General features: G+C 37.9%; 1 protein-coding gene across 7 annotated transcripts; it reads right to left on the reverse strand.

Annotated features, from left to right (window-relative positions):
- Nucleotides 1–61,927: 61,927 nt before the first annotated feature.
- Nucleotides 61,928–114,374, reverse strand: LOC127426159 (myoD family inhibitor-like). Of its 7 annotated transcripts, none has more exons than XM_051672743.1 (5): nucleotides 113,963–114,374; nucleotides 113,154–113,285; nucleotides 93,769–93,900; nucleotides 66,217–66,459; nucleotides 61,928–65,217 (listed from the first exon to the last, which is right to left on the reverse strand). In XM_051672743.1, exons 2-5 carry the CDS (start codon nucleotides 113,245–113,247, stop codon nucleotides 64,964–64,966), a joined length of 723 nt encoding a protein of 240 aa, XP_051528703.1. In that variant the 5' UTR covers nucleotides 113,248–113,285; nucleotides 113,963–114,374; the 3' UTR covers nucleotides 61,928–64,963. The 7 variants fall into 7 exon arrangements, with proteins under 7 accessions (XP_051528703.1, XP_051528702.1, XP_051528705.1 ...); XM_051672742.1 differs by having other exon boundaries at nucleotides 93,769–93,903; XM_051672745.1 differs by having other exon boundaries at nucleotides 113,069–113,285; nucleotides 113,963–113,977.
- Between the last annotated feature and the right edge of the window lie 7,522 nt (nucleotides 114,375–121,896).

Here is a 121,896-nt window from a genome sequence, read left to right on the forward strand (position 1 = left end):
GTTGCATGCCTTATTCTGCCACACACACAATAACTTTGCCTGTGCTAATTAACAATTAGCAAAGACTCTGTGGCAAATTGTGTTATTCCTCGTAATTAAGGGGCTAATTACTAGAATGTCAATTTAGATTTAATTACTAAGTGCTTTGTTAAGTCCCAGTGAGCATAAGTTACCATTTTCCAACCCCTTTCCTTCTCTGGTCACAGAAATCCTTTTGACAGTTTCCCATTCCCCGTTCCCTTTGGTTAAAAATGAACAGAGAGAGGAAATATGTAAATAAAAACAAATTAGAGAGGTGTTTGAGCTTCCCAGATCTGTTATCAAGACTGCAAAGCTTAATGATTAATGAAAGGGTATACCTCCGGGCCTCTAATTAGAGATTCTTTTCTTTTTTTGCTAAAAAAAAAAAAAAAAGCAAATATAGAGCCACAAGCATTTTGTCATCTGTTAAAGAAGTTTAAACATTATGTCCTTTAGCTGCCACTACTAATACTGCAATATACTATGTAACGCTATTTGTCTCCACACAAATGAACATAATGCATACACTGTATATGTGCCCTCTTTACTGCCAAACTCTCCAATTGACCACAAATGGCTGCTTTTGGCTTAAACATGGTCCAGTCCACGTGAATCGAGCAAATTGGCAATGGCCTACAATTCCACTAGCTCTCCTGTTCCTTCCGCATAACGGCTTTGATTGTCATCCTAACTGTCTGACTCCCTCAAACCGCTGCCAAAAAACAATAGGACGGGATATAATATATATAATTACACCCACTTACATTAGCCATTATGCTAGTGAAGCATTCCTTGGAAAATGACACACGACCTGTCAAGACTTCATTCACGCCATTAATAAGCATCATTAGTGTCTAGTTTGAATACCTCTCTTGCACATTGCAGTCATTTCAACATGTCATATATTTTAATTTGAGGCTGAAAATAGCTGTGTGGATATTACGCACTCTTACTGCTAGTCTTTGTGATCTCTTAATGGCCAGGAAGTTCAGAGTCTGACCTTGGATTTGCTCTCATTGGAATTAAAAATTCTTGCTTCTCAAGAACTATCGGCCAAAAATGTGTCAGGCTGTCCTTGTTGTTGTTTATGATTGCAGTTTCACCCCAACATTTTTTGCATCATACTACTACCTCACCGAAAAAATGGCAATTATCTTTTTTGAGAAATGCCCATGGGAATTGATACAATTAAATTCGAGAGGAAAATATTTTGTAAAACCTCCCCTGAGCTGGATCTCAATACTGGTTGAGTTCTCTCTATCCCGCCTTGCTGTCCCCCATAAGTGGCTACACTGCCCCTGATGACGAACTGATGAAAGGAAACATCTCTGTGTTGCTCGAGCGCAACCGAACCTCCCACAGGTATCGGCGAAAAATAAAGACAATAACTTGTCCTTTGATCTAAGTAAGTCATTAACTTTTCTTCGCCTTGTTTACCGGCTGCTTAAGGGGCTAATTAATTGTAAAAGTGCCGCACATTGGTTAATTAGCCGGCGTCTGTTGTCAGTGATGTACCTTGGCATTTTGCAGACTTTTATAGAAACCTTTCCGTCTTCATCCTCCTGTCTCACTCCTCCCTGGTGTTATGGTGAGCGGTCCCATTTTTCATTCGAGGCCACAAGTGAGCCTGGCTGACATTTTAGCTGGTAAGCTCATAGGAGGTCACCATCAAAGAATCCTCAAGGTCCCTTATAAAGAACGCTGTTGTGTAATGTACACGTGGGGGTAAATGGATTCACATATGCAGTAATTGACTGAAAGTAACTGGGTTAGAAGGGCAAATGGAAAGTGCCATATAAATGTATAGCACAATTCAGTGGTGACCCCCTTGCTGAGATTAGAGTGATAATGAAATGTGAGCTAGAAATGAAGTAATAATTTTGTGCTCTTAGATTTTTATTCAAGAAGTAGTTAAAGGAATATTTCGGGTTCAATACAAGTTAAAATCAATCGACGGCATTTGTGGCATAATGTTGATTACCACAAAAATAATTTCGACTCTTTTTTTTTTAAAAAAAAGCAAAAATTGAGGTTACAGTGAGGCACTTACAATGCGAGTTAATGGGACCAATTTTTGGAAGGTTTAAAGACAGATATGTGAAGATTATAATTTTATAAAAGCACTTACATTAATTCTTCTGTTAAAACTTGTCTTATTTAAACTGTAAAGTTGTTATATCGTCATTTTTAGGGTTTTAGGTTCTATGGCATTACGTTTTCAAGGCAAATAAGTTTTAAAATTGAACATAGCTTTACACAGAAAAGGTTAGTAAGCGATTTTATCACACTAAAATCATGTTATCAAACATTTGTTTATGTCTTGTGGCTATACTTTTGAAACAGTGAGTATTTTCATGTTTACGGATTGGCCCCATTCACTTCCATCGTAAGTGCCTCACTTGTAACCAAGATTTTTCCTTTTTTTTTCTCTCCCCTTTGAGAATGCCCAATTCCCAATGCGCTCTAAGTCCTCGTGGTGGCGTAGTGACTCGCCTCAATCCGGGTGGCGTAGGATGAATCTCAGTTGCCTCCGCGTCTGAGACCATCAATCCGTGCATCTTATCACGTGGCTTGTTGAGCATGTTACCGCGGAGACGTAGCACGTGTGGAGGCCCACGCTATTCTCCACGGCATCCACGCACAACTCACCACGTGCCCCACAGAGTGCGAGAACCACACATTATAGCAACCACGAGGAGGTTACCCCATGTGACTCTACCCTCCCTAGCAACCAGGCCAATTTGTTTGCTTAGGAAATCTGGCTGGAGTCACAGATTTTTGCTTTTTTAAAGAAAAGGAGGGGCAAGACAAAATGTATTTTTGTGATAATCAACATTATGCCACAAATGCTGTCTATTAAGCTTAACTTGTATTGAATCCGGAATATTCCTTTAACAAGTCACTAATAGTGTCTTGATATTGTGAGGTTACAGATGTTCCAAAGAGTATTTCCAAAAGGTACACATGCTGTTAGTAGCGATATATTATATAATATAATTAATATAAAAAAAATGAACTAATGTTTATATACGTCTTTGGATGGATGTCATTGTATAACCTTAATAACATGATTATTTCATAAGCATTATTTACCCTTTTTTAAATAAAATAATGTGGGTATTAGCTGCTCTGATTAGTTTTCTTACGACATCAGGCACAGAGGCAGTTCCCTACAAGCAGGATAAAAGAGAGACAGTTGAACTTCACAAAGTGCACTCTGTTAGACACGTTCAGCTCTTCATTTCTGGATAAGGACCAATTAAGCTGTTATGACTTCATGCCCTCTGTGACCACATGACCACAACCCAGCATTCCCCTGCCCTGCCACGCACCACGTACTACCACTTACCACCCACTGGGAAGATACGATATCTTTCATTAACCTCCAGTAAACACACATGTAATTTTTTGTAGAGGAGCAATCTATGAAAATGATTTACTGGGTAAAATACAATATTTACTGGGCAAGTCTCAGGATGTGTGCTTCAAGAAATTAGTAGGGTTTTTTTTTTTTTTTCATAACGTGAGTTTCTTTAAGTAGACTTAATATTTTAAATAAACATTAGAAAATGTTTAAAGACACGCTAAAAGTTAAAGTCAGTATTGTTTAAATGAAAGGAATATATTTGCAAACTGTCCATAATGCACCTCTGTCCATTAGGCTAGATGCTGTAACTTGAGAACTTAAAATATGCCTCTCTATGCTAATTAGAAGGACATATTAAAAATCGTCTCCAAGACAAATACCTCATGACCTTTCAAAGCCACCCTTGAGAAGCGTATTTTCCTCTGCTATTGAGGGTGGTTGAAACCACAATAAAAGTGCAATCATCCAGACATTCTGAACCGTTTGCTCTGCAGTCTTGCATGCTGCCATTTATTTAAGAAATAAAAATATTTAAAAAATAATAGATAGATTCTGTGTATTCTCTTGGAGGTGTATTCTGTTTGCTAGTTAAAGGTTGCAGAAGGTCAGAACAGTTTGAAATACCTCCTAGAGAGTGCGCTCTGTTTATCCAGCTGTCATTAGTGTTTTAGTGTCTTTTATGGACAATCTATGTTCAGACATATTGTGAAAGAGACCTGACAAATAGTGTGATTTTTGTGGTTGAATTGTTGGAAGGCCTCATTGACTCTGCACCTACTTATTATGTCATTTTTTTAAATTACTTCAAAGCAAACAACAAAAAACTTGGCTCACTATTGTGGGTAATTAATGGGGTGGCTTGTTTTTGTTACTCAACATCTCCAAACTTTCCCTGAAATAAATATACATGTTCTCATTGTGGATGTGACAGTTAGGGCAAGTGAATAAACAATAGATGATGGCCAGCCTAGAATATCAATTTCAATTTCATCTGCTAAAGCCAGCTCATCTAATTCTAATAATTTCAGTTTAAAATTTTGATGCCACACTTTCTCAGTTCTGTGTTTTGCCCAAATCTCTTTATGCTGTTTAAAAGTGTTCGAATGACTCACTGAGGTAGACTCTTTGTATATGTAAAAAAAAAAAAAAAAAATTGGATTGGAGTGGGGGGGGGAGAGAAATTTACATTTGAATGAGAAAAGGCAGTCGAAAAGGCAATTTTTTTTTCTTGTGACATATTTCTCCCATTACAGCTAATTAAATTCATTCAATTAGGCCACTAATCTCACAGCTTTCTCCTTCATATGTATATCAGCTGAGGTGTCATTCGATTTCTGTTTTATATCTCAATGTTTATGTTTTTATGGTACGTAACTTCTCTGTGTTCATTATATATCGGTGCCATCTGCGACAGACAGACAGACAGACAGACAGACAGACAGACAAATAGATAGATAGATAGATCCTGTGATTCATATATGTCTATTTTTGGACATTGTTAGTAGACAAAGTAGATAAACTAGTGAATGTGAAAAGTGTCGGGAGTTTATCTTATTATTTATTAATAAAACTGTTCAAGCAGCCTCATGAAAAACTTGAATTTATTATCCACTGTTTTTTTTGTTGTTTTTTTTTTTTAAGTATTGTCTGTTAGGCAGAAGCCAGGATATGAGGAGCATTCATATTGAACTCCAAGGTCAAGGAGTTGCCGCTGATTATCTGAAATTAATCAAAGCCCTGAGGGCAGCCTGCTGTAAATAGACTCACGAGCACATCAGGGATTTTCACCATATGAGGCTGACTGCCCCTTGTCATTTTCATATTTAGTTTTGGATATTACAATCTGACAGGATCTTGATAATAAGGGGGTGAGCAAGTAATGCATCTGCCTCAAGACTGAAAATAAAATTGATGTCATAATCTTCTCTGAAAGCTTTAATCATTTATTTAATTGAAAGAAATGCTACAGTAGGTCTGGCGCCACACACCATATCTTTGTACGGTTTTTGAAGCCGTATAGTCACACTGCTGAATTCAATACATATATAACCATTTCAACAGAGCATGCATTTGTACGTGTGTGTGCGTGTATGCAGGGTTAGAGGAGTTAAACTGAGGGGATAAGAGGGGTCCTCCACATCGTGGGGGGGGGGATCGTGTTAGGGGGGTGGCAGGGGGCGAGTCGCACACCACACGCCCCCATCTCCTTCAGCTCTCCTCTATTGCTGCTGTGATTGGCAGAGATGTTAAGTGCCATTTGACACCTGAGAGGGTGAAAATTTGTGCAAGTGGGCAGTAATGAATTGGAGACGTCTACGCAATTAAAATCACTGTTAATTTCTCCAGGGAGATGGGACCCCCCCCCACCGTGCCCATGAATCACAGGACAGAAGGAGGGATGGAAAGAGTGAAGGATGGGGGGGGGGGGGGGTGTTGCGGTGGTGGTGAAGGATGAGTCACTGGGTTTCCTGTATGGGTAGAGGGCATGGGCGGCTCCAGGGCTGGGCTACCGTGGCTTAAGCCACAAATGTTTTCCATAAAGCCCCGAATGTTTTGATCATCTTTTTGTGGTGATGTCAGAAGTACCAGTCCTTAGGTATCAAGTTGATATGAAAACATATTATATTTTATTATTTTAACATTTTATTATTTTATCAAAGTTAGGGTAATATACATAAATGAATGATTCCTGTCTTTCTACGGTATTGATAACACCAAATACAGACATAATTCATTACCCATGTGTTGTCTTGTCAGCAGCTGCATTCCATTTCTCATGTAGCCTTTGTGTGTGCATGCAAGAAGAGAGTTTGCGGTACGTGATTGCGTGTGTCTTGGAAATTGTGTTGAGTTGGTCCATCCAGATGCAGTGAGTACCAAATATTTAGATATATAAGCCTGAAAACTAGGAGTAATATGTATACAGATGTACTCAAGGAATTTGCTAACTTTAAAGTCACGAGCCAGAACATTTGCGTTTTTAGCTAAACACTTTATTAAGACATGATGCAATAAACCTAGCAAACTTTAGCAGATCTAGCTACTATTTTTCATCTCTTGTACCTATTTAGCCTGTTAACAACCTGCTTTCTTTTACATTAACTTAAGCACCCGACGAATCAATGAAAACTGTATACAGCTGTACAGAATGTGAGTCAAACTACAGAAAGCCGAAAAGGGACAAAATAGTGTTTCTTTTTTAATCGTGTTTTAAAGTATATGTGTTAAAAGCATGTGATTTCTGATCTTCGAGTGTATATAAGACTTAGACAAAAGTTAGTGAGACATTTTTAGTTTACTATATAAATGGCACCTCATTGATGTATTCACATTTTTATTATAAAGTGTATTATATTCCGATATTTCATCAAAGTATGGCCCCATATCCACAAAGGTCTGAGCTAAGCCCCGAATGTCCACTGACCCTAGCACCACCCCTGGTAGAGGGGAAATGAGCGGAGAACAAGGGCCCCAACTGCATCTCTCATATGAAGAAATTAAAAGACACATTGTCGTTGTTAAGCATATTTGATTAAGAACTGTAATGTTCCTTGCTTGAATTTTGTTCTGCTTCTCATTTGGTGGAAATTACTGTACTTTGGTCATCATCTGTGGAGCTGCAAATGGATATGATTGTGGTACTTGAGATGTTCTAATCAGCGTTCATTGACACAGTTTGAGATGTTAATTCAGGGCTCAATATGCATGGCCCAGTGGCCAGTGTGAGAGAGTTTCGGGCTAATTGACTCAACTCTCATTTGCCCTATCAGGCCAGGACTGCGTTGTCATCACATTTAGCTGTACATTAGTTGATCTTGTTCATGTGTTTTTGTGTCTTGAAAACTTAAACATCTGGTTTTCTGTGATGTTCAACATTGTTGAATTCTAATGATTTAAACTTGGTAACTAGGTAATGTTACAATATCTAGATGGCTTACCTAGTGTGATTGACTTGGAAACATCATTAGAATGGGTTGAAAATTATAAACCATTATAAATCAGTAATGTTTTGCACTGTATGTCGTCATTTTCCAGCAAAAGTTTGCGCATGAATTTATAGCTTTCATGGGTTGCGTTTTGTCAGTATAATTTCCAGGTATTATTGCAAATTAAAAACCTTGTGAATTTAACCTTTTATAAAAAATAAATAAATAAATAAATAAACATAAAATAAATTAATCGCACAGTTTTATGTAATTGATAACGATTAATCATGGTATATCGTACATTAAAACAAACATTAAAATATAATATTAAATATATTAACTTTATTCTTTGTCTCAAAGAACTTACAAGAAATTGGTTAGTCATCATTTATTTTGATTATGTAATATTTTAACAAATATATATGTTAAAATGTAGATTTTTTAGTTAATTAGACACATTTTTACAGGTACTGTTTAAATCTTTAATACAAGTATATGTATAGATGCCATAAAATCAGCTGACATGCTGTAATTAAAAGTTTGGCAAAATCATTCAGCATTTTCCAGTGGACTTTTATAATAATAGAATCAAATGTGCAGATTCAATTTATATCAAGGTTTATTGGCAAGATAAACGTAAGTGTACAGGTGCATCTCAATAAATTAGAATGTCGTGGAAAAGTTCATTTATTTCAGTAATTCAACTCAAATTGTGAAACTCGTGTATTAAATAAATCCAATGCACACAGACTGAAGTAGTTTAAGTCTTTGGCTCTTTTAATTGTGATGATTTTGGCTCACATTTAACAAAAACCCACCAATTCACTCAAAAATTCAATCTCAAAAAAATAGAATACATCATAAGACCAATTAAAAAAAACATTTTTAGTGAATTGTTGGCCGTCTGGAAAGTATGTTCATTTACTGTATATGTACTCAATACTTGGTAGGGGCTCCTTTTGCTTTAATTACTGCCTCAATTCGGCGTGGCATGGAGGTGATCAGTTTGTGGCACTGCTGAGGTGGTATGGAAGCCCAGTTTTCTTTGACAGTGGCCTTCAGCTCATCTGCATTTTTTGGTCTCTTGTTTCTCATTTTCCTCTTGACAATACCCCATAGATTCTCTATGGGGTTCAGGTCTGGTGAGTTTGCTGGCCAGTCAATCACACCAACACCATGGTCATTTAACCAACTTTTGGTGCTTTTGGCAGTGTGGGCAGGTGCCAAATCCTGCTGGAAAATGAAATCGTCATGGTTACTGGTGTAACCTCCGTTCCCTGATGGAGGGAACGAGACGTTGGTGTCGATGTAGTGACACTAGGGGTCACTCTTGGGAGCCCGAGACACCTCTGGTCTTTGATAAAAGGCCAATGAAAATTGGCGAGTGGTATTTGCATGCCACTCCCCCGAACATACGGGTATAAAAGGAGCTGGTATGCAACCACTCATTCAGGTTTTACGCTGAGGAGCCGATATAAGGTCCGGCCATTTCAGCGGGTAGTTCAGCATTGTGGCAGGAGGGACCAACGTCTCGTTCCCTCCATCAGGGAACGGAGGTTACACCAGTAACCATGACGTTCCCTATCTGTCACTCACTCGACGTTGGTGTCGATGTAGTGACACTAGGGGTCCCTATACAAAACGCCACAAGGCTGAACTGTGTTACGTGAACTGGCGGTGTGTGGTGGGCAGACTTGCTGTGTGCCTCATAGCCAGCACACCAGGTCGACACGTAACCTCCCCCAACACAGTTATGAGTGTCGAACGGCCCTTTTTGGGGACAAGTCGACTACCCAGAGATAGAGACAGGCTTAACCCAGTCATGGCCTCTTTCCCCTTCTCTTTTTCCACTCCCTAAAAAAGAAGGGGGATTATCCGACTGGGCCGCCAGGTCTAGTCGGGGGGTGTCCCTCCCAAGGGGAGGACACCGCGGAGACCACACCTCGCCCCAAGAGAGGGGGGATATTTAAGTGGAAGAATACATCACATGGTCTTTCCAACCATGTGGAGAGCCTTCAAGGTAGATCCTACCCAATGGGGGAGGAGTTACTACAACATGGAGACTGAGGGGCTCTGCCCAAGGAAGACGCAGTTTGCCAGTAGGGAAACGAACTAGCGGAAGATATAGATCGCATGGGGTTAGCCTTACAGGGAACCGCCACATGCGGAGCACCTACCCCAGAACCGGGCTCTCAGTTAGCGCGTGTACTGGGCCGGCAGCGAGTCTCTCCGAAAACTCGACTGCCACAGGGCTCGGAGGAAGTCAACCAGGGAACAACCTTTGTGAACACTACTGGGAATTAACAGCGCACGTCTTCAGCTCAAAAGGAGGTGGAAGGCGCTATGTGCAAGCGATACACCCGGCCGGCTATCCCGGGCTTATCCGCTTGTGTTGCGTGCCACTACCTGGGACGAAACCGGTTCCACCCGGAGGTTGTAAAACCTTGCAAAGGTGTTGGGTGTTGCCCAGCCCGCTGCTCTGCAATGTCTGTTAGAGAGGCACCTCTGGCCAGGGCCCAAGAAGCCGCTACACCACGAGTAGAATGGGCTCGTAGCCCTACCGGGGGCGGCATGTTTTGGGCGAGACATGCCATAGTTATGGCGTCAATGAGCCAGTGGGCGATCCTCTGCTTGGAGACAGCACTTCCTTTCCGCTGTGCACCGAAGCAGACAAAGAGCTGCTCAGAGAGTCTAAAGCTCCGCGTGCGATCCAAATAGATGCGCAAAGCGTGCACCGGACACAGCAACGCCAGGGCTGGGTCTGCCTCCTCCTGGGGCAGCGCTTGCAGGTTCACCACCTGGTCTCTAAAAGGAGTGGTGGGAACCTTGGGCACATAGCCCGGTCGGGGGTCTCAGGATCACGTGAGAATAGCCCGGACCGAACTCCAGGCACATTTCGCTGACAGAGAACGCTTGCAGGTCACCTACCCTCTTGATGGAAGTGAGCGCAGTCAGGAGGGCAGTCTTCAAGGAGAGTGCCTTAAGCCCGGCTGACTGCAAAACTCAAAGGGGGCTCTCTGTAGACCCTGAAAAACTACAGAGGTCCGATGAGGGAACAAGGCGTGGCCTGGAGGGATTCAGCCTCCTGGCGCCTCTTAGGAACCTGATGATCAGATCACGCTTCCCTAAGGACTCACCGTCGACTGCGTCATGGCGTGCTGCTATGGCAGCAACGTACACCTTCAAGGTGGAAGGGGACAGCCTCCCTTCCAACCTCTCTTGCAGGAAGGAAAGCACTGATCTGACTGCGCACCTCTGGGGGTCTTCCTGATGGGAAGAACACCACTTAGCGAACAGACACCACTTAAAGGCATACAGGCGCCTCGTAGAGGGAGCCCTAGCCTGAGTGAATGTGTCTACCACCGCAGGTGGGAGACGGCTTAGGTCTTCCGCGTCCCGTCCAGGGGCCAGACATGGAGATTCCAGAGGTCTGGGCGCGGGTGCCGAATGGTGCCCCTTCCCTGAGAAAGAAGGGCCTTTCTCAGGGGAATTTGCCCGGGGGAGCTGTCACGAGGAGCGTGAGGTCCGAGCACCACTTCTGGGCGGGCCAGTAGGGTGCTTACCAGGACGACCTTCTCCTTGTCCTCCCTGACCTTGCACAGGGTCTGTGCGAGCAGGCTCACTGGGGAAAACGCATATTTGCGAATGCCAGGGGACCAGCTGTGCCAGCGCGTCTATGCCGAGGAAGGCCTCGGTGAGGGCGTACCAGAGCGGGCAGTGGGAGGATTCTTGGGAGGCGAACAGGTGCACCTGTGCCTGACTGAATCGACTCCAAATCAGCTGGACCACCTGAAGGTGGAGTCTCCACTCTCCCCTGCGGGGAACCTGCCGTGACAGCGCGTCCGCTGTAACGTTGAGGTTGCCCGGGATATGAGTGGCTCGCAGCGACTTGAGGTGCTGCTGACTCCGGAGGAGGAGACGGCGGGCGAGTTGTGACATACAGCGGAAGCGCAGACCGCCTTGGCGGTTGACATATGCTACCGCTGCCGTGCTGTCTGTCCAAACTAGCACGTGCTTGCCCTGGATCAACGGCCGGAACCTCCGCAGGGCGAGCAGAATTGCCAGTAACTCGAGGCAGTTGATGTGCCAACGCAGCCGCGGACCCGTCCAGAGGCCGGTGGCTGCGTGCCCGTTGCAAACAGCGCCCCAGCCCGTCTTGGAGGCGTCTGTCGTGACCACGATGCGCCTGGAGACCAGTTCTAGAGGAACACCTGCTCGTAGAAACGAGAGGTCGGTCCAAGGGCTGAAAAGACGGTGACAGACCGGTGTAATGGCCACGCGGTGTGTCCCGTGGCGCCATGCCCGTCTCGGGACTCGAGTCTGGAGCCAGTGCTGAAGCGGCCTCATATGCGTCAACCCGAGCGGGGTGGCCACCGCCGAGGACGCCATATGCCCCAGGAGCCTCTGAAAATGTTTCAGTGGAACCGCTGTTTTCTGTTTGAACGCCTTCAAACAGGCCAGCACCGACTGGGCGCGCTCGTTCATAAGGTGCGCCGTCAAGGAGACTGAGTCCAACTCCAAACCGAGAAAAGAGATGCTCTGAACCGGGAGGAGCTTGCTCTTTTCCCAGCTGACCCGAAGCCCTAGTCGGCTGAGGTGTGAGAGCACCAGGTCCCTGTGTGCGCATAACCCGTCTCGAGAGTGAGCTAGGATTAGCCAGTCGTCGAGATAGTTGAGAATGCGAATGCCCACCTCCCTTAACGGGGCAAGGGCAGCCTCTGCGATCTTCGTAAAGACGCGAGGAGACAGGGACAGGCCGAAAGGGAGGACTTGTACCGATACGCCTGACCCTCAAACGCAAACCGCAGGAAGGGTCTGTGTCGAGGAAGGATCGAGACGTGAAAGTACGCATCCTTCGGGTCTACCGCCGCGAACCAATCTTGATGCCGGACGCTCGCTAGAATGCGTCTTTGCGTCAGCATCTTGAACGGGAGTCTGTGTAAGGCCCGGTTCAGTACTCGCAGGTCCAAGATTGGCCGCAACCCACCGCCTTTTTTCGGTACAATGAAGTAGGGGCTGTAAAACCCCCTCTTCATCTCGGCTGGAGGGACAGGTTCTATCGCGTCCTTCCGTAGGAGGGTAGCGATCTCCGCGCAAGGTAGCAGCGTTTCCATCTTCCACCAAGGTGAAGTGGACACCGCTGGACCTGGGCGGATGCCCAGCGAAGTGAATCGTGCAGCCGAGTCGGACGGTCCGGACCAGCCCTCGCGACGGACTGGAAAGCGCAAGCCATGCACCCGAGTTCCGCGCAAGGGGGACCAAAGGGACAACGTCATCGGATGTACCGGCGGGTGGGGCCTCGCGGCGGGGCGGAGCCTGAGGTGCCACACCCCATCGTGGCCGTGCTGAGTCAGAGGACATCGAAGCACTTACCTGGCTCCTTGTGACCACCCCCGGAACAGCCTGGGACGGGGGAGGAAGAGGCCTATCCTCATGACCCGTGGAGACTGTCACATCGGGGGCAGATTTGTGCCACAGCTGGGCGCTCAGGGCGGGAGGCCGCCGCTGGAGCGCCAACCTGCCAAATGGAGTGGTGGACGGTGGTCGTGATGCCAGCCGTACACACCGAATATGTGACCCAGGGAACAAGGAAACCACTCTTGCGGAGCTCTTAAGTACTGCAGCCACTTGGGCATGCAGCGCAATTAAATGCAAAAGGTAACAAAAAGAAGATCTGCTTACCAGCTCCAGAGCAGCGGGTTTTGTTGTCCCTGGGTCGCCCGTCTCAGGGGCGCTTCGAAGACCTCCGTGGGTTCTTCGGTGCCGGCTGTGAGACGGGTGGCGTCGGCTTTCTGCGGTGGGCTCCACGCCGGGGCCGGGCCGGAGGGGCGGGCTGCGGCGGAGCCGGTGCAGTCACCGCAGGGGGACGCCCTCGGCGATGAGTAGATGGGGGGATCTTGAGCCACGCCGGGGCAGGACAAGCCGGCTAGCACCCATCTACTGCTCTACCATCGAGAACTGCTGGGCAAAGTCCTCGACAGTGTCGCCGAATAGGCCCGCCTGGAAAATGGGGGCAGCAAGGGATCGTGTCCTGTTGGCCTCACCCATCTTGACCAGGTTGAGCCAAAGGTGGCGCTCCTGGACCACTAGTGTGGCCATCGTCCGCCCGGGAGACCGTGCCGTGACCTCCGTCGCTCGGAGAGCGAGGTCGGTTGTCGAGCGCAGTTCCTGCATCAATCCCGGGGCGGAACTACCCTCGTGCAGTTCCTTTAGCGCCTTGGCAGACTTGCAGGAGAGCCATGGCGTGCAGGGCGGAGGCGGCTTGTCCAGCAGCGCCGTAGGCTTCGACCGTCAGAGACGACGTAAACCTACAGGCCTTGGACGGGGCTTTGGGCACCCACGCCAGGTGGCGGCGCTCTGCGGGCATAGGTGCACCGCGAGCGCCTTTATCCACCGGGGGATTGCCGAATAACCCTTGGCCGCCCCACCATCGAGGGTAGTGAGAGCGGGGAAGCTGAAAAGATCGGGACCGGGCAGTAAAAGGTGCCTCCCGCGATCTTGTCAGCTCTTCATGCACTTCCGGGAAGAAAGGAACGGGGCGGGGCGTGGCTTTGAGCGGCGCCGCGAGCCCAGGAACCAATCACAGAGCCGCGAGGGTTCAGGGAAGAGCGGTGAAATCCACTCTAACCGACGCTCGCGGCTGTCCGGGAAAGCATGTCGTCATCTCCGCGTCAGCCTGTGACTGGGCGATCGACCCCGAAGGGAGGAGCCCAGCCGAGGCTTCCGACTGGACGAGCCCGCTCTCCGATGCTGCGCTCGAGAGCTCATCACTTTCGCGGGCTCCGAATAAGAGGTCGAACTCGCCGTGAGACGAGCCGGCGGACTCACCCGGAAGCCCGATCGGGGCAGACGAGCGTGCTGGGGGATGGGAGTTCCGCGGGGGGATACCCGGCGGAGGCGGTCCCATTGGGGTCCCCAAATCGCCCCCAGTGCTAGCCGCGCTGGCCTCAAACCCGTGGGTAAAAGGACCGAAGCGGGAGCCTCTGGGGTGGCTCGCTTCCTTACGAAGGCGAGCCGCGACCGCAACGTTGCCATGGACATATTCTCGCAATGAGAATGTGACCATCCACGAACGCTGTCTCCGCGTGAGCAGTGCCCAGACACGAAAGACAGTGATCGTGACCGTTAGAAGGCGAGAGATAACGAGCACAACCAGGAATAACACACAATCGGAAAAGCATCTTTAAAAAGACGCGTCTTTAAAAAGACGTTCTGTGTGTGCGCTCTTTTAGAGAAATATATACTCTTTTAGAGGGGAAAAATGCTCTTTCAGAAAATATACTCTCTAGTTTTTCTGCCGAAGCGCCCAGGGGCATTCTCTGCAGTGCACCAGTGCAGAGGAGGGAGAAGCCGCTGAAATGCGCCGTCAGATCCAGCAGGTGAATGAACAGTAGTATTCAGCTCAATGAGCATGACCGTTCGGCTCCGAAGAGAAAATCTGAATGAGTGGTTGCATACCAGCTCCTTTTATACCCGTATGTTCGGGGGAGTGGCATGCAAATACCACTCGCCAATTTTCATTGGCCTTTTATCAAAGACCAGAGGTGTCTCGGGCTCCCAAGAGTGACCCCTAGTGTCACTACATCGACACCAACGTCGAGTGAGTGACAGATAGGGAACAGCATCTTTAAAAAGCTGGTCAGCAGAAGGAAGCATGAAGTGCTCCAAAATTTCTTGGTAAACGGGTGCAGTGACTTTGGTTTTCAAAAAACACAATGGACCAACACCAGCAGATGACATTGCACCCCAAATCATCACAGACTGTGGAAACTTAACACTGGACTTCAAGCAACTTGGGCTATGAGCTTCTCCACCCTTCCTCCAGACTCTAGGACCTTGGTTTCCAAATGAAATACAAAACTTGCTCTCATCTGAAAAGAGGACTTTGGAACACTGGGCAACAGTCCAGTTCTTCTTTTCCTTAGCCCAGGTAAGACGCCTCTGACGTTGTCTGTGGTTCAGGAGTGGCTTAACAAGAGGAATACGACAACTGTAGCCAAATTCCTTGACATGTCTGTGTGTGGTGGCTCTTGATGCCTTGACCCCAGCCTTAGTCCATTCCTTGTGAAGTTCACCCAAATTCTTGAATCGATTTTGCTTGACAATCATAAGGCTGCGGTTCTCTCGGTTGGTTGTGCATCTTTTTCTTCCACACTTTTTCCTTCCACTCAACTTTCTGTTAACATGCTTGGATACAGCACTCTGTGAATAGCCAGCTTCTTTGGCAATGAATGTTTGTGGCTTACCCTCCTTGTGAAGGGTGTCAATGATTGTCTTCTGGACAACTGTCAGATCAGCAGTCTTCCCCATGATTGTGTAGCCTGGTGAACCAAACTGAGAGACCATTTTGAAGGCTCAGGAAACCTTTGCAGGTGTTTTGAGTTGATTAGCTGATTGGCATGTCACCATATTCTAATTTTTTGAGATAGTGAATTGGTGGGTTTTTGTTAAATGTGAGCCAAAATCATCACAATTAAAAGAACCAAAGACTTAAACTACTTCAGTCTGTGTGCATTGAATTTATTTAATACACGAGTTTCACAATTTGAGTTGAATTACTGAAATAAATGAACTTTTCCATGACATTCTAATTTATTGAGATGCACCTGTATACCAATTTTAGTTCAAGCCATATATATATATATATATATATATAGGGTTAGAAGGGTTACTTTTGAAATGTATTCCACTACAGATTACAGAATACATGCTGTAAAATGTAATTTGTAACGTATTTCGTTAGATTACTCAAGGTCAGTAACGTATTCTAAATACTTTGGATTACTTCTTCAGCACTGGTAGATTTTTTCACTTGTTTTGACTATAAAAACTCTGCCAGTACAGTAAGACAAAATACATATGTTAAAAATACATTCTCTGAAAAACCTAAATATCTTATGCAGTGTTGTTTCTAAAACAAGATAAATCAAATTGATCTTGTTTTAAGGATTTTTTGATATTTTTTACAGGAAAACAATAAAAAATTTTTTAATTAAGAATACGATTTTTGCCCTAATATCAAAGGTCTTACTAGAAAAAAAGAAATTATGATCCAACATTAATTTTCTTGATAAAAAAATATGATTGTGCCTGGTAACATGTGCATGTAAAATGGCTAGAAATAGCATTTTAGCTTAGCGTAAAGCTGACAATTTACACAAGGTTTATTTCAATTTCTTCTGCTCCAAACTTTCTTCAAACTTACTTCTCTGTCTGCTCGTATGAATGTAACACATCATAAGAAAGTGTTTCACCGCTGTTCAAATGAACTTTGGATCGCATCATTTATATGTATAAAAGTTTTCCATCTGAAAGGAATAAATATTAAATGAAACAAATGACAATAAAATGCAAAGTAATCTCTTCAGTAATCAAAATACTTTTTGAATGTAACTGTATTCTAATTACCATTTATTTAAATTGTAAATGTAGTGGAATACAGTTACTTATATTTTGCATTTTAAATACGTAATCCCATTACATGTATTCCATTACTCCCCAACAATATATATATATATATATATATATATATATATATATATATATATATATATATATATATATACTGTATAATGTTTTAAATAATAATAGTTTAAAATAATAATATTTTAATGTAAAAAAAAAAAAAAAAACACAATACATTGCTAAATATAAAAATTTTATTGTTTGTAGTGAGGCCAGTGAAAATGTGGGCAAGGCAAGTGTAAATCTGAAACATTAGCCAAACCAGGTCAAGCACTGATTCAATGGGAAGAAAGAACTTGCTCGGTTGTGTTACATAGTCGGGCTATTTAGCCCCCATCTCATGCCAGATATTTCTCTTTGTTTCTATCTCCATATGAATTACAGGAAGATACTGTCACTGAATTCCTGGCATATGACCCAGTGGAGAAGCAGGTCGAGGGGTTCATGGAGCAAAGGTCAATCTGCTGTGGATCAGGGTAACATTATAAACTGGGAAACCATTCAGTTCAAACAGTGGGCCAGTGTTTTTGTTTGCACTTGGCTAATGCTACATTTTCCACATTTCCCTTAGTTTGTTCTGCATGATGCCTTCATGACACCATGAACTAATGAACCCATAAATTTGGTATTCCTTCAACCTCAATAATGTCACCGAAGTGGTATGTGTGATCTTAAATCATTTATGAGGAAATATAGAAGTGTAATTTCTGTCAAAGTTCAAGCCAGTTAATAAAGACTGTCAAAGCCTTTCCTTCTTTGACCAAGAAAGTGTTCTCAAAGCAGACCAAACAGCCTCCAGGGGACAGACTGACCTTAGCACACCCAGAAGAGCCCTGATGCTGATCAGAGTGCGCGCTAGACCCAGGCATCTCTGACTGCCATGTGTTTAAATTGCCTCCCACTGGCATTCAAATTACAGCCCCTATCTCATCTGTTGAGATCTGGCATTACATCGAGTCCATCTCCCTGCCACACACACACACACACCACCCAAGCACATAATAAGGCAAAGTCTCTCCTTCTGAATCCCCACTGGGTGTACCTGTGAAGTGTGAGGCCCAGATGTGCTATTTTCGGAGCTCCCTCTTTTAATTTATTTCCATGATTTGGTGATAATAATAATAATAATAATTGTGCTGTAGGTGCTGCATTGAAATTAGCTGACACTTCCTCGGGCGTTATCGCCCAGCCATCGCATCCAGTACCTTTCCTCTCCTTGCGTTCCTTCACTACTTCATCTCTCTCTCTCTCTCTCTGCATTGACACAAAGGCTGTTGAAGCAGTTCTTCCTTCATTTTCTTTTCCTTTTTTTCAGCTTATTCAAATCAGGTGTTTGAAAACTAACCTTGTTTGAATTGTAATGCTGCAACGGAGGGTTTACAATTTACTGATACAGCCGCATAATAGGAAGCAGAGCGGGGTTTGAATTTAAAATGAATTACATTTCTCCTTGTCTGTATTCTAATCACAATGTTACATGATAGCTTACAAGAGTGTCTTTCAGACCGTTTCTAACTAAATAAATTTGATTTTGAAAGGGTGTGTTTGGCAGATTGGCTTCTGCATATTTTCACCGCCAGCCAGGTGCTGTCATGGACAAAGTACCTAGTTTATTGCACATAATAGGATGCAGGGATTCCAAAATATACATGAGTTCTATTTGACAGAGGGAAGCAATATCACAAAGACTCCCACCCGCCCAGAGATGGCATTCACTCACCATTCAGATGGTCTATGATGCCTACACTGGGCATAGATTAATCAGTATGCTAAAGAGGGAGCTAACACAACATGTGACACATTCTAGACTCAAACTAAATACATCAAATAATCCTCAAAAAGCTCAAGCAACATTTAATGGCTTTGTTTGATTAATTAACACAGTGTTTCCCAGCATTTTTGGTCTTATGTACCCCACAAGTACCCCATCATCCACATTAAACTAAGAATGTGTTCCTTCTATGATTTAGCTTTTTCACCAATGTTATTAATTGGCTATTCACTGTAAATACTAATAGGTATCTTGAAATTAAAAAAATTGTTTACTCAACTTAAGCTTAAATTTTTACTATTATTATTAGTTTAAATTAAGTTACCGTTACTCACGAAATCCTAAAGTTGTCATTAATAAAAACAGTACTTGAAATGTAACATTTTGGAATCGTAATTCAAAAATATCCATTCTTCAAACTTTGGCTTCAAGTACTACAAACTTTCAAAAGTACTACAAAAGAATTATCAAGCACAAAATTGTGGCTGTGTAGAATACCCAGAAGTCCTTGCGCTTGAATAATGGATGTTTGGTCAAAACAAGAGAACTTATGTAGAAAATAATAATTGCTATTTAAAAATGTATACACTGGTGGCCAAAAGTTTGGAGTAATGTACAGATTTTGCTCTTATAGAAAGAAATTGCTACTGTTATTCACCAAAGTGGCATTCAACTGATCACAATGTATAGTCATTAATAACATGAAAAATGTCTATTACAATTTGAAAATAAACTACTTCAAAGAGTTCTCATCAAAAAATCCTCCACATGCAGCAATGTCAGCTTTGCAGATCCTTGGCATTCTAGCTGTCAGTTTGTCCAGATACTCAGGTGACATTTCACCCCACGCTTCCTGTAGCACTTGCCATAGATGTGGCTGTCTTGACGGGCACTTCTCACGCACCTTACAGTCTAGCTGATCCCACAAAAGCTCAATGGGGTTAAGATCCATAACACTCTTTTCCAATTATCTGTTGTCCAATGTCTGTGTTTCTTTGCCCATTCTAACCTTTTCTTTTTGTTTTTCTGTTTCAAAAGTGGCTTTTTCTTTGCAATTCTTCCCATAAGACCTGCACCCCTGAGTCTTCTCTTTACTGTTGTACATGAGACTGGGGTTGAGCATGTAGATTTCAATGAAGCTGTCAGCTGAGGACATGTGAGGCATCTATTTCTCAAACTAGAGACTCTGATGTACTTATCCTCTTGTTTAGTTGTACATCTGGCCTTCCACATCTCTTTCTGTCCTTGTTAGAGCCAGTTGTCCTTTGTCTTTGAAGACTGTAGTGTACACTTTTGTATGAAATCTTCAGTTTTTTGGCAATTTCAAGCATTGTATAGCCTTCATTCCTCCAAAAAATGATTGACTGATGAGTTTCTAGAGAAAGCTGTTTCTTTTTTGCCATTTTTTACCTAATATTGACCTTAAGACACGCCAGTCTATTGCATACTGTGGCAACTCAAAAACAAACACAAAGACAATGTTAAGCATCATTTAACGAAGCAAATAGCTTTCAGCTGTGTTGGATATAATGGCAAGTGATTTTCTAGTACCAAATTAGCAATTTAGCATGATTACTCAAAGATAAGTTGTTGGAGTGATGGCTGCTGGAATTGGGTCCTGTCTAGATTTGATCAAAAATGACTTTTTTCAAATAGTGATGGTGCTGTTTTTTACAACAGTAATGTCCTGACTATACTTTGTGATCAGTTGAATGCCACTTTGGTGAATTAAATTAACAATTTCCTTCCGAAACAACAAAATCTGTACATTATTCCAAACTTTTGGCCACCAGTGTATAGTTTTAATTCTTTTGACTATTGTATTAGTTGTTGTTTTGTTGTAGCTGGTTGATAGATGTGATTTGAGTGTCACCATTAGGGTGATTAGTGTTACCTCTCGTGAACTTGGAGCCTGTTAAATTAAGTTAAACCATTCTTCTTTACTCAGTTGTACTTTTAAAAAATGCAGATTTATATACACTAAAAAGTACTGAGTAGAATCCAATGTGCAGTATAGCTAATTGAGATTCCAGTCATAATTTCCCATATACTCAAATTAAATATTAAATAAAAACAATGATACTTTAATCACAGATGAGTTGTGTACTTATAACTAATTAACGTTACTTAAAAAAATTAAGTTTACTTAGAAAAAGCATACAAACCGATTGCATCGAAAAATCTAAGTAAGGTCAACTTATTAGAAACAGTGTACCATGATTTAATTTTAAATTAAAACAAACAAGTTTTGACAGTTCCAGGGGGCAATCATAGGGAACCTTTCTCTGAGAAAGGCCTTTTTAATTGCACATTTACTGTATTTGTAAATGAAAACAACTATATAATATCACCTATGAGTGAACCAAACCCAACAGTTGCACATTTTCTTACCATTAAAAGGAACTGAATCACGATTTAAAAAAAAAAAAATCATGAGATTAACTACAATAAAGAAATAAATATTTTAAACAATCCTAATAAAAGTTTTAATTTCTGTTTTATAGGTTAAACAATGCAAAATCTAAATCTTTTCCCTGGTTAGGAATCACTGGTTTAAAGGATGAGGCAAATATATTAGAGGCCGTTCACACAGAATGCATGTTGTGTCCCTCTTCGCTGTTTTTAATTGTTTTTCAATGCAAACATGTGCTAGCTGCACGTCTTTGAACGTTGCACCTCATCTAGTTGTTTCTTCAGCGTCTCGTGCATGAACGTCACATTTTATGATGACATTTCATGTCAAGTTAAAAGAATGTTAACTTTTAGACACCTGCATTCTGTCCCATTTGTTGCACTGCATCTAGCTTTTTTAATGCAACAACACATTCAGTGTGAACAGACCCTTTGCATTGAATGACAATGTAACATTGGATTCATCACTCCATCCTCAGAAGATCTACAATGTGGATTCTGCAGATTGTCTGCTCAAAGCCTCCAGATGTGTCCTACTTTTGTTCAGCAGTGATATGTGTTTAAAAATACTTCCTAATGGCCATCTCTGTTCAGGTCTCTGGTTTTCCTGTCTGGACTGAAGCTCACAGAGAGTTTGTGAATTTAATTCACAGTAATCCACAAACTGCCATCTGTATCTACTTGTTTTTCTGGCCAGATGAGCTCATAATTATCTGATAGAGCTCATTATGAGCTGTAATTGGAGGGTTTCAGCAAAGGTGCAGCAAAGAGAGAATGAGAATTAAAATAAGCAGAAAATTGTGGCACACTCCAAAGCCCTGAGCCCTTCTTTCTCATACAGTCTTCGATGAATATGGGCAAACAACCTCTTTGCAATGCAAATTATGTTCATGAATATTAGCATGGGCACTCTGATCAATGACCAATTAATGACCTGAGAGCGGTCATGTGACATCTTACCTTGTTAATATGCCTGTGACATGTTCGTTGATGCACGCTGGGACTTATTACCATGGTTACGGAGAATCGTAGCAGGCAGTGCAAATTAAAAAAACAAAACGTAAAGATAATATGGCAATAGAGGAATCTTTGCAGCAGTGACCTTGAGTATGAAAAGTAAAAAAGTATGATTAAAACCCAAATGTTTCTTGGAGGTTGAGAAATGTGTGGTGTTATTGTAATTATCAACATTTTTTTTATGTTAATTAATAATAAAGACCACTGTATATTTATTTTTTACTATAACTCTTTTTTTATTCAATCCCCAAATGATATAAATATTTATAAACCTTGATACTTTCTTTTGAAGTCCCAAGCGAACATTCAATACCAAGTCCCTATCAAAATGATCAAAGAAAGCATAAAGAAGGAAAACACTAAGGCTGAGCTGGCATTGTTTTTTTGCCTGTCCCAATGCACACGTTTAAAATATAGCGTGATAGCATCAGGACTGGGACCAGTGCACTGTTGCTTTTAGAAAAAATCTTCTACATCATAATTATCTCCTTAAGGTAGAAGTATTAGCATATCTTCCAATTGTATTTCTGAGAAATTGCCTCATTAAGTTGCCTGCCTCCCCTTGTGCCCACCTTGCACACCATTGTCCATATTTCATCACTGATCCCATAGAGCTCCGGGCTGCTCTGATTGGCAAGAGGCATATGCCTTATAACAGGTCTCTATGGGGACTCAGAGTGGGCCGAAATACACCAGCACAGCTCTCATTCTGACAGCAGGATGATCATCGTTAATATCATGTGCCTTTGCTGCTGCGTAGACAACCTACAAATGAGTGGCCTTCTTCCCTCTGTTTGCCTCCTGCTCTCTTTCCATCTCTCTCCTCTCTTCCTGTCCTTCACATTTGAGCATGGAGGGGATGCCCGTCGTGAAAATTTGCTCTTCTGCAAACGAAGGTCAAGTCACATGGGGACATGTAGTCCTAAGGTGAACTATATTTGCCTGCAGCCTTTAGTGTAGGTGTTTGAATATACAATGTGCCTAGACTTGTTTGGATGAGTGTCATTCCATGATGGATCTCTCCTTTACAAAGGTCTCTATCTGTCAGAGCGATAACCATGTACCGAGGACAAATCCCTGTTTGGAATTATAAGCTAATTGTCAAACAGAAAGGACCCTGCAGTGTTCTAAGTCCCAATTCTACTGCTGCATACATTCAAAGATATTATTTAAATGATTACCACCACAAATTACACATTAACGCATTCAGATATTAATGAGATGCACTGGAATATCCCTAACAGCTTAATCTGTGAAATTTAAGCCATGAAATGAAATCTGGCACCCATGGATTCATAATAAAATAATGTTTTTTTTATCCTAGGCAATGGCCTTTCTGAAGCTAGTGGCTCTAGGATCTGAGCCACTGTCTGCAGAACTGCAGAGAATTTGAAGATCACATTTGGAAAAGGGCTGCTGTTGGCAAGTCGCCACAATGATAGGTAGAAACTGTCAGCATCCTTCACTCAGAATGAGAATGAAGATGAAATCTAATTGTGGTCTGACTGAAACTGGCATCCTTTCAAATGGATCGGTGGACTTGAGACTCTGCTGTTAATTGAATCTATTGCTTAGTTAAATGATTTCAGTGCTGTGTTTTAAATAGGTAGCCTCTTGCTTTGATAATGTTCTGCTCTACAGCATGTTGGTAAAAGAGCGCTCATTTAAATCTAGATCGATTTGCATCATGATAATTTTGCATTCTTGCATAAGGAAAACCATTTACTTCGAATTACTCAACGCAACATTTACTGCAATGAAGTATCTTATCTAATTTCCAGTTGTACAGGTGAACGTGAAGCATTCCGTTGACTTTTGATGAATGAGTGATTCATTGTATTTCAAACAGCATTAGTCATAGGAACTTAAACAAACAACAACAAAAAAATCAATATAATTAAAACTCTATTTGTTACTTGTGTTGGGACAGATACTTTGAAACTGAAGCTTTCCAGGCTAAAAGCTATTCATAATTTAAAGTATGTAGACTATAGACAAGCTAACCTTCTAAATAATTAGTTAGCTGCACAACAAGTTAGATAAAGGTACATTGAAGCTATTAGAGGGGGGGAAATATTTATTTTCAATATATAGCATTAAACAGCATTTTAACAGATAAACTTATATTAAATATAACCAATAAATCTAGAACAAATTAACTGGTGAAATTATTTTTCATTCTAGTCTCATAGAATGAACGTTACTATAACTACATTTTTGCAAAAAGTTTTACTTGCCACTTTATACGTTTTGCTTCAGTTTCCTGGTAAAATGAACACTAGAGGTGCTACAACACTGTGCGTTTTATAAACTTTCACACAAACCATGGGTACTATGACTCTTTATGACTTTATAAACACATTATTAACCCTTCTATGTTATGATATCATTTGACATCATTAACACTTGTATTACAGATCCACCTACATTTACACACTAGTAAATTATATCAGTGAATGTGCTTTTCATGTCGAATTTGCTTTTAAACCCCTACCGGTTATGTTAAGGTGTTGGTTAAGGGTAAGGATGTCTGTTTTGTTCACCATTCATTTATCTTTTTTAACACTATCGGTTAAGTTTAGGTGTTGGTTTAGGTTAAGGATGTCTGTTTTTTTCACCTCTCATTTATCTTTTAGGACACTATTGGATAGGTTTAAGGTAAAATTTTAGGTTAGGGAGGTACATTTTACTTTTTAAAACATCCATCTAATAGCCATAAAAACCTCGTCTGATTACAACATTATTTCACTCGCTTTTGGTGCCCCCCGCTGGATATTTCACTGGGAAACTGCAGCCAAACATGTAATGAAGCACGTAATTTTGGTTTGCAAAAATGTTGCCATTGTCATGTAAATCAGGCTGTATTTTTTGGACCAGTGCTTCATACAAGGGAGAGAATGGACATCATATGAGAGCACATTTGATCATCTTAATTTGCTCATCTGGAAAGACCGAAATATACTCCTCACAAGTACATGAACGCAGACTCTTCAAGCTACACAAGCTTAATTTTGTGCTTAGTTGCATTCCAAAATGTCAGACTGATTTCACAACACAGTGTAAGTATGCGTTGCATTCTTAACATCGCTACAAGGAGTGCTACAGCGGATTTTAGTGTAAACTATCCGCTACTATGGTTAGCTTTCTCTTTCAAGTCAACTACTGTCATGGTGGAGCAAAAGTTTGAAGGGAATATTGCTGAGCAAGTAAGTTAGTCAATAAATCTGTTGCAACTTACCTGAATAATAACATCCAGTTTAATGGCACAGACTTTTTAAGGTAACTCTATCGCCCCCTACTAGGGATAGTTACCGCCAAAGTAATGTACAGTAAGAATGCATGGTATGTTTAACCGGACCATGCGTTGGCCAAGCTCTCGCTTCTGCATACTGTATGTGTACTTGCGTAAAAAAACAGCATGTTTCACACTGTTTCACACTACATCCCTATTTGTTGGGAAAAGTAGCTACTGGAAAAGCTAGAACACTGCTACTTCCTAACTCTGTTTCTGTATGATGGCATTTGGTCACTTTGCCCTGTATGAACTTATTTGTCTCCTTAAGTACCTCTTTCTGTGTTAACTGTGTATGCTAATTAAAGGGGAATATGTTGATGCCCTTGATTTACTGTAAATAACATGATGCTGATTTGTTTAAAGGGAAATTAGGAGAAGTTGCAGTCTGTTTCACTGAGTGTAATTTTGATTGTGTGTGGGTGTATGTTCTGGAGCACGTGTGGGGCAGGTTGGTCGAGTCCTGATATGCTTAACAGCCAATTTACAAAGGTCAGGTCCTATGGATCAAACCGTTCACTAAATTGCACCTTCAAACTCATAAATGAGAAACAATCATCTTGCTAAAGGTCACAGCGCTAGCACTGTGGATTACAATAATAAAGTAAGCCGCCCTGCTCTTCCACTAATTTACTCTCAAGTAACTCTTGAACACTGGCAAAAGAACAGCTCCTTTGTTTCTTTTTCTACTCTCTTTATCGGTCTTTCTCTCTTTCTGTCTCTTTTTCTTTCTCTTTGACCTGAGTCACAGCTGTAGTGGAAGGAAACTCTCCTTCAAGAGTGTCCTTTAATTTTCACAACCAGGAAAGGTGATTATTTCAACACTTACATTGTATACAATTGTACATACAGTGGGGTCCAAAGGTCTGAGACCACACTGAAAAGCAATTTCACTCACTGTTATGCAGATAATATAAAAAATACATAATTACAAAACAATGCAAAATAGAAGCAATTTCACGAGTGGTCTCAGACTTTTGGACCCCATTGTACATAGTAAAATGGTCAGAAGACGAGAAAAACAGACTATAGTGTGCATATGATGGTGTGACATTCACAGGAAGAAACTCAATGATGTCCAGCTCTTGAAGATTATCTAAGGGATTGGATGTAAATTTTTTTAATTTGATGTACAATCCTGACAACCCTATTTTGTAAAAAATTAAGAGTAGTAAAAAGTTTAAAGGCTTTTATGTGAGTTTTAATGAAATCATTTAGTTTGTTCATTTCAGGTAGATTGCAATAAATTCATGAGAGCATAGATTTACCGCTGGACTGTGCCAAGTGTCAGATTACATTTGACACCTCATTAGCAAGCATCCATAAAGACTAGCCATGACATCACCTCATCACTGCCGCACCTGATCAAACTGCCAATCAACTACACGAACCTTGGATCTGAGTTTCTGAGTGTTGAACTTGATGAACTTAATCTTGCTTTTTTAATGGTCGCCATGTGCTAAAGCTGCAAAAGAGATCTTAGAACAGAACTCTTACATTAAGGATTGTTCTTAATGTGACGTTAAAGCCCAGGAATGCCTGGATCTCCAGCTCTTTAACTGGGGACGGGTAAAAATGGGGATAATCTGGGGACAGACTGGCAGCCTAATTAAGCCTGGGGAAAGATGCCCGGGGTCAGCCAATTACAGCCTCATCTAAATGCGTCTGTTACGAAGGGTTCTCCAGGGAGACAGAGGGCTGGAGGATAGTGACTTCGAAATGGACAGCAAGCAAATCCAGTGCCTAAAAACATAGGAATGTCCATTTCTTTTGGTGGGGTTTTTTAAACTGATGTGAGGCCAGTTTTTCCTTTTTTGCTCACTAAACATCTCACTAAGCAATAGTTCGCTCAAAAATTAAAATTCCGTCATCATTTACTCAAACCAACAGGGTTGGAAAGCTAATTTGAAACTTTAGCAACACCAAAATTTAGCTAACTATATTACAGTTATTTTAATGTATAATCAGATTATATAATTTATGATTATTTATTTAAATAATACCTTACAGTTAGGCTATATACTGTATTTAATTAGTGTGACATTAAACAATTAGGGCGATAATATTAAATTTAACATTAAAATATCTACAAATATAAATTTAAAAACTACAAAACAAATATATTTTTAAATAACTGAGTTGAAACAGAGGTGATAAAAAGCAGCAATTTGCTAAATATTTTGCTTGAAAGAAAGCCGGCCGTGACTTCTGGCAAAGTCCATTTAAGGCTACGCAGGGGCTCAAGTGAATTAGTGAATCATTTGCTTAAAGGGATAGTTCACCCAAAATAGAAAATTCTCTCATCATTTGCCCCCATGCCATCCCAGATGTGTATGACATCCTTTCTTCTGCAGAACAAAGAGACAACGATTTTTAGAAGAATATCGGAGCTCTGTTGGTCCATACAATGCAGGTGATTGGTGACAAGAAATCTGAAGGTCCAAAAAGCAGATAAAAGCAGCATAAAAGTAATTCATAAGACTCCAGTGGGTAAATCCATATCTTCAGAAGTGACATGAGAATGTAGTTAAGAACCAGATAAATATCTTATAAATAAAGTTATTTTTAGCATAAATCTCCACTTACACTTTCACTTTATTGATTACTTTCTTGACGGTATTGCTGAGTGTGCAATACAGTGTTACAAATGTAGCGTTTTTTTTCTCATTGGAAATAGTAGCTCATTACTGGGAAAGCTACAAAATGTTGTTAAATCAGTAGTGATGTTACTTTTAGATACAGTAGTTACTCCACAATTCTGCAGACCAAAATAACTTTCTCCCTTCTGAGAAAACACAAAAGGTACATTTTGAAAAATATTCTGGTCGCTCTTCTCTTAATGCTAAAAGTTAATGGGTACTTTGTCTGTCAAGCTCCAAAATGTTAAGAAGCACCATAAAAGTGGCATAAGTACTATAAAAATAGTCCATACAATTTGTGAGCAATATTCCAAGTCTTCTGAAGCCACATACTATTACTTTGTGTGAAAAACAAACTGAAGTTTAAGTCGTTATTTCCTAATAATTTTCCTCTAAAATTAAGCTCTTGAATGGACTACAAAAGTTGTATGGAGTACAAAAATGGCATTTGATGGCAAACACAATTGGTTCATGTGACCAAATGTCATTGATCTAAATTTTTATTTGAGAGTTACAGTACAGTGGAGGGGATGATTTTCAGTTAATAACGACTTAAATTTCAGTCTGTTCTTCACTCAAAGCTATCGTATGGTATCAGAAGACTTGAAATATAGCGTAAGAGTCATATGGACTACTTTTATTGTGCTTTCATGGTATTTTTATGGTGCTTTAAGCCTTTTTGGAGCTTAACAGACCCAGTCCCCATTCACTCTCATTATATGGAAAATTTTGACCATGGTATTCTTCAAAATTCACCTTTTGTGTTCTTATGGATATGGAATCACATTAAAGTGAGTAAAAGGGTTGGCATGCTAGTCCCAGACTAGTTATGAAGATCTAACCAAACCTGCGTTTAACTCCTTTGAGTCGGGGCTAATGGTTCCGTAAGTGAGACACTAACGATAGATTGAACTAATCACAGCTTCCTTCCATGTGACTGAAGTCTTCTGAATCGCTGTTTTAGCAACACTAATTTCTTTGCCGATACTTTTTCATTTTCTTTTTTTTTCATTGTCCTTTTAAATGGAAGTAAAATGATTCTGTTAGTGTATCCCCCAGCATTCGCTATTCACCTGTCAAATGACAGAAAATGCCAAATTGCTCTGTCTTTCAGTGCCTCTGGAAGCTATTTGTACAAATGCTGCAAGAGAAAAGAGACGATTGCTTACAGTGTGCAGTCATCAGTGGGGTGACATGCAGACAATAGGTTTTGCTGTGGGGTAATTGCAGCCCGTTGGGGTGTCAGTCTGCCCAACAGTAGCGTGCTCACGCGCCACAGGCATCCAACGCTACCATCCGCGAACAAATGAGACTCCGTCTTCTCCTTGGTGGAGCTCCTTACTGACAACAGGGGGCAGTATTGAGTCAAAATTATCCTCATTCTCTCTGTCATATGGCATGATAGCTTCTTCAGTTTGTGTGGGCATCCGTTCTTTTGCTCTCTGTCTCGGATCCTACCCAGATGATGCTGGCAGGGGTCCAGACGGTGGACGAAGGCAGATTAATTACACTTTTTCAATTAATGTTCTAATGACGAACTGTTGTGTATTCTGCCGATAAGCATGTATAATCTGTGCGTCAAGGGGGCTGATAGGGGAGATAATGGCACAAGATGAAATAATATTTCACACCTGACTGAAGCAAATAGAGCCAGATGGACAAGTTATGTCTGCCTTGACCACTAAAGACATTGCTCGTCCACATGCATATTTAAGCAAACAGCACATACATTTCCACACGTAACTATCAGTGGCACAAGATGTTGAGTAATTGTTTCGATGCATGTGTGAATTGGAGCTCTCAGATTCCCTAGGCACATTAGTAATGATGTCTTTGTTCAGAATGGATGGAGTAGCTTACTATTCATTGCATACTTCACAGTATACACTGTATGCTTTCTACTGTATTTATTTTTTAATAGTTAATTCAACAATTAACATTTATTCCACAATGAACATTTTAAACAGTCAGCGAGTGGCGTCCAGTTATCATTTTGGAAATCTGTTTTGGCATTTTTTATTAAATTATGTGTAAATTATTATTATTATTACAATTATATTATGTGTAGTAAATTAATAATAATTATTATTATTATTATTATCTCTTAAAATAAATAGTGGCTAATATTACTTGCATTCATATTGCAATGCGACAAAATGTGCATACTTTGCACCGTATAAATACTATATACTGCAGAAATCGTAAGAGTAGTATGTTAGTATACTATAACGAACATAGCCGATGATCTAGAAAGCGAAATTTACCTTCATTCATTTGATAGGCGATAGCTAATACATCTCCGGATGATCTTTAGAAATGTAGGTGATGTTACAGACTTTAACAAATACAAATTTGATGACTTAGTCATGAATGTCAAATTGCATTTTGTACAATGAACTATGATATAATCTTGACTTAATTTAATATTCAATTCATAGTTTTAAAGGTCTAAAATAAGTTCTGACCAACAAGACATTATCACACCAATTTAAATATTCAAAAATTCTAAAATAATAGGAGTAAAGTAGCTCAGATTCTGGAATTTTTTTTATCCATTTAGCTCTGACTGTCCTCAGCCAGTGAGAGAAGGGGGGGAAAAAATCTGTTTTTAATTCCAAAGATACTTAACATGAGTCGTATTCCCACTTTTGCTAATCAGTGCAAATTATTTCATTACATATAGTTTTTAAGATAATAGGAATTCAAAGTGTGTTAAATTAAAATACACTCTCCATCCAATGTGCTGTGCAACATCACTGGAGGAGGATAAAATATTGTGACTGAGGGCTAGGCTTCTGTCCATTATATCATCTCCATCTGATTCTTAAGAGAGAGAAAGTGAGATTGAAAGAGGAAAGGGGGAGAGAGAAAAAGATTGAAAGAGAGATAACTCCCTCACTGCCTTCTGACTAAAGACCTAAACTCAACTTCCCATTAAAGTGTTAAAAAATTTAAATAATAAAAAGAGAAGAAAAAAAAATTCTAACGCACTTTTTAATTAAAAAGGATCCTAATAATCCACATCATATTATACACCCTAGATTCATCGGTCAATTTAATAACACAGAGTCTTTTGGATCTTAATATCTTTGGAAACAGGTTTCCTTCATAACTGAGGGGCTTTGTTAATTACACACATGGCCTAATGATTTTGAATATTCAGTGGCTCTCGATGTTTTGATAAATGGGCTTCCACTAAGATTTATTCCTAATTATCTCATTTGTCTTTCTCCATTACTTTTTATAGCTTAAATTTATGAAGTCATTAAGGCGTTAGTGGCCCTGATAATGATTAGGAGAAAGAAATGTATGAAAGTGAATTATACGAAAATGATTATGGCTAAAGGAGTCTTTAAAATGAAGCCACTGAGGAAGTTGTGTGGGCTTTGTTTAAAGGTGCAGGGTGCTGTTCAATCATGCAACCCCTGGCACGGTCTTCATTCGCCTGGGCGCAGGCGGAAATAACGGTGATTAAAATGTCTTTTTGTAACTGTTCACCCCTCTCTCTCTCCTTCTGTTCTTTCTTCCACTGATTCATCTCTTAATGTCTGCTAGTGCTGACGGTAGCAATATTCTCCATGGGACCCGAGATGAGATCGCTCTCTGAAAAAGGGGGCTATTTTTAAAATGGCCTTTTATACTCGCACGTTTGTTTAATTTCAGCCCGTCTTTGAAGATAAAATGAAACGCATAAATACAGGCCATTACATCCGCATTTGGGCTCTTTTATTATTATTACATTTTTGCTGGTTTGCAGACCGACAACCAGACAGAAACATTCACTTTATTACTTTCTCCCTCTCTCTTTCAAAACTGATTTCCACTCTTTCTTTTACCTAATTAAACAATGAGGTACGTAATATACCATGTGTCTTCTCACATTGGGCATCTGTTATGAGAAGCATCTGGCAATTCAAACGTTGGTCATACATTGGTTTTTATTATGAGTAGTCTGAATAATGTTGGGTATGCCTTCAGTTGAAACCATAATAGTCAGCTGTGATTCTAGATCATTGTGAGTAAAACCGATAAAAACCAAACAGTGGAGAGTGCAGAAGATCTGTATACACAATGTCCATTTTGGTGGAGTGAACGTCCATTATGCAGCAGAGTTCAAAAGGTATTTACACTCTATGGCTATGTTCACATAGCAGCAGAATACGGTTGTCAGTCCTGTTTGGAGTCACAGTTCAGTTAGTTTTGTGATTGACAACCATACTCTATAACTAAAATGATTCCCTTAAATATACAGGAGTCACAACCAAAGTTTGAGCTATATCTGTGAGGGCCACATTTTTGTTTATAGTGAATCATGATGAAGACTGACTGAGGACAATTTTTTCATGCCAGTGTTTTGCTTTAACCTCCTGAGACCCAAGTGTGACTGCTGTGTGCATTTTCCATTTCCCTTTTTGATTTGTAACTAGTAGCACCTAATAAACACGGCAAATAAATAAATAAAATAATAATAATAATAATAATTTTTAAAACAATGATGGCAACATATGTGGACATCGGGACTAAGTTGTGAAACTTGAAATAATACCAAGCTAAAGAAAATCAGATTTTTTTGATCTAATTGTTTATTATGTTTCCAGGAGTGTTGGTTATTCATGTTTTTACATTGTAAATTATTAGCATAATTAATTCTGATTCAAAGTAATGGCCAGCATCATCCAATCACTGCCAACCATGTTAAAGTAAAATTATATATTATAAAATTCTGAATCTATGTACTGATTACCACTGTCCCATGTCTACCAAACATGTTGAGTGGTCCAAACATGATCTGCAGCCTGATACAGAACTTTTGGTTGGATTTTAGGAGTGAATGCACATAGCTGCATAGGAAAGATATAGGATACCTTGCTCCCTATTTAGTGAATGACTTAACCTCCAGTTTGCTGTCTGTCTGTACTGGTCTCAGAACAGTTTGAAACACACATTATTTTTATCCTAACTCCATATAAAGCCTCTGAAAGCAACATTTTTCAGCATTTGGATGAAGGCATTGATTCTCAATGTGATAATGTACAGTAAATATAGGATTTCTAAGGAAAAATCATTGAATTTGTTTAGTAGCCTGGTGCTTCGGCATACATCGCTCAAATCAATGTAAAAACTTAATTAGGTTTCTTACCAGAAGTAGTTTTGTTGGTGGCGCTTCTCCCAAAGACAAACTCTGCTGTGATCGGCGCCATGTTGTTTTGTCACATGACGTAACGTATGTTGAAAGTTTAACCCTTTACTGATAGCCCAGAGTCTTCTGAACTGAGATCAGTCGGTTTAAATGAATTTAAATTATGCATTGTGTATAGCGAAGCCAAAATACAACATCCACGCTGTAAATTTACTGATATTAACAGGTTTGTGTGAGGTTTAGGGGTAGAGTTAGAGTGTAGAAAATCTCATGGTATGTGTAAAACTGAGGAAGAGTTTGAGGATATTGACATGATTTGCTGTCCATTGAGAGGCTCTCCAGATGGGAGGCTAACTTCAGTGCAAGCTCATCTGTCCTTCTGTCTCTCGCTTTCGTTCTCCCGCCCGCTTCTCTCTACAGAGAAAGACAGATCTGAAGAGGTTGTGTAAGCCCCTTGGTTAATTAATTATTTAATTATCTAATCAAGCAGGATGAAGAGCATCTCCCTACACCAGTGTTAATTATGAAACAGCTGGGGCAGTGTGCTGCAGGAATATTGAAACAGGACTTGGCAACCTTTAGTTTTTCTTCTTTCATGCAATCACTGTTTCCCCAGCAGGGGGAGCAGTATCTCTGCTTGTAGGTGTTCAGAATAGCATTAGAGAGGAGAGCTGGTTAGGATGGAAACTTCCTAAGGCTCAGCATATTCATTGTTTTCAGTAGGTGAGTGTTTATGTCTCAGATTTGAGCATTAATGTTTACAGAATCACACGTGTCAGTGGACAGTGTATGAACTTGTAAAAACATTTAGATTTTTGGTCTTTTAGCACTTTTTATTAATAGAGTATGCAACCAAATATTTAAGATTGAGGGAAGCAAATATAAAAGTTTAAGAATTTGTCATTGTAACCCCCCACCCCCCCCCCACCCCCCAAAAAAAAAATATAATCCAAGAGATTACGTTACTGATTGCAATTTTAGTAATGTAATTGTAATCAGTACAATTCATACAGATTACAATTTCTACAAAGTATTCTAGCAGCAATGATGACTTTCCTTGATTTCTCCGCATAGAATTATCTCTCACCTTCATATTGCCTAATTAAAGCATGTGAAAACGAATGACAAAAATAGCCTGTCACACCGGTCAATGATTAAGATCACCCTGAGTGTCTCCCCCATCTCCTTTCCCAACAGCAGCAATGCAGTGGAATTGCCTTTAATTGCAATCATCTAGACAGGCCCTAGCTGTCCGCCTGGTAGGGAGACACAGTTTCATGGGCTCCATACGTTGCATAAAAATTAAAGACATAGTGGGGACTGGATAATTGGCCTGAGTCTCCTGCTCTCCTCAGTCACGCAAAAGTGCCAGTGTGTTTCTCCAACACACATGTTCTACGGTCACTTCCGCTCGAAGGCGGGCCAAGATTAATGAGAGCTGGCTTGCCCTGCTCAGCTTTACGTGGCCTGTGGGTGAGAATACCCGATGTGAGGTCTGAAAAACTAATTGTGCTCAATTTACCAATGAGAGCAGAGTTCCTACTGAAAAGTCTATATAGCTAATAGTTATTTCGGGATAGGCAGACCGATCTTGAATTATACAGTAGTTACGGTAGTTATTGATGTTGTTTTGAGAGGATCAATCGTCGCATAAAAATTTTGATCCTGAGATTAATTTTTTTATTTAGCATACAAATTAATGCTTGAAAAGTGAAAAGAAAAGATCTGTGATATAGGGTTGCTCTGATACCAAAATTTTGGCTTTGGTACAATACCAGCCCTGGTACCTCAGTATCGATATTAACTCAATACTTAGGAAACAAATTTAAAAAAAGAGAGAAAAAAAAAAAATACTCAGATTTTTTTATGAAATTACACAGAAAATTACTTGAATAAAAGAACTGCATAAAGTCTTATAGATGCAAATTATGCCTTTTCTTTTTTAATTTTTCTGAAATGTTTTAATTAAATGTTATGATCAAACTGTGTTTAATCAAATACATACTGTACAGCTTTAATCAAAAGAAAATATAATAATTTTCAACAATAAAGAGACAATAATAATAATAATAATATATATATATATATATATATATATATATATATATATATATATATATATATATATATATATATTTGGTAAAAAAAAAAAAAAAAGATGCAGAACAGATCTTTACATTATTAATGACAACATTAAATGAAAACAATCTGATTACCTGAGGCAAAAGGCTGCCATGGCAGAATCACAACATGCTGATATTCAGTACACTTGCTTTTGTGATATTGCTTACAGATAATAATATTAATAATATAACAATTTAATATTGTATTATTGTTATTATAAGTATTATTGCGACTGCTTATAATATTACATGTTTATACAGTAGTAATATTTTTCTGTCTTAATGTCTTCAATTTCACACATCCGGTTGAGTAGAGCTCTTATTTCAGCAGGACTTTTATTTTGAAATACCTTTGAAGTACTTCCTGTTTGTGAAGAGTTCATTATATCAAGCTTCCATCGACTCTTGAGCTGAATCTCTGAGCTGCAACAGTGAAAACTGTCATTTCAGAGTTCACAGCTGATTATACGCTAAACACACTGCTCTGCGGCTCTGCAGATGGATACTATTGGTCACACTGAAAATAAAGCATTAGTAGTGTGTGTTGCGTTTGTGTGCGCGCCTGCTTGTGTGTGTGTGAAGGAGATGACAGAGCAGGACGGTGCCTCTCATTCCTTCTGTGGCACGCATGTGACTGTATTTTATTTCATTAAATGATATCCTTCTGCTGTTTAATGATCACACTTGGCCATATCGAGACTTTTTTATTATTATTTTCAAATGGTCTTTGATTTAATCTCAAAACTCTCACATTACATTACATTTTGCTGTTGGCAGCATACTTTAATATGGTGCCAAAATGAACAACAAAATTATATCATACCATTTTAAATTTTTTGGTTTTGCGATATTTCGTTAGTACCGGTATACCGCGCAACCCTACTGTGTTAGCACATAGTTGTGTAGGATAAGAACTGTATCTCCTTCCACTTATATGAACACGAGCAGAAATGCTGAAAAGTGCAAATAGCGCTTGCAGAGGTAATGACAGAGAGACAGAGGAACATCATCTGGAGTTATTTGACTTTAAATAATGACAAAGCTATATATGACACTACTTATATTGGCTGTCTGTCACTTTTGGCGTAAGTTTATTTAAATTAAAAGTTGTTTAAGATTGATCATGTTCTGTCATTGTTAATTATTTGGTTTAAAACAGAAGTCTGATAATTTGCAGTTTAGGCCTATTAATTAAAAGTTGTCAGTATTGTTATTGATATTGTGATATTGGCCTTCATAATTACAGACCTTGTAATGAAAAAAAGTATCGCCATCTCTATATTTTGTAGTTAGTTATTAGCTAAATATTAACAGCTACATAGGAAAAAACCAGACTGATCACACTGTGAATTCAGTGACAGTAGGTCGAAAATTCTGCTATTGAAATCTGTCTGTGCTTACCGAAATCAAAGTCTTTTTAGCAAGTCAGTACACTTGGCAGCCATCTTTGGAACGCTCTCAGGCAGGTTGGGCAGCTATTTTTTATGTAAACAAGTGGTATACAAGTGCAGCTTCTATCTACTTGAATGGGGAAAGACCGGAATCTCCTAATCGGTTGGTCAAGATTATGATCAAAGAACAGATTTAAAATCAGCAGTAAAATATGACAACACTTGTTTAGCTAATGCGCATGCTCGTTCTCGAGCTGATTGACGGGCGATGTCTGTATCTAAAAGGTTATTGGTTTTTTACCTGTAAGGCGGGACTTTCTTTTCTACATTCGTTGACCGTTGGCCATTCCAATTTCTCCCATTCATTTTAATAGAAGTGGCCCATCTCTGCCAAACAGTCTCTACCAAAATTCCAATCACTGCCCCCAGTGGTCGAAGATGGAAGTTTTGTTTAAGGTATGATCACGTGTGAGCACCAGTGTCTGGGTGAAATGTCGACAGAGCGGCACAAAAGGCGAGTTGTATTTGTAGTTGTCAATGATGTAATACAGTCAATAGAAATGCGTATTTTATTAACTGAACGCCCTACCTAAACCCAAACCCAAACCCAAACCCTAAACCTAACTGTCAATGAAGTAAAAATGTCATTTTAGAATGAAAATGCATCCTCCAAATCACACTTACCATTGTTTATGTGAACAAGATTACTTCTTGGTTTCCATGGGACCAGAACCTGTGTCTCTGCGGCAGCTCCAGCAACGTGCTATCATTAGCGCTAGAGGGAAAGGTGCTCACATGTGAATTGATGCCAAAATGTCTGATGTGGGGCGTGCCATCATTAGTGCTAGAGGGAAAGGTGCTCACGCATGAGTTGATGCCAAAATGTCTGATGTGGGATGCCACTTGTTAGTAGTTCAGCAGTATGGGGTTGATTTCAAAGCACATGAACTTTTGGAAGCTACATGTCGATTTTCTGTGTGATCAAGTTGAAAGACAACCTCAGCTTGTTTGTGCGGCAACTTCAAAGTATGTTTGTGTTTGCAGTAATGGTTCAGTCTCACAGAAACAAACTCACACACACCGTCTCTTTTAATTTTACAATAGCATGCAAGGGCATGTATCACTTCCATGGGGGACTAAAAAAAGTATCTGTGTCTCGCTTTTCCTCAATAGCTACCATTGATCCACTTCTATTTCTCTTAGAACTGCAAAACCTCAAACTGGTGTAGTGTGTTCCAGTGGCATTTTCATCTTCATGGTTTTATTATAGCATTACATTTCCTAGCTGCAATTCCAAAGTCTTGCAAGTCTCTAACGAGAGTAGATTTTGCCTCCCATTTCACAGCAAAGTGACAACTTTAATGCTTGATGCAAATAAATCCCTTTCAACAGGAAGCAGTACACAACAGCATATTAACTTGTTTATTCTTTTGTTATGGAAGGCAGATTACACCTGCTCATTTTCATAGATTTGTTCTTTTGAAACACTCTCTTTTGAGTGGCACTCTCACTCTCTCCGCTTGATGTGATTGTGTCGCATTTGAAGCGAAGCGACGGGATCATTGTTTGCACAGGAATAATCTGGTGTCTGTCAATGCCGCTATCTCTGTTGTCTGCATTCAGAGATTAGTGTTGTGTAATGTCGCTTAGGGACTGTTGGATAAGCGTGTGTGTTTATTTTGGGGAATACAACAGAACAGAGAAGACTGAACAGCATAAAATGGAGAACATGACAGATTAAATAATATTAATCTGAATTAGCATTGGGCGCATCTGGCAATTGGAAAATATTTTTTTTGCATTACGAATTCTCCTATTCATATGTATACGATTTACCCATCTCATCCTTTTAAAATGGAAGTAATGAAACTATATGATCAATTTGTATCATGTGGATATCCAAAAGAATGGCTTTATTTGGCCCTGAGAAAAGTATGCATATCAGATAAGCAACTACTAAGAAGTGGAATAAAAGAAAATCATCGTTATGTTGCACTACATACACCCCTTTTAGCAAGGAAATCAAGAACATTATCAAAAAATACTGGCATGTATTAAATACAGATGCTAAATGTAAAGAATTGTTTAATGGGTTGCCTATGTTTGTTCATTATAGGGGGAGAAATTTACGGGATCATTTGGTTCGTGCCGACACAGCCACCTCAGATAGGAGTTTCAGACAAATAAAAAGTCCAACTGGATTCTTTCCATGCTGACATTGTTTAGCATGTCAGAATGTAAAGAAGGTTAATACATTTGTCAATCTACAAAGAAAGAATTTGAAATTCAGTTTATTTCATGTCGTTCAGTTAATATTATATATTTACTATCTTGCCCCTGTGGCTTTCAGTATGTTGGATAAACGAATCGTCAACTCAGATTTCTCATTAATGAACACAGAGGCGCGATTAATAGAGCTGACAGCAAATCACCTGTTGCGTGACACTTTGTAGAGCTATGTCATTCAGTAGATCAGCTGTCATTTTGTAGAATCGATATGGTACATGTTGAACAGAAACGATATGGTACCAGTGTTGAACAGAAATCGTTACAGTCCGAGTGTAAGTGGATTTTCCGACTGGATAATGTTCAACAACAGGGTCTGAATGTTTTTTATAATTCTATTTTGACTACACAATTTTTAACGAAGGCGCAAGGTCTTTTTTTTTTATATTAATGTCTCTGGTATTGTCACACCAATTTAGCAAAAAAAAAAAAAAAAAAAAAAAAAAAAAAGGAAAGAAAAGAAAAGAAAAAAAGTGTCACCTTTTTTCTCAGCTTGCAACAAACACCATTAATTTACAATGGAAACTACACCAACCCAATGAGATCTCCCCAACGATTGTGAAGGTGAGCATTCGTCAACCCTGTTTTTCCTCTGTTTTATACTTGTCCCCTGAAAAGGTTAACAGAGAGGACTTGCCAAGGCACTCAAAGCACGGCACAAGTGATTGCCGTATTAATTGCTTCTCTCATTCCTCCACAAGGTCACCCCTGTCCACTGAAAGATAAGACAAAGTAATTCTTCTGTACTACACTGGAGCACAGCACATCACAGAGCTATTCAGCCTGAACCAACAAGTGTGGGGTTTGGGGAGGGTGATGTTTGGAACAAAATGGCTTACCTTTCAAGAGGCTTGACACCCACAACAATACAGACCTCATTAAAAGGTAGGGATATGCCCTCACTGGCCAATTTAAAACCTCTGGTCAACTGCACTGTGACTAATTTGCTATCAGTATCAATGACACAGTGTACAAACAGCTAAATTATTCTGGCGGTTTCAAATTCAAAGATTTACTGGGGATTCTGGGAGAGCACACAAAGAGTAAATGATAATATTTAAAGGAATGGTTCATCTTAAACAAATGAATATTCTGACATTATTTACTCACCCTCTTGTCGTTACAAACCTGTGTGACTTTTGGTCTTCTGTGGAACACAAAAGGAGATGTTACTGTAGGTAGAATACCGGTAGTAGCCTCAGTCACCATTGACTTTCATTCTAAGTTAATTTCCACTGTGAAGACATAATGATAGAATTTTCATTTTTGGGTAAACAAACCCTTTAAGATATATTAATATACAAAAAATATACACTACCATTCAAAAGTTTAGGGTCACTTATTCTTTATTATTTTTTATTATTATTTTATTTATTTTTTTCACATTTTAGAATAATATTAAAGTCATCACAACTATGGAATAATAGAAATGGAAATATGGGAATTATGTTGTGACTAAAAAAAATCCAAAATAAATCAAAACTGTGTTATATTTTAGCATATTCAAAGTAGTCACCCTTTGCCTAGATTTTGCAGAAATGTACTCTTGACATTTTCTCAACCAACTTCTTGAGGTATCACCCTGGGATGCTTTTTAAACAGTATTGAAGGAGTTCCCATCTATGTTGGGCACTTATTAGCTGCTTTTCTTAATTATTCGGTCCAAGTCATCCATTTCAAAAACTTTTTTTTATTTTTATAAAATTTTAGTTTTATAATGAAATCAATGAATATGTCGGCACAGTTATATTTTTGTCTACAAAACAAATGTCAAACATTTAAGCATATGCCTTCAGATCAAAAGATTTTTAAGATCATGAGAAACATTTCAGGCAAGTGACCCCAAATCTTTGAACGGTAGTGTACATGCTCAAAAAAGCACATAAAGGCAGCATAAAAGTAATACATAAGACACCAGTGTTTCAGTCTATGTCTTCTGAAGCAATCCTACCGGTTTTCTGGTGAAAACAGATAAAAATATAACTCCTTTTTCACTATAAATCATGACATCAGCAGTCTCCTTGATGATCATGATTTGAAGCTCTTAAAAATCTTCGTTTGTGTTCAGCTAGGATGGCATGAGGGTGAGTAAATGATGAGAGAATTTACTTTTTTGGGTGAACTATTCCTTTTAATATGTTTAGTATTTATTTCATATAGTAAAAAAATTTGACAGATTATTATTATTATTATTATTATTATTATTATATGTTTATATAAATGAATATTTATATAATAGCCTATTTAAGATACTGTATATTGTTCAAAATTACTGATAGAAAATTATAGAATTTTAGCACAGGAAAAATATAGTGAAAGATAATTTTAGGTAGGCCCAATACATTTTGTTAAGGATAATTTTTTTTAAACAATCCTGAAAACAAAAAATCAAATCAAACTTTCAATTTGGGAGACAATCATGGGTCAGGGGTTCTGGTGGGAAGGCATGTGAATTATCTCTCTCCTCCAGCTCTCAGAAGCTCCTCTCCAAGAGGTGAAAAAAGCCTAATTCCCACCTGACAAAGGGACAGATTGGACATGTTCTATGCCCTGCCCCAGATAGTGCTGAATACCATAGAGTAATTTCTAATGTGAGGTTGGACAATCGCAGTCATTACTCATTCCTCCTCTTGACAACCTTGAAGACTTTGCTAGAGTTATGAAAGTGGGGGATGGTGCTCACTTTTCAGTTATGCTGATTATAATGCAGCTCTAATATAATATCTACAGCATTTTATTCTAGAAGCATATGCAACAAATTTGCTCACTGCAACTTCTGATGTAAATTATATACAGTACATGAGGTTGCATGTGGTTACAGTGGCTTTGAATATTTAGAAGGCAATGCACCAGAAAGCTGTCTTTTTCTTTTCTTTTTTTAAAAACTGAGAACTGAGAATCAGTAGAATATTACTCAGCCCTTGACTGCCAAAACCTTTGCCAGATTCACCCACTTTTATTCTGCCAGCATAATGCAGAATTGGTTGGGCAGAAAAAAAAAAAAGGAAAAAAAAAATATGTGGGACAAAGACAGATAAGGAGAAATTAACTTGTGTTTATTTCTGTTGTGTAAACTTGAGTCCTGGTATTTTTTTCCACCTTATACAGCTGGCATTCATTAATATGCACTGAGGGACAAGGAATCATAATTTTACACATATATTTAAATTCTGCTAAAATACAGAATGCAAGAAGTGAAGGTCTGATTTTATGACATTTTTTTCCAAGAAAGAGCAATATTTGGGACACTGTTGACCGCATTCCATTCCTATCATGTACTGTACTGTGCTTATCCAATTTAACTATTTTTTCATCAATGGAAGCAAATGAATAAAGGTGCTGCAAAGATGCATTTGAGAGATTTGATATTACCATTGAATATTCCCTTTGACTGACACTGGGTGGAATTAAATAGGGAATTGTACCACAAGTAGCTCCTTTGACAAGAACCTATTAAACTATTAGCATGTCAGAACCAAGTATGTTCTGAAACATCAAATAGATTGAAATTGAGGTAAATATATTGTTAAATTGCCTTGATATAATTTGTCCCCCTTGCTTTGATTGTTCACATATGTAGCCTTGTAAAACGCTGGCCTGTTGCAAAGCAGTGGGGGTGTCAACAGGTGGTAGGGCTTCAGAATCTGATGTGGTATGTCTGACTGCAGAATAGAACTGTTTTTGTTTCCCTGGCAATGGAAACCTTATGACCCAAACAGTTCAGGTCTCCTAATGGCTTCCTAAATCTGAGTGAAGTGAGCAGTATTTTGGGGCAGCAAGGGATAAAGATGAGATTTCTTTCAAGAGAGACTCTGAAAATCACTTCAGCCATCTAACCTCCTTTGCTCACAGCTTACTTCAAGGGCTGCTATTCAACCCCAAATCATAGAGCCTAGCACCTCGTGATCACACATACACATTTATTTTTCTATTACGGTGAGGACTTTCTCTTGACTTCTATTGTTTGTTTGTTTTTACTAAACTAAAGATATTTCTTATCCCCCACCCCTAAACCTAACCCTCAAACAAAGCTTTCTGCATTTTTACATTTAACCAAGATATTATTTAGTATATTTAATAAGGCGTTTTCCTCATGGGTGCCATTAGCTGGTCCCCACAATGTACCATATGTGATTTTAGTTTTTACTGTCTGTGTGGGGACATTTGTTCTCTACCAGTGTTGGGTAGATTAATTCTGAAATGTAATCTGGTACTGATTACAAATTAGACAACTAAATCACTGTAATCAGTAATGCAATATTTTAGATTACACTTTCTAGGTAATGCAATCTGATTATTTTGATTACTTTTTGCATGTTTTGATGAAAATATAATTTAGTGTATTAAGTACCAATTTACACTCCTTTTATGAAACATTAGTAAACATGAAATCACACAACAATTTGACATTTATCAAACTACAAAGTCCCTGGTAATAATGTAATCCATGAAGTAACTTATCTCATTATGCACATTTTTAAAAATGTTATATAATTACAAGTACTTAATTTTTATTAAATTATTACATAATACAGAATACATGTAGTTCAGAACAACACTGGTCCCCACAAGATATTTAATCTAAATGACGACATACCATAGATTAGCCCAAATCCTAACCCTACCACTTAAAATAACTTTTAGCATTTCAATAATAAATATAGCTGCAAGCAGCGATAACGGGCCCAAGCACCATGAGGTCCATTTCCACTCGGTGGCTTTCTGAAAACAATGCATGATGGACATGACAACTCAACAATAATGTAAACTTAGACCCTAATCATACGTGTAATAGATATATGCCACCATCCCAGTTTGACTACAGCTTCATGTAATTTAATCCGTTTGCCATGAAAACACTTTTAAAGCTAATAAGCATCCCTTCAAAATTTTCCATCAGCTGTGTCTAAACAATTTTGAAGTGATTTGGGTAAATGTAAAAGGTCTATTTCAAAGTCTGTTTTAAGTGCCAAACTTCCTGCTGCCAGTTGGTGGCACTATGACTGTGACCCACAATAGCCACATCCATGTGATTAGCCCTCAAGAAAAAACATACAACTCAATTTTGATCTAAATCACACAATGCACGCAGAAGATATGAGACACTTCCTGTTTCCCTATTTTTGCCATTAATTTAATGCATTGCCATGGCAACGTCATTCAATATTTAAAAACCTGTTCACAATTTAGCATCTTTGATGTTGGCATAATGTTGTCTAAATGTGGTGACAGTCTCATGAATCACCTAGGAGGAGTATTTAAAAGTTCAGAAAATTCAGAGAATCTATCTATCTATCTATCTGTCTGTCTGTCTGTTTCTCTGTTCACTGTCAAAATAAATTAAGTACATTAACTTTGAGTCTGCATTTGTTATTCATACCACAACTGTTAAATAGCCTCTAAATTAATGTTGGGCAAATGAGGACATAAATTAGGTTAGAATACTCCATGTCTGCCCATAGAATAATTATTAAGAGCAAAAATTACCAACTGGTTACCAACAAACAACTTTTGATCCGCGACATTGCCACAACGTTGTCATTACGTTAAGGAATTTCACTTTTCTGGTTGTCACAATGTAATCAGTTACATAGCCACGATGTAAGTTTGGTCATCAAATTACGGTGCAGTTAGGAAATGGCCACGAAATTTGGCTAGCTGGGATTACAAAATGACTGAATTTGCTGCTGCTTTTCTCAAATTTTGCGATGCAATTTGCTGCAATTTTGGGATTGTTTTGCAGTGAAAACTCACAAATCATCATTATATACCTCTGTAATATCTGCCTTTGATCTTGTTGTGGCTGATCCACTATGAGAAGTGAGAACTGTCCGACTTGCCAGCTCTTATTTCACTCCTCCCCAGACTGCACCAGCCTGCTCTCGTCTACTTTCAAGAAAGGGCATTTGACATCTCAAACAAGCCTAACATGAGAGTCCACTGATGAAAATGGACTCAACCATTTTATCCAAAACATCGAAAACAGGGGGTAACTGGGGAAAAAACTTGACTGATCCTCTATTTTCAGGATCATGTAACCAAAAATTTCTATAAAATATAAATCCTTATAAATTTTATGCTATCAGAATCGATCACTGTGTCTGAAATTGTTCACTCATTCACTATTTCCTATATAGTGAATGGCAGTGAGTGCACTATATCTCAGCAGTGAGTGAACGAAATGAGTGAGTGAATTCAGACGCTGACGCGTATACACTGAGCGTCGGAGCTCTGGGGCTGTCGCAGAAACAACATCACGTATGAACTTTTAAAATACTTAGGCCCGATTGCATAAAGCACCTTAAGTGTAATTTTCCCTTAAGAACGCCCTAAAGTTTCCGAAGTTGCAGAAAATAACCGTAAAGTGTTATTTAAGGGGTTTATAAGTAAAATGTCATAATCCGTTTTGGTTTCCCTTTGCACAAAGCCCCTTAAGTGCCATTTTTCTAAGTAAACCTTAAGGTTGGGAAGTTAAAGGGTTTCAAAAAACAAGATGGCTTAGTTTATATAACCAATTGAAGAGTACAGTAGGTCAAGGCGATTTATTTAGCGACAGAAAAACTATTGCAGGAGTACATATTTGACCATCACATAATATGAGAAATCGCCAACAAGCTGGAGGGTGATCTTATAGGAACACACACACAGAAATGTGCCTAGTATTTTCTGCTCTCTGCATCTTTATAAACTGTATAAATGGATGCAATAAAATCATGATGCAAGTTCATTTGCGATATATTGCGAATATGTATATAGGCTATATATATCTTACAGTCTTACAGACTACCACTACTATTCTTAATTTCAGTCAGTTGCAATCAGTTCTCTGCACAGTTATACAAGCATCTAAACATCTTGCACCACCATCCACCCCTTACCTGACACAGTCATTAAAATTCAAAGGTGTCTTTCTCAAGAGGACTCTTATTAATTTTTCTGCATGCAAAACTCAGGATGTTTTTTTTATCTATTTTTTTCTTACATGGGAAAGATTTGAACTCAAAAAAGTTTTAATCTATTAATTTCCAGGATTGTACATCATACAAATGGAAATCCGCTAGTGTTTCCTGCAGAAATTAGTTTGAAAAAAACAAAATCTTTATGCAATAATCACAAACGACTGTGATTGGTACAGTCTGAAAATTTCTGAGGAAAGGAACAGTTGTCATGTGACAACGCTCCCCACGTGCATTTATTCGCCGCCTCAGAAGAGGTCGGACAATAATTTACATTTAAATAATGATACTGAGAAAGTTTAATAGTGATTTAAATGAAAATAAAACATAGTATAAAGTTAATGTATTTTCTATGTGGTAAAATTGCCCAAATATTGGTCGGGACAATTACAATCTTCTGAAAGTAGGCAGGGGCATGTTGTATCCATGGGAACAGTAGAATTTTATTACGGTAAAATCTGTCTCACTGTAGTAAATCCTTTAACAGTTTCCCTTGGCTAAGAGAAGTGTATAAGGGATTATATGCAACACCCTCATGTTATTTCTGCAGGTAAGGGAAAATCACACATTAAGTGTTATACTTAAGGGAAAAACTTAAGGTGTTTTATGCAACCAGGCATTGGGACTTGTTATTATTATTAAATAATATATTAATACAATAAATCTTCTTTCTGTTTAGGCAATAGTGTGAGGTTTCCATGGTTACATGGACTGGCCTTTCTCAGTTTAGAAAGCAGCATCAACCACGTGATCATTTCGAGCGATCCAGAGGAATTATCTTGTATAATTTATGGCAGAAAAAAATATTTGTTTGTTGAAAATGAAAATAGTTGCTGGCTCCAACTGCTGCTAGCATTTGCATTGTAACCAGTTATTTTAGAAGTTATTATAATATTTCTAATCTTGTAAACATCTTATTTAATGTTGTGCAATAAAATGTTGTCACTTCACATGTGGTATGAGAGGTGTTTCTAACATTAGTTTCATTTAGATCCCAAACTTTATATCTGACTCTCCCACCTTTATCACATATTTTCATTACAATAAACTTAAACTTCTATACCTTTTTTATTTCACTTTAAAAACTGCTTTCCCTTACACAATAAACTGTCATGGCAACAGTATTTAAGATATCAAATATCCCTTTACAATTTTACATCAGCAGTGTCTTGACATTATTCTAAAGAATTTTAAAGCAATTCACGTTACACGAGAGCTATTTCAAAGTCTGTTAAACATGCCACACTTCCTTCCACCAGTTGGTGGTGCTATGACCGTGACCCACAATAGCTACATCAATGTGATCAGCCCACAAGGCCAAACATTTGGCTCAATTTTGATGTAAATCACACGATGCACATAGAAGATATGAGACACTTCATTTTTTCCCATTTTTTTACATTATCACGTCAACATTGCAACACCGTTCGATATATCAAAAATACGTTCACAATTTAGCATCGTCAATGTCTTGGCATGATGTCACCAACATTTGGTAACTGTAACATGAAATCCCTAGGAGGAGTATTTCAAATTCCAGAGCATGCATTTTTCAAACAATCTAAAATGGCCGACTTCCTGTTGGGCAGAGCTTATGACTGTCAGTGTGAAAGTTGTCCAGCGTGATGAGATCTATATGTGTGCAAAGTTTGGTGATGGTAGCTCAAAAGGGATGTGCTACAAAGCCCCCAAACATGCCCATCTTCTAAGTGGCACTACAGAGCCCCCCCCCCCCCCCCACAAACCCCATATCCCCCACGCCCGAAACTTTTCCCAGCCCTAATGGCCGAAGACCCTGATGTTAAGTACCCCAAAAGTACTGAAAACCTTGAAAAGAAGAAGAGTAAAGCAAGCAGCGATGATGGACACAAGCACTACAGTGCCATCATCACCTGGTGGCTCTAGGAAGACAAAGCATGGTGGGCACATGCATTTGAGAGGATAGATATAAGAGGACTATTTCAAAGTCACACAATGTGTCACACTTCTTGTTGCCAGTTGGTGGCACTAAGACTGTGACCCACAATAGCTACATCCATGCGATCAGCTCCCATGAACAAACAGACTGCACCAATATGATTTAATAAAACAATGTACGCAGAAAATATGGGACACTTGCTGTTTCCCACTTTTTCCACAAATGTATTGCCTCACCATGGCAACACCATTTGATATATCTAAAATCTGTTCACAATTTAGCATCTTCATTGTCTTGGCATAAGGCTGTCTTCATTTGGTGACAGTCACTTGAATCCCCTAGGAGGAGTATTCAAAAGTTCAGGGCCTGCAATTTTCAAAAAATGCACATTCAATCCAAAATGTCATACTTACTATTGGGCGGAGCTAATGACTGTAAATTTGAAAGTTGTCCAGCTTGATGAGAGTAATATATGTAGCAAGATTGGTGACCGTAGAAAAAACTGACCCCACCACTTTTGTCAAAAGTTGGTGCTACAGAGCTCCCCAGCCATGCCATGTGTTAACTTTTGCCCATGCCTAATGGCCGACAACACTGATGTGTGTGCAAATATCATGAAAATTTCAGCATGCCAAGTACCTCAAAAACATATGAATATACATAAAAAGGAATAATTACATTTAATGTGTTGCCATGGCAGCACTATTTAAGACATCAAGAATCCCTTCAGAATTGTAAATCTGCACTGTCTTGATATTATTCTAATTTTTTTTGAAGCAATTCAGGTAATCAGAGAGGAATATTTGAAAGTCTGTTAAATGTGCCACACTTCCTTCCACCAGTTGGTGGCACTACAAAATTGACTCACAATAGCCACATAAATGTGATCAGCCACAAGGCCAAACATTTGGCTAAATTTTTATGTAAATCACATGATGCATACAGAAGATATGAGACAATTCCTTTGCTCCATTTTTTGACGTTACTTTATGGTTACACCATGGCAACACTATCTATAAAAAAACAGTTTGCAATTTATCATCGTCAATGTCTTGGCATGATGTCGCCCACATTTGGTACCTGTAACATGAAATCTCTAGGAGGAGTATTTCAAATTCCAGAGCATGCATTTTTCAAACAATCCAAAATGGCTGACTTCCTGTTGGGCAGAGCTTATGGCTGTTAGCACGAAAGTTGTTCAGCTTGTTGAGATCTATAAATGTGCAAAGTTTGGTGACGGTAGCTCAAAAGGGATGTGCTACAGAGCCCCCTGAACATGCCCATCTTCTAGGTGATGCTACAGAACCCCCCCCCACTGCAACTTTGCCCAGCCCTAAAGACCCTGTCATGGCCAGCCCAATCTCCAGACCTGAACCCATTGAAAACCTCTGGAATGTGATCAAGAGGAAGATGGATGGCCACTAGCCATCAAACAAAGCTGAGCTGCTTGAATTTTTGCACCAGTAGTGGCATAAAGTCACTCAACAGCAATGTTAAAGACTGGTGTCAGTACTTTATAGAATAAAACAAAAATTTTAATTTAACTCAAAACACATACCTATAAAAAGTAAATAGAGAGTGGAGAAAAAGGCATCAGGAAACTAGTTATTTTGCTGATGTGGTGCCTCTTTCTGCAGAATCTCAGGGGGCTCCTTGATGCTCTGGGTCCTATTGTGCTTGCATCCCTGTTGCAGACACACCTGCTCTGGGCATGCTGAGCTCTGAGTCTCCTGCCTCACAGGGTTGCCAGTTCCAGCAAAAATTATCCTCCCAATGTTTGCTTAAAACTCGCCTAAAATAAGCTAAAAATAGCCCAAAATTTCATCTGTCCAATCACTGTGGAAAACTACCACACAGGATCTTAAAATACATGTTTAGTATCCTTCTTAATACATTTTTGGATTGTTTGTAATGGCATACTACACTGTAAAAAGTGGTAACCTGCAATTGTTGTCTTAATGAGCCATTTCTACTTGACATAATCTTTAAAATTAGTTTTGTTGGTTTAACCTAATGTATTAAGGTTGATTTAATGATGTTAAATATTATTTTTGACTTGAATAAAACCACTTAATTTAGATGTTACAGTTTTTTTAGGTTTACATTTTTTTCAGTGTACTCTATGCTGTTTTTGCAGTATGTGTAGCCTACTGTGCACAGTACAAATGTTTTTTGCCTGCACGACCTGGATGATCTACACTAACGTAATGTTCATATGTTTGGAATCACTAAGACATTTATTTATTTATTTTTAGCCATTGGTAATTCAATTCAATCAGTTTATAAAGCACTTTAAAAACTAAAGCATAGACAAAGTGCTGTACATTAAAATCCAACAAACAATATTAAGCTAAATTACATAATAATAATAATAATAATAATAATAATAATAATAATAATAATAATAATAAATTCAATATTAACATTATGGTAATTGAAATAACTTTTTAACATTTTTATTTATTTTAAAATTCCATTATTACCTGTGATGGCAAAGCCCCATTTTCAGAAGTCATTTAACCATTAAAAGTCATTGCTAGTGGAGAATTCCTAGGTGAACAGAAGGCTTGAGGAATACAGCATTTATATAAACAGAAATAGTCATTTGCAACATTATAAATGTCTTTATAAAAATCTTTGTGTCTTTATATAAAGCATTCTTGGTGAAGAGAAAAATAATTTTCTTTTTTAAAATCATACAAATTACAACCAGAGCACATTGCATGGAATACTACATATATATATATATATATATAACTTAAATTTTTTGTGTTGACTGACTGAATCAAAAGCAATATCAAGCATGATTTTTAACCTTTCAATATTCTTCTTAACTCATTATTTATTTGGACTGCCAAATTATGTCAGAAAAGGCATTTTGGCATAAAAGTGTAATTATTTTCATATTTATAATTATTAATAAGTTAATACTGGATGCCACTAGCAGAATTTAACATGCAACAAAGTATGTAACTGCAATGTAATAATCCTATAAAATATGAATGATTTTAACTCGGCTTGCTTGCATATCTATTTATTCTTTGTATTTGTATCTCTCTTTTTACTGGAACACTTCATTTTGTAATGTTTGTAATTTACTCTTCCTTTGTTTTCATCATTTTTGTGAACCACTAGTTTGACATGCTTTTGAAAGTGAGATATAGTCTAAATATTACTAGACCTACTGTATGTTACAAGTACAACGCGTCACACTGATCTTGCTGTACATATGTCTACAAACTTAAATTGTACAGTATTTTCATGTTTTAGTTTGGTACACTTGTGATCAACTCCATCAAGTGATTTTCCCTCTCCCAGTCTTTGCTGTACTTTCTCCCATATTTTACCTTTTATTGTTGTTTATAAATGCTGTTCCATACAGACCTACATGCTCTGCAAGTTTCCGATGTGGATGCGACTAACCTAATGCTTATTTTGAGCCGTCTTCACACAATTTCGGCACAGATGCTGCACTTGCAGCTGCAAATACCAAAGAATTACACAGACTTTGTGGCATACATTTATTCACACAAGAATTACAATAGCAGGAAACAATGTATCATGCACTCTAATGTTAAATTTTTAACAAAATGATGCTGACTGTGTTGATTCTGGTGCAAAGCTGACTGTGCGCTGTAATGAAAGATGACGCTTTGACGCTGCATGCAGTTGCCAGGTATTCAATTCCGTAATCATTATAAATCAACAAGACATTGCTTTTCATTTTTATGGAGTCTACAATCAAACTTTTGGGGGGCCGTGGAACATTTTAAAAGTAGCCCAAAAACCGCAACCTGCAACTAATTTTTAGCAGCAACTGCATTTTCAAAATAGCCCAATTGGGCGGGAAAATGCCGAACATGGCAACACTGCTGCCTCAGTCTCTGCACACTGGACCTGCACATGCCGCTGATCTGTGACACATCTGAGTCTACTGTAGCAGTGCAAATACATGCTTAATTTAAGATGTTTAGGGACTTGTATAAGACTGAAAGAAATGAACTCGTTCTCATGGTTCCAGAATCAATACCCACGCTCCAGTCAACAGACTGGCTTCTGTGCCAAACTAGCCAGACGAATGCTAATTTGATTCACATGGTGCATTTAGTTTGCCATGCTGGTGTCCGAATGATCGTTTTGCACTGTGAAATATTTCAAATCAAGCATGTGTAAATATTAGAGAAGACAAAAATCTCCAAATATTTAAGATGAGCTAAAGTTCAAGGTGAAATCAGAGAGCCAGTTAGCCCTGAAAAATGTTTACTTGTGGCAAGCCTCCATGAAGGGCTGCTGCATCCTACAAGGCCACGGTCTGTGCTCCTTGTTTGTGCAAGCTGCACTGAGTCAGTGTGGGTTAAACAAACAGACCTCTGTTTATGGTCTACCAAGCACCCCTTTTGACATTTAGCTCTAATACATAAAATGCTGTGTTTTTTTGGGCTTAGACTCACACAAAGCACACTTTTGAGGGAACTATCTGAGTTAGCGAAACAGTGACAGACAGAAAGACTGGTTCATTTTAAAAGTATAAAGAGAATAACTCATCAGTAGTCTGACTGCGCATACATCAGACTGATCTCATGGGAAAATTTGTGACAGGAGGTCGAAAATGTTGTTTGCAAAAATCTGTCTGTGCTTTCCAAATTTCCAAACTGTCCTTTTTATTTGTATTGCGCTTTTCACACCACACATTGTTTCAAAGCAGCTTTACAGAAAATTATGCTGTAACAGAAAATTATGCTGTAACGTCTGTAATGTCTTCATTGAGCAGTTTAAACGAAAACGTGATTGAAATCAGACATTAAAGAGGGCACTGAGCTACCTATACACCCAGGTGCCCATCTTAATCTATAACATTTACTGATGCAGATGCCCCTTGTAATGCTTATGGCTCTAGACCAGTGGTTGCATAACAGTATGGCCATTAAACAGAGGGGTCACAGGCTTCCACGTAGGCACGCAGAGAGGAAGTTCGTGCAGCAGACGTGCAGACAACCTTGCGCACTTTCTTACTTCAGAGCACGCCCACCCACCAAGATCAAAGTCACCGCCCTGCTGTTATGTCTGTTTTTACACCGCTGTCTCCTATAACCCCGCATTGAGCAATACCTAAGATATACACCAGACTTCATATTTAATGGGTTGAACTGAGTTCTTTGCCGATACAAAAACTTGCCAGATAAGTTCTAATAAAAATGTTATCACTTATAATATTCGTCAAATAAATATAAAAAACAGTGTAATATTGAAAGTGCCTATAAAAGGGCCCATGTAGTACCATAATTGAATATTTTTGTATGAAACAAAAACAAACAATTATATGAAAACATCAATTTAAAACAAAAAACAGTTTACCCAAAAATGACAATTCTGTCTTCATTTGCTCACCCTCATGCCTTTTGAAACCCCTACTTTCTTTCTTCTGTGGAACTCAGAATGACTTATTTATAGCAGAATGTCCAAACTGCTCTTTTCAATTCAGTGAAAGTTAATGGTGACTGACAGCAGTCAAGCAAGATTTCCAGTGAATTATGGCTTAAAGTTTGGTTTGGCTTAAATCATATGGCTTCAGAAGACTTGTTATATAGCGCATGAGTTGTATTATCTACTTTTATGATGCTTTTATGGTGCTTTTACTGTAGCTTGACAGCCACTGGTCACTATTCACTTTCATTGTATGGAAGACAGCAGCTCGGACATTCTACTGAACTTCTCCTTTTGTGTTCCATGGAATAAAGACACATAGGGTTGTAACGACATGAGGGTGAGTAAATTACAGATTTTTTATTTTTTATGTGAGCTATCCCTTTAAATTAATTAATCATCATAGAAATTTTGAACAGGTATTTGTATGCGAAACACCCCAAGGTGCATTTATGATCACAGTATCACTGATCTCCATCATGTTCCTAACGCTCCACTCATTGTTGCATTTTCTCTAATATTCACTGTATGTATGGCAGGTTCATTATTAAAGCTACTTACAGTAATCTCATCCATCTTTTAATTTTTTTCTCCTTTCTTAATTTTTTCCCTTCTCTTTCTCCAAGACTAGTTTTTGATTAAATAAAAAGCCAAAGGTATGGATATGGCTGTTAATTGCATGGGGCTGATGCGAGAGCTGAATCAACACCGAGGAGAGGTCATTAAATCCAGCCGGTCCCCTCAGCTCCGTTTGTCTTACTGCGCTCCAAGCTGCTCCCCCCGTCTGTTGTGCAAATTCTGCCTTTAATTTAACTTTGCAGTGTTGGGTTGCTCCAGTCCACTGGAAATAATCTTCTCCTTTCATCTTCAAACCACTGTTATCCCCTCTGCTCTTATTGTGCAGTAGCCCTTTTGTTCAACTATCAAACTTCAATTAAAAAGGAGGAATATATCTGGGCATTCATCAACTGATTCATTATTCTGCAATCCGTCTCCCATCATGGTTATTTGGATAGGTTGATTAATCTCTCTGTCATGCATCTATAAAGATATATGATGATTATATATCAAGACAAGAAAAGAAAAGCAAAAAAAAAAAAAAAAAAAAAAAAAACATTCATCAAGACACTGGAGGCATAACCAAGGTTTCATAAAAATTTGTGTGTTAAAAACACTAAAACTTTCTGAAGAGCTTAATTTCAGTAAGAATCTGGCAAGAGCAAGGCAAAATATCTTACATCAGAAAGTAGCATAATTAGCATAATTCTGATTCAAAGTAATGGCCAGCATCATCCAATCAGTGCCAACTATGTTAAAATAAAATTATACATAATACATATGTATTATGGACAATATAACACTCTCACCCTCCCCAAAGTCCAGTGCGTCCAACCCGTCTGGCACCAACAATCATCCATGCGATTGTCTAATCAGTCAATTGTGTGGCAGCAGTGCAGTGCATAAAATATGCAGATACTTGTCAGGTGCTTCAGTTAATGTTCACATCAACCATCAGAATGGGAAAAAAATTTTATCTCAGTGATTTGGACTGTGGCATGAGGTTTGTGTATTTCTGTAACTGCTGGTCTCCTGGGATTTTCACACACAACAGTCTCTAGAATTTACTCCGAATTGTGCCAAAAACAAAAAACATCCAGTGAGCTGCAGTTCTGTGGATGAAAATGCCTTGTTGATGAAAGAGGTCAACAGAGAATGGCCAGACTGGTTCGAAGTCTACGGTAACTTAGATAACCGCTATGTACAATTGCGTTGAGAAGAATATCTCGCGATTAGTGGTTCTCGCTCTCAGTGGGGCGCGTGGTAAGTTGTGCATGGATCACGGAGAGTAGCATGAGCCTCCACATGCGGAGTCTCCGCGGTATCATGCACAACGAGCCACGTTTTAAGATGTGTGGATTGACTGAGACTTGTCTTCCGCCAGCCGGATTGAGGTGAGTAACTGCGCCACCAGGAGGACCTACTAAGTAGTGGGAATTGGGCATTCCGAATTCCGAAAAAAACTGCTATTCTGAGATGCGGGTTGGCATACATCATAACTTACTATTGACTTTTACTAGTTATACTGCACACAAAAATGAAAATTGTCATCATGTATTTACCTTCATGCAGTTGCAAACCTGTATAACTGCTTTATGTGGAACTTATAAGGAGATGTTAGGGAGAATGTTAAAGTAGTTTTAAAGGTATCTGCCAAGAAAAACAATATGTAATTCAGCACATGATTGCATCACATCTTGCTGGGAAACAAGTGACTAAAGAGAAGGGTCATAATATAGGCTACGTGCATTTATAATTAATTATTATATTATTTACTTATTTATGTAATTATTCATTTTAAGGCACAATTTACAATCACATTTTTATCAGACCGCACAATTATGACTAAGACATTAAAGATATTATATGTCACATTGGGGCATGTTGTCACAAAAGTTCAATGAACTGTCTTTTTTCCAGTGTAATGACAGTGAAAATGTTCAAAAGCTTTTTTTTTGTAGCCAAATTGACTTTCAAAAATAAACCTACCCTGACAAATATTTCCTAGGAAAAATTGTGACAACTAGCCCGTCTCCTCTATAATTTTTTACAGCTATTTCAGCCCTATTGTGCAATACCTGTTAGTATTATTGCAAAAAATATGTGTTAAGTTGACCAAATGAAGAGAGTCGAAGCTGTTTTGCAGCAAACGGGAATTCTTGAAGATCTTCTGTGTTCTGGGATTGAGAAGCAAAGATCACACATTATTTATGCTGACAGTGAACACAGCTGCAGAAGCAGCCTCATTGTTTGCAGGCTCTAAAGGGAAGCATTGTGCTCAACATCTGTTTCTCATGAAGACATCAATGCAGTGCAGGACTAGAGTGCTGTACCACAAAACTTGAAAAACATAGTGAAAGTGACAGAACGAGGAAGGGAGGGAGAGAGAGAAAGGAATGTTGCAAAAGCTTATGATTTCCTTGTGAAAATTCATATTCCTCACTTTACCCTGACATTGCAAAATAGCTCATGTCTTTGAAAACAAGACCATCTCTTGTTCTCCCTGCTGAGATCATTAGAGAGGAGGCTTAGCTCTGAATATGAACTTATATTTTTCTTTATCTTAAAGGAATATTCTGGGTTCAATACAAGATAAGCTCAATTGACAGAATTTGTGACAATATTGATTACCACAAACATTCATTTTGACTTGCCCCTCCTTTTCTTTAAAAAAAAGCAAAAAACTGGGTTACAGTGACGCACTTACAATGGAAGTGAAAGGGGCTAATCTGTAAATGTTAAAATACTTACCGTTTCAAAAGTATAGCCACAAGACATAAACAATATGTGTGTTAACATGATTTCAGTGTGATAAAATTGCTTACTTAGCTTTTCTGTGCAAAGTTATTTCCAATTTTACAACTTCATTGCCATGAAGATGTAATGTCAACAAACCTAAACCCATAAAATTACTGTAAAAACAATTATTTAAACAACTTTACAGCTCAAATAATACACAAGTTTTGACAGAAGAATTAATGTAAGTGCTTTTATAAAATGTTAAGCTTCACATTTCAGTCTTTAAACCCTCCAAAAATTGGCCCCATTCATTACATTGTAAGTGCCTTTCTGTAACCTTGATTTTTGCCTTTTTTTAAAAAAAAAAGAAAAGGAGGGACTAGTTGAAATTATTATTTTTTATATAGTAAACAGCATTATGCCACAAATGCTGTCGATTGAGCTTAACTTTTATTGAACCCGAAATATTCCTTTAAACGGTTAGTCCACTAAATGAAAATTGTGTCATCTTTCTTTTGTGAAACAAAAGAAGAATGTTGATGCTGCTCTTTTTTTTCTTCCATACAATGAATGGAGACTGAGACTATCAGTACCTTAAATTCTGCATAACATTTTCTTTTTTATGTTCCATGGAAGAAAGAAAAAAACATGAGTGCAAATGACAGAATTTCAATTTTTGGGTGAACTATCCCTTTAAGTACACTGAAAAAATTTAATTTGGCCCCCTGTGTCATTCTGTTTCTAATTTAAACAATACTGGGAAAGCCAGTTTAAAAAAGGAAGTCAAGTCACTTTCAAACTTCCAGATCCATTTAATAGTTTAATTGTAAGTCAATTGACTTGTTATTGAAAACAACCAAAGAAGTGAATCCATAAGGAATCATTTCAGTCGTATATATAATGTTCAAGCTTCATTCTACAAGTTAAGAAAATTCTAACCAAATCAAATCCATCAGTGTCTGCCAGACTGCTTAGTTCTAAAGGAGCCACGATAAAATACATATTTCACTCTTATTTTAAATTATTTTCTTTCATCCATCTTGTAATAAGCTCCATTGTCTGTTCAGATAATCCTAAGTAAATTAATGTGATGTGGCGTGTTATACCTGCACATACTGTATGCAGCTGTGCTGTTTTTTTGGTGCTTTTTTCCATCTGCGGTTCTTATTTATTACTGTAATTTTATCCCCCTTTCAAGTATGGTGTTTAAACCTTTTTTTTTTTTTTTAGTTTTGGCCATTTTAATTCTTAGAACTTATTGGCCTAGTGCTTGGTACCCAACCAACATGTTATACCCATTTCCCCCTTATATGAGCATGTCCATCTGAGGGGGTTGTAACAGTGCATTTGTGTGTTTTGTTTGCTGTTGAGGGCAACAAGCTTTGTAAGTGCACTTGAGCTACTGTGTGTTTGTGAGATACAATGATGGCTCAAAGACAGGCCTCAGAATGAATGCAGTGTGAAAGCCAGCTTTTTAATGTGGTAGGACAAGATGCTTCACTGTAGAGAGCAACTGGCTCCAGTCCCACATATCTGGTGACTCACCAATCCTCTTCAACACTGATCCCTCTGGTGTGTGGGTGGGTTGGTGGTGTGTGTGACTGTGGTTGTGCATGTATAGTACATGTGCACAGATCCCACAGAATGATCAAAAAACCACAGAGTTTGGTATTAGTGAAATCCAAACAGAGGGTTCACTGTCCTCATTAACAAAAACCAAAAGAACATTCAAATCTGACCAGTGTATTATATTACTCTCTGAAGACATCCACTCTCTCCACAAAACAATTATTCTAGTCTCTCAGATACAGATTTTCAGTGGGTTTGATTGGTGAACCCGGATGCACTAAATGTAACTAAACATTTCTTAATTTGTTCCAGTTTGGGTTGGATGAACCATTGTTTCAAAGTCCTGACTGTTAAAGGAATATTCCAGATTCAATACAAGTTAAGCTCAATCGACAGCCTTTGTGGAATAATGTTGGTTACCACAAAAACTAATATTGACTCGTTAAAAGTTGTTTAAATAATTGTTTTTACAGTCATTTTAGGGGTTTAGGTTTGTTAACTACATCGACATGGCAACAAAGTTGTAAAATTGGCTATAATTTACACAGAAAAAGTTAGTAAGCGATTTTATCACACCAAAATCATGTTAACACATATTATGTCTTGTAGCTATACTTTGAAATAGTGAGTATTTTAATGTTTACAGATTGGCCCCATTCACTTCCATTGTAAGTGCCTCACTGTAACCCAGATTTTTGCTTTTTTTAAAGAAAAGGAGGGGAAAGTCAGAATTAATTTTGTGGTAATCAATATTATGCCACAAATGCTGTCGATTGAGTTTAACTTGTACTGAAGCCAGTAGAGGTCGACCGATAATGGATTTTACTGATACCGATAACGAAGTTGGGCAGTACCTGCCGATAACCGATTAATCAACCAATAGTTTTTAAAATTGATACTGAATGAAAAAATAACACTCAAAGTAAAATAGTTCTGAACTTTATTACAAAAATAAACAGTACTGACTGAACCATGAAAATGTATTGTACTTTTTTAAATGAAATATTAATAAATATGAACTAATATTCAAATTTTAAAGTCAGCTGATTTTTAAATTGACATTGTCAACTAATGTGCATAAAATAACTTTTAGTCAGTCCATATTCTCAAATGTTAAGTCAAATGTAACATGAGTGGGGAAAACTCTTCAATAGACAGTTCACAAGGTGTTACACTTGCACTGATTCCTACTACTCCAGACACTTTATTCAGTACAGTTGTATGTAGAGTAGCAATATTCACAGATAGCAGTGGTATTTGGCTGAACTCTGTGGTGAAGCAGCTCAAACTATGAGCCCAAGCCAGGGGCTGTTCAATCAGACGGAACACAACAGACTGGAAGCGAACGTAGGGATCCTGAGACACACATTTCCAAGTTGAACATCTTTCCTGACAAAGCATTTAAACAACTAACTGCTTAATCTGAGAAACGCTTATGAGAGAGCAAGATGCAATGGCCAAAGACCTCCACCAACTGTAAAGGGCTGTTCACACCGAACGCATTTTCTATGTAAACGCACGCTAGACGAACGTCTTTGTTTCCCTTTGTTTTTGTTTATTCAGCGTCTAATGCAGGAGCGCTGTTATTTAGATGATGTGTCTAATTAAAAAGAACTTTAAAAGCATATTGAGACACCTGCTTTCTGTTAAACTGTATTTGTTGCACTGTGTCTAGCCTTTTTTAGTGCAAGAATGTGATCGATCTGAAGTCATAGTATTACAGTGTGGCTAAAAAAAATTGAATTGAAATCAGATGCGTTTCTGATTTGTTTATACGTTTGTCTCGGCTGCATGAAGATATTAATTTGCTTTCTCACGTCACTAGCTTTAAATATGCAACTTAGCCACCTAACGAATGCATAAACATGACCAGTTGGATATAAACTAATGCAAATAGATGATAATAGATGGTAACAATCGTGACATTTAAACATATGGGTAGGACTTGCATGCATTTTTGTCAAATTGTTCTAACCGCTTGAGGTTAGCTTTAATGTTAGCATCCTCTCAGCCTTGTCGGCAAACATACTGCTGTTCTCTACTAATGCAGCATCTAGTCAACATATTAATTACTTTATAATGATATGAGAACATGTACTGTATACATACTTTTTCGTTGTTGATGTTTTAAATCCACATCTGAAGTGTTCCACTCCATGCAGGGTGTATTCTCATGTGTCAAAACAAACACCACATGGCAACAGTGAAGAGATCATTTTTATTTCACCTCTAGAGGTTGCTCTCATACTGTATAACCACAGCGGACCTTTCCCAGCCGCTCCAGCATGGGACACAATGGGGAAAAACTATCGGTGTGGATTTTTGCCGATAAACGATAGTTCCAGAAATCTGTTATCGGTGCCAATTAATCGGTCGACCTCTAGAAGCCAGAATATTTCTTTAAAATTTCTCATCTAAACACTTCACAACAGCTCTGAACTTTGAGAAATGTGGAAAAGCATGCCAGCTAACATTTTAAGTCTTTTCTTTTGCCCTTGTAGATTTCCTAATGGTCACGAGGACCATTCTCTTTTTAAACAGTCAATCTAGCAGCGCAAAGTGGATTACCTTGCAAAACAATAGATAAATGGCTGCCATTGTACTACGCTGACCCCTGCATTAATTAAAATAGATACTATGTCTTCTGTTTGGCATCTTTTTGACTTCTGTAAGAAAAGAGAAGCTGAATTTATCAAAGATTAAGGCCAATGGCATTTTTATGTCAGGGTTATTAATCTATGATTTTGATCACAGCTGGCGATCTCTTCACCTCTATTATAATGCAGTCTTTATAATTACATGGTTAATATTCGATAACCACTTGTCCTCTATTCCTGAAATGTGAGAATATGGGAATATCTGGAAGGATTGTGTGCGTAAAATGCTAGTTTAAAAAAAAATTTGACTGTAGCAATGCAGTGTGTGTGTGTGTCATAGCACTGGACTCCTGAAACAGATGAAGATGTTTGTCTTTTAGAAAACCCTGAATAGTGCCTCTGTTTCAGAGCAGTATTTAGGGACCAGAGCTACTCTAACCACCAGGTTAAATCTGTAAATTCCTACTGTATCTATGGATGCTTAAGTGTAGTTGAGACAAACTAGTGATAGAGCATTCCACTTCCAACCAACTACGTTTAGAGAGATCATGTAACAGAGAGAATGCCTTATCACATATTGCACTGTTGCCTTGAACAGACATTCCTCTTCAACGACTTTGGCAGCCCTTTAAAAACCTATAAAACCACGCTGTTTTCTGTTGCACAAGAAAGCCGTACAGAGTTTTTTGGGCAACAGAATGAGGTTAGAGGCAAAGCCTTGCACAGTAGCAATCTTTTTCACAAAACTTCACACATTTAATCGCAAAACTAAAAATATGAGGATATTTATCTATAATAACTAGTAAGATTTGCAATTATTTACTTTTGGAAAGTTTACATGTCTGGCTGTGTGGCATGGTACAGTATACTCTGTGTGAAACTACGTTTAAGAGCATTTTACTGATTCTTTAAAAATAATTAGGCATTCAGATGAGCCTTTATAAGTTCATATTAATTGAGACACTACCGTACATGGAATATGTATTCTTAAAATTAATTTGTCACACTGCAGGACCATTTAAAATGAACTACTGAAGGTTGATTAAATTGGTGAGAAATGTTTAAAAAATGGCCAGTTACAGGACCGGACAAATTTTAATCTAAAATCTTCTCCTGAGACCCAAGTGTGACTGCTGTGTGCATTTTCCATTCCCCTTTTTGATTGCAACTAGTTTCCCCTTAGAAACATGCAAAAAATAAATGTAAAAATAATTTAAAGAAAATTAGACCAAATAGTTCAACAAAAAATGTATGTCCACATATGTGGACATCTTGACTAAGTTGTAAAATTTTAAATAATAACAAGCTATAGAAAGTCAGATTTTTATTTATTTGTTTATTTTTTTTATCAAATTGTTTGTTTCCAGGACTGTTGGTTATTCATGTCTTTGAGACATTTCAGAGATTACATCAGAAATTAACAGAATTCATTCTGATTCAAAGCAATACCCAGCATTATCCAATCACTGCCTACCATGTTAAAATAACATTATACCTTCTAAATCTATGTACTGATTACCATTGTTCCACGTCTGCCAAACACGTTTAGTGGTCCAAACATTATCTGCATCCGGAAAATGAACTTTTGATAGGAAGTTTGGATTGAATGCATTTAGCTGCATAGGAGTGCTATAGGATGCTTCCTTGCTCCCTATTTAGTGAATGACTTCACCTCCAGTGTGCTGTCTGTCTGCACTGGTCTCAGAACAGTTTGAAAAGCTCCGTATTTTCATCCTATCTCAATCTCTGAAATAATTTTTTTTTACAGCTTTTGGATGCATTCATTGATATATTCACAGTGAATATAGGATATTTTAACTGAAACTGAGCATACAGTCCACGGACGTGGTCATTGTGTTTAACAGTGCACTGTTTCGCGATAAATTGCACAAATTTAAAAAATGGCATATCGGATGAAACTAGAGACTCTAATCTTTTGACTCAAACAGGTTTCAATGTAAAAACTTAATTAGGTTTCTTAGAAGATGTAGTTTTGTTGGCATTTCTCCCAAAGACAAACTCCTCTGTGATCGACGTTATGTTGTTTGGTCACATAACTCATCAAAAGTTTAACCCTTTAATGACAGCAGAGTCTCCTTAACTGAGATCAGTTGGTTTAAATGAAATTATTTACATGTTGCATATAACAAAGCCCAAATACAATGTCCACGCATGTGGACGCAGGGACGCAGAAGGTTAATTTTGATTTTAAAAAAAGTCCATGGACATGTCATGCGTCAACTAACTTGATCTAGTTATTGGCAATGTGTTAAAGCAGACACACTCTTTTGAGAACAGATTAATTTCCTCACAAAAGAGGACCTAAAATAAATTTTGGGGGACTCTGGCAATCTTTGAACTCTGATGACTTACAGTTTGATACCTCTCATATCAATAAACAAAATGGTTATTATATCTACAGATAGAATGCAAAATATTTTACAGTGATAGATTTGTTTTGTCCTGTTTCTTTAACACTACATTGGCCCAGTTAAAATATATGCTTTCTTTCTCCAGTTTAAAGGCAAGAATGAAATAAATAATCATTCTTAAAAGGAATATTCCGGGATCAATACAAGTTAAGCTCAATCAACAGCATTTGTGGCATAATGTCGATTACCACAAAAAAATCTTCACTACTAACCTTTTCTGTGTAAAGTTATATACAATTTTACAACTTTGTTGCCATTACGATGTTATGCTGTAAACCCTAAAACAAGCGTAAAAATGATGATTTAAACAAATTTACAGCAAAATAATACACAAGTTTTAATAGAAGAATTAATGTAAGTGTTTTTATAAAATTATCAGCTTCACATTTCTGCCTTTAAACCCTCCAAAAATTGGCCCCATTCACTTCCATTGTCTTTGATGTAACCTTGATTTTTGCTTAAATTATATTTTGTGGTAATCAACATTAGGCCACAAATGCTGTCGATTGAGCTTAACTTGTCTTGAACCTGGAATATTCCATTAACGTTAACAGTGCAAATCAATGCATTGGTTTTCACCATCTTTTTTTAGATGATTTACCTTATGCTAATTTTGCAGAGAGTATAATGTGTTGATTCTCAAGATTTGTTTGCTGCACAAGACCTTGTTTAGACTGTAAGGAAACCTCTTTTGTTTGAAAATAATACTTCTAACACTAATGTTATTTACTACATGAAAAGACAATAGTTGATATGTAAACTAAACTTTAAATTCACACAAAATTGTGTTGGAATTACAAGACAACTTATTTCACATTGGAAAATAAAACCAAAAAAAAAAAAAAAAAACACAAATATGGGAGTAATTCACAACCGCTTACAGTATAATGTTCCAGTATTTTAAGAAATATAAAAAAACTAAAGTAATGACTGATTGATGAAATGACAGTATAGAAATACAGAAAGAGTGAGAAAGAACATCACAGGACTAAAAGTAGAGACTGACAAGACTCTAACTTCACACTTTTAAGTACAATCTATTATACAACTGTGGCATGGCACCATATATTAAATACACACGTCTTTCTCCCACTCGCATACATCTATGAGTCCATACTCACAGTTTTTATGGCTTTTGTAGTCTTGATCACTGTGACTAGAGGATTACGCCAGTGTACTAAAGTAAGAGTGCATATTGAGAGGTGAAATTTGGAATTAACATTAAAGATTATGTGTGCAATTTTAGTGAGTTACGTTTTGAATGAGATCTGTGGATAAATTTGCATGGAGAACTCCAAATTTAAATGTTTTTAAGAGACAACATTGTCTTCAACAGTGCATCTGGATTTAATGCAGATGCTTTTATGATGTGCATTATTGTGGAATTACTAAACCACTGAATGATTTTGTGGCTATTTTGCATTTTATCAAAAAAGCTTAGCTTTCTGACGATTTCAAACAATTAACAAACACTGACATTTAAAGAAAGAAACTAGCTTGAACCACTCATTCCTAGTTTTTGGACCCACAAATAGAGCCGTTTTCTCAGTGACCTCAAGTCTGAATGTATAAGCATTTGCATTCATCACTATGCCAAAGCAGACTCAATACATAGGGTTACATTTATATTATAAGTAGAATCCAGAAACTATTCAAGTCCAGAATGAGTAGAAAGTCACTTCCTATAAAGTTGCTGGATAACCCCGCTAGTGTGCAACAGCTACTGTAAGCCTGCCTTCAACAATACAGTTCAAAAGAAAGCTACCGGAATGTAATCAGAACTCTCTTCCACTCTGGGGTGGTGACTTGCAAGCCGAAAGACAAGTCTTATGATTGCCTTTGGCTCTGGTCTGCTTATATTTTGCTTGCTTTTTCATAGGGTTCCAAATCAGTGAGAGGGGCAGCGCCCCTACAGGAGTCTCAGGAGGAAAAGCACAGCCCGCAGCATTCCATGCAGATCTCAAGACAGTCTGCAGACTCGCAGCATGCATCGATAATTCCGCAATCCATGTCACAGGGCAGGTCGCAGTCGCCACATTCCTCTGATGCGCAGCAGCAGCAGAAACACGAGTCGTCTGATGCGCAGGAACCACATGTGGCACAGTCCAGCATGATGTTACACAGTGTGAGAAACTCACAGAACAGACAGGCCAGGATGCAGTGGACACAGCAATCTGGGCAGAGCAAAGAAAGCTGGTACGCTTAAAAGGAATAGTTAACCAAAAAAAGATAATCATTATTTACTTGCCCTATGCCATCTCAAACATCTATCTGAATATATTAATTTATGTTTGCAGAACAAAAGAATGAAAGTCATATGAGTTTGAGACGGCATAATGGTGAGTAAATGATTAGGGAATTAGAATTTCAGGGTGAACTATTCCTTTAATTCAATGCTAGAGGTGCATGTTTGTGTAAGTAATTCAAAGTTCCTCTCACCTACACCTGTACTCCTACAATACCTGTAGCATCTAAAATTAACTATTTGCAACACCTGCCAATGGTGGGTGAATTGAGAAAATGTATCAGCCATAAATCTCTCTTATAAGCCATAAAACTGTATTTTGCATCATTTTTGTCCCTATGAAAAGCTGTTTTTATTTCATTGTGTCACTGAGATGAGCTCTCAGTCTCTCAGTGACAGAGCATCTATCACAAAAATGTGAAGACCCATCATGTTTTTGGTCCTCATATTTTCATTTTGGTGGCTTAATACAAGGAATATTCCACATACTGTATGTGTCACCAAATATTGTTCTGGAGAAAAAATAATCTTAGTCATCCTAGATAAACTTCTAATGGTAAATGTCCACAGAGGTAAAAGTTTGTTTTCTCTATTAGATTGTTTGATTTGAACCGTGTACATCATGTACATCAGTAAGGGTTAAACTATCATTCTTACAGTCTGATTTAAACCACGTACTACAACACGGTTCATTCTAAAGTTACTGGCCATTGGCAAGGTCATTGGTTTTATCTAACGCAATTTTTACTCACAATTGGTGCTTGGTGAGTATTAATTTTGTATGCTGCCTATACTATTTTGAGTTTAAATGAAACAGTCTAAAACAAACAACTAAACATGCATGTGTCAGTCTTTCTAAAAATATATCCCCCTTACCACATGTCTATCTTCCTCCCTGTCTCTACTCCATGTTTAAGGTCTGACTCACCATCCTGGGCCTCTGTGGGTATCTGGGAGCTGTTGGATTTGGAGCTACCTTTGCTCCTCTTGCTGCTTTGACTATTGATGGATGGGTTTGACTGCAGCTTTTTGGGGTTTTTATGGGCTGAAGATGAAGATGATGAAGAGGTGGCTCGTGAAAAGGTTCCATTCCTAACCCCGTTACTGTGAGGCTTGCTGTCACTCCTTACTAGCGTGGGGTGTATGGGTGTAGACTGTGCCTGAGGTTGATCTGAGAGAACAAGAGAAAGGGGGAAAAACAAAAAGGTGAACAGGGTTATATAGCTGGGTTTTATACTGCTGTGTAATTATTCTTCTCATACAGCCTGAGGACGTGTAAAAGAAAAACAGCACCTGCATATTTGTGGCCAGTAAACTTAGTTGGCATCTTGTTTCTTTTAATGGAATTAGGCTTTTTCCTCACATGGACTAATCATCTTCTAAAAAAGCGCTTTGGGTAGATTCTTGTGTAATACCGCACAGGACTTTGCTCAAAGATCCCACTGTACACGCATGGAGAGGTACAGAGCTACAATATGAAGTGTTGTTTTTTGTAATTAGCTCTTAATGGAATAGGTCACCAAAAATTACAATTCTGTCCTCATTTACTTACTATCATGTCATTCCAACCCAGTATGACTTTCTTTTTTGAAATGCCATTTTGACATTTATATTCTGAAACGAAAATGTTTTTGAATATAAAACATGATTGTGTATTTGTTTTAAACATATACAATTGTTAAGTATTCTAATTATCATCTTTTTGACTCAAAATGAAGTTTACTGTATACAGTTGAAGTCAGAAGTTTACATACACTTAGGTTGAAGTCATTAAAAACATTTTTTAAACCACTCCACAGATTTAATATTAGCAAACTATAGTTTTGGCAAGTAATTTAGGATATCAACTTTGTGCATGACATGAGTAATTTAAAAAAAATTTTTTTACAGACAGATTGTTTCACTTTTAATTGTTTATATCACAATTCCAGTGGGTCAGAAGTTTACATACACTAAGTAAACTGTGCCTTTAAGCAGCATGGAAAATTCCAGAAAATGATGTCAAGCCTTTAGACAATTAGCTTCTGATAGGAGGTGTACTGAATTGGAGGTGTACCTGTGGATGTATTTTAAGGCCTACCTTCAAACTCAGTGCCTCTTTGCTTGATATCATGGGAAAATCAAAAGAAATCAGCCAAGACCTTGGAAAAAAATTGTCAGGTTCATCCTTGGGAGCCATTTCCAAATGTCTGAAGGTACCACGTTCATCTGTACAAACAATAGTACGCAAGTATAAACACCATGGGACCATGCAGCCATCATACCGCTCAAGAAAAAGACGCATTCTGTCTCCAAGAGATGAACATAGTTTGGTGCGAAAAGTGCAAATCAATCCAACAGCAAAGGACCTTGTGATGATGCTGGAGGAAACAGGTAGACAAGCATCTATAGCCACAGTAAAACAAGTCTTATATCGACATAACCTGAAAGGCTCCTCAGCAAGGAAGAAGCTACTGCTCCAAAACCACCATAAAAAAAGGCAGACTACAGTCTGCAAGTGCACATGGGGACAAAGCTCTTACATTATGGAGAAATGTCCTCTGGTCTAATGAAATAAAAATTGAACCATAATGACCATCGTTATGTATGGAGGAAAAAGGGTGAGGCTTGCAAGCTGAAGAACACCATCCCAACCATGAAGCATGGGGGTGGCAGCATCCGGTTGTGGGGGTGCTTTGTTGCAGGAGGGACTGGTGCACTTCACAAAATAGATAGCATCATGGGGAAGAAAAATGATGTGGATATATTGAAGCAACATCTCAAGACATCAGCCAGGAAGTTAAAGCTTGGTTGCAAATGGGTCTTCCAAATGGACAATGACCCCAAGCATACCTCCAAAGTTGTGGCAAAATGGCTTAAGGACAAGAAAGTCAAGGTATTGGAGTGGCCATCACAAAGCCCTGACCTCAATCTGAAAGAAAATTTGTGGGCAGAACTGAAAAAGCATGTGTGAGCAAGGAGGCCTACAAACCTGACTCAGTTACACCAGTTCTGTCTGGAGGAATGGGCCAAAATTCCAGCAACTTATTGTGAGAAGCTTGTGGAAGGCTACCCAAAACATTTGACCCAAGTTAAACAATTTAAAGGCAGTGCTACCAAATACTAACAAAGTGCATGTAAACGTCTGACCCACTGGGAATGTGATGAAAGAAATAAAAGCTAAAATATATAATTCTCTCTTCTATTAATCTGACATTTCACATTCTTAAAATAGTGATCCTAACTGGCCTAAGACATCTGGCTAAGGTGTATGTAAACTTCTGACTTCAACTGTATCTACTGTAAAAGAATTGTACCACCAATGATATACATCAGTGTTTCTCGACTGGTGGGTAACGACCCAAAAGTGGGTCGCAGGTCTATTCGGACTGGGTCGCGGACAGCAGGGAAAGAACAATGCGATGATTCCCCCATTGAAGATTTTTCAGTGGCCACACAAATTATTATTTAATGATAATATAATATTTAATGAAGCGATTTAATGATAATCTCACATTAAGCTAAAGGCTTCTCATCTGCACTGTGATATTTTCATGGTGTGATAAGCTTTCGAGTAAGTGTAATGGCACCAGCTCTCGCTAATGATCTGCTCTGCTCTCTGACACGCGCGCAACAACCGGCTTCCCTCGATATTGCGGCACGCAGACCTCAACACTGATGTGACCCATTTCAATTATTGTGAGATTTTTCTAGTTTAAAGCGTTGCGGAGGAAGTCAAGTCAAACCTTTCAAACAGGCAGCCTCGACATGCCAAACAGCACTGGGGAGGAAAGAGCAAGACTGTGCTATGCGCTAAAAAAGTAAAAATAACTGTTATATTTTGACAAAATGTTATAGTTTCATATGAAATAATCTGTTGGTAGAGTCTATTAGACCTAATTTATCATCAACATTGGCAGTTGTAGTTAGTTTCAAAATGTGTTTGGGCTAGTATTTTTTTCATCAGTAATATCATTTATTAATATTATTACAACTATGTAAGACTAACAACATTGACCTAACCATGGTAATGAGGAGCCTTTCCTCCAGTGTAATAAACTCAGCAAAAAAAGAAACATCCTCTCACTTTCAACTGCTTTTATTTTCAGCAAATTTAACATGTGTAAATATTTGTATGAACATAAAAAGATTCAACAACTAAGACATAAACTGAACAAGTTTCACAGACATGTGACTAATGCCGAGTTTACACTACACGATTTTAGGCCCGATTTTCACTCGCCGACAGTTTTGTGGAGATCGCCTTCAAAAGTCCAAAATCACAGGCAAATCAGAGCTCGCTCCCGTGAGCGACGAACGCAATGTATGAATTATCAAAGATGTGATCCGAGAGAAGCGCCGACGCATCACCGATGTCAGCGAGATATCAAGGATGTTAAATATCTGGCTCTGTCTGCGATTCCAAATCGCACAATGTGAAATGTGTTTTGACTGAATACAACTGCAGCGTTGACCTACAGCCAATGAGAGAGCAAGAAACGGGGCATGGGAAGTTTCAGTGGGAGGAGTTCTGATGTACCTGCAACAGAACATCAACTAGCATGGCTGCGGTATCAACAAAATCCTTGCTGCCCGCGTCTCCCCAACCATTCCCTACTCCATAGTCTTTTCTTTCCTTTTTTTTTTTTTTGACTTTTTGCTGTAAATCAGCACACAAACAAAGCGTAATGCAAGCTTCAAAACCCCGCCTGGACAAGCACGAGAACGCCTACTCATGCGTGATCTTGTGTAATTCTCGTTTCACTTCTCGCGTGTACTCTGTTGTGAAACGTAATTGAGTCCAGGCAGAGTCGTCGGGGATTCGTCAATAGTGAAATGTTTTGTAATGTGTTCACTCCTGTCGCCGATTCCTTGTGTAATTTGAATACCCTACGACTTCCATGACAAGACAGACAGTTGTGTAATATGAACGGTACCACAATCCGACGTCTTTGAAAGTCATGTAGTGTGTAGGAGGCATAACAGAAATGGAATAATGTGTCACTGAACAAAGGGGGGGGGTCAAAATAAAAAGTAACAGTCAGTATCTGGTGTGGCCACCAGCTGCATTGAATACTGCAGTGCATCTCCTCCTATGGACTGCACCAGATTTGCCAGTTCTTGCTGTGAGATGTTACCCCATTCTTCCACCAAGGTACTTACAAGTTCCCGGACATTTCTGGGGGGAATGGCCCTAGCCCTTACCCTCCGATCCAACAGGTTTCAGACTTGCTCAACAGGACTGAGATCTGGGCTCTTCGCTGGCCATGGCAGAACACTGACATTCCTGTCTTGCAGGAAATCATGCACAGAACAAGCAGTATGGCTGGTGTCATTGTCATACTGGAGGGTCATGTCAGGAGAGCCTGCAGGAAGGGTGACACACCGCCCCAGACCATGACGGACCCTCCACCTCCAAATTGATCCCGCTCCAAAGTACAGGCCTCGGTGTAATGCTCATTCCTTCGACGATAAACGCGAGTCCGACCATTACCCCTGGTGAGAAAAAAACGCGACTCGTGAGTGAAGAGCACTTTTTGCCAGTCCTGTCTGGTCCAGCGAAGGTGGGTTTGTCCCCATAGGCGATGTTGTTGCCGGTGATGTCTGGTAAGGACCTGCCTTACAGCAGGCCTACAAGCCCTCAGTTCAGCCTCTCTCAGCCTATTGCAGACAGTCTGAGCACTGATGGAGGGATTGTGTGTTCCTGGTGTAACTTGGACAGTTGTTGTTGCCATCCTGTACCTGTCCCGCAGGTGTGATATTCGGATGTACCGATTCTGTGCAGTTATTACACGTGGTCTGCCACTGCGAGGACGATCAGCTGTACTTCCTGTCTCCCTGTAGTGCTGCTCCACAGTACGGACATTGCAATTTATTGCCCTGGCCACATCTGCAGTCCTCATGCCTCCATGCAGCATGCCTAAGGCACGTTCACGCAGATGAGCAGGGAACCTGGGCATCTTTCTTTTGGTGGTTTCAGAGTCAGTAGAAATTTCTCTTTAGTGTCCTAAGTTTTATAACTGTGAACTTAATTGCCTACCGTCTGTAAGCTGTTAGTGTCTTAACGACCGTTCCACAGCTGCATGTTCATTAATTGTTTATGGTTCATTGAACAAGCATGGTAAACATTGTTTAAATCCTTTACAATAAAGATCTGTAAAGTTATTTGGATTTTTACAAAATTATCTTTAAAATACAATGTCCTGAAAAAAGGATGTTTCTTTTTTTGCTGAGTTTATGTTCTGATTGAAAGATGTTGAATGAAACAAATGGGATAATAATGGGCTCATAGCCTATAAATAAATATGCTCATCAATTTTTAAAAGGGGGCAGAGAAAACTTCCTGTAACTTTTGTTGTTGACATCAACAACAAAAATAATGTCTCTTATACTTGAAAACCATGAACAAAACTAAGCAAGATAAAAGGAAATGTGACCCAGGATACATTATATACAATTTACATTTTTACTGTAGTGGGTCACCACTTGACTTCCAATGTAAAATCTGGGTCCCCAAGCAAAACCACTGATATACAGTATTAGGTGGCACTCTTTACTGATGCAATGACATTTTAAAAACTTTTAAAAACAAGTATGTCAATGTTCATGTTTATAATCTAAAGGTAGGTGCTGTATATCTACTGTAATCTACAGGGTCTTTTTTGACCTGAACAAGACAGTTGTTTGGAATTTTCTCCCAAAACCGAAGGGTTAAGTCATTATTCTGTGAAAATACTGATGTCTGTTGTGAGCGCCTGAGAGAACACTGGTTAGCGCTTAAACCTTGCATGTTCACTGCCATTGTATGAACAGGGGGGACTGGGACAATCTTCAAAATGTCTCTTTTTGTGTTCCTCTGAAGAAAGTCATATGGGTTTCGAACGATTCGTGAGGGTGAGTAAATGACAGAATTTCATTTTTAAGCCCAAAAAAAAATAATAAAATAAAAACATTTATAAAAATCCACCCATTAGCATCGCACGATTCACATAACAACCTTATCTTACGCCTGTATAGAGTCTTGCTGACAGTTCAGCCACAGCAGGAAACAAAGGGCAGACTGAGATTTACGCCAAAGTGGGGTTCAGTTCTGGGAAAGAGCCTTTAGCATTCAGTAGAGACAGGGTTCCTGTCGGGAAAAGCGCACATGTTTATAATATCCACTTGATGCTTGCTGGTCTGCAGTTAGCACAGTGTCTAGACTGTAACACAATGATATGGCTTATATATACACCGATCAGCCACAACATTAAAACCATCTGCCTAATATCATGTAGGTCCCCCTCGTGCCACCAAAACAGCGCCAACCGACATCTCAGAAAAGCATTCTGAGATGCTATTCTTCTCACCACAATTGTACAGAGTGGTTATCTGAGTTACTGTAGACTTTGTCAGTTCGAACCAGTCTGTCCATTCTCTGCTGACCTCTCTCATTAACAAGGTGTTTCCATCCGCAGAACTGCCGCTCACTGGATGTTTTTTTTTGGAACCATTCCGAGTAAATTCTACAGACTGTTGTACTCGATACTCAAACCAGCCCATCTGGCTCGATTCTCAATACCAGCTTCAAAACCACAACAAATAATAACACTAAATAATATGTTAATTATGGAAGAATGGTTTCAAGTTCTTAAGTAATTATTCAAGACTAGTAAACAGTCAGTAATAAAATAATAAAAACAGCAATGAATAGAAATAGATTAAAAATAATAAATCAAAAAATACAAATTAAGCAAACAAAATCTTTGCTTTTTAAACAGCTTTAAAAGTTTTTAACAGCAGTAGGCTATCAAGTATTCAAGGAAACATTCAGAATGAAATGCAACATAAAGCTACTGGTCTTTACTGTATGATTATAATACATGAATACTTTTTAAAGCTACTAAAGTTACACAGTCAAAAGCAGTGATTGTTTTCTTGTTTTCATTGTTTGATTATTATAATGACACACTAGACAGCAGCAGGTCTATTAGCTTACATTTATACTTACAAGTCTGACATTTTAATACAAATCTGCTTTTTTCTCCGCTGTTTATGTTCAATTTAGATATCACTCTCTTTGTTTCCATGAATACCTCACCAAGACAGGCATTTTGGCGTAAGTTTGAAATGTATTTGACTGTTCAGGTGCGCATTAGCGTGCGCATTCTCAGAACACGCGCGTATTCAGCACACATACATACGCCATCAGTCAATCAAACAGGGCGCAGCTGTTACTAGATTGCTAGCGAATTAAAATATTACGTGCTCTGGATTATTTTCAACAGCAAAATAAGAATATGAACTTTCTAATAATTGACACAGGCCTAGGCTATCACAAATATAGCCGGTTTTAATCAGTCTGATTGTCCGGGTCGGGTAAGTAAAATTCTCTTTCACTCCCCCCAAAAATCCATCCAAAGCGTTAATGTCGAGCCCTGATTAAATATTCTATTCAACATTCTCCAGTAACAATTTTTTCTTCTGCAGTATAGCTCCTAAAGTAAATGTACATTGTTTTAAATGAGTTTTAGATATTATTTTGGAAAACAAGCCAAAAAAAGACTAATCAAAAATGCATTTTGTTCCAGTGTATAATGGGCTAAGACTACACTCCCTCACCTTTATGTTCACTTTGATCCATCTTTAACTCACAAAAAACAAACTTTCTCTTCTTAATAGAGCTGCGTGTCACTGATTTTCTTCATGATAAGATACACATAGTGAACGTGACACATATATTATGATTCACTACATCGCGAGCCATCATGTTATAATCTAGCTGCAGCAAACGCGCGTGGGTGACGAGCGTCCCCGTGCCAGAGTGTGCATCAGCCGGGAGAATATACAAACTCTTCCCCGGTCACTTCACACAACTCATAGACGTGGCGCTGTTTATTTTCATAACCCGCTTCCTTATTATTTGAACTTTAATAAAGGATGCTTTAAAGAGCCGTATTTCATTGCGAATACGGCTTGATAATATTTTATCTCGATTATCTTATTTTCATAATCGTTGGAAGCCAAAATCGTAATTGAAAATAAAATGTGATTAATCACCCAGCCCTAGGTTGCAGGAAACATTCCTGTGTGCCTTGAAAATGGAAAATAAATAAAGCTACAGAAGTTTGAGGATCCAAATAGGAAAAGTTTAATAAAATAGTCTAAAACTGATGCAAAATAGGCTAGTTGGTTTTCAACCTTTTGAGTCCAAGGCCCCTCATTGTTCATCAATATTTGAAAGGCCCCACCAATTTAGGTCAAGGTATTTCCTCTGGTACTTTGGCCATAATGATGACAAAGCTGCTTGAAACTTTATTAACAGAAACTAGGAATGTCAATAGATTAAAACAATTAATCATGAGTAATTTTGTGATTTCTAAAAATTTTTCAATAAAACAGTTATTAAAGGGAATTGTTAAATTAAAATTAGAAATGTGATGTCAGTTTACATGTTGTACCTCTTTATTGTTAGCAGGGTTTTTTCTTTAGCATTTTTTTTTTAATTTATTTTAAGTTAGATTTATAAAGCTTATTCAGTTTTTTTTAAGTAATCTTGAGCCCCCCTTGGAAGTTTGGCTTAGTGAGTTAGGCTAAGATGTCTAGATCTCAAACAAATTGGCAACTAATTAAAAATACAACCCCCCCCCCCCCCCCCAGAGTTCTTGAATCTGGGCATAGGATGGTGGACAACTGTTTTAAATGGATCACATTCCACGCAACCTGCCACTGAAAACAAAAGAACACGTATAGTGATATGCCACAGTGCAGCCAGATCAGTGTAAAAAAAAACAAACAGAGGCATATCACCTAAGTTATGACTAACATTATGATAAAAATGTTTTTGTTTTATTTTGTTTTATTTTTTTTGCACTGGGTGTTAGGATGGGCCCAAATGCTTCTGCCAGATCTTGTGTTCTAAAGTTCAGACACAGTCTCCCTGTGAGTTTACAGCCTACAAATGTTCTAGTGTTCCTCCACAAACTGCCTGCTGAGTTGACTTTGGCAAGCTGTCCGCAGCACTTCATATATTTTACTCCTGAGCACTGCAAAAGGCTAATTATTCTGGAAGGAAGAAAAACTATGTGAAATGCAGACCTTTAGAGCCAAAGGAAATAAACCCCCCAAAAAGAGAGAACTAAATGGAACTTTTACGTGAAATGTTTTGTTAATTTTTTTTAATTATTTTTTTTGTGAATGATGATGGTTTTTAATCCCATCCTGTTGCTGCACTAAACATTTTCTTGACCTTAACGCACACGTTTTAGGTCATATGAGAAATGACTGAGGGAATATTAAGAGGTAAAGAGTGAGAGTTCATGGGAAGAGGTCTGGTGCCCATTCGGAGGCCTGTGGACTCAGTGGAGTCCAGAAAAAACATACACAAACACACCTCTTTCTATTCACAGAGTCTAGAAAACAGAACTGGCAATCAATGTCTACATTAGATAAAGGCTGAACAAACACATGCCCACAGTGTGCTGGTGCTGGCTGAGGTCATACAACAAGCAATCCAAATGACTGGACATCTTGCCTTTCTAAACATCACTACAGAGGTTCAGTTTGTTAAGAGAATATAAAGAAAAAAGATAACTTTTTAAATGAAAATGAATAATTGTTTAGAAATGAATGCAATTCCTGCTTTCAAGAGTTTGCCAGCTCTAGTCTGAGGATTAGCCCTCTTGAAAAAGAAACAGATGCTGTTCACCCTGGATCTACTTGTGACATTTGATGGTGTGATGTGGGGAGATTTTTTGTGATTCGTTCATACATGATGAAGAACGAGAGAGAAATCCTGAAACAATTCATCTAGCAAAATATACCAACTAGCTGCTGGAGAATTTCCCACCACAACTGGGGTTCAGTGTGTATACAGTATTGAATATGAACTTGTGTGCACAAATACATGATGTTAACTTACAACGTCATCTTTAAGAAGGGGACCCCATTTACTTACAGTGGGTATCCAACCAGAATTACCCTTACTATCACGGGGATTAACGCGGCAGTAAAACTTTAAATAAATTTTTTTGACACCATCATGTGAAGAAAATGAGTTATTATGATTAAAATTGTTAATATTATTATTTGTATTGTATTCTTTACATTTGATGTGTAGAAGGTGATGTAACAATGCAAAATTAACGGCAGCATTAAAGTTATAGTTTAGTTATGTTATGAATTGGTATATATATATATATATATAAAATGCTAAAATGTCAGCCTTACAATAAATGAAAACTGTTGCTTCATAGACATTAGTTATTTAATTATCTTCCTGAAAATCAAAATCAAAATACATTATGGACATTCATAATTTTATTTGTTAGCCCTACTGAAAAAAAAACAACACATTTAATTAATGTGGTTAACCCATGTTATAATTAACCCTGCTTGTCAGCAGTGATGGACTAAAAGAGTGGCTCAATTGAAACCCTGCTCATAAGCGTAATGATATATATATATAGTGTGTGTGTGTGTGTGTGTGTGTGTGTGCATGCTTATTTTGTTGTCATTATATGTGATATGCCTTTAAAGTTACAGAGGATGGTGTGGAGTAGGAAAAAAAGCTCACGTTCTTTGAATATGCACTTGTGGACTCAAACATGTAAAACTCAAACACATGTATTGAGACAAATATTACACAAATAATGTGGTCACAATACGTCCAGCCTAATTCATGTAATGGAAAGTTGCAATTCTTATTAAAATATTTTGCAATATTTCATTTGATGCTTCCATGAAGAATAATTCTGTTCACTTTGTATGGGCTAGCCCATCGGTACATTAAAAGAAAGCACAGGTTTAGATTCTTGACAGTTTTTGGAAGTTACAATTGCTGTCTAATGATGCTAGCTAATAAAAATTAGGGATGTGCGGAACAACTAATTTCACTGACGTTTAAACGGAAATTTTGGATTCGACTAGTCTAAAAAAAACACCCTCAGAAAACAGTAAAAAAAAAAAAAAACGTGTTTATGCGACCCATTTAAAATACTTCCAACAGCCAAATCCAACACTAAATTCCACTGAGAAGGGGGCATTTATCTGTGACGTGCTTGACTTTCATTATCATGATTGTAGGCTACATTAAATATAGAACATGACATGCATTTAATTAACCAACATTAGCAAATACAGGCATAATTATTGAAAACAATTGAATGAATAGTGCAGAATAGAGCGACGCAAATAGCCTGTTCTAAACGGAAATCACCAAGTAAAAGTAACTTAACATATTAAAACAGTGAGGACATTGTTGAAAATAATTCTCAGGTAAGCCAAATCTACGAGAGAAAACAAAATGTGCGGAAAAGGCGATTATCCTGCGCTTGAAAAAGCCCGCTCACCAGTGGTCGTGGGAAAATAACTTGCAAGCACACACAGATTTAAAGACTCAAATGTGAAAACATCCACAGCGACTTGCAAGCCAGCGTTTCGGAAATCTGCTTCCCTGAAGTGAAGTGATATCCATAGCTACTTTGCTGGTCTTGCGAGGACATTTTTCTGCATGCCGCGAGTGAGAGAGGGATGAAGCACGTGCAGCTTGATGTGAAATGAAACTTTGTATACATCTGCTCCAGATATCCTCTTTTTTAATAATATTTGTATTTTAAAATATATTTAAAATGTGTAACATTAACATGACAGTAATTTAAGCGTTTTGACAAAACACTTTGGACCCAGTTTACACTTTTATCCAAAACGACTTACAAATGAGGAACATAATAAGCAAGCATTACAGATCAAACCAAACAACTATGGAGTGATGCCACCATGATGGTTCCCACCAAGCCCTGCCATCTAGGGGTAACTCCTATATATTAGGGCCCAGTACGCTGTTTTAAAGCAGCATTAAAAAGCATAAACAATAAACCATGCCCTGTCCACAACAGTTTACTAAAAAACCTGATGATAATACATCTCTGGTTGCTCATTATATTCATATTACTTTGTTTCTTGTGCCGAAACAGTTTGTAAATGACTCCTGCTCCACACACACAGAATGATAATTTAAAATATTAGTAATACTCACTTGAAACATTACAAATCAGATATAATACATGGCTTTTAAAATCCACTTTTAATAGAGAAAAATGTCAAATCACTGAAAAAAATATATATACTCCATTAAGAAACAGTTTCACAAACACATAGTTTTCATTGTGACTCATCTGCCTTCACACACATGCCACTTTCCAACCAATAATCTTTTTTTAGAACTAGAAGTTATATTCTAACAGGCTATTTCAAGGTTAAAGAGATGCATTAGTGCCTCTCAGAACAGCACTGTATTGTATACTGGTTGAGTTACACCCACAGCATTTCAAACTTATTTGACCTAAATAAAAGTGCACACGTGGTTAAAGGGTGTAAACATTTAAAGAACACTGGCCATTTTTTTGGAAAGTTGGTGGTCAGGAATTGAGTCCACAGTAACATGTGGCATATTTGTGTTGTGCTGCAGTTTTTGGATGAGGTATTTGACTTGGGGATGTTACTTTGTGTGTGTGTGTGTGTGTGTGTGTGTGTGAGTGCAGGTTTAATTTGTTTACGAGGACATTTTTTTTAGGTTACAAACTGGTAATTACAAGGGTATTATGCTATAAATGTGGTTTATGAGGACATTTCTAGTGTCCCCATAATTCAAATCGCTTAAAAAAAAAACATACTGTTTTTGAAAATGAAAAATGCAGAAAGTTTTTTTTATGAGAGTTAGGTTTAGGGGTAGGGTTAGGGGATAGAATCTTTAGTTCATACAAAAATAATTATGTCTATGGAGAGTCCTCATAAGGACAGCCGCACCAACGTGTGTGAGTGTGTGTGTTTGTGTGGGTGTGTGTGTGTGTGTAATGTACAGTATGTGTGCGCGTTTTGGCAGTAAACAGGCAGCGTCAGTCGGTCTCCTGGGGGTCTGCCAGAAAGACAGTAATTTCTAGAAAAGCCTAAACTTCCTCTACTGAGAGACAAAGGGCAAACTAGGACACTTACATGTCTGGTATTCTAGCATCCACAAACATGTATACCTTCTTCATATTTTACCATCTAATAAACATTTCAAAGCTTTCCAATACATTGCAATTTGTTCATACAGCCTATAGAACTACACACAAACCACTGTAGCCACATACCAGGCAGCCTCTAGATGGAGAATGGAGTCATTGTTAGTCTGTGGGTAAATCCATATTTACAGAATGGCTGACCACCAATCATTATCTACCAAGTATCACTAGAGGGAAAGCCAGAGAAAAAGAAAATGCAAGACAGATAAAGAATACAAGTGAGAACATCAAAAAGTAAAGGTGAGTGCAACACTGAAAACGAATGATGGGAATTAACCAGATTAACCAGATCAGTCTATCACGTCCTTAAATATTCTGCCTCTCTAAAACATTGTACTTTGTGCATTACTCTGCAGTGGTAAAACTTGTAATACTAAAAAAAAGTCCAAATTTTAACAACAATCTCATCTAAATCTCCCAAGGGGATTACTTCTTACTTTCAATTCTCACCTCTAATTTTATTCAGATTTTGCAAACCCATATGGATAACTTTATTCCATGGAACACAAAAGGAGATGTTAGGCTGAATGATAGCCCTGGTCACCATTCACTTTCATTCATCTTTTGTCCTTGCAGATGAAAGTAAATGGTGAGTGAGACTAACAGTTTGCCTAACATCTCCTTTTGAGTTCCATGGATTAAAGCTATCAATATGGGTTTGCAAAAACATGAAGGTAAGTGATGAGTTTTCATTCTGGGGTCAACTATTCCTTTAAGAGTGGTTATCCTTTTAATAAGTCAATGCTTTCCAGTTTAAAGAGCACTGACAAAATGCACAGACAATTTACAGATCAAATCCTGAAAGAGGGGACCTTTATATTATACTATCTTTATGTTACATGTATAAGATAGATAATACATTTTATTTTTAAATATTATGCATGTTTATTATTAATAATATTGTTTTTAATTTATGTAAATCGTTAAACAGGCCTAGTTATTATTAAAATGGCAAATTCACAAGGCAGAGAAAATACCTGTCCAGGTCAGATGGAGATGAGTGATAAATCAGGTGTTTAAGAGGATGATGAAGTAGCCTGAAGCATTTCTCTTCACCCTACAGCTGTTCTGGAAGCATTACACAAAGCATTTTTGCTATTTCTGCCTTTGTTTTCAAAGCATCTGTAATATGAGCCAGCACGATGAGATGACAAGGCAAAAAGATTGCTCCAATTTTGAAAGCTTGCAATGTAGACAGCTCCGTTGATTACAAATAAGTGTGACTGTTTATCACGTGCTCGCAGCTCGTTTGTCAAGCGTCCAATGAGCCCAATGAGTTGCGGAATGCTGCGCATGCGCGTGAGCGAGCGAGAGAGACACAGTGGCAGTATTATTATTATTATTATTATTATTATTTGTTATTATTTAGAAATGTATTGTTGGGAGCTTCGTTCAGGAGCGGGTTTAGTTATTAGCAATAATTAATAATTATCAAAGATAAATATTAATTATTAAAATCAATAGAACATTGATTAGAATCAACATTAGCTTTTAATCCTTTAAATCAACAATCATCAAAGATAACCATCAATTATCAAATTCAACAGAATAGTAATTATTATCAGTAATTATTAATTATTAAAATCAATAGAATATTGATTAGAATTAACACTAGCTTATTGATCCTTCAAATCAACAATCATCAAAGATAATTATCAATTATGAAAATCAATAGAATATTAATAAGGATTAATATTGCCGGGGCACCACCCTGGAATCAGGGACTAATAACCAGTCTCACTATAGGATTGTTCTCTTAAGAAAGTCGATGTCCGGAGAACATCGGCATTCAAAAGGAAAACAATGAAGGCTTGAATCCGAGCACCAGCCCTTGAGACAGGTGCATGCAGAACAATACCAAAACACATCTCTTTAAAGTATAACAAAATTTATTAATGCAGTAATATCAATTAATAATCAATACAATGCAGTCAATAAACTTCTGACTTCCAACAAACAAGCCTATAATACATGAGAGGAAGGTATGTATGTACGAGTGTGTGTGTGAGTAAGGAGAGAAGGAGGGCACAAAATGGCAGACGTGGCTCTCGTGGAGAGTATGTCACGCGAATGTGGGTGGAGAGACTGGTTAATGGTGTCTGCCCTTTTAACGCTTGTCTCCACTGGTACGATAACTTAGGGACAAAGAAGGCTCTATTGCCAAGTTATCTCACCAAATGTGTGTGCAAGTATGTTTGTGAGGGGTCGTGTGTGTGGTTAGTATGAGAGAAAGAGAACAGAATGACGGCCGGTTTTAGCAATCGTGGGAGAAAAGGCAACTGTTAGTTTATCACTCAGATACACGGTGAATGGCTCGTAATCCGTCCGCCACAGTCGTTGGTTCTTTAATGGATAAACTCAGTGTGCCGGTCTCACCTGTGATGGCAGAACTGCACAAACAGTCCAACGTGGTTGGACGACAACAGAGCAAATCTCATTCGTGGTAACAGAGTTAATAATACCCTGAGTATTATTAACAGCAATGAATGGACTCGGCAGTCCGTAAACTGTACAAGCAATAACACTGATACACAAGAGTAACACACTATAATAATCTATCTCTGCCCAGACGTAAACCTCTAACTTGAGTCGCGTGAGGACGCGGGTAGAATGTGTGTTCGTCCGTCGCTTGACTCAAAGCTCAGGTGATGACGGGAGGCTGTTTCCTCGCTCTGTTGGCGGGCGGTTCGGCAGCTGATTCTCAGTGGGCTGGCGGAGGTATCAGCGAAGTTGACTCGGTTGAAGAGGGAAGAGAAATCTTCTTCACTTCTGCAGGCAAATGGGTGAGACGCGGATTACTCAGCGGTTTCCTTCGGATCTGATAGCGTGCTTGGTGGAACGTGGAGAAATGAGATGAGACTGTATGACCAAAGTTCAGGTACGTACGTTACTTCCTTGGGCAGCGAGGCTACACCTGGGAGCAGCAGGACTGCAACTAGACGCAGCGAATACTGTCGCTGGAAGCAACGCCCAGAAAGATCTCTGAGGTTTTTATACTCTCGTTGACGCCATGGTTGAGGAACACGTTCTGTCGTGCATTTCATCCAATAGGAGTTGAGAGTTTGATCCTTCAGAATTTCACACATAGGTGTAAAGTGAGCAAGGCTTCATGGGATCTGTAGTCTGTTTTGGACTCCCTTTGTTTGATTTTGGTGCGGTTGTTATCAGGCTTTGAGTGTTCGTATAGGCCGCAGTCAGGCTTTATGACTGTATGTAGGCTTGCCTTTGTCTCCTATTTGTGTACATGAGGCTCAACAGTATGATATTCCGGTTTTTAAGATGTTTTATATGATTTTTTTTTTTTTTTTAATGTTTGAAGGATTTTTCATGCAGCACCCCTGATCTTGCCAGACAGCACCCCAGTTGGGAAACGCTGGGCTAAAGCACAGAACTGGTCAGCAGAAGGTTGCTCCAGGTTGCTCTGGGGGGATTGTCTCTGTAATTAGTGCACTGTAAGTCACTTTGGATAAAAGCGTCTGTCAAATGCATAAATGTAAATGTCTATAACTAGATGTCAAGTGTGACTGCTCATTGTTTCTCTTCGACTTCAGTCAATATCTCTCATCACCCACAACATCTAACCACAAGGCTGAGACCCTCTAGACATCTGTTGCATGATCTGATCTTAAATTCCCTGCTCAGGGCCCCGGACTTCCCGTAACACCTCATTTAAAGTCTCCTACTGCACCAAAAAGCCGTGAGTAACGCTACCTTCTGTTTAAAACCCACAGGGCCACATAAGCCTTAGAGTCAGCACTTTCTGGTTAATACACAATGAAACCATAAACACACAAAATCCTGAAGAGCAACAAACTATCCAAAATGTCAGCGACCATCTGTGGAGAATAGTTGGCTGAAGTGAAAACACTGTGTAGGGCAGATGCCGTAAATAAAAGCAAAGTATCTTCACACCAGACAGGTCAGATGAAAATCCCCTACTTTCTAAACAAGTACGCATCTTGCCAGTAAAACTAAAAATAAAAAAACATCAACACCAATGTGGCAAGGGCTTAATAATATAGCTCTTTGAGAAGCAAAGCTAGATTTTACAGGGTGGGCTCAAAAAACAGCATTAGTTCACAAGAGAGACCAAGTAGTCTTTAATCCCGCTCTGCCTGAGCTCATTTCATCATTGTGATGAAGACTCTAATCAGAGAATTTTAAAGCAGTAATTTAAGCTAGTATTCACCATCTTCCTTTAAGAAGTGTATTTCCCCTGGTGGGGGCCCCTCTGAAGACTGATAATGGATGAGTGAGACTGGCACATAGCTTAAAGCCCAGATGAATCGGAATAATTATTTAAAAAGAGCAGAATGGGACTGAGAGTGGTGGGATGGAGACAGAAAAAAGGGGGAATCATTCCATTACTTGATATGCAATGAGACTATTCTGCACCCAAATTCAATTTTTAACCAGCCATCTCTTTATCTCTTAACAGAAGCTGTTTAACCCTGTTATTATGTTGACCTCCTTTCCCCAGTTATCATCATCATCCGAGCTAGTGTTATGAGACTCTTGTGGATTTAGCATCCTGACAGCATTTTTATTTATTTTACATAAAAAACAAGTGAGTGAGAATAAAAAATATATATATATTAAAAAATTTTGATAAAGGGAAGCATCCAACCAATGGTTTTGTAAAACAGTCTACACTTAGATGTAACACCACATTCTCTTCATTGTCACAGGCTCGGCTAAACATAAATCCATACTCTTTCTCTCTCTCTCTCTCTCTTTCATTTTTCACTAAGACAGAGTAGAAAAATTTGATTTTAACAGCCTATTCTGCACTCCAGAGCATCTCAAAGGCATTCAGTCTAGACGCAAATGCATCTGGAGCCTGGCAGAATCTTTAAACTTCTGTTTTCAACAAAGTTGTCACAAAATGTGTCGGTATATCAAAATGAGACCACTGTGTCATTATTAAAGGAATATTCCAGGTTCAATGAGAGTTAAGCTCAATCGACAGCATTTATGGCTTAATGTTAATTATGACAAAAAATAATTTCGACTAATCCCTCCTTTTCTTTAAAAAGCAAAAATCGTGGCTTGCTGAGTGACTCCAGTCAGGCTTCCTAAGCAACCAGTTGGCCCGGTTGCTAGGGTGGGTAGAGTCACGTTGGGTTAACCTCCTCGTGGTCGATATAATGTTATTCTCGCTCTTGGTGGGGTGCGTGGTGAGTTGGGCGTGGATGCCACGGAGAATAGCACGAGGCCTCCACAAGCGCTAGGTCTCCGCGGTAATGCGCTCAACAAGCCACGTGATAAGATGCGCAGATTGACTGTCTCAGAAACTGAGGCAACTGAGATTCGTCCTCCACCACCCGGATTGAGGCAAGTCACTATGCCACCACGAGGACCTAGAGCGCATTGGGAATTGGGCATGCCAAATTGGGGAGGAATCGAGGGGCAACACTTTATAATAAATTTAATTCATAAATAATTTACAAACATTAAATAATGCTTAACAGATCATTAGTTAATGTATTTTTCAGATAGTTAGAAATATGAGATAATGTCCTTGTTAATGTTTACTAATGAATTTAACTAATATTAACTAATATTAATAAACTAATATTAACTAATGATCTGTTAAGCATTATGTATTGTATATTAAAATTCTTACAAATGTTATTAAACTTTCATTCCTCTATGGCTTTGCACTTTTAAACATTTAAACTATTTTAACAAATGTTACAGAATGATTAACAGATCATTTGTTAATGTACATTTGAATGCTTGCAAATGTCATTAAATGTTTTCATAAATTATTTGTAAATTAGCTAAAATGAGCAATTATTAGTATTTCACCACTTCAAACACTTCATGTTTACAAATTATTACAATACGATGATACTTGAACAAAAATGAGCTGCATGGTCGAGTTGCCAGAAAGAAGCCAATGCCACAAAAAAGCCCAGTTACAATATGCCTGACAACACCTTGACACGACTCACAGCTTCTGGCACACTGTGATTTGGAGTGACAAGACCAAAATAGAGCTTTATGGTCACAACTATAAGCGCTATGTTTGGAGAGGGGTCAACAATATTGTGCTCCTTGAAACAACCACACCATCTTTTTCCAGAGCAGCCTGTATTTCTCCTGAGGTTACCTGTGGGTTTTTCTTTGTATCCCGAACAATTCTGCTGGCAGTTGTGGCTGAAATCTTTTTGGTCTACCTGACCTTGGCTTGGTATCAAGAGATCCCGGAATTTTCCACTTCTTAATAAGTACTTACTGGCATTTTCAAGGCTTTGGATATCTTTTTATATCCTTTTCCATCTTTATAAAGTTCCATTACCTTGTTACGCAGGTCTTTTGACAGTTCTCTTCTGCTCCCCATGGTTCAGTATCTAGCCTGCTCAGTGCATCCATGTGAGAGCTAACAAACTCACTGACTATTTATACACAGACACTAATTGCAATTTTAAAAGCCACAAGTATGGGAAATTAACCTTTAATGCCATTTAAACATGTATGTGTCACCTTGTGTGTCTGTAACAAGGCCAAACATTCAAGGGTATGTAAACTTTTGATCAGGGCCATTTGGGTGATTTCTGTTATCATTATGATTTAAAAAGGAGCCAAACAACTATGTGATAATAAATGGCTTCATATGATCACTATCCTTAAATAAAAGACACAATTTCACAATTTCTGCCAGGGTATGCAAATTTGAGCACAACTGTATATACACTACCAATCAAAAGTTTTGAAACAGTTGACTGAAATGTTTCTCATGATCTTAAAAATCTTTTGATCTGAAGGCATATGCTTAAATGTTTGAAATTAGTTTTGTAGACAAAAATATAACTGTGCCACCATATTAATTTATTTCATTATAAAACAAAAATTTAATTTAAAAAAAAAGTTTTTGAAATTGATGACTTGGACCAAATAATAAGGAAAAGCAGCCAATAAGTGCCCAACATAGATGGGAACTCCTTCAATACTGTTTAAAAAGCATCCCAGGGTGATACCTCAAGAAGTTGGTTGAGAAAATGTCAAGAGTACATGTCTGCAAATTCTAGGCAAAGGGTGACTACTTTGAAGATGCTAAAATATAACAAAAAAAAGAAAAATTATAATAAAGAATGAGTAAGTGTTTCAAACCTTTGACCGGTAGTGTGTGTGTGTGCATGCGTGCATATGTGTGTATATATATATATATATATATATATATATATATATATATATATATATATATATATATATATATATATATATATATATATGTGTGTTTTTTATATTTTTTATTATTATTTATTTATTTATTTTTTTTCATTTGTGATATACACAATTGAGTCCTGTTTTTCTCTTTTTTTCAAATCACAAATCTGTTATTAAGGCGATAAACTGTTGTTTTTTTTTCAATGTAGGCTGCTCTTATTATTATGTGTAAATAGTTTCAACTTTAGGTTGGGTACTGCAAAATATATCAACAAATAATTAATAAAGGATTTGTAAAGATGTGTAACTGTAAATGATACATAAACAAACAGTAAATGTGTGGATTTTACAGACTTTTGTTACTAATTAGCTGGACATTAATACATAATTTGTAAACATGAACAGTGTTTAAAGTGGTGAAAAATACTAATAATTGCTCATTTGAGCTCATTTACAAATCATTTATGAAAAAGTTTAATGACATTTGTAAGCATTCAAATGTACATTAACAAATGATCTGTTAATCATTATGTAACATTTGTTAATCTTTTATAGATGTTAAAAAGAGCAAAGCCATATAGCAATGAAAGTTTAATAACATTTGTAAGAATTTTATTTTACATTACATAATGCTTAACAGATCATTAGTTAATATTAAATTCATTAGTAAACATTAACAAGGACATTTTCTCATATTTCTGTCTATCTAAATATACATTAACTAATGATTTGTTAAGCATTATTTAATATTTGTAAATTATTTATTAATGAAATTTATTATGAAGTGTTACCCCTTGATTTTTGCTTTTTAAAGAAAAGGAGGGATGAGTCGAAATAATTTTTTTGTCATCATCAACATTATGCCACACATGCTGTCGATTGAGCTTAACTTGTATTGAACCTGGAATATTCCTTTAATAATGACACGGCGGTCTCATTTTGTGATACCGAGACATTTTGTGACAACTTTGTTGAAAACAGAAGTGTAAAGATTCTGCCAGGCTCCAGATGCTCTAGCTCAGGGTGACAATGTCATGGTGTTGCATTTGCGTCTAGACTGAATGCCTTTGAGATGCTCTAGAGTGTAAAAAAGTCTGTTAAAGTCAAATTTTTCTCCTCTGTCTTAGTGAAAAATGAAAGAGAGAGAGCATGGGTTCATGTTTAGCCGAACCTGTGACGATGAAGGGAATGTAGTGTTACAACTAAGTGTAGACTAAGTGTAAACCATTGGTTGGATGCTTCTCTTTATTAGTTTTAAAAGAGTTTATCAGTTTTTATTTTAGTTTTTTTTTATTCTCACACTTGTTTTTGATATAATAAAAAAAACTGCTTTCAGGATGCTAAAATCTACAAGAGTCTCATAACACTAGCTCGGATGATGATGACAACTGGGGAAAGGAGGTCCACATAATAACATAACAATTTAATAAACATTATATAATGCTTAACAGATCATTAGTTAATATGTTAAATTCATTAGTAAACATTAACAAGGACATTATTTCATATTTCTAACTATCTGAATATAGATTAACTAATGATCTGTTAAACATTATTTACTGTTTGTAAATGGTTTATTAATGAAAGTTATTATGAAGTGTTACCAATCGAGGTTACAGTAAGGCACTTACAATGGAAGTGAATGGGGCCCATTTTTAGAGGGTTTAAAGGCAGAAATCTGAAGCTTAATTTTATAAAAGCATTAATATTAATTCTTCTGTTAAAACTCATGTATTATTTGAGCTGTAAAGTTGTTTAAATCATCATTTTAGGGTTTGCTGACATTATATCGTCATGGCAATGAAGTTGTAAAACTGGCTATAACTTTAGACAGAAAAGATTAGTAAGCGATTAAATCATATTAAAATCACGTTAGCACACATATTGTTTATGTCTTGTGGCTATACTTTTGAAACGTGAGTATTTTATTGTTTTCAGATTGGCCCCATTCACTTTCATTGTAAGTGCCTCACCTGGAATCCAGATTTTAACTTTTTTTAAAGAAAAGGAGCAGCAAGCCGAAATAATTATTTGCGTTAATCAAAGTTTAACTTGTGTTGAACCAGGAATACTCCTTTAAGAAGCCTTAATTTTAGAGATATGTCAAAATTCTTTACAAGTGAAATTATAAATAAGCAACCGCTTGCTTCAAAGAACTATTGGATCCAGAAAGGATTGCACACTCTTTATAAAGCTGATGATGCAATAGAGTTAAACATTTTACGAGTCCCAGACAGGCACATCTCACGGGCCCATCTGCAAATAAAACCACCATGATGAGCGAAATGTAGCAGGGAAAATCTGAGCGGAGCATTACATTCTGTCCGTTCTGTTATGTAATCGCTATGCTGCCATTTTTATGGGCATTTAAAACAATTTGCAGGCCAAGAAATGGCAAGAAATGCAGGATTCATAACCTCCTTTTTATATTTTTTTTCTTACTGAGGTGGAACGCTGGGTCTTTGTGGGGTTTTAAACATGATTTTCTGGCCAAGCGTTTACACAAATCGGTCTGTAGCGGGTCGCCATTGCACCAATGCCAGCTCAATACTGGGAATTTTAAGATGGGTAACTTTGTACCCACACTTAGACTTGACATAGATTTGTGGGAGCTGGCTAGAACCACCATGAGCTACATTTTTAGTATCAATGTCAGGTAAGTAGTGAACACCCACATCCCAAACGCTTTCCAGGTTAGAGTGGCTGGCGTCTGGGCTCGATCACATTCCACATCCCTCTAACTAATCTATAGTACACTGCCTACTAAACACAAGCCTTTAATGCCATTCAACTTAAGTGAACATAATTCCTTTAAATGAACTGTTGCTAGACTTTAAAGTTCTAGCAGACACTATGAGATCATGTTACAAGCCTTGCAGCTCTCAAGCTCCCCAAGAATTTCAGTCATGGTACTACCAACCACTGAAACCAATTTTGTTTTTATTTGGTGCCTTGGTTTTCCTGTGAGATAAAGTCTGGCTGGTTGCATACTAGAGGTTGCATAGACTAGTCGAATAGTCAGCTATAACTAATGTAGTCGATACTGTCAGCTTGAAGTCAACTAGTCGCTTTACAATACAGTGGATGGCAGATTTCCGAAATGTAGGATGGCTATGGAAGACAAACTCATATTAATGAGGAAAGTTCTACCTGATTTGTTAGGGTTAGTTTTCGGGGTTGGATTTTAGTTTCTCTGAGCAATCAGGTAGAGCTTTCCAGATGAATATTACTGAATCATCTAATCAGTTATTGCTTTACTCATGAATATTAATAACTCTTCCTCTACCACCCCACATTTTGGAAATTTGACAGCGGGTGTGGAGGCCGATGGCTCTACACTGAAAGAGCGAAGTGGCTCCAATGTACTTTGATAAAGATGACACAGATGCTACAGTAGCCTCCAATATCTGCAAAGTGGCCTTTAAATACTGTATAACAGAAATACTAGTGCTATGCATAATTATGCATAATTATTTAAAAGGCACCCTATAGCGCTAGTAAGTGATTTTGAACATGATCAGCACAACTTTTTTTGGACATCTAACCTGGTTGCTCTTCACTCCTTCAAGAACACAATTCTGTGACAATTAGAAAAAGCACTTTAAGTTGAAGTACGATGAAATGACAGAATGCATCCCCATCCTACATAAAGTGTGAGGGGGCAGGGTAAATTAAAGGGGGTCGCACACCAGACCGGACACTTCTGGCGGATGACATGGTGCGTTCTAAAATTCGAAAAATTATTTTCTCTGAAGGTACACACCCAGCTACGACTCCGGAGGCTGCTCAAAATTCTGCAGTGCCACGGAGCGCAGCTCAAATAGTTTTACATTAAATTCAACCCAAATTATAAAAAAAGGACAAAGATTATTTATTCTAGCCGCCACTGGAGGATATGTATGAATTACTACTGTAATAACTCTTGAAAATGGGCATCTTAATATTCATACACATGTAATATATACAATTTTTAAAAACAAACTACGGCATATTCATCTAAATTATAGCTCTGAAGGTGTCAATTTGCAAATGCTTCGAATATTATATTATATTTTTAAGAACAGATGACAGAAAAGCAGTCTCTGCGCATGTCTGATGCGCTGTTTGTTCGGAGGCGTGCAGTCTCGTGGAACACGCGTATGTAAAAGGTTCTCAGTCTTTCTTTGTTTCAGTCTTCTGAAATTGTTTTACAAGAATAGTATCATCTATAAGAATCCTTTAAATGACCTCTGACATCTCAGCTCAGGAGGTGCTTTGAGTTCAGTTCACTTTATTTCCACAGAGCAGTTCTTTGTGAGTGCAACTCTGCAGGGTCACTTTATATATAGCTACACATCTGTGATTAAATCATAAAATAATACAAAAACGTTCACCTCGAACCATGATTTATATTTCAGTGATTATTATCATCATAATTATTTTGTTTACATTTAGAATTGTTTTTAGATCTAAATATGTATTAGAAATTTTCCACCGTTGTCACAGACAGATACTTGCCTGACGGTAAATGGAAAGGTGGTTATATATGTTTTTTTGTTTTTTTTACCACTTCGTTATTTTAATTACTTTTTCGTTTTGTTTGAAGTGAAATTTGAATTTAGAAATGTCTTTGGTTTAAGTTTTTCTTTTTTTAATTAAATGAATTTAATTTTCAATGCAAAATCACTCAAGCAAGAATATTCAGCGATCCCTCAGCCGGGGGGTTGACGATGTAATTGGAAATTGTGATATATATATATTTTTTTGAATAAACATACTCTTCCGAAGCAGCTAAACTGTGTCCTGGGATGAAAGGCAATAAAACACCAACATTAAACCTGTAACAACCCACAATTGTGATGTATTTGCCCAGACATCAAAATACCTGACCCATGATGGAGAAAATGCACAGATGAAGTTAGTTCGTTGCCAAAGAGATGTTGCCCTTTACAACTGTTGACAAGCCATCTTTCAAAAAGTTGAACAACACACATTTTAACTGCACTTCAGTTTTTTCAGTTTCATTTGAAATTTTAGTTAAAATAAATACAAAATAAAGTTCAAAGTTTGAAATCAAGCTGCCTTGCGTTATTGTGCAGGCTATTGCTTAACGAAAATTAGCCAATATTACCACAAAGCGTCCAACCAGTGGTAACACCGGTGTTAGTCAGTATGAACGTGAACACAGCACTATGATATTATATTACGTATGATACCACGGCAAGTCTAATTGCAAGTGTGAGCAGAACATATTTTTCGGCACCCATGTTAACAGGTTACAGCATTCACATCGGAAGCATCAGCAGCACATCAGCAGCGCGTCAGAGCGTAGCGTGAACTTTAGTACAGCGGAGATTTCAGCTCAGAGCCTATTTTTGCAGCTCTGCTCAAGCTCAATGAAAGTGACAGCACACTGTTGAAAAGTACAAATTGCAAAGAATATGCATATATTTGTAGTCTAGTATATGTTTTATAAGAATTAAAGCACATAGAATAAAAGTTAAACACTTGTCAGATGTAAAATGACACAAAAAATTTTTTTTTTATATCGCTTAGGCAGAAGTATGTTTTTTTCAGTTTAAAGTATAGTTTACTACAAGTTACAGGCTTAAATACAGAGAGCAGGTCTAAAGGGTTAACAGCAATACCCATATACATAGCCGAGTGTGCCTCCAAATGTAAACAATGCATGTGACGTCACCTGTGGTTGAATAAATTCATAACTTACCTCAGTCTTGTATTGACAGTGGATGACACAAGATTGATTGTGGAGAAACAAAGTGCTCATGACCCTCAACTTACATTTTATAAGGATTAATTAAAAAAGGAAAAAATATAGGATGTAGTTGTTGCTTCAGCTGTTGGTGAGTTCAAATTTTTTTCTTTGGAAGTGCATCCTTATTCTTATAAAGAAATTAATCAACAGTTTTGGCTGATGTTTGAACAAAGATATATCGCTATCCAATGGCTGTATACACGTATTTCTGACTATAAAGCGAGGGATTGATCCAAACAGAGTGATCACGTCCCCTCCCCTTCATGTACAAAACTAGTTTACTCCATGTTTCTTCACGAGTAAATAACGTCAAGCAGTCCTGCCCACTGATAGCCATGCAAATATATCTACTGTATGTGCTATAAACGGTGTTGCAAAATCTCTAATGTTTGACACATTTCTATTGCTATGCGGTGTATACTGTCATATCTCCCAGCCCTATCACATATCAAACAAAGTAACATCATACAAATTAATGATAAATCTAGAGTTAAATAAATTGTCCTTGTTTAATGTGAAGTAAAAAAATCATCTTAAATACCATGAAACACTATCACCAATATATGCTTTAGATCAGATCAGTAAGAAAGTTGAAATTGACTGCCAAAAGCACAGTGCTATTATTCACCTGGCGCTGTTATCAAGGCAACATCACAACAATTTCAGTTATTAAATATGGCAAGAATCCTATTTGGCCATCATGCAGGAGCTTTTAAACACCTCTTAAACATCTTTCAGTTGACATGTCTGAGCAAATCCCTCTGCCATTGTTCTGTCAAAGTGAATATACGTCTGTCTTATATCATTTTTTGTTTTTCTTATGTTTGAATGAAGCCAATTTTGCACTGTCTACTATAATGTATTTAATGCACAGGGCTGTACATACAAATGGCTACAGCTGAGCGTGTGATTTGGCAGCATTGTCATTTTGTGTGTGTAGTTATTTTAGGTTGTAGGTGGGTGTGCTGCCCCAGAGAAGACTGATGCTGGTGTGACTCAGTAACAGAACACATCCACAACCGTCCCCATCTGAGGAATTAGTAACAACCTACCGCAGACTGGTACACACCCAGTATTCATCTAAACACTCAGCGAAACTGCGGACATCTCAACACCAGTACACACATTCCTCCCACATCAACAGAACACTGATCTGATCAAACACAAGTGACAATCTGATCCTTGCTAAGAATTTTACTGTCATTCAGAATGATGGCCCAGCATGTAGTGCACTTGCTCTGAAACACCGTGCTCAGGCCCTCATTTGTGGACAAAATCAAATCTGACTTGTCATGTCCCTATCCAATCCCACCACTACTAAGGCCAAGTTGCAACAAACCCATTTAACTTAAGAAAACCCTTAGTTTTATTTATAAGAGTATTTTCATTAAGGATTTTCTTAACTTAAGGGGGTTTGTTGCGTTTTCTAATAATTTCCCTTGTTTCCCTAATATCTGAACATGCAGACCAAGTACCAACTGTGAAGTGCTGTTAGGTAAAGTAGTTCTATTGTTGTTGATATCATGATTACATGTTATGCTTTTGCCAGAAGTCCTGGTCTGGTCTGGCTGGAATAGGCTGTTGTTGTTGTTGCCATTCTCCATCGTCTTTTCCATTGGTGGGGTGTTTGAATTCGGTGCTGTCAGCTCACCAGTTTCATCTCCTTCTGGCCAAAGAAACACAAAAAAGGAGAATAAGTTGTCATGTGTGATATCTGATGTGTTACTAAAGTGTCTTGATGCAACAGGAATAAAATACAGCACTGTTTGAATGTGCGTTTATGTAGCTATTTTGCTAGATCATCACTGTGCACAATAGTTTATGATAAAACATGTTTGTGTGTACGTACTAGCGACTGTGCTGTGCTCATGTATTTGTGAAAGAGCATTCATGCGGTCAGCAACATGTGTGTAGTTTGTGTGTGTTTTATAAGTTAGTGCTGGAGCCAAGTGGTCTTATTATGTGGCCTGGTAATTATACAGGGCTGCCTGAGGAGGCTAGAGGAGCCTGACATCAAAGCAGGTCACGACTGGGTCTTAGCAAGTAGCAGCACTGTGTTTAGCTGAGCTGAGTACAACTGAGTTCTGCTCCATGCTGGCCTCTGTCCCATACCTACCTAAATGGAAGCCATCTGGGCTACTGGCAGTCTGATAAACACACAGCATCTCCTGTGGAACATACGTCCATTGCTCTCTGTTTATTTGCTTTTGTGACTCACTGCGTTATTTTTCTTTACTGGATTTAAGCAGACTCCAGTTGTACTGTCTACCATTTTTGTGTGATGTTGTTGATGGATTTGGGTATCTATTTTGGGTATCTGAGAAGTTTATCTTTTTCTATGGACTTTTAAATGACATTTAATCCATAAGTGATAAAAGGATACATATTTGGAATGCTGTCTATGATGAAGGGTTCGAGCAAAAGACTCAACTCCCCCTGGACTATTTAATTACTGAATATAATAAAAGAATGAATATAAATACTCTGGAGTTGGGGTGGAGGGATGACAGAGGAATTTTGAGTGAGGTAAGCAGCCGTTTATATCCACCTTTTTCCTACGTCTCTGTAACAGTATAAAGACGGGCAAGGAGGAGGCGGGAACCGTTTAATAATATAAATGAACTTAAACCAACATTAACAAACATGCAACGCATCCGCGTGCGTCTCACTCTCACGAACCGGCATCTCCGGCCATCCCTTTACCTCGCTCTCCCGCTGATCATCTGATTCAGCGCCGGCCATGCTCCATCACGGCCCGGCCACGCCCTCCTCCTCGTCACAGTCATGTGATGTTTAGCGAGAAATATGGGCATTACTTCCATTATGAAGTTATGTGTTACTGAATGTTAATAAACTGGAAAAAAGTAATAAAGACAAAGCGCAAACAAAACCGCCATGCTGTTTCTCCCAGTTGCAGTTGAGATTTAATCTAAGCACAATCAAAACATTTCAAGCAAAATGATTTGTTGTTTTAGTGGAGTACCTGTGTTAGTTCAGCTTCAGATGTGTGTGCTTGTCATCTTGTCACCCCACATGTTCAAATCAGACAGACACGCAAAGGAAGAGCTGTGAAGTTCTCATACTTGGGTATGTAATAATTTTTTCAAGTTTTCCGATCAGACGGTTATTTCCTTTTAAATCCGCAGGTAAGTTTAAACATTTGTCGGGTGATTGACTGGTGAGAGGTGGTGCTTTGCTGCTGTCCGGGACGCATCAGGATGGTGTTTTAAATCTCAGATGCGATGTGATTTTTGACTACCTCTGTATGTATCTTTTGTGATCCAATCACAAAACATTTTGCACCTCGTTTACAACTATATTTAGCACTGACCATTTGATATTGGATCACCCGAAATGCGTCTTATTACCAGCTGTAAAACAGGGTCAAAATGACTGCAGCCAGAGCCAGGGAATGCTGTAGAACAACTTCCGGCGGAAGTCCCACCCACATTCATTTCCCCAGTAAGACCCCCAGGAAAAAGGTGGATACACTTGTGCAGTTATTGACAGGTTAAGATGAGCAAGCTCCTCTGGAACTTTTGTTTAGAGCTCCATTTAGTGAGTGACAGAGGAAGAAAGAGGGACATAAATAGAAAGGAACAGAATGGTTAACAAGCCTTTCAGCATCAGACAGATCTAGCTAATGACACCATTGTAACCAGAAGCCAGAATCCATACCTTTATTTATTTTCTCTGCAAGACTCTTTCACCTTTGAGCAGACAAACTCAGCTTGTAACCAAGATGACTCACAAGGGGCTTCCACCCCATTTCTTCAACGAAACTCCAACAACAGTCAAATTGTCAGAGCCTGCGCTCATATCTCACAGAACCGGCAACACTCTCTCCTTTTCATTCTCAGTGAGAAATATAACTATAGCTTGTTTGCAACACCTCTTCATGCCACCAGCACAAATGTACCCTTTGCATGCTGTGGTCTGAAAGCATCCTGTGGTGCTGTGCAGACCCCAGGGCCTTATATCCTGTATGTGCCTGTGTAGTTAGTTATGAAGGAGCTGGAACTGGTAAGTCCACATCTGGAAGCAGCTGCTGACAAAGCAAAAAAAGTCACAACAACAGCAGCAAAAGTCACAAAAAAAAATCAACCTCTAAGCAAGCTGAAAAATGCAGAGAACATGTAAGCCTGAAAAGCATGCATTTCATGAAAAACACATTTTAATAAATACAGTGGCCCCAACCATTTGGACTCTTCTAGGTATGCAACTATGGATTATTTGATAATCGATTATTCTTTGATTACTTTTTCGATTATTCTGCTAAAAAAGGCAGATTTTATTTCTTGTATTTTATTGATTACAATTAATTTAAAGAGCATAAGTGATTGTATGCTATACATTAACACTAGGGATGCACTGATACCACTTTTTCTCTTCCGATCCGATTCCGATATCGGAAATCTCATTATCGGCCGATACCAATCCCGATCCAATACCAGTGCTGTTTTTTTGCATAATCAGTTTAGAATATCTTTACATTATTGTGTGGAACTAATTGGGTGTGCTCTTTAATATGTAAAGAAACACAAACCTCTAACTACACATTATTACAATATAAATGTACAGCTTATTAAGAAAAACTTTATTGTTAACTAATATACTGGATAATGTGGCAGCAAAATTAACTGTAATTCCAGTAAAAGTAATCTGTAGAAAAGAAGTCATTTTTTGTTTTGTTGTTTGTTTTTTGCAACATTTTTTTAAACTTGTATCTGGAATTTTGTTCAATTTAGTTGTAAGATATCAGCTCACTTTTCATTCACAGTTATTTTTTGGAACCCATTCAACTTAAATGTTATTATAATTTGTAAACAAATGATAATAATAATAATAATAATAATAATAATAATAATATATTATAATAGTAATATATCTCAATCGTGCACCTTTTGTCACGGATTCACCGGCCTCTCTCTCTCTCTCTCTCTCTCTCTCTCTCTATTACTCACTGCCGTCAGTGCTCACTCTCCCCTGAGTTCTGATTACACGCACCTGCATATCATTAGTGGCTAATCAAGGACTGCATATATATATCCCGCTTTCACACACACTCTTTGGCTGTGTCTCGTTTGGAAGGCTGCGTCCACAGGAGGTCGCATTTGTCAGCCGCATTCGACATCGAGGCTGTCTCGTTTCAGAAAAGCGAGTAGGACACTTTTAACCTTTTTTCATGGGAATTCGGAGGATGCATGAGGTGCATCCTTCGTGGACATTCACAACCCACAATTCTTTGCTTCAATGGAATTGTCTAAAAAAAATAATGCCAATTTTCCTGTCAATATGATGTTCTGTTAATTCCCAAGTTGAAATACCTCAGTAGATGGGTGCAGAGTATATAATACGTATAATTATATTAATATATGATTAAAATAAAGTATTAGACTAAAAATACACCTGTAAAATCTATTTTCTTTTCTCTTTACATCTTTATAACTCTCCTAAAATTAACCTCATACATTCCCTTCCAAAGAGATTTTGTTCCCTTCTCACTCAAAGCGCTCACGCTTGTTAAAGAGTGGCGTGCTGTCATAGCAACCACGTTATGTTCCGTTTCCCCTACGAAGGCCGTCTCGTTTAAACGAGACTTGTTTAAAGGAGGATGCTCGGTATACTGCAGCCTTCAAAGGACGTGTCCCACCTAGCACGCAGCCTTCGAAACGAGACACAGCATTTGTCTGTTCTCATCGATAGTATCTCTGAGACTCCATGCCTTTCTACCATTTCAAACATATTTGTGTCTTCATTATTGCCTGCAAGTATCATAAGACTGTTGTGAGTTATCTGTTCATCTTGTCTATACCCTGTCTGGATATTACTCACCTGCTGTTTGCCACTCTGCTCAACTGGATTTACTCACAATGTTTACATCACTGTTTCAATCATCTGTTCAATAAACCCTGCTACTGAGTTAATATCTCTGCCTCCGTGACACCTTTAACTTTTAAAACCCTCACGCTTTTATTTTGACATTCTGAACTCTCCAGGAAGTCCTGTATGTGTCTGTTTGTAGGAAAATTCACAGTAGTTTAATTCGCTTCTTATTCAAATTCTGGTAAAAATGCCGTTCTAAATGCATATAAGTGAACCAAACTATTGAGCATCTACATCTAAGATGTTGTTTTCGTGAGTAGCGCTCAAATATTGCGCACCGCTGTGAAGGCTAAAAATAGCTGCGGGTGTGTGTAAACGGAGCAGTGCCATTCAATAACGTGCTGGAGCTGCACGTGCATTTTATATATTTACTTATTAAACACAGCCTTTTGTGATTCACAGAGCTATCATGTCCTCAAGTGGCTTTGAATAAAATGCTTGAGTCATATGAACTACTTTAATTGTGTTTTAATGGTTCTTTTATGTCATTATTTGAGCTTGACAGTAACGAACATGACTAACACACAGTATCGGATTTGGATCGGGCTCGTCGGACCGATACCCGATCCATTTAAAAACGCCAGTATCAGAGCCGATACCGATCCAAGTATCGAATCGGTGCATCCCTAATTAACACAATAAAGTTTTACAAAATGTTAAAATATACTGTAAATTGCTTGTAGTTTTAAAGTATTCATAAGACTTCAAGTGCTATATTATATACTGTATATAGCCTATAGTATGTGAAAGTTTATATTTTATAATTCGTCACATTTTAGCTTTTTAAAAATGCACAAATTCCACATTCTATTCTACTTCACCAAACCCCTGCAAAGATGCTGGGAGCCTATATATTTAAATCTTTACACATTTATTACACAGTCTTTGCATTATATAACACTGTTAATTGATGTCACTGACAGTGAGTTTCTGTGTAGGCCACACATATCTGACTAATCGATAATGAAACATATTGTCAATTATTTTCATTATCGATTATTATCGATTTTATTGATTAGTTGTTGCAGCACTAGACACTTCAGTCACTTATGTAAATAAATGTGTTTCTTTGCAGAAAATATGTAGGAAAAATATGTTTCTTTATAAATAAAAAAGTTTTTTGTGGTGTATGGGACTGTCATGGTCTAATGTTATTTAATAAGGTGCATTTACCATTGTTTGTTTAGTATTTTTGCATTTCTTTAGTAAAAAATACTCTTGAACTGCTTCTTGCATATGTATGCATTCTTCCCCCTTGAAACCACAAACGCATGCTTTCATCCAGTCAGTTAACATAAAACTATTTTCTTTGCTTCATCATTCCTGGAAAATCATAAAAAAACTGAGGTAACGTTGTTTAGATTAAATCTTTCAGATAAATCGTAAATTAAAACAATAATTAATTTACAACAATAATTTCTGGCCTGTGGTCGCTGCCATTGATAAAGGATAAACCGGAAGTTTCAATACACAACAAACACTCAACGGAGCTCAACGGAACTAGCCAGCGTGAAAAAAGCTGTTGTGGGTGAGTGTGTGAGCAGGGTAGAGCAGAGCCAAGGCTGTAGACAGTCAGGGACCACATTTTGAACCATTTTAGCTTAAAAACACAGACCACTAAAGCCTGCCTCTGTAAAACTGCAGAAGAAAGATCTGCCTTTATACTGCTGTGGCACTGAAGCATGCGTCAGCTCCTTCTTTTCTCCCATTGCTGTGGATCACTGAGCATTAGCGACTAGAACCCAGCAGTTATCAAAGGCAAAGCTTTAATTCCTCATCACAATCAAGCCATAGAGCAGGCAGGGGAGATTTACTGCACCAGCAACATAGTTTCAGCCCAGCCTTGCGTATTATTTGGCTGAAACAATGAGGAATTTCAAGAACCTGCACTTAATGATCTCAGCAATTATGCCACGTTTGCAAAGCCTTTCATAATTAGACCTCTGGTATAACAATCTAGTTCTTTAGAGTTGTTTTAGAGCTGGCCAAGTACATAAACAAATAACTAAAAGCATGTATATAGGACATTACTTGTAGGGCTGGGCGATATGACGATATATATCGTGGCGACGATATAAAGTGTTAACCGATAGAGATTTTGCTATATTGTGTACATCGCGATATGTAAATATCCATGTGCGCAGCGCGTGCATATCTATCAGTGAGCACGCTTCACGTGAGACTGAAACCAGGCTTAAGTGGAGAATGAGTTGTGGCCGGTAAAATTTGTGCGTGCTGGTTTCACTTAAGGAATTATGCGGATCAGGCAATGCCGCAAACGCACCCGTAAACCCGATGTTGATTCTTTGCCATTCTAATTTTGCGGGCCGATTCTGAGCACTATATAGCGGAGGATGCAGCAGTCCACCATGATCTGACACACTCTACCAGGACATTGTGATCCAGATACCTGGATCATCTCTTTAACATGCCTAGGTGCGCTTGACTACTCTGCACATCTGTACTTCTCCATCATTTGATGAATTATTGCTGATATAATCAATTGAAAAGTCAAGAAAATGAAGTGGAGCTTGTTAAAACAGGTGCAACTATGGTGTAGGTTCACAAAAGCCAACACAGATTAGAAAAATTTAATCTGCAAACTGTGTCGCTCGATGATAATCACTTGTGACGCTAAAGAATATTATGAAAGCCAAAAGATGCACTCTGCATCAATTCCTTTTGTTTTTGTTTATAAATATTTTTGAAATGTATTTTCTGCAAGATTTTTTACTAAAATTATTTAATATTTTCTTTGTAACTTTGCTTTGAAGAGATCTTGATCTTCTAATGGAAAGTTCACAATAATATTGGTCAACAACATACCAGACCGAAATGTGGCATAATGTGAAATTGAGTTATTTGATAAGGTTGACTGTTGACTTTGACTGTTTTTCAAGTTCTAAATAAGGAGTAAATTATATAAGTTGTTTTCATTTAAGAAGTATTTATTTCACTGACTACATTTTCCTAAAATAGGCATTACAATATGGTTATTTATTATGTTATCTGATATTTATTGGTTTATTGGATATATATCGTTATCGTGATATAAGATTTTGGTCATATCGCCCACCCTTAATTACTTGTATACTCATCGTGTGTGGACCCTGGAGGCAAAAAATGTGTGAAAATTTTACTTGACTTGTAAACAGGGCTATATATATATATATATATATATATATATACACACACACACACACACCCACACAGTTAAAGTCAGAAGTTTACATACACCTTAGCCAAATACATTTAAACTCAGTTTTTCACAATTCCTGACATTTAATCGTAGAAAACATTCCCTGTCTAAGGTCAGTTAGGATCACTATTTTAAGAATGTGAAATGTCAGAATAATAGTAGAGATAATTATTTATTTCAGCTTTTATTTCTTTCATCACATTCCCAGTGGGTCAGACGTTTACATACACTTTGTTAGTATTTGGTTACATTACCTTTAAATCATTTAACTTGGTTCAAACATTTTGGGTAGCCTTCCACAAGCTTCTCACAATAAGTTGCTGGAATTTTGGCCCATTCCTCCAGACAGAAGTAGTGTAACCGAGTCAGATTTGTAGGCCTCCTTGCTCGCACATGCTTTTTCAGTTCTGCCCACAAACTGAAATCGGATTGAGGTCAGGGCTTTGTGATGGCCACTCCAATACATTGACTTTGTTGTCCTTAAGCCATTTTACCACAACTTTGGAGGTATGCTTGGGGTCATTGTCCATTTGGAAGACCCATTTGCGATCGAGCATTAACTTCCTGGCTGATGTCTTGAGATTTTGTTTCAATGTATCCACACAATTTTCCTTTCTCATGATGCCATCTATTTTGTGAAGTGCACCAGTCCCTCCTGCAGCAAAGCACCCCCACAACATGATGTGCCACCCCCATGCTTCACGGTTGGGATGGTGTTCTTCAGCTTGCAAGCCTCAACCTTTTTCCTCCAAACATAACGATCGTCATTATGGCCAAAAAGTTTCATTTTTGTTCCATCAGACCAGACGAAATTTCTCCAAAAAGTAAGATCTTTGTCCCCATGTGCACTTGCAAACTGTAATCTGGCTTTTTTATGGCGGTTTTGGAGCAATGGCTTCTTCCTTGCTGAATAGCCTTTCAAGTTATGTCGATACAGGACTCGTTTTACTGTGGATATTTTTTCTACCCGTTTCCTCCAGCATCTTCACAAGGTCCTTTGCTGTTGTTCTGGGATTGATTTGCACTTTTCGCACCAAACTATGTTCATCTCTAGGAGACAGAATGTGTCTCTTTCCTAAATGGTATAATGGTTGCGTGGTCCCATGGTGTTTATACTAGCGTACTACTGTTTGTACAGATGAACGTGGTACCTTCAGGCATTTGGAAATTGCTTCCAAGGATGAACCAGACTTGTGGAGGTCCACAAGTTTGTTTTTTTTCTGAGGTCTTGGCTGATTTCTTTTGATTTTCCCATGATATCAAGCAAAGAGGCACTGAGTTTGAAGGTAGGCCTTACAATACATCCATGGGTACACCTCCGATTCAATACACCTCCTATCAGAAGCTAATTGGCTAGTTGTCTAAAGGCTTTCTGGAATTTTCCAAGCTGCTTAAAGGCACAGTTAACTTAGTGTATGTAAACTTCTGACCCACTGGAATTGAGATATAGTCAGTTAAAAGTGAAACAATATGTCTGTAAACAACTGCTGGAAAAATTACTCGTGTCATGCACAAAGTAGACAAAGCAGACTTGCCAAAACTATAGTTTGCTAATATTAAATCTGTGGAGTGGTTAAAAAATTAGTTTTAATTACTTAAGCCTAAGTGTATGTAAACTTCTGACTTCAACAGTATATACAGTTGTGCTCAAAAGTTTGCATACCCTGGCAGAAATTGTGAAATTTTGGCACTGATTTTGAAAATATGACTGATCATGCAAAAAAACTGCTTTTATTTAAGTATAGTGATCATATGAAGCCATTTATTATCACATAGTTGTTTGGCTCCTTTTTAAATCATAATGATAACAGAAATCACCCAAATGTCCCTGATTCCTTGAATGTCTGGCCTTGTTACAGACACACAAGGTGACACAGACAGGTTTAAATGGCAATTAAAGGTTAATTTCCCACACCTGTGGCTTTTTACATTGCAATTAGTGTCGAAGTAGTGTAGAAATAGTCAATGGGTTTGTTAGCTCTCACATGGATGCACTAAGCAGGCTAGATACTGAGCCATGGGGAGCAGAAAGAACTGTCAAAAGACCTTTTTTCTTTGTTGCCATGTTTTGTTTTATGATTGTGCCATTCTGTTATAACCTACAGTTGAATATGAATCCCATAAGAAATAAAAGAAATGTGTTTTGCCTGCTCACTCATGTTTTCTTTAAAAATGGTACATATTTTAGGATTTCAGAGATGAAATCCTAAAAGTCTTAAATTCTGTTTTGATGAAGAAAAACTCAGATACACCTTGGATGGCCTGAGGGTGAGTAAATTATCAGCAAATTTTCATTTATGGGTGAACTATTACTTTAAATTAACTCCTCGGGTGCAGCTCGGAGATTTCAGCTCGAGAGTCGCGACGGGAGTATCCCAGCATTAATGGGAAGCTTGATATAACTAACCCTTAAAAACAAGAACTCAAAGGTCTGTCAAAATAAAAGTCCCACTAATATGAAAGCTCTTTTCAAATGGATCCATGAAATTGAAGACAGAAAAATATAACTACTGTATAAAAATATAATATTCAAAAAGTAGCAATAATAATTGCAATTATGTAATATTAAATGGTTATTATTATTATTATTATTATCTGTAAGCAATATCACAAATGCAAGCAGCCTTGTGCCACAGGTAATCAGATTTTTTTTTTTCATTTGTGTTTTCATTAATACTGTGAAGCTCCATTTTATTTTACCCCCCAAATTATAGCAATTCTTTGTAAAAAAATAAAATAAATAAATACAAATATATATATATATATATATATAAATAATTATATTTTTATTTGATTAAAACTGTATGTACAAATTTTATTAAACACCATTTGATCATAATATTCAATCAAAACATTTAACATGGAATCCAGAAAAATTTAAACTGAACATTATTCATTTTCTGTGTAATTTCATCACAAATCTGAGGCTTTTTATTAGCTGATTATAGTATTGATTTAGTATCAATACTGAGGTACCAGGGCTGATATCATACTGAAGCCAAAATTTTGGTATCGGAGCAACCCTACTGCCAACCAAGTTAAAATACAGTTTTGCATGAAAAATTCTGAATCTACGTACTGATTACAATTATCCCATGTCTGCCAAACATGCTGAAGTGTCCAAACATCATCTGCAGCCTGAAACTGAACTTTACCAGATATTAGGAGTAAATGCACTTGGCTGTATAGGAAAGCTATAGGATGCTCCCTTATAAGGGAATGACTTAATCTCCAGTGTGCTGTCTGTCTGCACTGGTCTCAGAACAGTTTAAAATGCACCTTATTTTCATCCTAACTTTGTATCCAGCCTCTGAAAGCAACATTTTCCAGCTTTTGGATGCATCCATTGATTCTCAATGTGATAATACACAGTGAATGTAGGATGTTAAAAGGAAAACGAGCCTAGTCCATGTACGTGGTCATTGTGTTTAATAGTGTGCCGTTTCGCGATATATCGATGAAATGTTTTAAATGACATATCGGATGAGACTCTTTTTTGACTCAAACAGGTTTTTATGTAAAAGATCAGCGCCATGTTGTTTTGTCACATTTGTCACATTTTAACCCTTTAATGACAGCCTAGAGTCTCCTGAACTGAGATCAGTCAGTTTAAATGAAATGAAATTATGCATAACTTTTTGGCTTCGCTATAGGCCATGTCCACGTATGTGGACGCGGGGTCTCAGGAGGTTAAAGAATGAGGAGTATTACCAATGCAATTCTACAGGTGTGTATACAGTAACATCTGCCTGTTACTTGGCAAAAACACAAATACACAGTGGATGCTGAGTCACCCTATCTGTCTAACTCATCTCTCCACCTCCCTATGTGTCTCTCTCTTGTTCAGTCTCTTTCACTCCTTTTTATGGTGTTCATTTATTTACTTTTGTGGTCTGGGAGCACACGGTTAGACTTTCTAAAATCTTCAAGCAGTCAGGTATGAGGCCTGGTTTAGAGGATAAGCAACCTTGTGGCTTTACAGGGACACTTTGAAATTTGCTCAACCCTCAAGCCCCTGCCTTTCTGTATTTTGTGGCAGAGTTGCTCTGTCTTCAACAACCCCGACTAATGCTCTTTTAGAAGTTGCTATCAAGAGTAAGAGACAAAAGAGAAAGAGAGAGGGAGGCTGACAAGAGACTTATAGATATTTGAAACTCCCTCTGTCTCTGTAGAATAGCTGAAATGAAAATTCTGGCAGGTGAAACATGCTTAAATTAGAACTTTCTCCAACTCTGAGATATAAAACTTCTCCTTTGACTCAGTGAGACCTCCCCTTAGAGCCACAACTGCAAATTATGCTTTTAATGGACTACAAGAGATTGCAGCATTTGAAAAAGGCCTCTCTTGTGCACCAGCGAAATAACCTCCCTTTCAATCTAGAGATAATTTTCACAAAGTGTCAAAATTGTGTCTTTACCATTCGAAATGTGCCTGGAGAAAAATGCATTTGTATATCATGACAATGAAAATTAAGGTAATCTCAGAGGTGGTCCTAGAGGTGCAGTGCACCGGCCACTTGTGTTGGGAGTTAATTACTTGTCATTACCCTGACTAATTAAAACCATCACTCTTTAAAATCAACTGAGGGCAATATCATGCCAACACAGAGAGAGGATGGGAAAATGAAGAAGAGGTAAAAGAATGAAGAACTGATGAAATGAAAAATGAGGTCGATTTTATGCAGCTGTTGGCTAATATTTTCATCGGGTTAAGGTTTGGCAGACATGGTTCGCTGTAGCTTTGCAGGCATTTGGAACAATGTGCTGGCCACAGGGCACAGAAAACAGAGAGGGAGTTGGAAGAATACAGAATCAAACTACACTGCAGGCTGGATTCCTCAAATTCAGTCACAATTAGTGAACTTTAAGTGCAAATAAGGTGCTTCACATCTATCTTTATGTTATAATACAAATATAGAGGGCAAAAACAAGGAAAGATTCTAAATGTGTGTAGAATATATTTCTCTCTCTATAACCTTTTTTTGCTAAATGTGAAATGCAACACTACATGCTGGTGGCTCAGGATTGACCAAGCTGCTATACAGGTTATATAAGGTATAAGTTGTGCTTTTGTAAGAACTACATCCAAGCATCAGTATTTGTTATTGTAGGTGTTCATACAAGTTTACAGACTTGTATACCTGTATATCTCTCTGCATTCTTTTCTTTTGCTGCTCAACTGTCCGGAAATATGTACCATGCATGTCATATTCCATCCATATGGTTTATCTTCACCAGGCTCTCTTCACAGAAATACTCTCTGCAACGGCTGTTGCATATTTATTCACATTCATCTGTACTTTTCTGAATGCACTGCAATGAGGGCTACAGGAAACAGGTGGTGCCACTTAGTGGAGCATCTCAGATGGATTAAAGCAGAGTGCCTCATTTGGAGCCCATATTTGTCCTCCCCGTTACACTTTTCTGAGCCCTTCATGACTATGACACACATTTTTTTTTTTTCCCAATGACCCCTCCGGGATGTAATTAGGGGAGCAAAAAGAAAATAATTAAGCAAACGTCTGTGGCTGATCCTCTGAAGAAATATGTTGATAACTATGGTATCGTCTTCACTAAGCTTGGCTCTGAAACAATAGTTTAATCTGGGCTTGTAAACTGGCCAAGACTAAAAACACACGCTTAGGGGGAAAAGCTTCAAAGAACTGTTTTGGAATTTATCCAAATTCACAGATTATTTAGCAAGTACAATAGAGAAGGGGGAAAACACTGTAAGCTCATTAAAAATAAAATGTCTGGTATTTAGTAGGCTTTAGGGAGGATTTAACAGCACTATATTTTGCATTTGAAAGTTTCTGTCAGAAGATAGAACAGAGAGCTTTGTCTGGAGAGGGTGTGGGGGTCTGTATCTTTGTTTGAGAGTTTGGCATCTTCACACATGACGCATTACGGCTCCTGGTTCTCTTTAACATAAACACATTTGCTTTTGCACAATCATGCACCTCTGTTGGCTGCAAAGAAGCAACAGGAAGTTTCAAACCATCTGGTGAGTGGCCAACGGCTGCCTCATAGGTCAGCATTGATTGCGCTCTCACTCTCTCTCTCAATCTTGTTCTCTCATTTGAACCCTCTCAATCAAAATATCCAAAACCTAGAGAGCTAAAGAATAGCAAATGTTCTCAAGAAACCTTTGCTACTTTGCCATTTTAATGTCAAGATCTATGACTGAAGTGAAAGCTGTAGGAATCTCAACAGCAACTTAAAACCATCGGGCTAAGCATCAAAGAAAGACCCCACAACGACCCAACATGATGAAACCTCCAAAACCTTTCCCACACGAAGTAGACTGACAAGTGATCTCAGCCCCTAACATATCAGGAGAAGCCAAAATATACATGTTGGAGTGCTAGCTGAGCATCTGCAAATAATTATGTGGCGAGAATATCAAGTCATTAGAACAGGGGTGCTCAAGTGTATCTGAAGATGCGCCACAAGTGGACCATCAGTTACTGCTGTCACTTAGCAATAAAATGTACTGTACATTAGAGTGTTTTGTTGGACTTGGTCAGACTGAAAATTTACCAAGTTGAAATCTATTCAATTATTTGGTAACACTTTAAAATAAGGTTCCATTCGTTAACATTAGTTAATGCATTAGGTATCATGAACAAACAATTAAAAGTATATTTTTTAAATCATTAATTAATCTTTGTTAATGTTAGTTAATAAAATACAATTGTTTATTGTTAGTTCATGCTAGTTCATAATGCATTAACTAATGTTAACAAATACAACTTTTGATTTTAAAAAATATTACTATATGTGGAAATTAATATTAACTAAGATTAATAAATGCAAAATAAGTATTGTTCATTGTTAGTTCATGTTAACGAATGTTGTTAACTACTGTTAACTTATTGTAAAGTGTTACAAATTATTTTTGAGGATGTGCCAAAGAAACCACCAGATTGTAGTGGTTGAATTGATGATTTCTCAATGGGTTATGTTACCGTTATGTTACGGCCCAGTGATAATAGACCCTTTTCACAATAGCATCATATTTGATTTTTGACGTGAATGTAAACGAGGCTGTGAGGGATAGACTTACAGTCTCTTAAATGGCATGCAATGTACAAAGCTGTACAAAGCTTCTTGATCACATCCGATTTTCCAGTCCAACTCCATGTTTTCTGGAGTCTTATTGACAACTGATGTTTGTTTTTTTTTCAGTGTTACGTATGTGAACGATCCAAAACACTTTAAACAAAACTACAACCCATTGAATAGACTAAGTAAGTTTATCCCTCCCAGCCTCATTGTCATATCCGGCAGAAATTAAAGATGGCGCTATTGTGAATAAGGTTGATGAACAAAAGAAAGAACATAAAGGAGAAAGAGAGGGATGATGTCACATATTAATTCATTTTAACTGTGTCACTTATGAAACATAACCAAAGTTTTGTGAGAGGTATGCCAAAAATTCTCTCATCAAACCACTGCAACAAACAGTGTTTGATAAAGGAAGAATTCATAAACCTCTTACAGTCTCCCATATTAATGCAGTATCTATATTTTCTTAAAACAACTTTAAGAAGACTTGTGGATATGATCAAAAAAATCTTAAAAAGCATCTTAAAAAACAAAAATAGAGCACTCTGTCAACACTCTCAAGTCATATCCCAATTCAAGCATAACCAGAGATGCTGGCAGTTCATCAGAGTATTTGTTTCAAAGTTTCAAATTACACAAAAAAAGCCAAATCTTGCTGAAGTCAAGAAAAATCTGGCTTTCGTTATAGCAAACACTTCTGTTTTTGCTTTATTCATGCACTCAGGAGAGCAGAACTGGAGTGAGGGAGTTAGTGTGGATGCCGGTTCATCTCCCACAGTGAGTCAGGCCTTTACACAGAACTATGTCACTAAAACTGAAGAGGCTAGTCAATGCAGGCAGTGTTCAGCCTCGGACGGGCGCCATATTCATAATCAAGCGGCCTCAAACAAGCTTGTGTGTTCATAAAGCACTTTAGCCTATGAGTCCAGATCTGAGATCAGATTCCTGTTGGGCTTAACTAATAATAATAAAATGAAGAAGGACAGACTACAACAAGCAAAAATATCATCATAAAAAGTTTGATTTTAAATGTAAATTTTGCATCACAAATGCAAATATAAGGATGGCCAACTTAAGCAAATAGTATAAATGCAGCAATTTTGAGAATTCCTTGCAGTCTAAACAAATGTGCTCCATGTTGAGGCAAAACCTCAAATGTTTAGGAACAATTTAGAGCTAAATGTAATTAGCGGTTATTGGGTGGATCACACATATGCCTGGTGGCCTAATTTTGACTGTGGCTGGCTTACCATGGTACATTGGTTGCAGCAGTCACACAGGAACCAACAATCTTGCTGGTGTTTGCAGCACTGTTGTGCAAATGTAGGACTGAGCCAGGACTTGCCCTCTCCCACAGTAAATATGAGGCCTCTGCCTGCAGATATGATGCTTGTGGAGAGGACTGCGGCAGTTTGCAGAGGTGGTGTACTCAAAGCCACTTGTTACACACTCACTGGCCCCCAGACCAAAGATGGGCACACATACTAAAAGGCCACACATACATATTCTGCAGTGTCCTTTGTATTGAGCACCATGACTAATCTGGTTCTTTGACCCCTCACAAGTAGGACAGTAAGGCAGATCTGAAGGTTATTCCCAAGTGGCCCATTCCCCCTCTAGAATTTAGAGACCCTTAAAAATGCCCTACTGACTTCCCCAAGTTTCCTATGATGACAGGGTCAGCTCTGTTCTTAAAGGAATATTTCGGGTTCAATACAAGTTACGCTAAATCAACAGCATTTGTGGCATAATGTTGATTACCACAAAAATAATTTCAAATTCCCTTCTTAAAAAAGCAAAAATCATTACAGTGAAGCACTTACAATGGAAATTAATGGGGCCAATTTTTGGAGGGTTTAAAGATAAAAATGTGAATCTTATAATTTTATAAAAGCACTTACATTAATTCTTCTGTTAAAACTCATGTATTATTTGAGTTGTAAAGTTGTTTAAATCATCAGTTTTACGGTTTTTAGGGTTTGTTGAGATTACATCTTAACTTTACATAAAACAGGTTAATAAGCGATCACATTTATCACACTAAAATTTTTAACACGCATACTTGCAAACAGTGAGCATTTTAACATTTATGTATTGGCCCCATTCACTTCCATTGTAAGTGCCTCACTGGAACCCAGATTTTTGCTTTTTTTTAAAGAAAAGGATGGGCAAGTCAAAATTAACATTTGTGGTAATCAATATTATGCCACAAATTCTGTCGATTGAACTTAGCTTGTATTGACCCCGGAATATTCCTATAACGGGGCCGCCCACTTACAGCAACGCATGAACCTGTAAAATGAATACACTGTAAAAAGTAGTAAAAAGTAGTAACCTGAAATTGTTACCTTTAAGGAGCTTCTTCTATGTGATCTAACTCTTAAAATTTAAAAGTTTAGTTGGTGTAACCTAATGTATTCAGGTTGATTCAGTGAAGTAATATTTTTTAATTGAATGGAACAGATTCATTTAGATGTTACCCCATGAAACACATTTTTAGGTTAACATTTGTTTCTTCCAGTGTACACTGTAAAAAATATTTTTGTCAGAATGGGCTTCATGTGGTAAGATCTACAGTAAATTAAGTCGTAATTATTATTAAACATGACTACATTTTTTTTATTTTTTTTTTATTTTTTCACCCAATTTGGAATGCCTAATTCCCAATGTGCTTTTAAGTCCTCGTGGTCGCATAGTGATTCGCCTCAATCCGGGTGGTGGAGGACGAATCCCAGCTGCCTCCGCATCTGAGACCGTCAACACACGCATCTTATTACGTGGCTTGCTGAGCGCGTTGCCACGGAGACATAGCGCGTTTGGAGGCTTCACGCCATCCACCGCGGCATCCGCGCTCAACTCACCACACGCCCCACCGAGAACGAACCATATTATAGCGACCACGAGGACATTAGTCACTCAGCACGCCCAGGGATTCGAACTAGCGAACTCCAGGGGTGGTAGCCAGCGTCATTTACCACGACTACATTACTACATTAACTACATTAGGTTACACCAACAAAAGTACTTTTTAGGGTTAGATCAAGTATAAAAAAATCTTTAAGGTAACAACTGCAGGTTCCCACTAGGGCTGGGTAAAAATATTGATTTTCAGATTCATCGCAATCTTCATTTGAATTTCGATATAGATTCTTAAATCCCAAGATCAGTCTTTAACTATGAGGCAACCCTCTACAATGTGAATACGTATCTTGCATATGCAACCAGATTATTTCACTTTATTATTACTATTATTATTATTATGTGACTAAGTATATCTGTGATTAGCCACTGGCTGGTAAATGTTCAGATTTTACTCAGCAGTGACTGAATAGTATAGTGGCGAACTTATATATAGCACAAATTATGCATGTAAACAACAAAATGTAACATGCAATATAATTTATACGATTTCAAGACACTATATTATATAATTAACTGCATTAGCTAGGGTAGAATTTCTTTAATATTTAAGCAAATTAACATTATATTGGAAATATACCAATTTGTACCGGAACTGAATTGTATCGAAACTGAATCGAGAGCTAGAGAATCGGAATTTAATCGAATCGGGAAATCTGTATCAATACAGGGCTGCACATTTAATTAAATAAATAACTGAGATTACAATTACACAATTAACAAATAACTAATTGAGAAAAGTGTCAATTAAAGCTGGCCATGTAGGGCTACTCATGTTGCGTCAAAAGTTTTAATTTAACACGTTTTTGCAGCTGTTGAGTATGGTCACCAATCACAGACACGTCCGAGCTCACTTCTGTGTATAACTTATTCAAGACTTGAGCAACAGCATTGTTTTTCATGCTGCTTAAGAGGGCTAATGTGAATTGGACCATTTAGGCACTGTCTTCATTTACTGATAAAACAGCTATAAAGTAACTCAGCTTGTTTTGGATGTGTAGCCTACATAAAAAATATGGCAATTACAATATGGCAATTAATCACAATTACAATATCAAGGGAAATAATCTCTTGCTTTAATCGTGCAGCCTTAATCAATACCCAGCCCTAGTTCTCACTTTTTACAGTGTGAGCTAACAAGTGTATACTATTCAAACCACAAAACGCCTCACTAGCACTGTGAGCCCTGTTTTCAGACTTTCACAAGCCAAAACACAAAAACAACTCTTATATGTAATTTGAAAAGAAAACTTCCTAACAAGAGCCATTTTTTTTTTAACTATCTTTGGCCTTACAATTTTCAGATTTAATTAGAGGGCTGTCTCCTCATTAGTCACAAGACAAACCTCACCATCATCTGATCTTGGATAAGCTCTCATGCATGGGTGAGGACATTCTCTGTTATTTCACAGAGATCAGCACTGCACTGACTTGGCATCTATCTGGGCACTGAATTCAGTCGGACGGCGAAATGACCAAGGGTGAAAACAACCCCCTCAGTCAGACACATTTTATGTATAACCTAAAACCTATTGAGTGGGAATGATCAACTGATTAAAAGTTATGCTACATGTAAAAATTGTATCATGCTGTTTTTACCTTAAAGAGCTATTTACAGCTGATGTAACCCTTAAAGGTTACTTCCACTGGTGTAACCTAACACAGTCAGGTTGATTCAGTCATATTAATTCATATTCTTTTCTTGAATAGAAAACTGTTAATTTAGACGTTACCACATGAAGCACATTTTTTAAGGTTACCTGACGAAACATTTTGTTTCAGTGTAAAGTTACATCCAGACATCTCATAGGTCTATTCTTCAGCAGAAGCTGGTGCCTGCTCTACCTGGGCATGGGGCTGTGAGGGCTTCCAGGGGCCGGCTGTCTGGTTGGACTCCATCAGGAGGTCTGGCACAGTGGCTGTGCTCCTCCTCAGACATCTGTTCAAGAGCTAGGTGCCAGGTGACTAGAAATTACCCTACAAAAGACACACACAGCTAAGAACAAGAATCAAGCCTGTGAACACACTACTATCCTTGTTCCCACTATCACTTTCTCCTGCTATTGTTTAGTTCATGTCAGTGGGCCAAAGCATTTAAAAACACTGGCGTCTTGGGAAATAATGCTTGGCAAAAGAAGAAAAAGCAAAAATGGCACAATGAAGCAGAGGCCAAATGAGGTCATGGCCAAAAACCATCAAAATTTGGTTTGCCAAGATACAATAGATCAGACCGGTCCAAATATAGGGTTTGAGTCATGAACTAACTTGCTAAATGAACAACTAGCCTAAGTAAATAACCTATTTTGATGTTTGAACCATCCCATTCCTGTGGTAAACATGCTATTTCAAGAGTTTAATTAAAACCTTTTGTGGAATAAGAATCCTTAAAGTGAACTTGTGATCTCAAAGACACCATAAAGTTATTTCATAACTGATATTAACTCTACAAATACTACAAATAGTTTAATAATCTCGCACAGTACATGTGCAGAGCACAACATGACTGTTAGTTTTCATGCCGTGGTTTGTCTGTGGCGAGTCTCTGCACGCTCCTGCTGAAACTCACTCAAACCTGTTGAACGTGTCCACAATTTACTAAGAAAACCCGAGACAGAAAAAAATAAAAATAAATCAAAAGTGTTTAAAAGTCTTACCTGCGACGGTTACTCAGTACCAGTGTTGTTTCAGTGATACATCTTTCAGTCCACGCGCAAAACAAACTCTTTATTACAGCTGTCCCAAGTATTTGTTTGTGCTTTTTTATTTACATTCGTGTTGACACCTGTTATTCCTCATTTATTAGTTTATCACAACCCTTTTCTCCAGCGTCGAAAAAATAAAGTGATTTATATTCTTCTTCAAACTCTCATAGAGCCAAAAAAGCTTGACAGAAAACTCCGTGAGTTGTCAGTAAACTAAATAAAAATTTAAATACAAAACAAATGTAAACAGTTATGAAAAGTTATTCCCTTAAATTCCCTTTTTAATTTCCAGTAATGGGAAAGTTGTTGCGGTGGCTCCTCAGTGTTGTCAGCTCGCGCACTTTCGCTCAGGACTCTCTTGAAGCAGCAGCAGTCGCGCAGACCGCTCCAGACTATTCGACAGGAAATGACATGGGGGCTGATTACACCGACTCCCTTCAGGCAACAGATGCCTGTACTCTACAATTACAGAGCGCTGTCCAGGACCACAACATATGCATACACGTCAGAAGTAAACAGAGTAATGAATATATATATATATATATATATATATAAAAATATATATATATATATATATATATATATATATATATATATATATATATATATACACACACACACACACACACACACACACACACACACACACACACACACAGTACTGTGCAAAAGTTTTAAGCACTTGTGAAAAATGTTGCATAGTAAGGATTTCTTCAATAATAATTTCATGAATAGTTTTTATTTATCAATTAACATAATACAAAGTGTAGTTTAAAAAAAAAAAAAGAAAAAAAAAAGCTAAATCAATATTTGATTTGACCACCAAAACAGCACCAATTTCCTAGATACACCTGGACACGGTTTTTCTTGGTTGTTGGCAGATAGGATGTTCCAAACTTCATGGAGAATTCTCCAGAGATCTTCTATTTATGATGTCTCAAATGCTTCTGCTTCTTCATGTAATCCCAGACAGACTCGATGTTCAGAGGGGAGCTCTCTGGGGGTCATGACATCTGTTGCAGGGCTCCCTGTTCTTCTATTCTAATCTTTTCTATTTGCAAAAGGAATGTTTGGGAGTCTAAAATTTATATTTCCGAGTGACACACTAAAATTGAAGATATAAATAACCGTTTTATGACAAATGTTTGTGAAACATCTTATGTGTCAAAGACTTTTGCACAATACTGTATATATACATACATACATACATTTTAGAATAATACAAAAGTTAATCTATATATATATATATATATATATATATATATATATATATATATATATATATATCACATACATACATACATACATACATATATATATACTCACACACACACACACACACACATATACATATACATGTTATTAACTTTTGTATTATTCTAAAATGTATGTATATATATATATATATATATATATATATATATATATATATATATATATATATATATATATATATATATATATAAACAGGGTTGGGAGGGTTACTTTTGAAATGTATTCCACTACAGATTACAGAATACATGCTGTTAAAATTTTATTTGTAACATATTCCGTTAGATTACTCAAGGTCAGTAACGTATTCTAAATACTTTGGATTACTTCTTCAGCACTGGTAGATTTTTTCACTTGTTTTGACTATAAAAACTCTGCCAGTACAGTAAGACAAAATACACATGTTAAAAATCCATTCCCTGAAAAACCCTAAATATCTTATGCAGTGTTGTTTCTAAAACAAGGTAAATCAAATTGATCTTGTTTTAAGGATTTTTGATATTTTTACAGGAAAACAATACAAAAATTATTATCAAGAATAAGATTTTTGCCCTAATATCAAAGGTCTAACTAGAAAAAAAGAAATTATGATCCAACGTTAATTTTCTTGATAAAAATATGTTCATGGCTGGTAACACGTGCATGTAAAATGGCTAGAAATAGCATTTTAACTTAGCATAAAGCTGACAATTTACACAAGGTTTATTTCTATTTCTTCTGCTCCAAATTTACTTCAAACTTACTTCTCTGTCTGCTCGTATGAATGTAACACATCATAAGAAAGTGTTTCACCGCTCTTCAAATGAACTTTGGATCGCATCATTTCTATTTATAAATGTTTTCCATCTGAAAGGACTAAATATTAAATGAAACAAATGACAATAAAATGCAAAGTAATCTCTTCAGTAATCAAAATACTTTTTGAATGTAACTGTATTCTAATTACCAATGATTTAAATTGTAACTGTAGTGGAATACAGTTTTTGTGTGTGTGTGTGTTGATTTTTTCCCCTTTTTCACCCAATTTGGAATGCCCAATTCCCAGTGCGCTTTTAAGTCCTCGTGGTCGCGTAGTGGTTCGCCTCAATCTGGGTGGCGGAGGATGAATCCCAGTTGCCTCCGCATCTGAGACCATCAAACCGCGCATCTTATCACATGGCTTGTTGAGTACGTTGCCACGGAGACATAGCGCGTTTGGAGGCTTCACGCCATCCACTGCGGCATCCACGCTCAACTCACCATGCGCCCCACCGAGAACGAACCACATTATAGCGACCACGAGGAGGTTACCCCATGTGACTCTACCCTCCCTAGCAACCGGGCTAATTTGGTTGCTTAGGAGACCTGGCTGGAGTCACTCAGCACACCCTGGGATTCCAACTAGCGAACTCCAGGGGTGGTAGCCAGCGTCTTTTACCACTGAGCTACCCAGGCCCCCGTGGAATACAGTTATTTATATTTTGTATTTTAAATATGTAATATATATATATATATATATATATATATATATATATATATATATATATATATATATCACACACACACACACACACACACACACACACACACACACACACACACAAACTGGCAGCCAAAAGTTTGGAGTAATGTACCGATTTTGCTCTTATGGAAAGAAATTGGTACTTTTATTTACCAAAGTGGCATTCAACTGATCACAGTGTATAGTCAGGACATTAATAACGTGAAAAATTACTATTACAATTTGAAATAAAAATTCAGAACTTCTTAAACTACTTCAGTGAGTTCTCATAAAAAAATCCTCCACGTACAGCAGATCCTTGGCATTCTAGCTGTCAGTTTGTCCAGATATTCAGGTGACATTTCACCCCACACTTCCTGTAGCACTTGCCCTAGACGTGGCTGTCTTAGCGCACTTTACAGTCTAGCTGATCCCACAAAAGATCAATGGGGTTCAGATCCATAACACTCTTTTCCAATTATCTGTTGTCCAATGTCTGTGTTTCTTTGCCCACTCTAACCTTTTCTTTTTGTTTTTTTCTGTTTCAAAAGTGGCTTTTTCTTTGCAATTCTTCCCATAAGACCTGCACCCCTGAGTCTTCTCTTTACTGTTGTACATGAAACTGGTATTGAGCGGGTAGAATTCAATGAAGCTGTCAGCTGAGGACATGTGAGGCATCTATTTCTCAAACTAGAGACTCTGATGTACTTATCCTCTTGTTTAGCTGTACATCTGGCCTTCCACATCTCTTTCTGTCCTTGTTAGAGCCAGTTGTCCTTTGTCTTTGAAGACTGTAGTGTACAGGTTTGTATGAAATCTTCAGTTTTTTGGCAATTTCAAGCATTGCATAGCCTTCATTCCTCAAAACAATGATTGACTGATGAGTTTCTAGAGAAAGCTGTTTCTTTTTTGCCATTTTTGACCTAATATTGACCTTAAGACACGCCAGTCTATTGCATACTGTGGCAACTCAAAAACAAACACAAAGACAATGTTAAGCTTCATTTAATGAACCAAATAGCTTTCAAAAGTGATTTTCTAGTACCAAATTAGCAATTTAGCATGATTACTCAAAGATAAGGTGTTGGAGTGATGGAAATGGGACCTTTTTTCAAATAGTGATGGTGCTGTTTTTACATCAGTAATGTCTTGACTATACTTTGTGATCAGTTGAATGCAACTTTTTGTTGAATTAAAGTACCAACTTCCTTCCGAAACAGCAACATCTGTACATTATTCCAAAATTTTGGCCACCAGTATATGTATACATTTAGAATAACACAAAAGTTAATAATATATAACCTTTATTTTATATATATATATATATATATATATATATATATATATATATATATATATATATATATATATATATATATATATATATATATATATATATATATATATATAAATAAATATATATCACTGCTTGCTTGCATGTCATGCGGTTAGATTCTTGCTTTTTAAATGTTGTAAGATGTCTTAAAAATTTCCTGGACAATGTATGCAGTTAATGGTTAACTTAATAATCAAGCGAAACTAAAGTTTTGTGTATAACATCAATGTTATGATCAGAAACCACTTGCAAAGCACAGCGCTCCAGTCCCAGATGCTGATACTTCCATCGGCTGCCTACAGAAGGATTGACTTAGGAACATCAGTTTGAAAAAGCTTTGGAATAATTTGTTTGTGTGCTCTTTTCACAAACAAACTGGCAAGAAGTCAACAGCGGGGATTACTTATATTACTTATATTATCCACCGTTATGGTCCGGCTACGATAGATGATGAATTACATAAATGAAAGCATTATTATGCTAACAGGTGTGTGTACGTGTGCTGAAAGTTCATTAGAAATTTTGAGAGTATGTTCATTTCTATTTAGCATTTTTTTTGTGAATGCTTTACATGTTATGAAATGGCATTATTACTGAGTATAAAATGGAACAGTGTTTTTCCTGCACTGTCTGTGTGTAGTGACAATGTTTTCAATTGTTTTCATGCTGTGATGCTAAATGGATAAATTCTACAGTGAAAGGCCATAATTATTAGATGAGACATGTACAGTAGTGAGATGTTTTGTGACGTTTGAAATTAACTGTATTCTGATTTTCCTCGTTCCTGCATTTTTCCTGCCTGCAATTCACTTTCTTTTGAGTGTCTTTGCAGAATGTGCTGGTCTTCCCTTAAGGGGAAAAGGTGATTTGGAAAACAGTGTGGACATTAATTCAGTATCAAGTAAATTTATTTGTACATCTAGTGCTTTTAATAATACGCACTAGTTGATCCTGGCATTGGCGATATAGGCAGGCGCCTAGGGCGGCAACGCACTCTGGGGTGGCACGACAGGTTACCTGATCGGCTGCCCTCGCACAGAGCTCACAAGATTGTGATGGGAGAAAGGTGTCCCGAATTGTGCCGCCCCGCCCCTGGCTCGCGATGGGAGAAAGATGCCCCAAATCATGCCACCCCGCCCCGAGCTTGCAAGATCGCGATGGGAGAAAGGTGCCCCAGATCGTGCCATCCTGTCCCCACACAAAGCTTGCAAGATTGGGATAGTGAAAGGTGCCCCAAGTTGTTCCTGACAGGCCAATCAGCCTTGAAGTCAAGTAATTTTTATTTGTATAGTGTCTTTCACAACACACATAGTTTCAAAGCAGCTTTACAGAAAATCATGCATTAACAGAAAATTAAACCATAATATCTATAAAGTCTTAGAGTCATCATTGTGTAGTTTAATTATATTCGATTATGAAATGTGTATACAAATAAATAATAAAATAATAATTGTATTTATAAACCCAGTGAGCAAGCTGAAGTCGACTGTGGCAAGGAACACAAAACTCCATAAGATGTTGGTTAATGGAGAAAAATAACCTTGGGAGAAACCAGGCTCTCTGTGGGGGCCAGTTCCCCTCTGGCTAACAGCATGACTTACTAACACATACTTATTTATGTGAAGTGCAAAGGTTTAAAATTATTAAACTAAGTAAGCATTAAGGGCCAGTGTTTAAACAAAGATTTTGTAAGAACTGTAAGATTAATGACTAATGTCTTTGAAGTTCATTCTGGATTAACTGCAGAAGTTCATATAGTTCATATAGAAGTTCATATTGAAGGCTCTATATGGTTAGGATTTTGGATGTTCACACTGCATTCTTACATTCTGAACAAGCATAAGATAACCATGATCAACAATATAGGTACACCATGACACAGGATTGCCTCAGTGGTCTTGAGAAAATAAGTATCAACCATGTGATTGCTGGGCAGATATGACAAATTCATTAATGATTTTGCATCAATAAAAACTAGGAGGGGAGTATTAAATTTTAAATTAGGAATTAGGTGTATTAGCACAAGCAGCAATCTGTATGTATTCTGCCATTTTCTTTATTTATTGACTCTAAAATGTAATTGAGCAATTTAAGTTATGTATATATGTTAAGGGGGATGCCACGTCGGATCTCGCCTAGGACACCAAGTAAGCCAGAAAGTACACTGAACAGTAAGTACACTGATAATACGTACTGTTTTATAGTTGCTTTACAGAGAACATTGAACTTTTGTGTACAATGTTTATAATGTATGTCCAAATAAATGTTTATTTGTATTGCATGTACTTATTTTTGTACGGAACAGTTTATTGTGTGGCTGCTAATACATCATTATTTTCTACACAAGAAAAATAAATTCAGTCTATCAAAGGATCAATTGATCAGTCAACACTAAAACATTTCATGTAGGTTATAGCATTTACATGATGTAAAGATACAGATATTATGTATGTAAACTAACAATTATAAAGCTAGATTGAGCTTACTACACATTCATCTCTCGTAAAATAATTGTATTTTAACCTGAAAAATGCAGCATGACAGTCTCATCGCCTAAATCCTGCAATACACAAGCATCCTGCTGTCTGGACCTCCCCTGTGTTTGCAGTAAGTACATAATCTCAGTACAACAAACTCTTCAGGTTCTGACTAGACTCAATATATGCTTTAAAATAAACATAATTATCAACAGTTCTTTAAACATGTTCAACTTTACAGTGGTGAAGGCGCTAATAGGCTACATAGCTTTTCAGGTTAGTCTGCTCAGGTTCTTCTATTGATGGATAAAGACTCAACAAAATAACTAAAATGCTTCTGTTTGCAATATTTGGCCATCCTCCTCAAACCCATAATCATTAACAGATAGGTGGGGAAGAACAGTATCACCTTGCTATAATTCTGTGATCATTTGTTCTCAAGTTTCTGTCATTTTTAATGCTGCGTTAGTACATAACATAGTGATTGTTTATGTTTATCTGGAAGTTCTGCCCACATCGCCCGCAAGCATCATGGCACTCAGGAATATATAGGCTGTGTCTCGTTTGGAAGGCTGCTTCCTCAGGAGGTCGCATTTCTCGGCTGCATACGTCTTCGAGGCTGTCTCGTTTCATAAAAGCGAGTAGGACACTTTGAATGCAGCCTTCGAATGCGACCTTCTTTCACGGGAATTCGGAAGATGCATGAGGTGTAACCTTCGTGGGCACTCATAACCCAAAATTCTTTGCTTCAATGGAAATGTAAAAAAATAAATAATAATGCCAATGTGCCCGTAAATATGATGTTCAAATGCAAGGAATGTTAATTCCCAAGCTGAAGTACCTCAGTAGATGAGTGCAGAGTATATAATATGTATAATTATATTAATATATAATTAAAATAAAGTATTAGACTAAAAGTACACATGTAAAATGTCTACATCATTATAACTCTCCTAAAATTTACCTCATATATTCCCTTCCAAAGGGACTTTGTTAACTTCTCATTCAAAGCGCTCACGCTTGTTAAAGGGTGACGTGCTGTCATAGCAACCATGATGCATTCCATTTCCGTTTGTCCTACGAAGGCCGTTTAGTTTAAACAAGACTTGTTTAAAGGAGGACATTCGGTATACTGCAGCCTTCAAAGGACGTTGTCCTACCTAGCATGCAGCCTTCGAAATGAGACAAAAGGGAAGATTGAGGACAGGTGCAGCCAGTAATCACGAGCAGTGCGAATCACAGCTGAGCAGCACCTGTGAGAAACACTAGGGAGAGAGGAAAACAACGCACATGGGACAGCCTGAGAGATGGGTGGAGGAAA

The sequence above is a fragment of the Myxocyprinus asiaticus genome, chromosome 35 (assembly GCF_019703515.2).
Source record: "Myxocyprinus asiaticus isolate MX2 ecotype Aquarium Trade chromosome 35, UBuf_Myxa_2, whole genome shotgun sequence".
NCBI classification, from domain to species: Eukaryota; Metazoa; Chordata; class Actinopteri; order Cypriniformes; family Catostomidae; genus Myxocyprinus; species Myxocyprinus asiaticus.

Excerpts from the sequence above, each read along its gene's own strand:
- LOC127426159 (XM_051672742.1), bottom strand. The coding sequence starts at position 113,247 with ATGTCTGAGGAGGAGCACAGCCACTGTGCCAGACCTCCTGATGGAGTC. Across the intron at positions 66,460-93,768 it reads TTCTGGCAAAAGCATAACAT|ATCAACCTCAGGCACAGTCT; the intron begins GTAATCATGATA and ends TTGTTCTCTCAG. Across the intron at positions 65,218-66,216 it reads ACCCACAGAGGCCCAGGATG|ATTGCTGTGTCCACTGCATC; the intron begins GTGAGTCAGACC and ends TGCTCTGCCCAG.